This window comes from Coenobita brevimanus, chromosome 45 (genome assembly GCF_032717465.1).
Source record: "Coenobita brevimanus isolate Jiangsu-jjx chromosome 45, ASM3271746v2, whole genome shotgun sequence".
NCBI lineage: Eukaryota > Metazoa > Arthropoda > Malacostraca > Decapoda > Coenobitidae > Coenobita > Coenobita brevimanus.
Genome location: NC_136998.1, coordinates 30,760,768 through 30,892,001, shown reverse-complemented (window position 1 = coordinate 30,892,001; position 131,234 = coordinate 30,760,768). Strand labels below are relative to the sequence as shown.

The window sequence follows — 131,234 nt, the reverse complement described above, 5'->3', positions numbered from 1 at the left end:
TCCATCGGTTTCACATCCAGATAAGTGTGGTGCCACAGCAATAACAACTACAAACAGTTTTCATTTGAACCAGACGGTAAAACGAGTGGCATTGCAGTGGATGAACAATAGCCCATTGCAGTAACACCCCACTTACTCACAGTAGTTAGTCATGGTACTACAATTTCATTACTGATTTGGCTTCTGTTGTAGATAATGAAGTTTTGTATTTATATCCAGAGCTATTTTGAAGATATGTTTCTTCAGTGAATACCGTTAATTTAACGCAGCTTGCAGACACAATGAAAATATCCACATACCATATCTGGTAGTGGTAAATGCATTAAATTTATATAGCTTCTTATCACACTGTATTATGGCAAGTCATTTTACATTAGTTTATGTTGAGTAATAGAGGTCTTTTCTCTGGGACAAAGAGTAAGGACGGTAGATGAAGCAATACAAAACAGTACAAATCCTCAATGAAATAGTGATGTACAGTCCATGTCTGATCAAAACCAGCTTGACAGAGTGAATGGCATTTTCTCTGCACAGATGTTTTGCCATCATCTTCAGATTTTCTCATAATTAAATCCTACCTAATTTTCATGCACATAATCAGCTTCACCCTGAACTTTAGGCACCTTACATCGAGGGCTTATTTTTTTTCTGTTATTCTTGCTACCATGGGGCGATGTTATTTTGCAGTGAAGGAGTTTATAAAGCCTGTCTAGCCCCTCTATATAGCAAGAACAAGCAAACACGAAAGGAAAAAGGACGTGACCGGACTGAAGGGGTTAATAATCAAGTTCACTGGCCCATATAATTCTAATTCAGCTTAATTCCAGCATTTCTAGTCGTAACCTTCGGCTTTCAAAGGTCCATTGCTTATACACAGTAAAACTAAATGATGCGGTAACATAACCCAGTCTTATGCCCTCACTCTCATCCTGTTTTCCTATTTAATACCTTAAACTCATACTGCTAAGCAAAAATAATTTACTAACCTTTTGAGTTACACAACAGTTTCATGTTCTGGAATTTGCCCAGGAATGTCTTCATCTATCCCATCGTCAGTCTTATATAATTTATCTAGTTTCATGTAAGAAATCCTGGAATTTACAGTTTACATGATACATATGCACATACAAGTGATACATTAGTCTCAACACTGTATGTATGGTAAATGGTTGCCATGAATGTCATTTGTTTCAATTTGCTTCAATATATCCAGCTTGAAGTTGTCTACTGACTTTATAGCAATGTACAGCTGCCAGCAGTAGTACTTTGTATTGTCCATCTATCAAATATTAATGAAGTCATTCTAAACTGTCTGCTGTCTATAGGCAGACGCCATAACCCCAGAGGGGATGACCACAAACAAAACATCTCAGTGTCACCCTGTCCTCTGTCATCAGGCTGCATATTCTCAAACTCACATTTGCCGTAACATTCACAAAAGTTGGTTGGATTGTTATCTGGTTTCATTGCTTTGGAACTCCAGACGTGTAACAAGATAACAGGCCACACCTGTGTATTTATGGTTTGAATATAGAACCGTATTCTCGCTGTATTAATAAGAGGCTTTCTAGCACCTCATCTTCAGTGACTTCTTTTACCTCTTTCATATGTCTTGTATATAATTATATCAGTATCGCCAGAATTGACAGAAATAACCACAGGCTAACCCCTTCGACTCTACTTCTATTCTGTCTCATGACGCTGTTATACATCATGGGAAAGATCTCTCGCAGTGACTGTCCTAATGCTGACTGTATTTTTATTATAAAAAAAGAAAATCTTAAGTTCAGATGGTTTGAAAGCAGCAAAAACAAAGTGAACAAAGAGCTGTCAAAGATTGCCTCGCCAGCACACACCAACAGTTTAAGTGCTGAATATTTGACTCTGACCTTTACCTTTGACAGATTCCTCACAAAATCGAATTATTTCATTCTTGCCTAACCCTTAACCCTTCCACCAACTTTGGTTTAAATCAGAACAAAGCTGTTTTAGTTGACTTTGCCCAGTGACCTGGACATTTGACCTTTGCCTGTGACATTGAACTTTGACGGACTGTTCCCATTCGAATCCCTGCAACCTTGTTTTAACGTGAACTCTCCCACAAAGCTCAGCCTCAGTCAGATAAAAACTGTTTAAGTTGATCTTGCCATGTGATTTTGATCTTTTAATGTTCCCGAAGTTGAGTCACTTCATTTTTGCCCTAATCCTCAATCCTTCCTCCAAGTTTAATCTGAATTGAGTACAAACTGTTTAAGTTGATTTTGCTGGATCAGTATTTGGTCAGCCCCTACGGCCTTGACCTATAACATATTGTATTGAAAAGCAACAGACTGTACCTCCACCTTTCCTCCAAGTTTGGTTAAAATCAGATAAAACTTTGTTAACACAGGCGCGTGTGCATGCCACTCAAAACATAACACTTGCTTTCGCTTCACAAACGTGTGTAAAGAAACGTGTCATCGTAGTGAAGCGGTTGACATATCAGTTGCAGAAATGGCTGACAGGGAGGAGGTGCTAGGGACCCTCCTTGACTTGCAAGAATACATACGATTGTTTCTCTTTAAATGATCAGCACGTTCATGACATACTGCAGATGCACATAGAATAAGTCCACTATATTTTTCATGCAGCATATTTAGCTAGTCAGTTGAAAATACCTCTGTTGTCGGCTGTGTTAATCCGTCAGCAGAAAATATGATGAAGTACAAAGCCCTTGTCCATACACTAACTGTTAGATCCTGTGTATTAGGTAACACATCACTAGCTGGTCATGTAGCCTTTTTAGATATTCAGGCCAAGGCTTTGTCCACTATTGTCGAACGGTTTTTAAATGCACTGCTGTGAAATAATCTGTGTATATATATTAATCTTGTACAGTGTAAATAGCAGAGTCCCCTAACAGTATCTCTTCAAGTTTGGCAGCTTTGTTGAATGCTTGTATTTGATCTTTGAACTGCGTTTATATCTCGATTTTTATATGTTTGTTATTTATTGGTACGTATACTGTACAGTATATACTTAATTTCAATTTAGTTTTTGAGTAGGTAAGTTACTGTATTATAGCAGGTTTGAGTTGGTAAAAGACTGCCTTACAGCTGTGTGGATCAACCTCCATACAATGTTTTACTTTAACATTTCTTAATTGGCGTCTGGAAGCCAAAGGCCACATGGTTTTGGTTAACTTTCCTTTTCAGCTCTGTACATTAGTGTAGCACTAATACAGATTATGGTGTATTGCAGTAATTAAGTTTGAAACCTGGAGTATCATCATAGTCAGAATAATGCCATACAGAGCACTAGAAAAAAGTATGTTTCCATTATGGCTGTAATGTACACTCACGGTCAATAATTCCGTGTACTTATACCCAGCTAGAAGGACTAAGGTATGGTATGAACACAAAAATCCCAGTAACCAACAAAACGTGACTGAAGTTCCAAACGTCTTTATTGGGCATAAGTAGGGAAGACCTATTGAGTGTAAGTGTAGACAGTGCAGCATCTGAACGATTAGATATGTTGCATTTATATATTACTGAATTAATTTAGTATCAGACAACCTCTCTTGCAACGGTTGTTCAGTGTTTTGCCTTTATTTTAAAGCTACAGGTCGTTAGTATCATTCCCTTCCTCCTCCTCCTTCTGCATAGGTTTATCACTATACCAAGGGAGAACATATCATATAGTTTAGGCTCCACACAGTGTCTTGATGGCATACTCATGAGTGTGTTGATAAGATGTGAATGTTTTTGTAACAGAAGTGTTATTAGCAACGACATGTGGCAAGTGACATCAGAAGTGTGATCTCGGCATCAAGCTATACTTTGTCCACTTTAACTTGGCCTAAAATTGCCATCTATCTCGTACAGCGACTTGTATCAAGAGATTAACGCTAGAAAATAGTGCTTGTCGCGAAGAAGTGTTATGGAAAGGGTGTAAAGCCATAATATTCTTTATTCTACCATTGAGCTACAGGATAATTATAGCTGCAAAATGACGTAAATCCATAAAGTTTAAGTGGACAAACTAGATTTGTGTCGAGTGCATGTTCGCGGAGATTTGTTCATTACATGCTAGATCAGGCCAAAGGACAAACTGAACTGTGATTTTGCATGTAAAGTGTACATTATATTGTTCTTGCATAATCATGTGTAATACAACAGCCTTTTGAACAAACATTTCATATGACCAGTCATGGAATTAGAATTGGTAATCCTTACTGGCTGTATGCAACTGAGTGTATTTTTCATGTAAATATTGCACTGTACTGTAGAATGTATTTTGAATACTTTTTTCTTGTACGTAAAACATGTACATTGTTTGGACAGCTTATCTGCTAGGTTGTTTTAAGCCACATAGTTTGTTAGTTTGTTTTCTAATTTTATCACAATGAAACACTGTCATTGTCGATCTAACTAATGTGCTATCAGTACACGTAAACACCCTAATTTCGTGTATACTGTAGGCCAACACTTTTCATGTGAGGTAACACAAGGACTTCAAGAAAGGAGGGTAATTTCAGTGGATCGGCTGGCATAAGGTAGGCAGCTCCTGTAAGACTGACTTAAATACGAGCAACAGACAAGTATAGTAAAGAAGGTTACGTGGCTGTAGACTCGTAGAAACTGTGGAACGTGGAGCCTGATGGTGGTGGTTATTTTTTAAGCTATATTTTGGTGACATTCTCTCGGCGACTTTGAAAGACATACTAACATAAGCCTTTGCAGTTGCCTGTCGCCAATATCGAGTTGTCTAGGAAAAGTTGTTAGATAAATGGCTCCTCTGATATCTTACTGTACTGTACATGCATTACACTGTACAGGTCAGTATTATTCCAGTTTTTGATAACTACTCTCATAAAATTACACAAAGATTCCTTAGCTACTGAGGGTGATTTGCACAGGAATATTATTCGGATTGCTTCTTCACTTTAAAAACTTAAATTTGTGTTATCGAGTACATGTAAACGTGGAATAATATTCATCACACTCATTCAGGTCTGTAAACATCTTTATCAAATTTAAAAAAAACTTACATTGCCTCCTACCTTCGTTTATAAGATGATTATTGTCGACGCCACCGTTATTTCCATATTTTAAGGGTTGTGGATCAGTGGTGAGTGATTTGTCCACGGGCTTAAAAAAACGATTACGCAGTGGTTTAAGAAAAGTTTAACAGTTTTACGTTACAAAAGCCATGACTTCAGTGTTATGAGTGATTGTAGGCCTACTGTATTTCAAGCCGGAGGCGGTTTGGATTGCGAATGAAGTGTTGAGAGGAAGCATGGGACCTGAATGTATTAGCGTTGTGATGGGAGGGATACACTGAGTTGGTTTGGGCATGTGAAGAAAGTGGAGGGGAGGGGATGGAGGATGACAAATGGGTGCGGAGGGTACAGTTGCGAAAGACAGACCGAGAAAAGACTTATGATGAAGTCATGCAGTGTGGCTCCAAAGATAAGGAAATGAACAAAGAGGCTGCTAGAGATCGAGCAGCGTGGAGAGCCGCCATTAGGTGGCCCAGGTTGACGCATGCAAGCATATTGGAGCCTTTATAAATGAACGAACGAAAAAATAATAAGCTCATCTGATGCTGGAGAGGGGCACCTTCACGTGGTGGCACTACAGTATATAACCCAGTGGTGTAGCTGCCCGGTTATACAAACGTCCATCAGCTCGGGACTATATGATCCAATGCAGGGCCCAGCTCGGGGGAATTCCATTTTTCCCATTTTCTCCCTCCCTATTCAACAGACAGGGAGATGGTGAATTGCATGAGAGGAACAACTGCAGCCTGCTGGCCATCGGTTTCGTGTTCATATGAGTCAGGGATTACAACATTAAGCTCATCACAGTGATATGGGAGTTAAGACAGTCACCATTTTGCAGTAGGTCCACCATTAATGTGATCTTGATAAATGCAGCAAAGTGTACACCAAAGCAATTACCCTAGTCAGCAGTAGTGATGTCTTAGGATTTTACTCTTAAGTTATGTACAGTAGTAGAAATTGGTGTAATTTTCGTTTACTTTTAAGTTTGTACAGTAATGAACCTCTCACTCAGACCTTTGCCTCTAATTCTGATTTGCACGATTCAGTGCCCTGTTCCCTCTCCCCTCTTCATGCCTGACATTTTTGTTCAGGAGACATACTCTTTGCATTCACAGGTCTCGGCTAGTAAGGTGCGCAGTCCTGCTTGGGGTCCCTTCAGCTGTTCTTAAAAATGGGTTTGTGTGCTGACAACACTGTTTTTCCGACTTCTTCCTGCTGCTCTTTCCTTCCAGCGGGTATGAACGCACGTCTTTCCACACTCTCATCCCTCTCTCTCCTCACAGATGCAAGAGTTAAATGGTATTCTTGATCATTCTTGAACACCTGTGGTTAGTCTTCCTCATTCTGTCTTTTCATTGACCTACGTCCTTTTTTTTTTTTTTTTTTTTTTTTTTAATGCAGTGTGTCCAGGCATGTGGAAGTTAACCAATATTGAATTTAACTCAGTTTTCTTTTAGAAAGAAAATTGTGTGGGCTTTTATAGTTCGATTTCTTCTCTCTGCATAAATAGAACAAGTGAGCTTTATTTTCTCAGTTCCTCGTGAGGTAATATATAGCCTAAGTCTGAGAACAAATAGGAAGTGCCTCAGTAAGCCAGTAATATTGTTTCTCTGCTTACTGTACAATCAGCATTACGTTCTTGTACCTGTACCCAGTATACATATGCTTTTCTCACTGACAGTGAAATATGGTCGTAGAAATCACTGTACAGTATTTTCGTTCAATACAAGTAGTGTGCATATAATTGCAGATCAGAAATACTTTATCTATACGGCATACAGTACTGCAAAATGAGTCTCTTTGATGTGTTCATTCATAATTCATTTCCCAGGAGTGATAATTACACCATATTTCACACCAGCCAACTTGACCATTGAGCTGCATCCTCTCAGTCACAACCCAAGCCTCATGGCAGGTCAGTGTGAAGTGTGAAATAATAAATACGAACATAGTCTTTGACTCAGCATACCACTTTACCAGTTAGAAGAGAGCTACCGTTGTCAAGCAGAGGCAATTGTTAAGAGGTGTGAATTTATGGACATGTTGGCTGACGTGAAGTATACTATGATGAATCTGCAGACATGATATTGTTTGCACTGTACACTTTCCTGCCACCTAGCTCAGAACTCACACAGGCCTACAGCATTATGGGTACACTACCATCCTCTAGTCACTCAGGATAGTTATATTTCACAGCGTATAACTATTTCCATTGTGTTTTTTCTACAATTTTGTAATCATAATTAGGTGTTCTACAAAGCAGTCTATGTTGAATAAAATACGTTATTCTTTCAGGTGTGTTTTCAGATTTTAGTAACTCTCTTGAATTTAATGAGCTGTGATTATAGTAATTAGTGCATGTACGATACTGTATATTTATTACTTGTACAGTATGAAGTAGAGGGCCGAAGTGATGACGTCCTGTTAACATGGCAATGATCTGCTGATTCTAAAACATCCGATATTGCGGCGTTTACAGCATCATTTTTTTTTTCTTGGGAGGAAGGAACTCAGTATGTATGTGCGAAAACCACTATAAATATATTCGTATATCAATACTCTCTCTTGCTTTAGTGATGTAGTATTAGGTAGAGTTAATGCCAACCTTGAACAGTCTACAAAACTAGGGTGTCTGGAATGTTAGGTTTGGCTGTAAACTTTTTCGTAATATATGTTTTCATTATTTTATGGTAATTTTTTATTTATCGCTGGCAGAAATGAAGTTTTTGCAGCCTTCTTTTTCTTCTGACATGCAATGCTTAAGTTGGTGAATATACTGTAATATCAGATGATAAGTACTGTACTTTGGTTCTGTGACACACAGACAGCACACTAGAATTTAGTACAATATAAATTTGAAAGAAAACCCGGAGTTAGGCAATACCGTTTATCAGTGTAGCAGATACTGTAATACTAATTATCCTTAACTGCTGAACCTGATTTTACGTTTTGCCACAGTACGGTATGTTCATTGGGTCACACAGCTGTATAAATACTGTGCATTTAAGGCTCACTATTATTTCTGGTTGTATAGGTTGCCCCGGGATTTGTTCGCAGGCAAATCTACAGTATTATTAGAATCTCATATAGTTCGGTCTGGCAGTCTGTGTTAGTCAGGCCAAAATTTAATTTGGTTTAGCACCAGCGGTAGTCTACAGTAGATTGTCAGTTAGGTTGATTTGGTTTGGTTAGGTTAGGTTTGGTGGTAGGCTAGTTGTATGATGAATGATTGCATTAGTCAGTGCCATCATTAGTATTGCAATTTACTTCAGAGGATATAAAACTCTTGCATAAATTTTACTAGGATTTTGCATAGCAGCCGAGACATGCTGGTATTACTGCTTTTCAATATCTTACTCGTTGAAGCATAAATTTACCCTTTTTATATGTTTTCTAAGACACAGTTCTTTTTACCATTTTTATTTCATTGACACTGTGGTAGGTGGTGGCTACCATCATCCACTCACTTGATGTAGTGCTGCCTACTTCTTCTTACACTTTTATCAGTCTTTTTCTGTCTGCCTTCCTCTCTTCCTATATCTCCCATCCTTCTTGTCACTTTTTATTACTCTTCCTTCTTTTTCAGGTGGCTTTACATTGAGTGACAAGCCTAATGGTTTCCTGTAAGCCAGGAAACCATTTACAACGCAGGGTGGTAACCATATAACGAACCCACGCTTGTGGTGTTAGCAAGTAGCGTGGCGGAAGGTATAGTGTCTCTCCCCGTAAAGCAGCTAGGTACTGTACTGTACATTTCAGTATCTTACTCGTTGAAACATAAATTTGCCCTGTCTGTATGTTTTTTGCAACCCTTACGGAATTATGGCGTCTGGCTGAAGATAGACACTAAATTATTCTTTACTATGGAGTGGAAGACAGTATGAAAGACCCTTTCAGATATTGTCGAATTAAAAAAAAAAAAAAATGAAATCCCTGCATAAAGAAACCTTTCTTCTGTTAGCAATGGGAAATATAAATTACCCTAACATAACTTAAATGTGTATATTAAGAAAGTTTGCAGCTAAGCCTGACACACTCCGGCTGTATCGTAATGTCTGATGTTCGTTCAGAACTTGCACGGCGGTTGTCATGGTTACCGGACGTCACCCTTCGGCCCTCTATAATGATTTACTGATAGCTATTTTACAAGAATGTCACACAATATCTTAGAACGTTTCAAAACGTCCTTAAAATAAAGAAACCGCAAAGTGTAGGGGAAGGGCCGACGCAAAGCAACGGCAGCGCTTCCCGAGCGTCAACTGTTTGATCTACGAAACACAGTAGCCTTCGAGCGACGGAGGGAAGCGGTGTTTTATCGCCAAAGGTAAGAAAATCTCTTGTTTATATGCTAAAGTATTGCTCTCTTGGTCAAACCGAGGAACTTTGAGAGAAGAAGAAGGGAAGGACAACCTAGAAAGGAAGAATATTTGTGAGAGAGGCAGTAAGGACACTTAAACGAGGCAAATGGTCAAGCTTCGAATGAAGGCGACACACGTAACGCGACATCTAGTGAAACTTGTCGTATTGCTTGACTTTTTTATTTCACGGCCAAGGGAATGAAAAGCGATCGAGAAGCAGGAAAATAAGGGTGTACAGAGTAAGGAACAACTACTCAGGTATTTTATGGTGAGCAGTACGGTACTTTGTAGTTCTGCATGTACAGTATATAAATATGGTTCCTGGACAATTCGCCGTCAAAACTTTGGTGATTCCCAGTCAGGAAAATTTGCACTCTTCTTTCTCAAAATATGCTTTCGATTAATTAATACTATAATAATTTTCATGGGGAACTATCAAGGTCTGTTCATTCACTAGCGCAGGCTTTGGATATTGTGTTTAAGTTGCACATTTAGTCAATAATCAACTTGTTTCTGCCTCGCTGTTGACAGAATTATATTCTGGCGTCACCCATATATAGTTTTCCTCATTTATTTTTATTGGTACTACAACATCCTGGATGTTTTAAAACTACTTAGAAGGGTTAAAAGGGTCAGTTTTCTGTAGTTCACATCACTCGATCCAGGAAATCTAACAACCACGTTGTAGACCACGTTTAATTATTATGAATTTATTCTATAAACTTTTCTCGAAAATGTATATTTAACGTGAAAATCCAGTATTTAATGACCTTGGATCTCCCCTCAATTTCTAACTTGGAGCTCTTTCCCCCAGCCACGGGCAGTTCCACTTCATCGGCATCACAGATCCTCAAGCAGGACCCTTGCAACACCAGGAAGAGGCCGCTGGGGATGTTGAATCCTCTGACGACGACATTTAAAGTAAGGTAAGGTTAGGGCAAGTTAGGTTGGTTAGGTTAGGTTAGGAATGATTTTCTGTTTGAGTGTGATTTGAGTTTCCTTTTTTTGTCGGAATTCACTTGTTTTTTTTTAGAAAACCTTGGGTAGGCCTATCCAAAACGATTGATTTCCGAAAAAAAAAAAAAAGTTCAAATTCATTAAGATCACACTAAAATCGACCAGAAAAAAATATTTTTTTGTTTCGAAATCGAGTGATATGAACTACCGTTGTATATTAATCTCAATAACAATATCCATTATCTTGAGTCTGATGGTCATAGCGGACGCAAACCGTGGGGATAGGTATGGACGCAAACCGTGGGAATAGGTATGGCTGAGCAGTGGCAGAGACATGGAATATGGGTGTAGCAGGATAAGTTTGAATGTAATAAAGGTGAGTTGTCTGAGGAGTATGTATGGAGTGACGCGTATGGATCGAGTGAGAAATGATGAAGTGCGAAGGAGAACTGAGTTATGCGGGAGATGGATGAACGAGTTGAAGAGTGTGTTGCGGTGATTTGGACATATGTAATGGATGAAGGGCGATTGGTGAAAAAGATAACTGGATCATATATATATTTTTTTTTCTAAATACCTCCAGATGATTTTTTGGGTAGGATAGAATTTTGGAACCCTTTCAGTCCGGTGAGGTATTTTTCGTTGTTTTCTTGGTATATAGACGACTGCTGTGTGTGTGTGTGTGTGTGTGTGCGTGTGTGTATTTTATTTATTTAATTTATATTTTGGGGGAATTGAGGTGGTATAGCCTATATAGTTACGGATTTTTTTTTTTTTTTTTTTTTGCGCTGGGGTCGTGGCCCCTCCTGTATTTTAGTCAGACTTAATTACTTGTAATAAACGAATAATGTTATTTACCAGAATATATTTAGTAAACATCTTTCATAAATATTTGTCAGTATTTCCGTAAATTTGGTAATTAATTTTAGAGACTTGCAATTCCACCTGAGTAAGCTGAGTTATGTGTCTATCTAGTTGTCCGTTTGCACACACACACACACACACACACACACACACACATATGTATGGTGTACTGACGATTTTATTCAGGTTAGGATTGACTGGGGGTGGTATTCTAGCACGGTTGGGAAACTTTCTAACACCACTTCCTTACCGATTTATTCCTGTTCTGCCAGTGGCGTATATCGAGGAGGGGCCACGACCATGGCCCCGCCCCCCCTTTTATCCCACTAGGCCTACATATCTGCAGATCATAATACGTATACAAATCATTTGCCCATATGGCATAGGCCCCATGAATTGGTTGATATAGAAACTATAAACTTTCCATAAGATACAAAAGCTTTTTTATATTGTTTTGCCACTGAATATCAGATTAGTGCAATATATCCTCCTGAGGCCTCAAAATGCCCCTAAAAGTGCTTGATTTTCTAAAAAAAAATTCCTGAGGGGGCTTACAGCGCCCCCCCAGACCCCCCAGCTGTAGAGACTCGCTCCGCTCGCCTCCCGCCCCCCTCCCTTAAAACAATCCTGGATTCACCCCTGTGCCCCCCCCCCCTTTCCATGGACTTATATACGCCACTGTGTTCTACACCGTTACTGCTGGTATATTCTTTTGTCTTATACAGCAAGCTTACCAACACCTCCTTCATACCGATTTATTCCTGATTCTGCTTCGTTACCGTATTCTTGTGTGTTATTCAGGAAGCTTACCTACACCTTTTCATTACCGCTTTATTTCTGATCCTGCCCCGTTACTGTATTCTTATGTGTTATTCAGGAAGCTTACTAACATCTCTTCCTTACCGATTTATTCCTGATTCAGCACCTTTACTATATTTTTATTTGTTATTGAGGAAACTCATTAAGGCCTCTTCATTTCAATTTTTTTTCTGATTCAGCTTCGTTACTATATTCTTGTGTGTTATTCAGGAAGCATCCTAAGACTTTCTCATTACAGATTCATTTCTGATTCTGCTCCGTTACTATATTCTTGGGTGTCTGGGGATATTAATGAGTAGTTTGGAAAATAAATCGCTATTGAACAGGTGTTGGGAAGCCAGCTTACCTACTAACACTTTCCTACCTTGCCGATTTATTTCTGATTTTGCTCCGTTACTATATTCTCGTGTATTAATCATGCCATCTACGTTGATATTGAAAAGACAGAAGCAAACCAGGGGTATCAGTGAATAGTTTGGAAAATAAGGCGTTAAGGGAGAGGTATTGGGGAGCCTCCTTACCCACTAACACCTCTTCCTTTTACCGATTTTTTTCTTATTCTGCTCCGGTAGGTTACCGCATTCTTGTGTTATTCATGCCATCTATGTCGATACTGAAGACATAAGAAACAAACTGAGGGATGTTAATAAGTAGCTTGGAAAATAAATCGTTAAGGAAGAGATGTTAGGAGAATACGAACCATATCTTTCATTAACCCCTTCACTGCCATGCTATTCTAACGACCAAAAATTGCCATCGATGTGCATACTTAGCTAAGATACTGACACTAGAATATACAGTACTACTCACAAAGAGGTGCTGTGGAAAGAATGTAGTGCAGAGCTGTAGTATAATTTTTACGAGAATGGGCTTCGTACGTAACACCTCTTCCTTCGCGAATAATTCCATATATTGCTCCTTAGAATCCGCATGTAGGTAGCAAGAACAAAACCAGGCAATATATTGGGAAGGGAGGCCTCGTACGTAACACCTCTTCCTATGCGAATCATCCCATATATTGCGCTTTAGTATAGGCATGTAGGTAGCAAGAATAAAACCAGGCGTTATACTGAGAGGGGAGGCTTCGTACTCAACACCTCTTCCTTTGCGAATTATTTTAAACATTGCACCCCAGTATTCGTATGTCTGTTACTAATACCAACTTTGTCAATGTGAAAGTGTGAAATGCAGAATAAATGGCAAAGGAAGAGGTGCTACGAAGCAACCTAATGAGGGACAGTACTGAGAGTTCATGTATGCTTCCTAACTCGTCCTTTCTATTCTCTCTCTCTCTCTCTCTCTCTCTCTCTCTCTCTCTCTCTCAGCTTAGGGGAGACTTCGAACCGGGAGGGATTAGCTGTGGCCTTCATTAACCCCTTCAGTCTGATTTTTTCTATACACCTTCCAGATGATTTTATTAAGTAATGGAGAGATTTTTGGAGACAGATTTTGGAGACATTTTTGGGGGTCGTTTGAGAGAGAGAGAGAGAGAGAGTGAGCTTGTTTTAGTAGTAATTTGGTAGTGGTGTGTGTGTGTGTGTGTGTGTGTGTGTGTGGAGAGAGAGAGAGAGAGAGAGAGAGAGAGAGAGAGAGAGAGAGAATTGATAATCATAGATAATTATTACCACTACTGGGTATACTATGTCCATCTAGCCTATCTATCTATCTATTGCCAGACGCCTTAATCCCGTTCGGGGTGGCCACAAACAAATCGCCTACACGTCGCCCTGTCCCTCGCCATTTCACTGCCCTACTCCCAACTCACACCCCCCTCTCTCATATACTATGTCGTTTGCGATAATATTTACCAACATACTCTCGTGTTAGTCTGTGGTCACAGCGGAACATTTAAGATGGAGAGATGGAAATTTTGCGCCAAGTTAAAGTGAATGAAGTATATAATACATACGATTTTATTTAGCTTTGAATAGACTTTTTGAAGACATCTTTCGAATTAAAAAAAAATAAAATGTTGGAGAGGGATGCCTTTACGTGATGGCACCGATGTGTCGTGATAGTGGAGCTGCGTGGATACACAAACATCCTTCCATTTTCACTTATTTGTCTCCGTGCTGTATTATCCTTCAGCTCATAAATTAGATACCAACATGAGTCACAGCCGTCTCCATAACAGCCTTAAAAGGTCCATTAGGTCTGTTGCTGTTTGCTTTTCTTAGTGCTCCTTTGTACTCATTTCCCTCCCTGTCCCTCAAAAGGAGGATGGTGGACAGCAGAAGGGGTACTGAGGCCTGCTAATCACTTTTCATATTGCAGATGAGCCTCCTCCTCCTGCACCTCTTCCCCCTTCCCCTTCCCCTCCTCCTGCTTCTGCACCTCTTCCTGCACCTCCTCCTTCCCCTTCCCCTCCTCCTCCTCCTCCTCCTCTTACTCCTGCACCTTCTCCTCCTACTCCCCATCCTCTTCCCGCACCTCCTCCCCCTCATGCACCTTCTTCTGTGCCTCATACCCTCTCATCCTCCCCATCCTGCACTTCGTCTTCCTCCTCCTCTCCCTTCTTCTCTTCCTCCTCTCTCTCACCCTCCTCCTCTTCCCCCCGCTGCATTTCCTCCTCCTCCTCTTCGTTCTTTTCCCCCTTCCTGCACTTCCTTCTCCTCCACCTCCTTCCTGCATCTCCTCCTCCCCCAGGTCACTCCTGCTCCTGCTCCTCCTCCGCTTTATCCTCATCCTTTTCCTCCTCGTTCTCCTTTCCCCTCCTGCAGCTTCGCCTCCTCTTCCCCCCCTCCTCCTTCTCCCTCCTAATCCTCCACCTCTTTCCCTTCCTGCACTTCCTCCTCCTTCTCTTCTCTTCCCCCTCCTGCACTTCCTCCTCCTCCTCCTTCCTCAGTAACATACTGATGTATATTTTCGTTTTTCAGAGGCTGGAAGTTACAACCGCAGAAGAGCATTAATAAATATTTTGCTGTCTTGATGTTACTTTCCATTTCCTGTTGATGGTGTAAAAAAAAAAAAAAATCCCCTTAACAGTAGGCGGAAGGGAGAAGAGGCCAACAGTGAGGGTTGGGGAAAGAGGTGAGAGCGGGGGTAGCTCAAGAGAGGGTGGGTGATTGCGGGGGTAGCTCGAGAGAGGATGGGTGAGTGCGGGGGTAGCTCAAGAGAGGGAGGGGCAGTGCGGGGGTAGCTCATGAGAGGGAGGGTGAATGCGGGGGTTGCTCGAGAGAGGGAGGGTCAGTGCGGGGGTAGCTCGAGAGAGGGGGGGTCAGTGCGGGGGTAACTCGGGAGAGGGGGGGGTGAGTGCGGGGGAAGTGGGGGGTAAGTGAGGGGGTAGCGGCGGTGTAAAATGGAAAGTGCTGGGGTGGCTCGAGAAAGTGGAGGGTGAGTGCGGGAGTAGCTCAAGAGAGGGGGGGTGAGTGCGGGGGTAGTTTGGGAGAGGGGGGGTGAGTGCGGGGGTAGCGGCGGAGAGGGGGGGTCAGTGCGGGGGTAGCTCAAGAGAGGGGGGGTGAGTGCGGGGGTAGCGGCGGAGAGGGGGGGGTCAGTGCGGGGGTAGCCCAAGAGAGGGAGGGTGAGTGCGGGGGTATCAGTGGAGAGGGAGGGTCAGTGCGGGGGTAGCGGCGGAGACGGGGGGGTCAGTGCAGGGGTAGCTTGGGAGAGAGCGGGTCATTGCGGGGTAACTCGGGAAAAGTTTTGAAAGGTGTGAAAGGTTTGAAACATTTATTTTACTCAAGCAACCCTAAGTACGGTTTTGGAGTACATAGGCTTTTGCAAAGAACAGAATACAACGCTGTGCATAGAGTAACTTATAAAGAGAAAACAAATAGAAATTAAATCAATCACTTACTGGGGTAAGAATTAATAAGATATACATTATTCATATTGTTTTTCAGTAGTTGAAGCATTCCATTCTCTCTTCTACAAATTTAGCCAATTTATGAATAACTGTTGTTTGCTACTGAATGACATCTTGATCGTATTCGGGTTGTCATAAAAATATTCCTTCATACATAGTTTCCTTTGCGAAATGAAATATGGACACTCAGTGAAATTCGTCACCAACATCACCATCATTACAAAGAGTACACACTCGTTCATTTAAATTGGTGTTATGTCTCCTGTGGTCTAGGCAAAGGTGGTGATGACATGGCGGTTCAGAGGTGATAAGGCCAAGGTATTTTCAGGAGGGTATTAGTTTAATTTCAGAATCGCTGGGACTACTACACCCATGCTACCACCACTCCTTGCGGTATGTAGTGTTTAGCTCTTATGCCCGGTGTTCCCCCCCCCCCTTTTTTTTAAGGTATAGGTATTTAAGCGTTACTCTTGCGTGCATTTGATAGCATATATATTGACAGAGGATGATTGATTTAACTAGGAAGCAAGTAGACTCATTCCATCGTCGTAACCAAGGCTATCAGAATCACTGTAGGCACGACTAAGTGGGAATGGCTCGGTTACCTCGGGTGAAAAAGCAAGTAGTTTATGTTAACTTTATTACTGATATCGCTACTTACAGCCAGTCGTGATACTCCATATAGTCGCCGTAGTGATAGTCCCCGTTGACAGACCCACAGTAGGCGAGTCCACGGCCCCCCCCCCCCCCTTCCCGTGGTGCGATAGCCCATAGCCCTCGCCTCGTGGCGTGATGGCCCATAGCCCTCCCTGCCCCACTCCGTGGCGTGATGGCCTATAGCCCTCCTTGCCCCCCCACCCCGAGGCGTGATAGCCCATAGCCCTCGCCTCGTGGTGTGATGGCCCATAGCCCTCCCTGCCCCACTCCGTGGCGTGATAGCCCATAGCCCTCCCACCCCGTGGCGTGATAGCCCATAGCCCTCCCTCCCCCCACCCTGTGCAGTGATACCCCACTAGCCCATAGCCCTCCCACCCCGTGGCGTGATAGCCCATAGCCCTCCCACCCCGTGGCGTGATAGCCCATAGCCCTCCCTCCCCCCACCCTGTGCAGTGATACCCTACTAGCCCATTGCCCTTCCCCCATCCCATGGTGTGATAGCCCATAACCTGGTGTGATACGCTAATAGCCCCACTCCCATGCCTGCTAGTCCGTTGTGTTATGGTTCTGTGCCTCTTTCACACTAACTTGGCCTAGATTCCGGTCTTTCTGCAGTTTAAATGTAGGTTGAAAGCAGTACAAGACAATGCCATGGTTCTCTACCATCATCACCCGGACCTCCTTTCCCACCCTACGGCAAGGTGAGGAATCGCAATGTCCAGGCAGCCCAAATTTGCCCAATCCAATGGGCCACGCTTCCATTCACTCACCATTCAAGCCCCCGAAATCCTGGCTCTAATGGATACACCCAAAACATTCACTACATTCTGTAGCTTCACATAAACGTATCAGATAGTCAATCCGCAAGCTGCCGTTAAAAAGGGGTGTCAGATCCCTGATCATGAACTCACGCATTCAGCCAGCTCGATCACTTGTCACTTACCTAGCCTCACCGACTTCCAAACCTCTCTTCCTCACACTTTCATCCACTCTCTCTCTCCATCTTCTCCTTGGCCTACCTCGCCTCCTCCCTAAATTCGCTCAGATATGCTTTTTTCACCACTCCACTGTTATCCATTCTCTCCACATGACCATACCACCTCAGTACACTCTCTTCAATTCTGGTGTCCACAGACTTCCTCACTCCACATCTTTCATGAAATCATACTATAATTTCGTATCCTATCCACCCTCTATACTCCACATACATTCCTCAGCAGTGCCATCTCCACTGCTCTTACTCTCGACTTACAATTTTCATGCCACATCATTGTCTCACATCCATATCTTAAAGCTGGCACTAACACTCCTTCATGTAAGCCTCATGCAGCTGCAACACTCAAGCCTGTTTCTTATCAAGGCCTTCATTGCACCAGCTACTTTTCTTCCTTGTGTCACTCTACTTTCCACTTCTTTTGCACATTTTCCTCTCTCTTCTATCACTGTACCCAGGTATTTGAACTCTCTCACCAATTCCAGTCTCCCTCCATTCACTTAACATCGCACTGGGACTCGCTAACCAATTCCAGTCTCTCTCCATTCATTGTAACATCGCACTGGGAGTCACCTTCTGTCTCAATAACCATCACTTGACTCTTTTCTACATTTACTCTCAAGACATGACAGTCACAGACATCAACAAAACTCTGCACTAGCCTACCAGGGTCTTGTCTGGCATTTGCAAGCAGTACTGCATCATTGGCACACAACAAATTTGAGATATTCCATCCATCACCATTCATTACCAATGCTATCCCCCCCCTCCATTACTAGCATTTTTACTTTTCTCATCACCCCATCCATATATATATTGAACAACGATGGGGAAATCACACAACCCTGTCACACGCCCACACCGATCGTAAACCATTCACTCAGATGCCCGTTAACCCTTCCACATGCCTCAGTACCATCATAAAAATTCTTGACTGTACCTAGCAGCGTACCATCTACACCATACATGCGTAAAACTTTCCACAATCCTTCTCTGTCCACCTGTCGTATGCTTTTTCCAAATCCACGAGTGCCATAAACACATTACGGTTCTTTTCACAAGACTTCTCAGCTATCTATCTCACAGAAACATTTGATCCAAACATCCTCTGCCACTCCTAAAGCCACTGTTCATCACTCACTAGGACTTCTGACATCTCTCTCACTTTCTCTATAATAATTCTTCCATACAACTTCCCTACCACACTCAGTAAACTTATGCCACAATAATTCTTGACTCACTTCGCTCACCTTCATTTTTGTACAGGGGCACAATCACGGCCTTTTTCTACTCTGCTGACACAGTTTCACTCATCCATGCCTTCTTATATATCTTCAATAAGCACTTCACTACACTCTCCACTACATTTTATCATCTCTGCATACACCCCATCAACCCCAGCTGCTTTTCCATTTTTCAGCTGCTTCACAACACACTTCACCTGTGCGTCTCGTCTCCCGGTACTACATTCCTTCTCTGCACAACCCCAAACCAATCATGTTTACAGCCGCTCTGCTCTCTCTATTCCCATTCATCAGGCTTTCAAAATATTCTTTCAATTTGGTCCTTACTTCATCCCCATGGGTTAATAATCTACCACCTACAACCTTCACATCCTCACATTTCTTTCCACTTTCACTTCTACATTTCCACACCTCTTTCCAGAATAACTTCCCATTTTCAGATTAATTTGCATTCATTTTTCTTCCTAGATCATAATTTACCTAGTTTTTCCTCTTCACTAGTCTCTCTACTTGCTTCTTGCTCTCAATATATTCAGTTCTTATTTCAACTGAACCCCTGTCCTGTAACCACTTTAGCCACTTCCTCTTTTCCTCCATTGCTCTCTTAACCTCATCATCCCACCATGCCATACCTTTCTTCCTTGTTGTTACACTTGTCACCCCACACACCGCTTTAGCATTTCTAACTATGCAATCCCTATATGCATACCACAGGCTGTCCAGATCCATTTCATTCCAATTCACTGATTCTAACTCCTATACCGTAATCATCTGCCACTTCTTTGATTTTCAGCTTCTCAACTTTCAGTCTTTCTCCCTGACTGCTCCTCTCTCTCTCCTGATCCAACTCACTCCTCTCAGATTGATACTGCATACCACAATCATATGATCTGACAGACCTCAACACTGTCCTCAAAGCCCTCGTAACGGCAACCATTCCCAGCATCGACCTCTCTACGAGTATGTAATCAATCAGGCTTCTTTCACCATGATCCATGTTGCCTCTATACCATGTATATTTTATGTGCATCTTTGTGTCGAGTTATAAATGCACAACCTCCTCTCCTGACACATATCCTTTAGTTGCTTCCCATTATCATTTTCTCCTGGTACTCCAATACAACCCATTATGTCATCCTCAGGATCAGTGCCTTCTTTTCCATTCATATCGCCCATTACAATCACTTTATAGCTCCTGGGCATTTCTCACACTACTTCATCCAGCTCATCCCAAAACCTGTTTTTCTCTCTCTCACTCCTGTCCTCACAGAGCATATGCTACAATTCTTTCCACAGCATTTCCTCAAAATTAGCTCTATATGTTAGTGCTAATCAATTGTTACAACTGTGATTTCAAGATTGAGAACCGACATTAGAGGCAAAGTTCGTGTAAATAGTATACTGTACTCACGAAAGAGCTGTGGAAACTGTAGTCTCGGCATTCTTTTTATGTTAAGGACTTGAGTGAAGTATTAACAGTTAATTTCTATATCTGTGTATCTATAACCAGACGTAAGGGGTGGCCGTTCATGTTTTAGTTGTTTTACAGGGAGAGGCACAACCCCTCCGCTAACGTATATATACTTCTTATTATAAAAAGGTAATAAATCTGAATTTATACACTTTTGTTCCACAGGTGTTGTGTGTCTCCTGCTGACTCTGCCATCCTGGTAATCTCTCGCCATTCCTCTATTGAATTATAGTGAACTTTAGTCGTGTCCCTGCCGGAGGTCTCAGGTCATCATGCCCATGCAGTCGTGCTCTTACAGAGTGATTAACTGGTCTTGCCCCTGCCAAGTGATGCCAGAGGACTGTAGTGGTCTTGCCCCTGCTGAATGACGCCTGAGGACTTCAGTGGTGTTCGTACCCCTGTTGTGTGATGCCCGAGGACTCGGGTGGTCGTGCCTCTGCTGAGTGATGCCTGAGGACTTCGGCTGTGGTCGTGCCCCTGTCAAGTGATGCCCAAGGACTCTGGTGGTTGTTGTATCCCTGCTGAGTGATGCCTGAGGACTTTGGTGGTTGTCGTACCCCTAAGACTGAAGTATTTAAAGACTGTACTGTATTGCAGAAACAGGTTAGAAACCTACAAATCTTTTATCTAATTGGAATTTACAAACCAAAACTATTTCTAAAGCTCAAAAAATATGAAAAACAAAATTACATTAAAAAAAAAAAAAAAAAAAATCATCATCATCATCATCCGGACCTCCTTTCCCACCCCAGGGAATGTCCACACAGCCCAAATTTGCCCAATCCAATGGGCCACGCTTCCATTCACTCACCATTCAAGGCCCCAGAATCCTGGCTCTATCGGATACATCAAAAACATTCACCACGTTCTGTAGCTTCACATAAACGTATCCGATTGAGTCAATCTGGACGCTGCCACATTAAAAAGGGGTGCTAAATCCCTGATCATGCACTTCTCATAACATTCATCCAGCCAGCTCAATCTCTTGTCAGTTCCCTAGCCTCACTAACTTCCAAACCTCTCTTCCTCACACACTCATCCACCATAACTCTCCACCTTCTCCTTGGCCTACCTCACCTCCTCCCTCCTTCAAATTCACTCACATATATATATTTTTTCACCACTCTATTGTTATCCATTCTCTCCACATGACCATTCCATCTCAGTACTCTCTCTTCAATTCTGGTGTCCACTGACTTCCTCACTCCACATCTATCACGGATCACATTATTTCGTATCCTATCCACCCTCTGTACTCCACATACAAGCCTCAGCAGTCCCATCTCCACTGCTAGAACTCTTCATTTTCATGCCACACCACAGTCTCACATCCATATGTTAAAGTTGGCACTAACACTCCTTCATGTAAGCCTCGTGTAGCTGCAACACTCAGGCCTCTCTTTCTTATCAAGGCCTTCATTGCACCAGCTACTTGTGTCACTCTACTTTCAACTTCTTTTGCACATTTTCCTCTCTCTTCTATCACTGTACCCAGGTATTTGAACTCTCTCACTAAATCATTCTCTCCATTCACTGTAACATCGCTCTGGGAGTCACCTTCTGTCTCAAAAACCATCACTTTACTCTTTTCTACATTGACTCTCAAGGCACGATGCTTACAGACCTCAACAAAACTCTGCACTAGCCTACCAAGTTCCTGTCTGGTACTTTCAAGCAGTACTGCATCATCAGCATACAACGAATTTGAGATATTCCATCCATCACCATTCATTACCTGTGTTTTTACTTCTCTCATCACCCCATCTATATATATATTGAACAACCAAGGGGACATCACACAACCTTGTCACACGCCCACACTAATCATGAACCATTCACTTGGATGCCCATTAAGCCTTACACATGCTTCACTACCATCGTAAATACTCTTCACAGCACCTAGCACCTTACCATCTACACCGTACATGCGCAAAACTTTCCACAATCCTTCTCTGTCCACTTTGTCATATGCTTTTTCCAGATCCATGAATGCCATTAACACCTTATGGTCCATCTCACAAGCCTTCTCTACTATGTGTCTCACTGCAAATATTTGATCTACACATCCTCTACAAGTCTTCTCTACTGTCTGTCTCACTGCAAATATTTGATCCACACATCCTCTGCCACTCCTAAAGCCACCTTGATCATCACTCTCTAGGACTTCCGATATCTCTCTTACTTTCTCTATAATAATTCTTCCATACGCCTTCTCAACCACTCAATAAACTTATGCCACAATAATTCTTTCACTCACCTCGCTCACTTTTATATTTTTGTACAGGGGTACAATTACATTTTCTTCCACTCAGCAGGCACAGAAATAAAAATAAATATAAAACAAATACCCTCCAAACTGACAAAAATATGAAAATCCAAACTGACAAAAATATGAAAAAAATGAACAATTTTCAAAAAAAAAAAAAAAAAAAATTGGCCCCCCAAAAATGTACCTAAGTCAACTGCGAAGATCAATGGAACCTGGTTTCATGTCGAACCTTTCGTAATCTGAAGAGTGTCCGGAGACAACCTGAAATGACAGAATGGTGTTAATAAAATAATAAGTACCCTCCAAAAATTCCCCACCCCTTCCTCCCTCACCATAACTACAAGTAGCATGGCAAAAGAGGAAGGGCAAAGGTTTGAGGGAGTACTGGAGAGGACACGCAAAAGAAACACAACATGTGGGAGTGAGTGTACAAATGCGGACATAAATACAGCAAGCTCGTCCCTAACGCGTGGGTTTTGTTCCAAATGTGGCGCGTTCGGCGTGAAACCACGTAAGTTTTAACCACTCCTTATTTTGCTCCCTAGACCCCCTAAATGTGCTGTTTTGCTGTTGTCAGCCATTGGTGATCAATAAGAAGCACTTCAAGTGGTTAGAATGTTTATTTGATGTTATAACTTACAGTACTGTACAGCAAAACTTTAACATACAAATACATAAACACAAGGCAACATTCCGACGCCGATTGGTTTCGGGACAATTCGCTGTCGTCAGTTCGCCATCACAACAATAACAAGACAAATCACTGTCATTAATGAAGACAGCTATGGGTGATGCTAGACTATAATTCAAAGGCAACTACAGCGAAGAAGAAACAAGTTTATTATTGACTAAAGGTGCAACTAAGAAATAATATCCAAAGCCTATGCTACAGAACATAGCCTTTGATGGATCCCCCAGAAATATAGTTATTAAAGTATTGATTAGCTAATAATGAGTATATTAATAAAAGTATTGGTTAATAATAAGCATATTTATAGAATGATGGGGAATTGTCCAGGATGCGAATTGTCCTGACGGGAAATTGTCCATGTTTTGACAGGGAATTGTCTGACGGCGAATTGGCTTGACGCCGATCGGAGTGCCGATGCTAAGGCAATACTCCTCACCTATCAACTGAACTGAACTGAACTAAATCAGGTTAACTGGTTACAAGGCATTATTTAATGCTTTATTTAAGTGCTTTAACTTACAAGTACATACCAGAACAGTAAATATTTAACTTACAAATACGGTACTATGGAAAAGCAGTACAGCAAATCTTTAACGAACAAATAAAAAAGGCAATATTCCGACGCCTATCAGGTAAACTGGTTATGACTTTATTTCTTGCTTTAACTTTATTTAATAGTACTTTAACTTGCACATAAACTTACCAGAACAGTAATGTAAATACTGTATTTAACTTACAAATACAGTACAGTGTGGAAAAGCAGTACAGCGTATCACATGATCAAGTGAACAAAACAAACCGTGCATGCTGCACTGACGTTCGAGGGTTTGGTCTTTCAAAGGCCTCTCTTGCGTAAATTTATAGTTTTCGTAATGGTTCTTTAATTTTACGTTGTCTCATACGTATCCCAGCATTTACCGCGTATAATTGCAAGCTCGTACGGTGAGAACGTGTTTGGGGCGAGCTTACTGTATAGATCAACTTCATGAATGATAATTAGCCAGGAAGTGAACAATGACTTCTGGAAATCAGGTGAGGCTACCTTCAAGCATAACAAACCTTTCAGAATATTACATACAAGTTTCATGATTCACAGCCTAAAAATGGGCTGACTGACCACGCCTGCACCAACAATGCATATGAAAAAGAAATCTGGTTTACCTTTGACATCACAGCAAGATACCTTGATGCAGATGGCTTTAGTGCTGATACATTTCTTGCAATTCTGCCCATCATCAGCAGCAACAGCCCAAGTTAGTCCACTGCAGAATAAAGCTTTCTCCTATCTTCTTCCACTCTGATATACAGTACACTCGACCCTCCATTTCTCAGACTAAAGGGAGGGGGGGGGGGGAGACCAGTTGGAGAACCCCAAAAGTCCGGCCCCACATACCATTTCCTGGACTTTTACCATACTTTGTCTGAATTCTCCAACATTGTCCAGCAATTATTCTGATAAACTAGAGCAGTCTGGCATGTAGGCTACCTATACCAACATAACTAACATACACAGTACATAAAATAATAACAATGACACAATAATAATACCAGTAATAATAACATTGACATAATAGTGGTATTTTGCTAGCTACAACCCAAAGAATGGTTGGTTAGACAGTTGTTGAAGAGAATGTGGAGGATATGGCATATCAGAAAGCTGAGGAAAAAGAGGAAAATGAACATGAAATGGAACACCACAAGGTAAGCCAACTACTCATCAGCTGACCAAGATACAAACATGCAATCACCGAATGTGATCTCGATCTTCGACCGAATCGGCATTTTTAATTGAAAAAAAATTATCCCCACGTAGGTTTGCACACCTAATTAACTGAAATTTAGTTAAAAATTTCTGCTTAACAGGGCTCTTGCTAACTGCCATTGGTTGCGAGTCATTTGGCTTCTAAATTTTCAGATTTATGAGCCAAATAAATTTTTAGTTGCCAAACTGACTAGGAGCCGAAATATTTTACGAAGAATAAATATATTTATTTACAAACTGTGATGACTAGAATCATATAATGAGGTTTTAAACATTCACAATGGCGACAAGGAAAGACTTAATAATCCATCACAACGTGCTTTTTTGTTCACTGAAGTGAGATTAACTTATTCTGTAGTTTACTGGGTTCTGAAGTGGATGTATTTTCTCCTCGCCAAAAGGCGACTTGCACTAAAATTTGTTCGCTGAAGGGAAAAAATACTCGCATTTGCGAGCTGTGGCTCGCCAAACAAGAACACTGCTTAATTTAATTAGTAATTTTAATCAGGATTCAGAGCGAAAATTTCTTAAAGTCTGCGAAGGAGTCTTGCCTCTAGCCTAACAATTACCTTGACAGACTTGTTTTGTATAAATATCGATTTACAATGCAGATACATTTTTTTGTACAGTACCCTCACCTCCAAGATGATAATATTGTCGCTTGAGGGTCCTGTCTAGGACGAAAAATGTCTTGGACCAACACAAGACTTTATGGAAAAAATTAAGTCACAAAATCATCGAAAAATGCCCCTAAAAAACGTCAACCTAGATCTATTTTGGCACCAAAACAAATTTCCTCACCTTGAAAGTGTGTGTGTTTCTAAGTTTATCTCCAGCTTAGTAGCTCAATTATCTCCTGCTCAGTATCCTGAGGTAGATGGCGGCGCTTCAAGGGGTTAGCAAACGGTTTCCTAGGCATGGATACATAAGGAGAGGCAATAACCTAGGAGCAAAAGCTGAGTGCAACATGCGGTAAGTGTGTCCACGATGCTCTGGTGAGACACAAAAGCAAGTCCCACTTGCTCATCATGTGACCAGATGCCAATATTTTATTGGAAAACATCTCAACCATGTCACTCTCCCGGGTGCAGGAATTATGTTGGACTGGGTGAGACTGTTATAGCTGTATTCTCCTCAGATTTGGGCCGTTATGAACTGTTGGTTCCGTATTGGATGTACGCAACAGTATTACACCAATATTTTGGATTATTATTTATGGTCTCCATCTTGGACACGAAACATCTTGGACACGAAGGTACTGCACTCAAAATATTTATGCAAAACAGAAGTCTGTCAAGGCGTGCTGACAACCTGGAGGGGAAATATTTGCTAACATTGGCATATTTTAGCTCTGAAACCTAATTTTTAATTAAGTTATATTAAGTACAATTTTTTTTTTTAGCGGATTTCCGATAATTAGGTGTGTATGAGCCTCTATGGTGAAAAAATTAAAATATTTTCCAATGAAAAGTGCCGATTCCGTATTTAGTCGCACTGATTCGGGTGAGCTAAGTGAGTCAGAATGGATACCAGTGACTGTCCGTATTTTTCTTTTTTATTACTTATGAGTTTTGTTGCATCCAAGCCTTGCTTAAATTTTACTGTGTTATGCAATAAATTATTTATAGTGACATTTGAGAAAGGTAAGAGGCAAATGGGATATTGCCACGAGTTAGAAGGAACTGGTGGGGTGAAGCAGGATGGTGGCCATGATGCTTTTCATGTATGAAAATATCTTCTTGAGTGTGTTACAAATGGCCTTAACTAAGTCTAAACCTTGCTAACATTATACTGTGTTGGGCAGCAGACTGGTTATAGTTTTATATGACAGAATAATGGCCGGACTTTTATGAGAATCCTGGACTTGTACGGGCATTTGTCCGGCATTTGATAATACTGTACTATCCGGCCTTAGCCAATGTCCGTGAAATCTGAAATCCAGGAAATCAGGGTGCGGGAAATGGAGGGTCGAGTGTATTGTCTGTCAGCATGTTCCATCAAATCCCAGTGATTCTTGATGTCAGAACAAAATGGCAAGATGAGATTTAGGATCCACTCCATCTGCTGACAGAAATCATTATCAGTATCATCATCATCTTCAATTGTATTCTCACTATTATACATGGAGTAGTTATGATCCCGGAAAAGAAAAATACTAAAGTCATTATTATCAATATTTTCATTCATCGTCTTGTAATTCCCACTCACTCACTCAGGGTAAATGCTGTGGGGTGTAAACTTCACTCACCTTTTCAGTATCACTCCATCCACAGAAGTTCCCTCTTGCAAGTGTCAAGGCAACGACTCTTCTCCCATTCAGCATCTCCCAACAAAAATGACTGACAGTTCAGCCCAGATTTGCAGTCTTCTTCATGGTGCCTTCCTTCCTGGGTTGATGTTTTCAGATGGCCTGTGAAAAGGATCAATCTCAAGAAAATGTGCCATGTGCCCATATATCTAAAGTTACTGTTCACATGTTATGCAAGCACAAAAAAATAGTGTAAAACTTTCACATTATGGTACTGTCTACTGAAAGATTTCGTTAGATGGTGAACTCTCCTAGTTTGCTGGCAAGAATACCATATTTCACTCACCACACACTTTGGTGCACACTGTTTCTTGGTTTTAATGGAATAAAATCAATATACACTTTTTCCTGAAATTAATTTAATTCTACTACTTTCATTACCATATCAGATACTCACTTGTTTTTCCACTTGTTAATCCTGTGATGCTTTGTTGGGTACAGTACACCCTCATTTTACGACTGCAATGCATTTTTGAAAACCAATCATTTAATGAGTTTTTGTGTTGCTATCATGTAGCCTAAGCAAGAAAAAGATTCCATACTGGTAACAAGAAATCAGGCATCACAGTGACTGTACAAGAAAAAAAAGTTAAATTCTTATTGATCTCATAAGCAAATGACTGTACACTATAGTGACTGTATAACGAGGGTGTGCTGTATTTCTTATACTAACTGGCAAACACAGGGTATACAGTTTTATCTTTTCTCAGGGTTTTTCTCATCAATATCAACAACCTTTTCCTCTAGGCTACCATTTCCTTAGTTTGATGAAATTAGATTAACGCTTAAAATTGCCAAGTTCATTGTCCCATTTTTCTTCCCTGCAGTCTGACTGGGTCAGATGAGGTTAAATTAATGCTTTGGATGGTCTGAGCAGCAAAGGCACCCAATTAGGTTAAGTTAGATGTGGTTAGGTTTGGGTTTTTTGATTTGTTATGAAATTCATTTGATAACTGTGAGTGACTCTACACTGAGTGACAAGCCAAATGGTTTCCTGTACACCAGGAAACCATTTACTATGCTGGGTGGTAACCATATAACCAAATTTTGGCGCCTGGTGGTTTAGTGGATAATTATTGCGCTCCAATCGGATTGAGCCGGTGAAGGTTTATATCCAAGGGATGGTTGGGGTTGATTGCTCATGTAATGCCACTCAGGGATGAGTGAGGCTGGTCACTCTCATCTTAAATGTTGGGACCAACTGCCTAGCCCCAGGCTCCTACGCTCCTCATGGGGCAATGTAGAATTGGATGATAGACAGCTAGATAGAATAACCACCATTTTCCAGTGGAAAGAAAAAGTAACAAAGGTACAGACTTTAGAAGGCACACTGACCAGCAAAGATAAAGATTCAGCAGAAGCCATGAGCAAGGCCTTCAACACAGTATTTGTACAGGAAGATGAGGCACAAGCTATGCCAGTCCCAGATGTAGCTTCACAAGAATAAATACTGACAGTGGAGGTTCATGAAGACAGTGTGTAAGATACTAAGATCGCTGAATGGTAGTAAATGCCCTGGCCCTGACAGTGTCTCACCAGTGATGCTAAAATCCTGTGCGGATGCACTGTGCCACCCTTTGACCTGTATCTGCCAGACATCCATGGACACTGGTACAGTACCAAGAGACTGGCAGAGGAAGAACATCGCACCAATCTTAAAAAAAGGATGTAAGAGTGACCCCTTGAACTCTAGACCTGTGTCCTTAACTAGCATTGTATGCAAGGTGATGGAGACCCTGATAAGGCATGAAGTCGTCAGCCACCTGGAAAGGAACATTATAACAGACACCCAACACGGGTTCAGGAACAAGAGGAGCTGTGTGATAAACTTGCTGATGTATTTGGAGGACATCACAAATGCAGTAGACAAAAATGTATGCACTGACACAAATTACTTGGGTTAAGAAAAAGCATTTGACAGGGAACCACACAACAGACTGATCGTTAAACTGGACTCGCAAAGGATCAGAGGGAACGTAAAGAGGTGGCTGGCAAACTTCTTGGTGAACCAATCCCACAGAGTCTCAATAAAGGGCACCTACTCGGACTGGCTATCGGTGCACAGTGGAATAACATAGGGATCAGTTCTGGGCCCTGTCCTCTTTACAGCACATGGCAACAACCTGGTCTCAAATTTAGAATCACAGGCTAGCCTGTTTGCCGATGACACTAAGATTTACAGGCAAATAAGAACCCAGGAGGATGTAGAAGCTCTACAGAGGGACATGGACAGGCTAGAGGACTGGGGCAACAAGTGGCTTCTGACCTTCAACCCTGCAAAATGCAAAACAATGCACTTTGGAAGCCATAGCCGAAGATGTGACTACAGCCTGAATGGAATCACCTTGGCAAAGTCTACAGTAGAAATGGACCTCGGAGTCCTGATTTCAACGGACCTGAAGTCCTCAACACACACAGCCATAGTAGCAGCGAAGGCCAACAGCAGACTTGGAGTAATAAAAAGGAACTTTGAGTACCTCAACAAGGAGATACTGCGATTGTTGTATACCACCCTGGTCAGACCCATTCTAGACTATGGAGCACAGTGCTGGTCCCTAAATCTTGTCAAAGACATCGACTTTCTGGAATGGGGTCCAGTGCACGGCCACAAAACTAAAGCCGAAGATGGCTGATTTTGAGTATGAAGAGAGACATTCAGCCTTAGGAATGCAGACGCTGGAGGACACAAGGATGCAGGGGAACATGATAGTCTTCAAGATCCTCCATGGGTATGACAAAGTCCCCACCTTCAAGTTCTTCACGCTGAGCACCACAAACCTGAGAGGCCACCCCTTCAAGCTAGACAAACCAGAGCATTGGACAACGACAATGAGAGCAAACTCTTCTTCAATCAGGACAACAAGTGGAATGCCCTACCTAAACATGTGGTCACAGCACCAACTATAGCTGCCTTTAAATTGAGATATGATAAGCATGTGGGTATAACACATTGGTAGGCTGGTACAGTTAACAAAGGTGGGGTCTTCACAAGAAGATCTCTTCTCATTACTCCATTAACCATGACTAAGCATGACTGTAATAACAAAAATTCCAAATATAACACAAAAAAAAAAAAAAAAAAAAACTCCTTACCCATCTCAACAAGAAATGCAAAGGCACTGCCATGCCTTAACCCGTGGATTGCAAGCCACAGCTCAGGCTGAGTAACTCATGTTGCATGCCACAGCTCAGGCTGTGCTGGCCGTACATCACTGTTAACTACTTGACCCCTACGCAAACTTACACATGGCGCTATGCAAAGATGGAGAGAGAGAGAGAGAGAGAGAGAGAGAGAGAGAGAGAGAATTTTTTTCATTTCACCAGATAATGACCTGGATGTTTATCTTCAAGTTTATAATAAATTTTTTTCTTTTCATTTTTCACTACTCCCCTACATAAACTTACACATGGCCTAGGCAAAGATGGAAGGATTAGTATTATTATTATTTTTTCACCAGATGATGCCCTGGATGTTTATCTTCAAGTTTATATTAAAAAAAAAAAAAAAAAAAAAATCCTTCATTTTTTGTGCACCATGGGGTGAGATAAAAAAAGGTAACTGCACCATCCACTGGTTAATGAGATAGTGATAAAATCCTTCACAACACTACACGGCCCATCTTGGTGAATGGTGAATCGATTGGCCTAAGGTCTTTGTGCAAGGATAATCGCTGGTTCACTGAGGTGCGGCTTTGGAATCAGCACTTACCCAGTAAATCCTGCCAAAAAGAAAAAACGGAATTAGGTCTTTGTGAAAGGCTAAGAGAATATGAATACTGTACAATCTACCGTAGTATTCCAAGTTCCCACTCATCTTTGGCCCTCAACACGTATTTTTTACACCACATTTATCTCATGCCTAATTTTACTCATCTTACCAGAGCAAAATTTCTCTGATGCAGTGGGCCCAGCGCCCAAATAAATGCATTTATCTCGTGCCACCAGTAGTAAACATACTGATGCCCGCCTAAGGGGCCCCCGACAGACTAGGGATTGGGGGATACAGCTCACCTCCTGCATATTCTCTGAGTCACATGATCACAATACATGACCTACCTTAATGTAATAATGTCTGCGTCTTCCACAATACGAAAAAACAATCATCCACAGTGTACCCACGTGAACTTTTCCGGCATGACAGCTGAGCACATGCCGATGATGCCGTCTTTACTGTTTATATGGTAACGATACTGTACTTCCACTGAAAAGACGATCACACTTGAGTCTAAGAAAGGATCAGAACCTCTTCCGAGGTCCCTTCGTTATTCTGAGGAATTTAGTTATTCTTAAAACTTTCAGAACAAATGTTGTAATTTGTTATACAATAAAGGGATAAGTCACCGTTGATTATCCGCTTTGATCGCCCCCCCAAATGTAAAACTTCACACACTTGTATCACTCGACGGGGTGCAACGAAATACCGAACAGGCACTTTTAAAAAGGAAAATATATTTATAGGTCTATAAGTTCATACACATGTAATTATCTGAAATCCGGACACAATTTTTTGCTACAACTGTTAATAAAAAATTAGGTATCAGTGCTAAAACGTGCTAAAGTTAGCGGAAATTTTTATTTGATATTTATCGTTGTGAAAGGTACCGAGTGCAGTACTTACACAACAAAAAGTTAATTGAATTGAAATATTTATTGTTGCAAAATGTACAGAGCGCTAATAAAACAAAAGAGGTTAGTGGATCTTAGTGTATTTTGCCACACCCCCTTCAGATCGCCAACTCTCACTGGCAGACTTCAGTTTTGAATAATATATTGTTTTGAAGCACAAATAAATGTATTTACATTGTAAATCAATAGTAGTCTGTCAAGGAGATTTGTCTAAGCTAGAGGCATATATTTCCGTTAACTTTAGCAATTTAGACAATTATATGACATTAACCCACTGAGCTCTATAGACCTCAGCGTAGTAGCCTAACCATTGCCTGTTGCTACAAGATGAGAACCTGCTCTGGCCCTCGTTATGGAGGCCAACTTGTGGGGAAAAAAATCATGAATACATGCCCTCTGTAGAGCTTCTTTCAAATATTATTGAACTATCTTATTTACCGAACCTATTAAACGAGGCTTCTTGAATCCCCCGCATATGTTGTAATCTACACATTTCTTTTGACTATCCTACTGGATGTATTGACGCAGAATATACAGAAGAAATTACTGAAGACGAGGTGCTACACTCTTCAGTGCAACCTAGAATATGGTCCTAGATAATTACGGACGCACGAACCTTAATATATTCTGTCATAATGCTCTTGAATTTCTTCTGGTACTAGTATTATCTGTAGGGAAGGAAATGAAGTGGGCAGGGGATGAAATTATGAGTAGGAAACAGGAAGATGAGGAGGAGGAGAAGGAAGAAGCACAAGGGAAGTGGTGGAATAAACAAGGAGGTTTAGGAATAAGAAAAAGGAGAAACAAAAAAATCAGCAAGGAGAAGGATGAAACAGGGAGGGCAACAACAAAGAACAGGAGGAAAGAAAAAGATCAGAGATGGAGGGGAATGGGTAAGAAGAGAAACAAAGAGGAAAGGAGACATGCAAAAGGAAGAAGCAGTTTCCTAAATTTCTTCCATCTATTTCTCATTCTAGCAATGGAACTAGCCTCTCCTCCTCCTCCTGCATTCATCATATACTGCACTATATAATCAGGTAGCAGAACACATTCACACATTCCAAGCAGCTGTCCCTCCCAAGAAAATATTTACCATTCTGTCGCCAATAGCTGAAACATTCCTACACACTGGACACTGAATATTTCTCATATCCTGCAGTCTACGTTCAGCACCACTATATCTCTTCTTAACCCACTTACTGCAAGTTGATCACAGAATAGAATTCCTCCCAACTCCCTTTATAATCAATGCAAACAGACATCTTGTTCCAAAACATTACCCTCCTCATCAATTAACAATGACTTTCATTTTACCAAAATGAACTTTCACTTCCCATTGCTTCAGTTCTTTCCCTCCACATCTTATGTTTCTCTTTAGCCTCATGCATGCTTTCATCAATTAAAACTAAATCATCAGTGTATAAAAGCTTCCAAGGTAGCCCACTTCCTGATTTTCTTGACAGTGCTACAGGTGCCAAGATGAACTGCAATGGGCTCTGCATGGAACTCTGATGCATCCCATCACTGAAAAAGAATTCCTTCCTTAATTCTCCATGTAGTGGTACATGGGGACACTCACCATCCACTCACTCGATGTAGTGCTGCTCTCAGGTGTCTGTCCTTTCCTCTCCTCCCTCCTTTACTTCCATCCTCTTCTGTCTTTCTTTACTTCATTCTTTCCTCATCCTTCTGCCTACGGGTGACTTTACACTTCCTCTTTTGTCTGTCTTTCCTTCAATCTTTCCTCTTCTTCTGCCTATGGGTGACCCTACACTGCATGACAAGCCAAATGGTTTCCTGTACACCAGGAAACCATTTACCACACTTGGCGGTAACCATCCATCCATCCATCATCCAATCCTAGATTGCCCCTAAGCGTAGGAGCCCGAGGCTAGGCAGTTGGTCTCGACATTAAAGATGAGAGTGACAAGCCTCACTCATCCCTAAGTGGCATTACATGAGCAATCAACCCCAACCACCCCTTGGATATAAACCTTCACTGGCCAATCCGACTGGAGTGCAATAATTACCCACTAAATCACCAAGTGCCAAAATCTGGCTATATGGTTACCACCCAGCATAGTACATGGTTTCCTGGTGTACAGGAAACCATTTGGCTTGTCACTCAGTGTAGAGTCACCTACAGGCAGAAGTAAAAGGAAAGAATGAAGGAAAGAAAGACAGAAGAGGGAGTGTAAAGTCAACCATAGGCAGAAGGACAAGGAAAGAATGAAGGAAAGAAAGACAGAAGAGGATGGAAGGAAAGAAGGATGGAAGAGAGGAAACGGCAGACACACGAGAGCAGCACTACATCCAGTGAGTGAATGGTGAGCGTCCCCACCTACCACAAGTACCAAATTATGGCACCTGGTAGTTTAGTGGGTAATTAAGGCACTCCAATAGGACTGAGCCGGTGATTGGGGTTACTGCTCATGTAATGCCACTCAGGGATGAGTGAGGCTGGACACTTTTATATTAAATGAATCACTGTTACTTTAAAAAAAAAATGGAATTTTAACAAATAAAAATAAATAAATAAGAAAAAAAAAGCAACATATAATGAGGACTTTCTGTACAAAAATTTTATCACAGGATCATGAATACTGGATTGAGCTAATCAACTTAGCAGACATTACCTTCAACTTCAGGCTGTTCACTATAAAATTTAACTAATCACTGAATAGTGCTATGTCACTGGACCCATTAATACCAAAAGTAATGTATAATTATCTTAAACCTTTCATCTTCTATAGATCCATCCATCCATCATCCAATCCTACGTTTCCCCATGAGGAGCGTAGGAGCCTGGGGCTAGGCAGTTGGTCCTGATATTTAAGATGATGCATTAAGATATTCTCTCAGGCTACCACAGGACACTTATTATCTCAGGGAAATTCTAGTAGCTACTCAAAGGGTTCTATATGGCATAAATTACCCTCTGCAATGTGAGTTTTCCTCACCCGAATTAAACAGTTGTGATTCTGTCTGACCAAAATACCCAAACACACCCCATGTCTGTGAATAGGATCAAAACTATTCAAACTAGTTAGTTTAATTGAAGGTTACTTGCCCTATTATTGTTGTTAAAATCATCAGATAAAAATAATGAGTGCACCATATTACCCTTTGTGAAATACAGAAACCAAGGCATGGCCAATGTAATTCACAACATGTGTGGGTAGATGACATGGTGTTACAGATGAAAAAATATCCAGTTGCCTCTTACACATTTAAATAAATAAACTTGCACATGACTGTCATTTCAACTGGTGTTCAATCGCTATGCCACCACATGTCTATAAGGAACATGATCATATGAATATTTACTAATACATTTCTGTATTATAGCAAACTTAACAATATATTAATTTAAAAATCAACATATGATCATCTGTATCAGAATAACTTAATTATTTGACAAAATAAAGCTCAATTTACAGTATTACATATTTGCACAGTAAATATACATGACAGTTAATTTCACAGAGGATCACTCCTTGGATACAGCTGAGTAGTGTGGTAATACATGTATTGCCGCATTCTATGTCTTTTGATAGGTGGCCCTTAAAGTGGAGTAGTCCTCACTTAAAGTTGTTTCATTATTAAGTTGCTGATGAATTCATATCTTTTCTTCCCTTTATGATGTTCTGAAGTCAGAAATGTTTTGTGGTTTTAGCATTTCAGTCATGAACCACAGGTATGTCTCACTTAAAGCATTCATTTAAACTAACATCTTGCTGGTACATATTTGAGACTTAACATGAGGACTAACTGTAGTTGCTGCTGCTGATAGACCTGGTCTGTCCAGCTGAGCAGACCCATCAACCACTTACAAGCAACCACCTCTGATGGGTCGTCCCGTGCAATGACCCAATGTAGTGAGAAAATGGAATGTGGTATGATGGGCAGGTTATGTCATGAGTTCCAAGAAGGAAGTTATGCCATAGTAACTTAGTAGGGGAAATGAGGGGTATTCACAACAAATATGTGTAATGCTGGCAATATGTAGGAGAAGGCTGAATGAAAAAGCTGTAATAGGTACAGTCAAATACACAAGTTCACCCACTAGTCCACTGTATCTACTTCACATGTAGGGACCTCTGTTATTTTTCTCCTGGATGCAAATAAAAAATAATCATATATAGGAAGAGGAAACATCTCAGTTTAGGAATATTAGCCACCAGAGGGAAGTGACAAGCAGGAGATATGCTGTACCATTTGTTCCTGACAATACAGCATGTAGGTACCTGAAGAAGATGTATTACAACAACCCTCACCATAAGTGTAAACGTCACAGGTAGGGTTGTGAGAGGCATACCAAAAAAGATTTGGGATGAGATAGTAAAGTGTGACCTCAGGGATATGGGAGAGCTGCCACTAGGTGACCAAGGCCAGTGAGTGAAAGCATGTTGGAGCCTTTATAAACAATATGATATGATGTGATACAGTTTACAAAGTAACAGGATTATGGGTCAGCAATGATAAAAACAGCTACAGGATTTTGCATCAGCACCTACACAAATATGTGCAAGTATGGATTAGTGCCACAACTTGAGTTCACAGTGTTGGATGCAACATGAGTTCGAAATGGTGGAAAATTTAGGGCTGTAGTCTAGGAGCGACAGGACACTGTAACATCTTGACTTAGTGATTTACTGTACTAGGTATTTTGCACATTATTCACTAGTACAGTATTCTCTTTCATGTATGATCAGTAATACATTTTTGGTACTGACATGATCTGCCTCAGTATGACACATGAGGATAAAAATCAATTTCTGGGGAAAATGTGCTACAAAGTCTCCTGTGCCACCAAATATAATATACAGCCTTTAGTTCTATGAAAACTACTAGAATCTAGTTCCACCTGAGCTGTGTTGGGCACTTAGCATAAGACTCGATGTACGCTATGAGAATAAGCCTAGAAGATTGTACATAATTATCCATGTACTGTGCACAGTTCTAAAGTACTGTAGTTATGTTACATTATAGCATTATAAATATATGGTGCAATGTCACTGACTGAAGAAATGTGTTCAGCCTTTCGATCCAATGATGTGTATTCAGAATATTCTTACTGCCCTAGAGAAAATTATGTACAGGGATCTTACCAAACTCTACTAGTTAATGTACAAATGACAACTCTTACTTCTGCAGCTTGAAAAGTCCTTCCTGAGCTGAGTAAAACCATCAGGTGACAGCAAGAAAAAAAGGCATCACCATCCTACGGGGGTTAAATTAATATAGAACACTGAGTCACATGGAAGGTATGTACAGAGCAGTATGTTGAGGTGACACAATGTGAGGCTACGTTGGTACCACAAGCGCTCCTGAAGCTCGGAACACCTCCACCCCCTTGTGCAGCATGCATATACGAGGGAACTCCAGGCTCAGTAGCTTCTCAGCAAACTGCAGACAGAGAGAAAAAAGAGCTGTATTACACTGAACTAGATTAAAATTCTATATACAGGCTGAATTCCCCTAAAGCTGGTGAGGAAAAGACCAAAATGCCATGAATCTGCACATTTCAGAGAATATCTCGGGAAATGTGTACTGCACATCATATGAAAGTACAGTAACCTAAAATCACAGTGATATCAGTCATTTATATGATTCATTTATAAAGGCTCCAATGTGCTTCCAGTGATAACTGGTAGTAAACATTCATAAGATATAACTTCCTGCAGCTCTGATTATATAATACTGAACAGTCAACAGAGGATACATGTTACCCACAGGTTTGTTTCAGTATTATATGTACTGTATTACAATTCTCACACACACACACACACACACACACACACACACACACACACACACACACACACACACACACACACACACACAAATCTGATGCCACATAATTTCACTCTGAAAAGTGGTATGACAGAAAATAATACCGTAGGGTATATAATTACTGAAACAGGACACAGAAAATAGTGTGTCACACTCATTATCTTAATTTATATGAGATGCACCTCAGCCCATTTCAATGGGAGCTGATGATAAGTTTTTATTTTTGAGTTTTACTTTTCTTACTGATGAGTATTAACCACCCCACTGCAATGTCTGCAAATTAAGTGATGATGATGATGATGATGATGATGGTGATTATGATGATGATGATGATGATGATGATGATGATGATGATGATGATGGTGATGATAAATAAGATTACAACACACATGGTGAACACAGACCCACATCATATTAACTCACCCCAGTCACCTGATCCCAACAAAATCGAGAGCCTATGACAGCAACGATCTTGCCACGATGAGAATTGAGGATGTCTGCATTTGGTCCTGGAATCAGGGTGCCCTCAGGGGTGAAGGTGGAGTCTGCTGGCATGTTGACCGCATCAGGGAGGGTGCCACGTGCGAAGCTTATCACAAACAGTGTTAAGGAATATTAAGACTGCTACTTAGGAAATGTGATAGAAGACGAAGGCTTATATTGACCACTTGAATTTAGGTGATATCTTGATTAGTATATTCTTGCTATTTCCAAACTTATTTATCTAGCTTAAGTGAGACTGTTCAGACTGGAAAGGTTAGTTAAAGCCTTCATTAATCCCTCTACTACTAAGGCACTCTTTTCAGCTAAGTACAATGTTCGGTAGTATAAAGAATGAAAAATAAATAAATAAAAAACCACCATATTGAGGTTAAAGAGTACTGAGACAGGTCTTTGGAGAATGTGATATTTTAGTACAAATTATAACCACATGCAAATCCTTTCAAGTACATGTTATGAAATACTATGACTGCTGTTTGTGGAATGTGGGTGAAGATAGCTTAAATTAATCCCTATTAATTATATCTGGGCCACTTTCAGTTGGATGATGTTTGGGTTTGTATTATTCTTGTTATCTCCTGATTGTTTAACTTAGGATTTAGTTTTTGAAATGGAGGTGTTATATATTTCCATAATTAACCTCTTCAATATGTGAGGCTTTCCTAAGCTGAATAAAATCATCTGGGGGAAGATTAAACTAAAAGGACATCACTTGGATTCAAGGGGTTAATGCTTATTAAATGTACAGCAGTCATTAGGGAAGACAATAATAAACAAATTTCACTCTTCTTATCAATACAACCTGCAATGATCAATGTTAAACCCTGGTGAACAAGGACAAGTGGGAAAGCAAGCTCAGTTCACCAACCTAACAATCCAAGAAATAAATTCATGTTCTTCCTGTTACAAGCTTGATATGCTAACCAATACACCACAGGCTCCCCTTTCAATGTAGTATTATGTATTATGCTAGAAACTGTAACACACAGTACACAGTACGGTAAACAGCAAAACAGAAACAATATGCTCCTTGCCTTTACACTGCCCTACTCGTCATGACATAAAAGAGGGAGAAGTACGAGACAGTGTCTGAAAGAAAAGGATTAACTACAAAGCTGGTAAGAATGTTTTTAATTAAAGCAGTGGAAATCTGGGAAGTGATATTACACATTTAGTGACTATGTTGTTGTGGCTCCAGACTCACCTGAATGTGAACCCAGAGAAATGAAGGCTGCAGCTGCCCTCATCCTGCAGTTCATCTTCCTCCTTTACAAGGATATGGAGGCTGCCAGAGATCAAGCAGCATGGAAAGCTGCCATTAGGTGACCAAGGCAAACATACGCAAGCATGTTGGAGCCATTATAAATGAAACAAACCAATGAAGGACATCTGTATGACTAGGCAGTAGAGCCATACATAAATATCGGTGAAGGCATCACTCTCCAGCATCAAGTAATGAATGTGATTAGTGTTAATAGACTGTAATTGAGTGAATGAGATTAACACAGTAAAACTTCGATATAACGGACTTCAATGACCGGCATTCGCTTTTATCGACTAAATTCTTATAGTGTACATTACGTTGGAAAAAGTCCAATAAAGCCAGAAGCAGTTCGGACCGCCTGATCACTTCAGCTATGTTTACCACAATAAAGTAAATAAAGACATGTTTATCAGTGTACAGTACAGTATTATTACACAAATTATACCATTTGATTATTGTAGTGAATGTATAATATAGTAAAGTACTGCAATGGTAGTGAAAACAGTTCAAAATCCATTGGTGCAATCCAGACTAATGTCTGAAATATTGGAAAAAGTCCAAGTTTGCAGGGAGAAGACTGGATGTCGCTATTATTGGAATTTCGTGTTTTTTGGAATGGCTTGGGCCCCAATTAGTCCATTATAGTGAGGTTTTACTGTATTTATATCGTCATGAAAGGATGTGTGACTACTGGAAGAGTTGTGTAGAGGGAGAGATTCATGACAACTATTTGTAGGTCAAATACACCTTTATGATGATGATGATGATGATGATGATAAAAGACAAAAGTCATTGTAATGATAAGTAAGGAATCAGAGGGAGAGAACAATCGAGTATAGTAAAGCAACCAGTGGGAAGGAACAACAGGGTATGTAAGGACAACTCCACTGAATAATAATCCTTATACAGTCTTTGACTGATTACCTTACATTTTTACTCCATGCACTCCCCTCACTCCTGTGGTTGTTGTTGTGGCTCTAGGCTCAGTTAAAGATAAATCTGGTGGACTGCAGGCTGAAGCTGCACTCTGCAGTCCAGCATCCTCTTTTCAGGGAATAAAGAAGAAGTGGCAGGAGGTTTGTACAACCGGGCAGCAGCTAACGATTAGCCACCACATAATGCATTTCTCTCCAGTGCCACTACCCTCTATGTGAAGGGCCTAAGACTGTCCCTACTACAGTATGAGAACTTTTGATGAAATGTGTAGCACCCTCACTGGATACCCTTTATAATGTCAAACAATGAGCCTTACGTAGATCCCTTGATAAACAGTGTGCAATCTCATTCCCAGTCAATCACAGTGATTCTGAAAAGGATACTCATCAGGCGGCCTCACATCCACCAGTAATAATTTGGCTTGCCCACGACGCCCCTTCCTTCGTTGAGCTGAAAATTCGAGCAGGTCTGCCCCACTCACCTGTGGACACTTCTCTGACTTAAGTTCCTCAAGTCGTACTGCTGTCATCAGCTGCGAATAGAATAAAATGAAGTTAGAACTGTTAACAAGACAAGGGAAATGGAGTGAATTTAAAAGACTTACAGCTGGTTATATTATCTTTAGCAAAGTTAGATACTGAAGTACTGATTATTCTTAAAAAGAAAGTAAACATTCATGTGCTCAGGCACACACGTATGCGCGCGTGCACGTACACACACACACACACACACACACACACACACACACACACACAAAATGCTTACATGCATGCACAGAGCATGCACACAATATGAAGTACTGTATAGCCAGTTCTCACTCTAAGTCCAATATGTATGCTGGCAAAATGCTATGTAAAATGAAATATCTTTCAGTGTCACATGTTTCTGACTCATAACTATGGAGTTAAAATCATAAAAAACATTCACTCTTACTCTATCTATCTACCTACTGGCCGGCACCTTAATCCTGTAAGGGGTGGTCCCAAACAGTTCACCTCCATGTCACCCTGTCCCACACCATTTCACTGCCCTGCTCCCAGCTCACATCCCCCTCTCTCATATACCTCTCCACTCCATCCCTCCATCTCATCCTTGGCCTTCCCCTCCCTCCACCTCACTCACATACACTCTCCTCGTCAGTCTCTCACTCTTCATCCTCTCCACATGGCCCAACTCATACTCAACACAACTAAAATGATAATGCAGGTGTCCTAAGGCCAGCTCAGCATGGACAGAAACCTTGCATAAAGTATGATAATGAATCACACGCAACTCTCATGAAAATGCATTAATTCATCAGCAACTATATAATGAAACATCTTTTACGTGAATATTTCTAAATGATGAGTACCTATGCTGAACATATTTTTCACAGACCTAACTGAGAGTTCCAAACTACAGTTCAACAATTACAAACTTGTAAGATGGCAAATTTTATGCAATATGTGTAAGATATAGAGAAATTACAATTTCTGAGGAGCCACAACATCATTCATTCATCATCTAATTCTTTTTTGACCCATCATGAGCATAGAGCCTCAGGGATATACTGTATTAGTCAGTCCCAATACTTTAGACAAGAGTGACGAGCCTTGCTCGTCCTGAGTGGCATTATGCGAGCAAAGCATCTCAACTTTCCCTTGGATTTAAACCATCACAGGTCCCATCCACCTGGAGCACCTTAACCTACTATACTCAGTTTTTTTTATCGAGGCAAAGATGCACTTGACAGATTGGTGATTATTGGCTGAATGCAACATTACTTCATAATCTAGCATTATTAACTGACAACAAATATCTGAGAGGGAAATTTGGGTTAGTAAATATTTTTTGGATATGTTGCATTCAGCCATTCATCATCAATCTGTCAGGTGCATCTTCACCTCAATAAAAAAAACGGAGTATAGACAACCAGGTATTTTCTGATTATGTGGTTTCTACCCAATGTACTATATGGTCTCCCGGGCAACAGGAACCTGTTGGTTGGTCACTCAGTGTAGAATCCTCTGAAGGTAGCACATCAAATGAGTAGATGAAGAGTGTCCCCACCTACAACAAAATACAACTCACAAACATTCCACTATGCCCTCAGAGTAATGCAACTTCCCATACTATAAAATACTTAAACACTTCAAGTTCCTCACTCTTGCAACAAAAAGACAATTCTTTAACATTGCCACAACAAAAAACCTTTAAGAGTGTCTAGCAGAAATAGCTCTGGTTTTCTACTGTTCAACAGAATCATGTCTTGATGAGTCTAAGGTAACAACAAAAACAACAGTAACAATAATAACAAACAACAATAACAAATAACAATAACAAACAACAACAATAATGAACAACAATTTAAATATATGTGTGTCCTGAGCCTGGATTCAATGTTCAGCTACAGCACACATTTTCTGTATGAGCTGTGAAGAATGTCCCTTCATATGTTGGGATTTGTTCTCTCTCTGTTAGTTCATACCAATGACATTACACACATTCATGAACATAAACCTAGCCACTACAACACTTCAACAATCACATACACTGCTTTTCCTACAAATATCTCCTCCTCCCTCTGCAGAAAAATCTGGTCTTGTTGTAAAGCAGACCTCACATGGACCAATACAGACTTTTTTTTTTTTTCAGTTTCATAAAATTTAAAACTTAATTTACACTAAGTCCTCACTATAAGTTGCTACTTTTATTTATTTATTTTTTTTAATTAGTCCATAGTATATTACAGAAAACCTGCCCATTAAAGTTCCACTGATGTACACAGAAATGTGATTTCCCAGTCTCTTTCAATTTAGACTACCAATTGTATGGAAAAGTGTGCTACCTTTGAAGCTGTTCTGCCAATTCCTCCAATCTACAGTATCTGCTGTATGCAAAAAGTTGTAAAATTCCTAAATGCATCCCTGACTTATTACAAGGACTATATGTACTGAAGATAAAGCCATTCAAGAACACACCAGGTCCTCTGAGCCTTGGGGGAGATTTTGGGCATCATTCTTGTTGTCAGGATTAGGTCTTTGGTGCTCTCGGAAGGTGACGGATGGCGGAGTGGAGCGCAACACCTGAATTGAATCTCGTACCACACGTTCCATGTCAATGTCTGTTAGGAAAGTAATGTTCCTGTTATATGAACAGTCAGGGACAAAAGTTCACCTAGTATTCCACCTCCTTGACTTCCTTTGCTGGCTATCCGTAATATTCTTAAGCTGAGAGAGGCTTGGTATGTTTCTCTATCTACAGATGATGATCTCTGATATATCTGGAAGGAAAGTGACAGACATGCCCTAATGTGAATCAAATGCAGTAGAATGGCTGGGAAACTTCAGCCCCTGACTGTATTCAAGGGTAATGAACTAAATCAGTCAATACCAACAACAGCGACAATTTAAAAAAAAATGACAATAATGCTGGGTAAAGATTATTCTGTTTCTGCATTTTCCTTGTGAGTGTTACCAATTGTATGAGACTGATACTTGTGACAACAATTACAATGGACAATGTAGAGCTCCTATCATTTCATACTGTTAATAATGGCTCCAACATTCTTGCATGCATCGGCCCGATCTTGGTCATCTAATGGTGGCTCTCAATGCTGTTTGATCTCTAGTAGCCTCCCTATTCAGTCCCTTATCTCTGAGGTCACACCTCGTCTCAGCCTTATTCTGTCTGCCTCTTGCATCTCTATCCCTGATGTTCACACTTCTCACCTTCCACACCCAATGGTCATCCTCCATCCTCTCATTATGCCCTAACCAACTAAATCTACCCCTCCTCATCACAATACCAATACAATCAAGTCCCATCCTTCCCCTCAACTCCTCAAGTGCAATCCTAGCCCCCTCAGACCTTGCAATCAAAGACACACTACACATCCATATGCAGAAATCATTGTCATTTCTGTACAATGACACCTAGAAATGTTCTCTTCCTTTACTGCCCATGTCTCACTACCATACAGCATTACACTCCTGAAGTATGCCACATACAAAGATCCCTTAGAATGGAGTGAGAGTTTTCTCAATGTTAGAAGAGGCAACAGCTCCCTGAACTTACTCCGACAACTCCTTATCCTAGCCACAGTGCTAGCTCCAGCCCCACCTTCAGCACATAACATGTTATAAAAATGGATACACAAGAGCCTGCCAAAGTGAAACTAATGAAGGGAAAAATATATCTGATGGCTTTGTATGGTGATTTTTTGCTGAAGTGTCTCAAGGGGTTAGCAAATCATCATACATGACCAGTATATAATTACTGACGACTATTAGTTTAAAATATAACAGCATTTGGCATGCCTTACAGGACAAACACAACAAAACTAATAAGACTACAATAGTGATGGTGACATATCTGTGAAAGGTAGTATAAAATGCAAAATGCAGTTTCATGATCATGATGATCATCATGACGATCATCATCAACAGCTTGACAATAACAGTGATGGTGGCATATCTAAGAAGGGTAATAAAAATGTAAAACTCAAAAACATCATCACCACCATCATGATAGTGAGGTGATTTAGAAACAAGAAAAGAAAAAGTGCAAAAATGGGAGAACTATGAATGGTATACCCAAAGAAGGTGGCCAGACAATCATTTACACACTATTTACACACCAATCATAATAATATAACTGCAATTTTTAAAAATCAGTAGGGAAGTACAAAAGATGTCAAACATCACATGATTAAAAAAAAATAAAATAAAATAAAACAATGCCCTGAAGGTTATGACCACATACTCCTGACAATACCTGGCATATCTGAGAAGAGGAGGATGCACTCATTAAAGCCAAACTGAAGAAGTCTGTCAGCCAGCTGCCTGAGGATGGCCACACCCACATATAGTGGCAGTGATGCATCCCCCAGCAGCAGGGTGTCCCACAGCAGGAAGATCTTCTGTAGTGGGAACACATCTGCAGAAGGAGTGATTCAGTTAAAAATGACAACAACCAATCCCATTTTACCCCCAATCCAGGTGATGAGGCCTGAGGCTAGACTGCTGCAATCCAATACATTTGATGACGTATCATCAGCCTACTTCCATATGTGGCATTACATGACTGAAAGCCTTCAATTACCCATATAAGATGGAACCTATGGAAAGCTGTCACACCAAAAGCAGTGTCCTAACCACTAAACAGTCGTCACTTAAAGCTGTTTCATTTGAAGTTGTTTCATTATTATGTTGCTGTTAAGGGACTGAACAGGGAGGCTGCAATGGATCGTGCAGCGTGGAGAGCCGCCATTAGGTGACCAAGGCCGACACATGCAAGCATGTTGGAGCCTTTAAAAACGAAACGAAACGATGAACTAATCCCCCTTTTTTCAATTAATGTTGCTCATAATTCACTACAAAATTTTTATAAAGCCAGAAATTAGCATTTCTCAGTAAATCTGAGGCATGCCTCAAAGTTGTTTCAATTAATAAAACATTATACTTCCATACATCCTTGACTCAAAGTGAAAACTGACTGTAGGAAAAAAAAAGAAAAAAAAAATTACCTAGTTTGTGTATGGATACAGAAATTTAAAAAAAAAAAAAAAGGGCATTACAGTACTAATGTCAACAGTACAGATTAAAGCTTCCATGCTCCTCTGACTCACTCGCAGCTGAACAGTGTCATCTGGCACCGGAGAGAATTAAATACTGTACTAGTGAAGAAGTAACTATGAAAGGATTACCCCTTCAATTCAGTGATGTTATTTTTGCCTTAGACTTGCTACTGCAGACAATTTTATTAAATATGGGAGAGTCTTCTAGCAGTGCAGGAGAAGGCTATATCAAACTCATCTAGTTAAAAAAGTGTATCTTAATCTGATATAAATTGTCTGGTGGTGGCAAGAACAAAAATAAATATATGTCACTTAATAGAAGGGATTAATAGGGACAGTAAGAATATTCTTGGTCTCCAACAACTCATCCTAAGCTGAATAAGATTTCCTGGCATTAGCTGTAATAAAATACTACAAGAAGGACACGAATGAAGGGCTAATTATGAAAAACTCACGTGTGTACATGGTGAGGAACCAGGGGATGGCATACAGTTCTGGGATGAAGCCAATGGAGTGGAGGTGGTTTGCCAGGCGAGGGTCATGAAAGGTGATCATGTGTGAAAACTTGGCCAGGTACTCTTGAATCACTGCACTGTTGTCTCGCAGGAAGAACTTGTACAAGTACTTGTCAATGAAGCGAGACAAGCATGCATACGCAAGTGCTAGAGGAGAAACCATTACAGTAATTCCTCATTGTAAGCAAGGTACAATATATGCAAAAAATATATATCTTAAAATTTTTTCCATATACAGTAATAGGTACTATAACCTGGAAAGTGGTAAGTGGTGGCAACCATCAGCCACTCATTTGATGTAGTGCTGCCTACTTCTTCATTCACCTTTATCATTTTGTGACTGTACTCATCTCTTTTTGTAACTTAACTTCTGCTGGCCCTACAATGAATGACAAGTCGAATGATTTCCTGTACCCTGGGAAGCCATTTACAATACTGGGTCATAACTATTTAACCAGATCACAGAGTGAAGTGGAGCCTACTATGGTGCCCCCATTAACTGAGTGGAGATGCACATGTAACATCCACCTAGGAATCAAACCTCCACACTTTTTCCCATGCCTTGCTGTGGTGGGGCACTGTAAACAGGAAGGGAGCATTGGTTCACTGCATGGGATGGCCCTGCAGGGGCAGGTGCTTGCCTGTGGTTAATGGGTCTGCTTAGCCAGACAGACTGGGGTTGATCAACAACAACAACTATAAATTGAAAGAAACTGTCAAATCTGCTTAGAGGTAAACAACAATTTCAATTTTTTTACTACATATTCAATACTTCACACGAACATGGAAAAGGTGATATACAGTATGACATGGACTTGTTATCACGTGGGCAATAGATGATCTAATAATTATATTGCTATCTAGGGTGTTAGTACAGGCAACTCATTATGACTCAAAGATGAGTTCTGAAAAATCACATCTTTTTCCATATACAGCATAATACTGTACTGTAACTGTTATTGCAACTTGGAGGATACTATCAATCAGCTTCATAAGTAACATTGGAATTTTATGAGGCAATTTTTCTCTAAATCATGGTGGACTTGATAGTAAAACTCATGTTAAAAAAAAAAATAAATAGAGCTACAAGTAATGAGAACCTGCTATATTTAATAATTCACCACTGATACACAAATCTCAAGGTATCACACTGTAGGTCACGTGGATTCACACAGTTTTAAGAAGGAACTATAGAAGATTAAGTCTGCTCACTTGTGAATATCATATCCTTCATAATGTATGACATATATGACTTCCCCAACCCTGATCAGACATACAGTTATGCTGGATGTGCACAGTGGATATCATTGAGGTAAAGTATAATGAAAACAAGGTAAAATGGGTGGAGGAGGATTTCCCTCTATGTCAAAAGAGGTATCGATTTCTTAAACTTCTATCCACTCCTAATCCTTGCTCCCCTCCCAACACAAATCATATCAGTCAGATATCAAAATTCCTCTACACACTGAAATGAGTAAAATTACACCTCTGTCAAATACATGGAAGAGGATGATATTATAAAGGTGACAAAGAAAATTGTCTTCCAATCTTTTCTTCATCATCCAAATACAAATTCAGGGCAAAGGAAAGGTAAAAGGTAAGTGACTGTTCTGTACCATAAATCCCATCCCCCTGCTTGACTTACCTTCATTGTTAAAATTAAGTCTCTGTACCATAAATCCCATCCCCCTGCTTGACTTACCTTCATTGTTAAAATTAAGTCTCTGTACCATAAATCCCATCCCCCTGCTTGACTTACCTTCATTGTTAAAATTAAGATAAAGGAATGGAGCACAAAGAGAGTCCAGACCCTGCCAGTATACCAGATGGGGGTGAGAGACAACCCACGCCTTGAGAACACGGGTGAATTTGGCATGACCCTGGGGTGATGATAGCAGCTCATCATACTGGTGGCACCGTGGGATGTCCACTTCGATCTGGGGGTTATGATACGAAAATGGACATCTTTCTATATCTACCTACTGCAGAAGCAGATGCTTTAGTCCCAAAATGGGTGGCCACAGACATACTGCCTTCCCATATCCTCCACCATCAGACAGTCTTCCCTTTATCTCATATCATTCTCACTCATATAACTCCCCATCTCATCCTCCATCTCCTTCTCCCCCTTCATCTAACTCACATAATTATGCTCTCATGTTCAATATCTCACTCTCCAGTCACTTCACATGCCAAACTATCTCAGCGAACACTTTCTAACACATTCCAGCACATCCACATCAACACATCTGTCTGCTCTACGGGCATATATGGCTATGAGGCTAAGGCGTTTCATATGGATGCTTGAATTTTGTTTTTAACCTTCCTGGATTTTTTGTAGTTCTATGCTAATTTCAATTCATACGATTCTAGCCATTAACAATCAAGCCTATAAAATTTCTGTGAAACTTTCTGCAAATATTCCACCTCCCTCTTAAAAAAATAAAAAAATATCCAGGAATTATGTTCCCAGGTTCTGATACATTTTCCACCTCTGTTTTCCCCTAAAATCTGACATATAATTCATTCATACTGCCACACTAACTGAGTGGCAAGGGCTTTCTTGAATTTAACAATTGTCACTGGTGTTTCCTTGCTTCATCATTTCCTTGTGAGTTGTCAATTGTAACACTCCCTGAATGCCATTAGACATATGTTCATAGCCATTCTTTTAATTCTTTGTCAAACTCCATTTCAGTTATCATATCATTCATATACAGTACTTTAAACGATGCTAAAATGAATTCAACTTCATGCATGTGTTAGGTTTTTCACAAGTCATACTATACTGCAAACAGATTTCAGCAAAAAATTCACTGCAGATGGCTCAAAAGCACATGTTGCATATTGTTGTTAATGTGGATTGCTTTGGAGATGTGCTTGTGGCAAATACAGGCCATGTAAGAAAAGGTGCATTAAATATTACTTTGGAATGTTTTATGAGCTTTAAAATAAGCCATCACATATGGAAATTCATGCAATATTAAGAAAGTTAGGGCTGGAAAATGTCAGCATCAGCACCCTTTGCCCACTGATTCCCATTGTTTATTTTTAGTCTAAGGACCTTGCCAATATGGCGGCGCTACTGACATACATCGGCCTTATGCGGCAAAGCGCACTGAGGCATCTATGTATATGCATATCTATGACTAATACTGTCAGGATCCTATGACTCGCTCTCAGCTGAAGGGAACTGTCTTAGCAGCAGATTCCCTGTACACATCCTATACAGCACTTTAATTTTGGATTAATACCGGTATATGAAAAATAGCAACCATAGATGATGGACCATCACTGAGCCTGGGAGGTCCTGTCACGAGAGTGAAGTGTGGCTAAAAGTTTGGTAAACATACACATTTATCACTCTCAGGCTGGAAACAGTCAGCCACAGGTAAGTAAAATTAAAGTTCAAGCTGAGACCCTCACATTGTTACAAATCTAATTATAGTTATATATCTTTTCTTTTCTTCCACAGTTGCTAGAAACTGTTAGAAAGCAATTAGCTGGTTTTGGCACTTAATTTAATTTCCAGTCCATAAAAAAAAAAAAAAATAGCTGTACCATGGCAAACTTCAACCTCAATACTGGGAATACTTAAGAGGAAGTATGGAATCATTTGACTGACTGACAAATAATCAGGTCTGTTCTACCCACCTGCCTGTCAGTGGGTGTGGGGGTCTCCTTATCAAGGTGCTGGTAGGTGTGGGCCACAGCTCCATCCACACCAAGTAGTGCAGCCCACACCAGAGGCCGGTAAAAGGGTGGAGTGTCCTTCCTTGCTTCTCGTAGAATCAGATCACTCTTGTACGGATATGCCTGAATGTACAGAATTAACATACTGTATTAACACTCACAACCTCCTAAGACTCATTCCTAGCTGGATAAAATTTGTTTGACATAAGTTGGAACAGAATACCATATGTGTCATTATTATGAGAGGCTTAATGGTGACAGAATTACCACGAATGGCTTGATCAGTATTACCATGAGAGGCTTAATGGTAACAGTACTAGCACTCTCAGACTCTTATAACTCACTCTTACATGAATATCATCTGGAACTTAGAAGAATAAAACACAAGAGAAGAGTCAACCATGAGAGTGTTACTAAATAACATTAGAATAAAAAACAAAAAATATAAAACCAATCTTAAGGGAGGCTTTACCTGGAAGCAAAATATTTCTCCTATCCATTTTTAGTGGGAAGAGGTTCAAGCATTAAGAAGCTGGAATACATTATACATGAAATAGTAGCAAAATGACAAATATCCATTCATAAGGATTAGTGTAGGTGCACAAAATAAACAAATCAATACACACTGCTGGAATCATCATCACATGACAATCTAGTTGCTGAAGAAAGTTGCATTAAGAAGTTGTAATATTTTCCTTTCTAACGTTTCTGGATATTATCCACCCTGTTTTCAAAAGTGGGACTGAAATTAGGAAAAAAAAAAATGATTATGATGATCTGTCCATCATCCAATCCTATGTTGCCCCATGAAAAGCATAGGAGCCAGGGGCTTGGCAAGTTGGTCCTGACATTTAAGATGAAAGTTTTTTTTTTTTATTTATTTTTTTTTTATTATGTGTCCGACTCTGGGCAAAGGCTGCAGGGCCTATTTCTCGGGGGCAGTGACCCATTCCGAGGCCCAGTAGTCCTCCTACACCTCCACATGTCACCGCTTCGGCGCTAACGCCCACCTTCCATATTGAATACATGCTAGGGCTGTCTCATACAGGACTGGTGTATTGGTATTAGTGGGGGTGTTTTTATGACATGTTGGTGGGTCATCTGGTGGATCAGGAAAGTCTGCTTTTAGGAGATTCAAATCCTTAAACTGTTCCCTGCCCCAGCCGGGATTCGATCCTGGGTCCATTAGGACTGCAGGCTGCCTCTCTACCGATTCAGCCACCAGCCTTACTCATCCCTGAGTGGTATTATGTGGCTAATAAACCCCAACCACACTTTGGATGTAAACCTGCATAGGCTCAACCCGACTGGGGCACCTAAATTACTCACAGGTGCCATAATTTGGTTATATGGTTCCCACCCAGTGTAGTAAATGGTTTCCTGGTGTACAGGAAACCATTTGGCTTTTCTTCCAGTGCAGAGTCACCCATAGGCAGAAGGAAAAGGAAAGAATGAAGGAAAGAAAGACAGAAGAGGAAGTGTAAAGTTATCTGCAGGCAAAAGGAAGAGGAAAGAATGAAGGAAAGAAAGACAGAAGAGGAAGGAAGGAAGAGAGGAATGGGCAGACACCCAAAGCAGCACTACATCGAGTGGATGGTGAGCCCCCATCTACCATATTACGATGATGATGACGATAATTATGACTATCTCTAGGGAGCTTTCATAACTGGTTAATCCCTTTCTGTTTTGGATATTATCCAAGAAATCTAAATGGCTAACTGAACTCATTTTCATGTCTGAGTCTGCGACTGTCAAACTCTAGTACAATATTCTCTTAACTTCATGATGTTGTGTATGGCACACAACCTACTTTGTCCCTAACAAGCAGAAGGAGACCACAAAACTGCATGACATGAACCTGCAGAAGGCGCTGGAAGGTAATGATGCGGTGCAGCTGGTACTCAACATCTCTCTCTCGGATCACCAGAGGGAGCCGGCTTGTCTCGAGTTCATCAGTTCCACATTCCCTGTACCAAAATTCTTGTTACAGAAAGTCCTTGTTATTTATTCATTCTATTACTAAAGCCTTTACTGCCCAATCAGAGGTATAGGCACCAAGTGCTAAGCTATTTAGTCCAGATGTTTAAAATAATGGTGATCAGTTGCTCAACTCAAAGTGGCAATATGTGAATAATATAATCCAACAACCTTCTGGATTTAAACCTTCATGGGTCACGTTTGACTAGAGTGTCTTGCCTTATGCCACTAGAACGCCAAACATCTATTTGTTGGCAGTATGGTAACCACCCAAACACTCTTACTGATGATTTTCGCTATCAAGTCCACAGTAATTTAAAGAAAACTGATTTCTTACAGTTTTGTTACTACCTATGAAGGTGATTTGGCAAATTCCCCCAAACTACAGTATCAACTACATGAAACAAACTATGACATTTTGAAATACATCCCTAACTTATAACAAGAACTGCCTTGGAGCTATTTACTGATACTGAATACAGTAGACAATCAACATACGTTCCTAATCTTCACTGATATCATATACCAAAGCTTTTTACAACAACTGAATTTAACTACAGCAAGTTATCATAATATAGTACCTTTTTAAGTGTTCTCATTGTTGATAATTCTTTAGTAAATTACAGAAATAATGCCACTTAATACCAACGATACCTACAAAGCTGATTTATCTGTCGCCTGAATTTACAACACACCAAATCTGTGGAAAATGCTGCGATATTTCGAAACACATCCTTAAGTTATAACAAGACTTGCCTGTATATTCTTTGGGCTTATTCTGAAACTGGGTAAAGTAGACAACACGGCCCTTTCCAACAATTTTTTCATTCATTCATTGCCAGACGCCATGTATCCCAGACGGGGTGGCCAAGGGCTTAGAGTTAATTGTTTTACAGGGAGGGGCACTAATCCTCCACCAACCCCACTTGACACGTAGGGATGCCAACAGCATCTGGTGTTCCCAGGCGGTCACCCATCCAAGTACTATCCAGACCCAACGTTGCTTAACTTCGCTGATCGGACGGGAAGCGGTGTACTCAACGTGGTATAACAACCTGTATTCATAAGGCAGTCATGCAACTTCTCCAGTACTGCATTTATTCTTTCATAGCTTTTCCTTAATGGCTTTGAGACAATAAGAATTCAAGATTTAAATATTATGTGCTAAATCAATGTTTTACTGCTCTTGAACAAGAAACTCCCATGCTATAGTTTACATACAAAATAAAACAAATCACCGAATTGCACAAGATCTTTCTATAGCCAGATGCCTTAATCCTCAATGGGGTGGCCATCACCAAATCACCTCATCACCCTGCCCTCTGCCATCAGGCTGACCTCCCTCCTTCTCACACCACTTATTTACATGCCTCTCCATCTCATCCCTCCATCTCAACCTGTCTCCATCTCCCCTTTTCTCCATCAACCTCACTCACATAGACTCCCCTACTCAGTTTCTTGCTACTCATTCACTCCACATGGCCAGATCATCTCAGGGGACTCCTCCTTAACCACATCCACATTAACAACACAATACTTTTAAACTTCATTTTCTGTCTCCCCATGTCCTCTCAGATAACCCATATTATACTCTGAAATAAATAAAAAATACATGTGACTGAAACAACTACAGTACAATGAATCTGCTGATCATCTTTTACATAAAAAGGGTAGCTAAGGATGGTACTACAGAGGATATGCAAGGCTTCAGACTTCTTTCTAAAGCTACGGTGCTCTCAATTCTAGTTAGAAAAGAAGATGATTTTTCTTTTATAATATTAAAAACGGCACATATCAATAGCTACAATCAAATCATGACCTACAGTTTCTCCTGACTTAAAGTCTAGGATGTATGCAGGCAAACTGCTACTTAGTTGATACAATGACAAGAGAGACATTCTGGTTTTTGACTGAGAGGTTAAATAAAGAAATAAATAAATTTAATAAAAACTAATTCCTAAATAATGTCATATGGAATCAATGGCAACTTTAAGTGAAGAAAAAGCATTAATTCCCCATCAACTCAAAAAATAAATTATTTCAAACATAATACTGGTAAACAAGACTAATTGCAGCTATTTATTCTGAATCCGAGACTGACCCTTGTGTGATGAGTGGGTAGTAGAGATGAGGTGGAACGTGGGCCAGTCTGCTGAGGAGATTGTGTAGGGGCAAGATGATAGTGGTGGCCTCAAGCTGCTGGTGGTGGCTCACATCTCCTCCAAACACCTCACCTTCCACTATCATCACACTGAGAACAAGTGACATTGTTATTATTCACGAATATATAACCTTTTCTGAGTGGAAGGGATAAAGTTCGTGCAAGGAGTCTTCATTATAAGCTGACTTTTTTAGAGCCCTTTTTGCTATTAAGTCCACAGTAAACTACAGATAAATTAACTATTAACAACAAAAACTGATTTGCCAATATCCCACAAGTTATACTGTAATTTCAAACGGCATTAAAAAAAAATAATAATGTATGGTAAACTTCCATGACTTAAAAATGAGGACAGCCTATAGCAGTAACTGCCAATCCTATACATCCCCTTTGAGGTGTTGGGACCAGGAGCCAGGCTACCACAGTTCAATGCAATTAACGGCAGATGACCTGCCTAATCCCCTTGGTGGCATTACATGATCAATAAACCTTCAGTCACTTCTTGAGGATTGAGCCCTTGTGCTGGGCTAGACTGTCCCTCAAATGGGGCATTGTAATCACTTGAAAACAAGGTACCTGATACAGTTACTCTTTGTCTTAAGTCACTCCCTACCCCATCTTTTTTTTTTTAACATTCCTTATTCTGAATTTGGATGGAGGGCAATCAGACCTCCATACACTTCTTTTTCAATACAGTGTAATTCCACATTTAATTACATAAAATTTAAATGTGAGTGTTACACTGTTACCTATAAAGCTGATTAGCCAGTTCCATCCAGTTTCCAGTACTGTACCAAACATATGGAAAAATTATTACCTGGTATATTGTGGAACACATCCCTGACTTGACAAGGATTGCCTCTGCTTAATGAATATTACTGTATCTTAAGCTATGGTACCTAGTTCTACTACAGCACCACATTTAAAATTAGAAAATCATTGCTGGCAATATATGACTGAAAAACCTCCAGTAAACTGGGAGTCAGAACCCTTGGACATAACAGGGCTATTATTACAGTAAAAATGATGAATTTCAACTACCAGACCTCCAGTCATCTACAGTTCACCCACTATATATACTGAAGCTCAACATTCAAAAGAGAAAAATGGTAATTTTAAGCCAAGGTAAAATGGACAGAGTATAGTGTGCTATCAAAGCCAAGAAACTGATCACCTGGGAAGTGTAAGGATAGCTGGCTTTATTCTGACAAGCTTTTGTTTCTTCAGCTCCTGCTCGACATTACCCCCAGCCAGCTGCCACAGGTAGTACACTTCACGCATACTCCGCTCACCCAGTTGATCCCGCATACCACTGCTGTAGAAACATTAAGGCTATAACAAATTTATAGGGTACACAACTACAAACATCTACATACAGTATATATATTTTTTTCACATTCACTCTAATCTGACAGTGAAGTTTTGGGTATAATTATGAATGAGGGCAAACATATATACATGCAATCTTTTAAACAAATTAGCATAGATAAGTTTATAAAAATGGGTCCTGGTCTCTTAAGAAATTGTTATATTACTTCACAATCACATAAATAAATGAATTTATGTTAAGACATGTCACATATACACAACATATCAGCTGATAAGACTCTCCAAAATAAATGTAACTTGTGCAAAACCATGCATATATCAGCCACAAATAAAACATTACACTGGCTGTTTTTCAGCAGTGCAGTATTGGTATCACATGACAGTTCTGTGTTAAGGATGAAAAGTTATGAAATGTAAGGATTTATGATGCTATATATCATATGCTTCATGAGCAGGTCATCAGTAACAACTCTGCTAACTTCATGAAGGCATTTTATATACAATTGTTGTTGCTTAACCCCACTCTATTTGGCTGAACAGATCCATCAACCACAGGTAAGTAACTGCACCAACAGAGTTTTCCCACAGATTTCCTACACCAGTGATATTTTGCCTGCATCATAGTGTGGCATGTGCACCAACCCATATCTATGCAGATAAATGAGGATGTCGATCTAAGCCTAGCTAGGTGAGCTTGATCAGCTGTTTAAGGATACCTCTGACGGATGGATGTGGATGGAGGGTTTGTAGTATACTGGTATGTTTTTGCTGCTGTATTGCCCTGAAACAGAAATGAGTATTCAGGTGTTTCTTTATGGCTTGTGTTAGAATGTCTAGGAGAGGGATGTTGTTGAAGTGGGTCTGGCAATGTTTGTGTAGATATTGTTTTATGTGCCTACATGTCTTGTGTGACTCTTATATACAGTAATGGTGAAGGTGTTACATGCTTGCATAGGCTACTGCAAAGAACTGTGTGCCTCTCATATCAAGATATTCTCTAACAGGGAGGACTTTAGTTTCAATGTATAAGTGGTTTGTGGGAGTGGTTTTCATGCAGCCAGTAATGATGCATATGGCATTATTCTGTATGGTCTGCAAGGTGATGTAGTGGGATAGGATGGAGGCCCATATCAGGGAGGCACACAACATCAATGAACTGATTTACTGTTTAGTGAGTCAGGAGAGTGTTTCTTCTGTTGACCAACGTGGGTTCCTCTAAGACTTCTCAGCATACTGAGTCTGAGCATGCACTGCCTCTTGGTATCTTGTATGTGGTACCTGAGGGTGTGTCCAATGTCAAATGTTACTCCTTGGATCTAAACGGAGGGGATGTATGACACAGGTAGCTTGTTAACTGTGATGTTAGAGATATACCTTTGCTCATGTTTGCTGCTGGTTATGAGTGTAGTGGTGGATCCGGTTGAAGAAACAGTCATCTTGTTGTCCTCAACCCACCTGTGAAGTGTGCTAAGATAAGTGTTTTGTAGTGTACAGGCTGTCTGCTATGTAATGCACGGATGTTATGGTAAAGTCATCTGCATACAAAGAAATGTTTCTCGGCAGGTGGGGCAGGGAAATATAAGGTTTGTAGAGCCTGAAAAGTGTAGGTGAAACAACAGAGCCCTGTGGACCCCATTAGGGAAGTTTTTTCCCCGGACTATACATGCTAAACAGTTGGCAAGATGGCATTTGGTGTTGTTTTCCATGTTGCTTTACTAATACCTACTGTTGTAAGAAGTGTACAATGCGTGGGTCTCACAGAGCTGATGCCACAGGACACATGTTGTGTGTGATTGGTTAGTAAGGTGCATGTGGAGCGCAGTGCTCTAAAGCCATGTAATGAGGGAGCAAGGGGAACATGTGGTGTGACTTAGTTAAGAATTATGTGTTCAGGTATCTTGGATGGCAAGCTAACTAGTGTTATGAGTCAGTAGGACGAAGGGTGTGTTGGGTCTTCTTTGGATTATGCATAGTGATGACTGTTCCATGTTTCCAGATGTTGGGAATGCTACAATGTGCATTTAGGTGCAATAGCTGTTGATGTTTCTGTGGGCCTGGATAGTATGTGGTCCTAGGTGTTTCATGTGCAGGTTGCTGATGCCATCTGGCCTTGTGCTCGTAGAATTCTTTATATTCTTGATAATGTTACATGTCTGTTCTGGAGTGAAGGGGGCTGTGTTGTGGCTGAGTGGAAAGGAGTGCCCTTGCAGAAAAGATAGTTTTTCCTGACTCAGAGCATGTTGGCGAAAGGTGAATTATGTTTGTGAAGTGGTTCATGGGTGAATCTGCTTGGTTTTTATCATTATCATCATCTAATCCAGTGTTGCCCCATGAGAAGCATAGGAGCCCAGGGCAGTTGGTACTGACATTTAAGATGATAGTGACCAGCCTCACTCATCTCTGAGTGGCATTATGTATGCACCAACCACCCCATGGATATAAACCTGCACAGGCTCAACCCAAATGGAGCACCTTAATTACTCACTAAACCACCAGGCACCATAATTTGGTTATATGGTTACCACCCAGTGTAGTAAATGGTTCCCTGGTGTACAGGAAACCATTTGGCTTGTCATTCAGTGTAAAGTCACCCATAGGCAGAAGGAAGAGGAAGGAAAAAAAGACAGAAGAGGGAATGTAGAGTTACCCATACACATAAGGAAAAGGAAAGAATGAAGGAAAGAAAGGCAGAAGAGGATGGAAGGAAAAAAAGAAGGAAGAGAGGAAAGGGCAGTCACCCGAGAACAGCACTACATCGAGTGATATTCTGGATGTTGTAGATGATGACAGCATGGGTTCTGGAGGTGCTTGTTCATGATTTAGCACTTGGAGGCGCTTGTCTGTGATCTGGTAATGTTCTTGAGAATTTTGTTGAGCCAAGAAAGGTCTATGGAATGGTTAAATGTTGACATAAAGGCTTTTTAGTTTTGTTTTCTTTGTGCTAATTTTGTTGTCAATTTTACTGCTTAAATGCTGCAGCCTTGTAATGGTGTCTTGTGTCTACAGCATATCCGTAAATCCTTATTATAAGTCACAGATTAATTTATTCTAAAATATCAGAACATTTTCCCTAAAAGTGGTACTATAAACTGAATGAAATGCCAAATCAGCTTTAATGATAGCAATGCAACTTCAATACATAATTTTTCTTTAATATTAATGTGTTTATTAAAAAAAAAGTTTAAGGCATTTCTAATGAGGACTTACTGCACAGATAATAAGGCTTCATAAGCAGCACAACAATTAACAGAATTAGCTTCTGTGCTGTCATATAAACAAAGAGATAAAGAAGTTAAAATCTGCCTACTGTTTCTTGCCCATGTCATCTGTCTGAGCAGTCACATCAGGTTCTGGGACCAGTGGATAGTCAGGTAATACGCTCCCTTCATCATCCATTATGCCTTGTTTGGCCTGTTAAGGAAAGATGGATAAAGAGTACAGCTAATAACAGATAATGAATGGTCATATAATACAGTCGCCTTAACACTTTATTTGGCCTGTGAAGAATGCTGGATGAACTGAATCGCTGATAACAGATAATGGATACTCAAGCAATACACTAACCTCATCTGCTCTCATCTTCTCATGAATATACTGTATTTTGGAATGCTATACGGTATTGCATTTCTGAGTTATACTAGGAAGATGAAAGACAGATTTAGATGATTCTGGGCATGAACATAAAGTGCACATTAATCAGGGGTAGCTTGTTAACAGTGCCTTATGAAAGCCACCTCTTTCTTAAAGACAACTTTAAAACAAGTATAGTTAAACCAATGATCTTCTGAATAGTCAGAAGAAATAGAAACGAAAGATTGCTTCCACATTCTTGTTATGTGTCAAGAATGTGTTCCAAAATATCATGTTGTTGTTTATACAGCCAGTACTGAAAACTGAAGGAAATCAGTAATTTAGGTTCACAAGATGCAATGGAACTTTAATGGGTAATATTTTGTAAATTACTATGGATTTATCTTTAAAATTTAAAGAAAAAAAATTAATGTTTAATGAGGATTTGCTGTACTCAGAGCACAATTAAAGGGTGTTCAGCCCTTGAAGAAATAATAATTCAAGGGAAGGCAGAAAAGTACTGGCTGATGACCTCTCAGCTCACAGTAACATAATGCCACAATAAATACTGTACACAGTACCAGTGTATCTTCATTAACTCTTCATGTTGCTAATCTATACACCAGAAAACCTCCATGTATCATAGTTATACAGGTATCAGTATGTAGGTATAATGCACTGCAGGTTTCAATAAATTACTGCCTAAAAGACTGATAAGCAAGACTTGCTGAATATCATTAAATAAACAGGATTGGATGATGGATGGATGGATGGAACAGTTAATACAGCAAAATACAAAGTACTCACCTTAAACTGGGCAAAGTCAATGAGGCAGAGAGATGGGTCAATGACAGGGAAGTGAGGTAGGATGGGGGTGAGGGAGACAGAGAGAGTCATGTCCCTGAATACTGGATGAGAGAGGAGAGAGCGTGGGCTTGGTCGATCCCTTGGGTCAGGGGTTAGGCACACTCGCAGGAAGTTTTGCAGGTTCTCTGGTGTAGCCTGTGGGAAATTGTTCACATGAAATGTAGTAATGGGCCCTCCGAGGCTCCCCAAAACGTTTGCCATATTTTAGAGATTTTCGATAGGGGTATCTGGGGGACACTGAACTTGGCCAGAAACCCCAGTTATATGGTTACTACCCAGCATGGTAAAGGATTTCCTGGGTACAGGAAACTATTTGGCCTGTCACTCAATGTAAAGGCCATAAGGCAACATTACACTGAGTGAGTGGATGATGGTCGCCCCCACCTACTACAAGCTGACAAGAGACCGAGCTAGCTGGATGAATTTTGTGTGAAGCACATAACCAGGGATTTGGCATCCCTTTTTAACGTGATGGCATTCAGACTGACTCTAACAGTTTGGTACAGTACAGTATATGTGAAGCTACAGAACGTGATGAAATTTTTTTGGCCTATCTGATGGAGTCAAGATTCCGTAGGCTTCAATGATGAGTGAATGAAAGCCTGGCCCACTGAACTGGGCAAACTTAGGCTGTCTGGACGTTGCTATTCCTCACCCAGCCCTAGGGTGGGAGAGGAGGTCCAGATGATGAGGATGAGGATGAAGTGTTGTACCAGTATGTTACAGTCATAAACCTCACTAATGTAGACTAATGTAGACTATCAAAATTCAGGTGGTGGTGGTGGTGGTAATGTCTATCGATAGTAAAACGTATTGCTTATCACAGGATCTGAGTTACACTAGATCCCCAGCAGGGAAGATCAACATATGAAAACTTGAAAAGTTTTCACTGATCTTCAACAAGGCCCAACGACAATATAAAAATGCCTCCATAAATACCACCACATCAATTCTGAATGTTATACTCCCAGCACATTTCCATAAGGAAAGCTTTGGCTGATCAGATATAGCAATCTCAAATATAATATACAGTACTGGTACGGATATACAATATACGAACACAGAAAACCTGAACTTGTGAGAATTTTCTGGACATTCTTCTGCTTGATGCACTGCCCTATACTCTATTCAAGCTAATGCCTGAAAATTTTATTCAGCTGACAGTGCATTGGAGGAGCCTGAAAGAGAGAAAATGAAAAAAATATAAAAATGTTTCTTATTCCTTTCATAACTGCAGCAATTATGTGTGAGACAGTTCTGACATTTCTGCAACCCTCTTTCAAGTACAGTGCAGTCAACATCAAAAGTCCTGTCACCTCTTCTGTTTCTTCCTCCCCAAACTTGAAAAATCAGTCAAGTAAGTCTGCTGCAAATGACACTGATGATTTTATTTAGCTATGGATCAATGTCATCAGTGGAGAAAGATGCAGTTTTATAAGCCTGATGTTCCAAGTTCACGGAAAGAGAAGCAGAATGGGCACATGATTTTTGGTGCTGACTATACATCAAATGGCAGCAATGAAATTCTTAGTCTTACAACCTCCCTTCCTCTACTGAAGGAGTTAAAATAACTGCTTGCACATGTGTTATGTGATGGAGTATTTGATTCCTTAATTTTTCATCCATTCATCATCTATTCCCCAAGGCTAAGCTACACAGTCCAGACATTCAAAATGAAGAGTGACAAGTTACTTGCCCCAGAGTGGCAGTACTTCAGCAAGAAACCCCAATCATCCCTTAAATTTAAACCCATATGGAACTGAGCCAGTGGAGTGCCTTCGCTTGCTTAATCACTTTAAACCCATAAGGACCAGAGCCACCTTGAGTGCTTTCGCTAGCTAAATCACCACACCTTTATTTGTTGGTAACATGATATTCTGTATTTATCTGTACTATATAAGGATAGGGAGGAGACTGTACCATGGGCTTCTTTTCTCCTTTGATTCTTGTCACCAAGTAACAATTGAAGAGGTGTCCTCCTGTGCTCCTTAACATCCCAACATCATGTGAAGGCAGGAATTAAACAATCATTAACAAAAAAAAATGTTCAGTTAATTCTGTTTCAATGAATAAAAAATATATTTATAATAATACAGCATAATAACAATAATCATGTGTTTTATTTCTCAAAAAGCGCCAATTCTTCCAAAAAGAAAAAAAATGTTACACTGCTACCGTTGAAGAAACTATCTATCTACCTATCTATTAATCGATATCTATAGCAATCTATCTACCTATCTATCTACTGTGTAAGTGTGTGTGTGTCTGTATATACTGTATATACAGCATATATATATATATATATACTGTGTATATATACCGGTATATATATATATATATATATATATATATATATACACAGTACACGTACACACTGTATATTATATGGCTATCAATTTCGGGTGCAGTACAATACTGCAACTATGGCCACGGCATTAACTAAACTCTGTAGCCTTCTATTATCACATCTCTTTCAAGATCATAACTTCCCTGAAAAAGTACATCTTAAGCTACGACTTATGGGAAATGGCTGAGATATGATGTCTCATAAGGGCAGTTTATTTTACACCTTAATGCAAAATGAAAAAAAATAACTGCTCAGAGAAACATGGTTGCCAGACCTCTCTCTGATCTTCAGGGTGCAAAGAATCATCACTGCTCCATCGTACTGCACCAGAAGGACCTGGTAAATGTTTCAGGATGTCAGTAAGATACTTAACTTCACCAAACCTACGAACCTTGAAAGTCATGACAAAGTTTAAATACTATTCTAGTTTTCACTGACAGCCAGTGCAATTCTACATGGAATGACGTTGTGGGGGTTCTTGGTGGAAGACCAAAAACGAGCCTTGCAGTTTTATTTAGGACTGATTGAACCTTCTTTAACTGCTACTTTGGGAGACCAATTAACAGAGTATTGCAATAATTAACATGAAACAAAATAGCTAAGTAACTAACACCAAGAGGTTGCATCTGTTCATGAATTCTCACAAAACAGAAATTTATGATGTCCAGATTACAGCTTCTAACAGTCTGCTTAATGTGCTCCTTGTAATCTAACTTTGAATCAAGGTAAACTCCCAAGTTTTGAACAGTAGTTGCTGAACAAAGCTGTGATTCACCAGTATCAAGGATCAATTGAGTTCTCGGCATCAGGTCATGTTCCATTTCCTTGGATGATGATGATCTCATTTTTATCACCATGTGGCAAGTTTTCTCTTCGTCATCCAGATCGTTACATCAGCCATCAGGTGTTCAATTTTTATTTTAGTACAGGATCGGCATCAACGATATTTGTTATCTTCACATAAAGCTGCATGTCATCAGCATAAAAGTGACATGCAACACTGTGTGCATCAAGCAGACATGACATACTGCTAGTATATGTGGTGAAAAGAACTGAACCTAATACTGGTATTGATCCCTGAGGAACCCCATACAGCAAGGGAACGGAGTCAGACCATCGTTCACTGGGTAATTCCTGAAGTATGACCTATGAAGCTTAAGGGAATTACCGCAAACACCATATACGGTAAGCGATGATCACCCAGCAGCAATTCATGATCTGCTGTGTCACAAGCTGCTGACAGGTCATGTAAACCAGCAGAGAGAACATCCCAGTTCAGGTATTCTTCATCCAGATCATTGTTCGTCTTTATCAAGGAGGTTTCAGTTTAATGGTCTTTCCTATAGGCAGACTAGATGAGGGGGGATGGCTCTGTTTTCCTCTAGCAGTGGCAGCATTTGATCAAATATAGTCCGCCCTATGACCTTTGATAGAAATAACAAGTTGGATGGTGGACGATAATTTGACATGTTCTCTACATCAAGTCTGGGTTTTTTGTAAAGAGACTGTGACAATTCACACTTTTCTGACAGTGGGAAGTTTCCTATGAGAAGCATTTATTTATTATTTCAGAACAAAATTCTGCCACATGGACACAGACAGGTGGTATTTTAAATACATTTACAGGATCCAATGGACAGAACGTTTCGTCTCTAATATAGCGAAGTAAGACCTCGCTATAACGGGTTAATTAGAGCCCGAACCATTCCGAAAAATGCAAAATTTCGATAAAAGTGACGTCAGGACTTCCCCTGCTAACCTGGGCTTTTCCCAGTATCTCAGACATTAGTCCAAATCGCATGAATGGTTTTTAAACTGTTTTGACTGCCTTTGCAGTAATGTACTGCGTTATAACTTCACTACATTAATCATATGGTATAATGTACATAATAACAGTGTACTGTACACTGATAAACATGTCTTTTACTTACATTATTATGGTGAATTTAGCTGAAGTGGTCAGAGAGTCCAGACTGTTTCTGGCTTTATAAGACTTTTTCTGATATACAGTACAGGAATTTAGTCCAGTAGCTCCTCAAGTCTGATAAAAGCGAATTTCGGTCTATTGAAGTCCATTATATTGAGGTTTTACTGTACTGTAAAACTTACAACCACATTTATGTCCATTGGATGGACTGATGAAAGGATGTTATCTAGAGCATGCTGCATTTGGAATTCAAGAGAAAATTCTTCATGAAAGGAGGCTCAGTCTAAATGAATTCTAATGCAGGCTAGTTGTGGAAAAAAAACAAAAAAACAGCAAAGTCCAATGCCAACTGAGTATCATATACATTAGATGGTCTTGCAGTCACATTCCCATGACCCAGTAAGTTATTAAAAAATGCAGCCAGCTATTTCTGATCACTGCCACAAGAATTAACTTTATTTTGATAGTAACTCTACTCTGAGCCTTCACAGTGCAAACTGCTGTTTTTCTTGCAGACATAAACAATCAGCTTTAAGAGTAGCAATAGAACTTTAATAAGAGTCTTTTTGTAACTTGCTGTGGACTTGTCTGCACAACAGGATATTAGAAAAGGAAATATATAAAATGAACACCCAGTATAGTATAAATAGTGCAAATCACTCACATCTAGTTTGTGGGATGCATCATGGGTCTGTACCAGGTATGCCAGGGGGTCTGAGGCAAGACCAACTCTCAGCACTTCCCCAATTAATGACTCCACCTCTTCACATCTGCAAGGGTTGGGAGAATCAACCTCTACAGCCAGAGAACATAGTTTTTACTCAATTCTTGTTACCTTTTGATAATCTTATTCAAATTAACCCCTTCATAAATTGGTAATGTGGACTTGAGAGAATGGGCATTTAAATGCGCACACACATAAACACACAAAATAAACAGCATTTCTGGTAAGTATGGAAGAAAAACATGAAGCACAAAAGGTATGAGAAAATGCTAAGGGTGCACATTGTAGAAAGTCAATACTCCACAACAGAGGATAGAATGTAGCTATGGAAAACAAAAAAATAGCTGGAGAAACTATGCTAAAGAGAACAGTTGGCGAGAACAATACTATATGAAAACAAAATGGTGACATGGATTAGGGTGAATGAACTTGGGGGTTCAGATAAATGAAATGATAAAGAGAAAAGACTGTTGTTGCAGCCTTAGCCTCATCTGGATATGAATTTTGTGAAGTGCAGGCTAAAGCTACCCTTACTGGGGAGTCCACCATCCTCCTTACGGGGAACAAGGAAGGAGCTGAGGGATGTAGATATAACCAGTTTTATTAGTGCTAGTGCTTAAAAGCATCTCTCTCCAGCACATAAAAGAAAAGAAGAAACAAAAAATGGTTGGTGAAAATGTGATTAAACCCATACCTTTTGAACAGACGACATTCCATGATAGCCTCAGCCAGCACAGCACCAAGTGACCATACGTCCCATGCTGGGTTGCCAGTGATGGTGACAGCTCCTCCAGACCCACCACCACCCTCCTGGCTTACACCATGTGCCAGCAGCACTTCTGGGGGGCTGTACTGAATGGTGCTGCAACAACACAATAAAGTAAGTCTTCATTATGATGTCTGTTTTCATCTGAGGGCACTGGGCCACTCCAACATCTTGAAGACTGTCATGATAGCATGAAAATTGATAATCCTCAATTATCAGATAGGAATGAGTACTTGGTTACTAGTCAAACCAACCCTCCAGCCAGAGACTACACCTGATCAACTGCACTGAAAGGAGTTAGCAATCTTTGTCAGCTTACAACAAATGCACTGTATGAGAGAGTAAAAAAAATGCCTTATCTAACCTCTCCTTCTTGAAAAGTACTCTTGATGGGCGAGTAAAACTGTCTGGAGATAACTAGTGAGAATAAACCAAAAAATATGTCACTTGACTGAAGTGGTTACAGATAACAAAAAATACTGTACATAAATAAATAAATAAAGCACTGCATGGCTCTTCTCCACAAAGAAGTGTCTGGAATACATAAACTGACTTTTGAAGAAAGAAACTTCCAGTTCTGATAACATATACTGGTTATTTCTTCATGCCCTGATTTTTTCATTAATACTGCAACCATGAGGGAAAAAAAAAAAAACATAATACTAACATAAATCATTCGTATGGTACTGTATTATTTATAAAAGCTCCAACATGCTTGCATGCGTCAGCCTTGGTCACCTACTAGCAGCTCTCCATGCTGCTCATTCTCTGGCAGACACTCGATGAATGCAGACACTAAATAACAGGTTTTGCTAAATGTATTACAATACAGATTAATTGCAGATGATGAGCCATCTGGATAATAGGTCATCATTTATGTGGTTTTTTGGATTTCATAACACCTTTTCCTTTGCAATTTATTCTGCACATTACATCTCAGTATCCTCTTGTATGCTACTGATGCAAATTATGTCAATATTGAAATTATATAAAGAGTATAAATGACGATTTTAGGGAGTAATATCAAAATATACTGCTAAGAAAGAGGTGCTACAAAGCTTCCTATGTCACCTAGAGCACGGCACAAAGAAACAACACCACTGTCCTGTACGGTACTTACCCTAGAGGGAAGGAGACAGCTGTGCCAGCCTCTGTCATGTAATATAAGCCATAGTTGTACAGTTTTACTCGACCATAGGGATCAATCAGAATGTTCTCAGGGCTCACATTGCAGCTCACTGTTCCAAAGCTGTTGAGGTATGCCAGACCCTGCAGCACCTGCCAACACAACATCACAACCGTTATAACTGAGTGCTTTTAACCCATGAATGTATCTTTTCCTTTATTCTTCTTTTACTCTGATAATTTTATTCAGCTTTGGGAGACTCTTCAAGATACAGGGATTAGAAATATCTTCAGTTACCCTGTCGCTACTAAAGATCTCCCCTAAGACTGGCTAATCCCAAGGTCCTGGGAATAAACCAAAAGGATATGTCATTAGATTCAAAGCATTTAGGCTATGGAAGAAAAATACCCATGCATGGAAATGATACTCTGTGTGCAGATACAAGTTTAGTATGGTTTGGATCCTCTTCTGGTTAAGCACTTCATGGTGAAGAGGGTCTGCACTGAGCTGAAACTACTGTATCTCCAGAATAAACAACTCTTCCATTTGCAGGCACAGTTCTTCCAACTGCAGCATTGTAAAATCAAGATATAATTACTAAAGTTTATCTTGCACAGTACTGGTAACTTATTTTGTGGTAGGTGGAATATCCACTACCTACTTACATTATGTAAAGCTACCTTTACAAGACTCTGCACTGAGTAAGAGTCATAAGGATTCTTGTGGTCCAGGAAACCATTTACTTTGCTGAGTGGTAACCATGCAACCAAATGGATGCCTGGTTTCCAGCAGGTTCAAGGTTAATGTGTTCCAACTGAATGTTGCCCTAGGTTTACATCTGTGAGGTGGGTGGGGTTGCTAACATTATACCACTCTAACCTTAAATGTCTGAACTAAGTAGCCTAACCCCAGGTCTCTATGCTTCAGACAGGACAATAAATAATGATACATCATCATGCATTATTACCAATACAATTACTAGCATAACTGTATTACAAATGATTCTGGAGGGGACTTCAGATTTACAGTAATGATGATATTACCCAATATTGTTCTTATGTTATAATAAACTGGTAACCTATTATGAATATCAGTTTCACATTTACGTTACTCTTAGTACTGACTAAAGATTACCCATATGTCAGTCAGTATTGACACTGTGTCAGTATTAAATAAGAATAACAGACACTTGGAGCAGTGGGTTATGAAGGTATTTCGCTTGGTACTACAATATGTCAAACAGCTATGCTGCTGTGAGATCCACTCCCAAAACAGTTTTAACTAAAGATATGACATTTGACTTGCAATATTTTTCCTTACATATACCAGTAGTTTCTTTTCAGCCTCAAATATTACATAAGCGGAGATACTGTATATTTTAATCCAGGTATATACAAATTCACATGTGCTTACCTGGTGTGCCACTTGGGTCAGACCTGCTGAGCTCTTAATATCTGGATATCTTTCTGTTGCAGCTCGAAGGTTCAGCAAATGATACTCCTGGATGACCATGATCCTCTCTGTATGGTCATACAACTATCAGATGATGTGTGCAAGGCCTGTACAGCATATGTGTCTTACTTCATAATTCTCAGTCACAATAAGATAACAGCTGTTTTTGAAGAGGAATGTGCATTACTGACATGGGCATTTCATTACATAACCTTGTTATATCGTATGGTACACTATACTTTAGCAACCTATGTAAATGAGTGCGGTCTAGTACAATGATTACTGCACTTTATTAATTAGGACATGAATAGATTTGAGTGATTAACCACAGGGTTAATGTACTAAACTACTATGCAATCATTTCACATTTGAAAGAAAAGCTAATTGGAAACTGACATCAAAATTAACAAACAACAGTGGTTAGCACTCCCAACATGAAACTATGTGTATCACTGACTCTATTGTACAATACACTGCTATCCTCTACTACATTACTGTAATGACACACATCATTACCATGTTTACCACGATGAATGTCAACATAAGTGCTTAGGTGAGGATGGTTGATCAGCTGAAGGGCTCTGGCTCGCCCATAGATACGTATAGAGTTTGGGGTGAGAGGAAGACCATTACTACCACACGACTCGCTAGGATGGGCTGATGCAAAAAAGGTTGATGCCCCCAGGTGTGCTAGTCCCAGCTTAGGGCACGCTGGGTACATGGTGCCCTGCCTGTGTGAGAGAATATAAAGCTGTAGTACAAACACTACAGGAGAGAATTGTTGCATGATGCTTCATTCTGTGTTAAGCCTTTATCTGACAAGGTTTTTTTTCCCGTCACACAATATTATGGCATCAACCAGCGGTCCCAGTAACATTTTACATTCCATCCACTGCCTTGAAGTACTGACTGTATGTACTGAATATGGCATCAGGTTACGTTGGCTACTCCCAAATGATTTTATTCAGCTGTAAACCCGCCCTTAGTCAGTTTAACAATTTAGAGGTTAGGTAACAACTTGGATATGTGATACTGACTGTCACAAAAGTATCTGATTAAACTGAGGGAAGCTCTTGCCCTCTATTCTGTGATGTTAAAAAACTGAAAGTCTGCTCATATTTCACCTTTTTTTTTTTTTTAAATTCAAAACTGGCCATTTGTTTGATTTTGCCATTCTTTAGCCTCATATTTTCTCAGATTCCAAAGCCTTCCCTATTTTTGATGGGTTGAAAATTTGGTACGGCTTACCGTACCTTTCTGGTCATACCAACTACATTTTCCAATCTCTCTCTCTCTCTCTAAGATTGTTTTCACTGTGAGAGATGAACAATGCAACCAGCCTTTCCACCTCTCTCTCTCTCTCTCTCTCTCTCTTCTACATCAAGCTTAACTCCTAATAGTGAATGCTGAGCTTGCAGTTTGATAAAATTTTTGAACTACTACAGTAAAAAAAAAAAAAAAAAAAAAAAAAAAAAATGAAATTACAAGAATATGGAAACTGAAAATATGAGTCAAGTTTCATATAGTACTTTAGCATTTGCTTAACATTTTCTGGATCTAACCGTGATATCCTTTGGACTTAAGGTTGGCATCCTCTGTATTGTAACCTTCGCATCCTTCATACCTCATCCTGTTATTATCTGGACTTAGTTGGGTATCTTTCAGCTGATTTCAGAATTGGAAAAATAATCATCTACACGAAATATAAAGATCAAAACCAAATCCTTTGGACCTAATCTTGGCAACCACTGACCTTACCTGGGAATGCTCTGAACCTATTTACTGCACACCAGTGATTATTAATGCCAAACCGAATGACACAGAAAACATTCCAAGGAAAAAAAAAAAACTGAAAAAGAACATTTGGTAATGACCAAAAAATTGATTTACTTAAGATTCTAGGATAATCGGGTTATCTGCATACAGTTAGGTAAGAAATAGCTACTGTCTCTTTCTCATCTTACACATAGCTATAGTATGAGTCTTAGCACTGGGTAAAGTGTAACTCTGGTGGGGGGTGGCAAGAGAGAGAGAGAGAGAGAGAGAGAGAGAGAGAGAGATTTGTTCAGCCAGTTTTTTGCATTTCACTTAATCCTGAACTAATTATAGTTATGCTGTTTTTAATTTTTAGTGTGTTTCAGTAATTCATTTTTTACTAGTCCCTTTTGGTTAGGTCAGTTCAGACATGTTAGGTTGGGTCACTTTTTAATATCTGGCCTGGATATCCAGTACTCTTCCTGAGTGCTGCCAGTGTTTTCCTTCAATTCCTGTGTGAAAACTGTTGGGACACAATTAAAACAAAAGAATATTATGAAGGCAATCCAGGAAGAAATAAAAATCTAACAATAAAAGCACAAGCAGAAATAAAACTAATACTGGATAATGTCTACAAATCAAACTACAAATTCCCAAGAAATAATAACAGGAATTAATATGCTGCACAGTTCTAATTCAACTATCTTCTGTGACATTTCTCCTGGAAGTTAAAAATAAGCGAGATAGTCTAGGGTCTTGAAAATATGTCTATGCTGGAGTTTTGTTTACTTTTCATCCATTAAAAGCGACGCATTTCTGTTTCTCGGTGGTGGATTACAGACACGTGGCATGCTTTTGTTTCTGGCGGTGGCACTGTGGTCACAGGTGGTATGTTTATGTTTTTGCTGGTGCATTATGGCCCTGATTCTGCTAACAAGAGTACCAGAAGTGAGTCTGTCTCATGTTTCCAAATCAGAAATTATACTCAGAACAGACTCTGCCAACAACTTAGAATGACTGAAAATTTGTCTTGGGTCTAGGTTAGGCTTGACTAAGTTAATGTCTAAAATGGCTTGAGAAATAATTTATTTTCACCATTAAGAAAAAAAGCGCTGGGCTGGGTTAAATGTTTACAAAGCCATAACACCACATTTAAGACCCTACAATATGTCGCTTACTATCTATTATTTGCGGAAAACACCACAGAAGAAATGACTTAAAAGTGTGCAATGCAGATTCTCGTTATTTCGTTAGAATCCAGGGTTATGGTTTTGTAAACATTACCATAAACAGAAATGAAAGCAACAACAGTAATGCCAAAAGCGGGGCCAGGCGACTAGCCACAGTATTCATCTCCGTAACCTGTGCTACTCTGACCCTGTGACGAGTTTTCATTCACTTCCCTGGAATACAAGGCCACTGCATAAAATCCAAACTACTATCAAAACCACAAATAGTTTCGTAAATTTTTAGAAGTAACCAATTTTTTTTTTTTAATTACTATTTATTTGGTTTCAAATGCAAAATAATGTGTTCTAATTAATTTTCACCTTCATTTTTTGGGGAAAATCCCCCTTTTGGAATTTTGAGTAAGATTTCCAAAAGTGGATTTATCTCCCAAATCAAGATAAAATTAATTTAAAACACACAATTTTGCACTAAACTAACCTAACCTAAGCCTAACCTGTGGCCTGACATAGACCGAGTGCACACGCCTGCACCAGCCAATATGGCACAACATTCATACGCTACTACCGGTAAGCGATAGCCTAACCTAAGCCACTATATGACTACCCCTACAAAATTCGCTCCCCTAACTCAAACTAGGCTTAAAACGTAAGTCTTAGAATAGTTCAGGAACGTAATATAATGAAAATCGGTAACGTTGATTACTTCTAAAGTTATATCAATAGTTTGATTCTTCAGGGTAGCATAATATGCATAATAAAACACTCTGCTCTGTGTACTTGACTACAACTGCTTGAAGCGAAAAATGCAGATCCCCTTGCAGCTCTGAGAGTGACAGGAGTTTGTGTACATGATAGTGAACTCTTCGCCAACCCAGAAAACATCGCCACTAAAAAGACAAGCAGCAATGCTTTTAATAAATCCAATTTTATCTAGCAAAGCAAGTTCAACGTCTTACAATAAGATTGATATAGAGTGGATTATTCAAAGTATGTCTATTTATGCATACTAGCGTCAATGGGGGCGAAGATTATTTATGTCGAATTAGTAAACTCGTGTTTGTGGGGGGCGTTGACAGAATTCAAAGGGTTACAGAAGCAAAAATAATTAAGCTAATGATAATACATCTTGATATATATATATATATATATATATATATATATATATATATATATATATATCCTTACGTCTTTATCGCCTCTCTTTTATGTGAGAGAGAGAGAGGGAAATTTTACTTTGTTATTCACAAGTTAGACATAATATAGATATTTGCTTACCCATTCTACATCTTTCTTCATTGCCACTGCCCAAGGATCCAGAGAGCTAAGGAAAAAAAAAAAAATGATAGAGTGAGATACAAACCAAAGATTGCCCCATTCCCATTCACACACACCTGTCCGACAGTCAGTCCAACAAATGTCAAGTTAAAATGGGGTGCCAAACATCTTTGAAGAATCATTATTCCTTACCCTATCCACTCTCCCTAGTTCAAAGCCTTTCCTTTACAAACATATTTTCATTGCTCTTATTCTTGACTTCATTTTCATGCTACACCAAATTCTTACTCAAACGGTATATTAATAAAGGCTCTAAAACCCCATGCAGGCCTCTCACAGCCAGATCTCTGTTTCATATTGAGATTTTTTGCTTCTTTTCCATATGTACCACTTTTCTCTATCACTGCATAAAGTTAGTTAAATTATTCCCTCAATAATTTGAGTTTCCATTCATCACATCATATTGTGTCACCTTCTCTCTCAATAACATTGCTTTTAATCCACATTTAATTTCAAAGTTTGATCTCACAGACAGCTCTTGTCCATTATTGGCAAGAACTGCAGCATTATCTGCATAAATCAGATTTTAGATAATCCATCCTTCACCACTCACTACCAGCCTCATCATTCTCTCACACACTTTATTCCATTCTCTGCACAGCATTTCATCTCTGCATACACCTCATCAGTACCTGCTACTTTGCCATTCTTCAGCCACATCACAACATTCTTCAATTCTGTAGATTTCGTGGCACTACATTCTTTCTCTGCACACCACCAAAACTAATGACATTTGCTGTCACTCTGCTCTCACCATTCCTATCCATCAGCTTCTCACCTTTATACTTCATCTCAACCTCTTCTTCCACTTATGGTTGGTGTGAGTCAACCTTATATTTGCCAAGGAGAGAGAGAGAGAGAGAAAAAAAAAAAAGTTAAAAAGAAAAAATGTTGTTCCTACCAGTATAAAACCTTCCCACTACCTATTTCCTTTTATGATTTTCCTGCACAACAATTAAATTAGGTCTACAACAAATTTGCTGCAGTGAATACTGTAGTTCATGTACAGCACCCATTTTTATTAAGATGATGAGCTGAGTTTTGGCATGCTTTTCTTGACATTCTGAGGTGTGGTAGCATCCTTTGCTCTTCGATATGGTAAAGAAAACACAAAATGGAAGTTTTGCTGTCATTTATTTCTGATACCCATTATTTTATGCTCTATTATCCATTCATGATGGGAACAGTTAATGTGAAAGATCATATTTTCTATCTATCTATCTAATGCAAAAGCTGTGACATAATTCAAATGGATAATATGGCTCTGACTGCCACATATTTCAATAAAGACCATACAAAATCATATTTCCTGTGCTTTATTTTTCAATGCTGCAGTATTTGCCAATAATGGACAAGAGCTGTCTGTGAGCATCAAACATTGAAATTAAATATGGATTAAAAGGGATGGTTGTTGACTCAACCAGATACATTCATGTGAAGCTACAAAATGTGATGGTGAAAGTTTTTGGTGTATCAGATGGAGCCATGACTCCAGGACATTGAATGATGAGTGAATGGAGGTATGGCCCATTGGACAGGGCAAACTTGGGCTGTCTGGACGTTACTACTCCTCACCCTGCCCTAGAGTGGGAAAGGAGGTCCAGATGACGATGACGTTACTTCTAAGGTACAATGCATACCGTACTGACTTGAAATTTGTGTACCAATATTTCACCATGGCTTCTTCCATCTCATACTCATATAACTGGACTCTGATTTAATAAAACATAGACATCTTTCGGCTTGTTGAAAAGTAGGTAACTAGTGAAAACTCTTGTGGCAAAACTATGGCACATATTGATTTTAAAATTAATACACATATACCATATACCTCATCACATTCTCTATGAACCAATATGACTGAAAAATCAAGTGGAGAAACTTACAAAATAAATGTTTTTTCGGTGTACAGGGTGAGACAGCTGATTTCCCTAGTAGCAGCTTACATGTTAATCCTGGAAGAGCTGGCCACAAACAAATCATCTTCATGTCCCCTCTGTTCCCCACCAGGATACCCATCCTCCAACTCACTCGTCACTCATATGCCTTTCCACCTTATCCCTCCCATCTTATCCTCAGTCTCCCCATGTCCTCTCCACCTCATCCCTCCCATCTCATCCTCAGTCTCCCCATGTCCTCTCAACCACATCCTCAGTCTCCCCATGCCCCTCTCCCATCTCAAGTTACTACCCCATATCCTGCTTTGCTGAAAAATGAATGGTCTTGCTTTTGTGCTGCGAAAGCATTCTCGATTTCTTGAAGTGTACCACAGGCACAATAGGGGAAAAAAGTCTGCCAAATATTTTGCCTCTTCTACTTTTTACTTTCCTTTGGCTAATATTCTTAAGCTAAGAAAGGTTTGGTATGCTTCCCTGTCCAAGATGATTCTCTCTGACATTATACACCTGGGAGGAAAATGATTGACATGCCCTAAGTATGATGTACACACAGTGTACTGTAACAGTAGGTGAACTCTTGCCCTTACTGAATATACAGTAAAAGTCCCATTATTCGGCATCTATGGGACTTGGATTATGCCGAGATGTTGGATTTACTGAATAATCAAAAACCTACCCACTCAGTACTTTAAATATATTGGTGAACACTGTCATCACCACTTATGGTATTACAACTGTTTGGAGAGAGTACTGTATATTGTACAATACTGCAATCAATACAGTACTATACCTGGATCTGAAATATATATATATATATATATATATATATATATATATATACCTGAGTCTGAAAAAATATAGAAATCAGTGAACATACAGAAGTGTAATGAAACTTTAGGCCTACAAGTCACAGATAACACTTCCTGGACTGCCGAGATGATTCCGGACATCTGCCGAACAATCTAAGATTTTCGTAAATGGGACTATTTCTCAAAACTGCCGAAATGTTGGATCTACCTAATAATCAGCTGCCGAATAATAGGACTTTTACAGTAATTACCAATTAAGTAAATATCTTCAAGTAAGAAAATCAAATTACCGTATGAACTGAAACAGGGTAATCATTTTTTTCGGATAAACAGCTGCTTTTCTTCACTGGTAGCAACTTCCGGAGGCTTGGTTTTGAAAATTTCATTTGTTGGATCACCAACAAATGGATGAGTGGGGGTCCTCTTCTTGAATACTTCTTTCTGATGTACCTTACTACTGTATCTGAAAGCTCCTGCCTTCCGCAGATGACTTCGTACCTAAAGTAATAATAAAAAATAAATTATACATTTTAGGTCAGAACCAACAGAAGGTAAATTGTATATTTTATGTCAGGACCAAGAAAGGGTAAATTATATATTTTATGTCAGGACCAACTTGCCTAGCCCCCCAGGCTACTACGGTCCTCATGGGGCAACACAGGATTGGATGATGATGAATGAATGAATATATAGTATATATAATCATCATCATCACCAGCTAAGCCAGTGTTTCCCCATGACGAGCATACTGTAGAAGCCCAGGGCTAGGCATGTTGGTTCTGACAGTTAAGATGAGTGACCAGCCTCACTCATCCCTGAGTGGCATTACATGGGCAATAAACCCCAACCAGCCCTTGGATATAAACCAGCACAGACTCAATCAGGCTGCAGCGCCTTAATTACCCACTAAACCACCAGGCGCCATAATCTGGTTATATGGTTACCACCCAGCATTGTAAATGGTTTCCTGGTGTACAGGAAACCACTTGGCTTGTCATTCAGTGTAGAGTCACCCGTAGGCAGAAGGAAGGGGAAAGAACGAAGGAAAGAAAGACAGATGAGGGAGTGTAATGTCACCTATAGGCAGAAGGAAGAGGAAAGAATGAAGGAAAGAAAGACAGATGAGGAAGGAATAAAGAGAGGAAAGGGAAGACACCCAAAACAGCACTACATCAAGTGAGTGGATGGTGAGTGTCCCCACCTTCCACTAGAAATAAATGCATAAAATACAATAAAAAAATAAATACATGGTAAATAAATACAAACAATCCATGTCTCTATATTTCTTATCCTACCCAAACTTTGTAATTAACCTGTATTCCTTTTTATTCTATTTCCACTATTCTCCCTCTAGACTGACCAGATAATGACATTCCCCAGCCACCCACACATGTTTATGTGGGCCTCAAAGTACCTTCAAACAGCCCACTTGCTGCCTCAGTACGCACTCATTAATTTCATTTCAAGGTCTTCACAGTATTAACCACCATACTTCCTAAGATTATTCAGCTCTCCACTTCCTTTACATATTTCCCTCCTGTCTTACCTCCTATCAGTACATAAAGGAACACAGAATCTTCCAACAAATCAAGTTCCTCTCAATTCACCTGCAGAATGTGCTCCGAACCACCTTCTCTCAAAAACCATCACTTTATTCTTAATAATAATTACTGTACTTAAAACCCTATCTCACAGGTATGATGACAATGATCCATACCTGATTTGGAGTGACATAGTGAGGGTTATCCCATAAAGTCGCTCCTCCAAAACTTCCATCAAAAATCTTGACTGGATCTAGAACAAAGCGAGGCCCTGAAAATACGAATTAACACTGTCATCCTGAACTTATTTAATGCCTATTACAAGTTGCATGTGTACGATCCTGAAACAAAACAAGCAAACACAAGCAATAACTATCTACAATGTCCAGGAAATGGACTATACATCCATTCAGTCATCATTCTAACATAAAAATTCTTATCTACAACCCCTCCCCTCAAAGGAAAAATTCTACCTTTAAACTTGGACATTTTTTTTTTTTTTTTCCCCCTAAATACTGTACTCTTCTCTCTACCTCTGTATATAATATCAGTCAATTTCAAAAGGACATTACACACTGAAAGAAGTAGATATAGCTTACATTTACCCCTTCACTAATACAGATCCTTCCTAAACTAATTTGACAATGTCCTCCACTGTTATACTACCATATACAATTTCAGTTCTAAGGTGAATAAAACTGTCCAGTGGTAGCATGCTTAAAATGAAAGTGACAAGCCAGTAAAGGGGGTTAAACTGAAAATTAAAATACAAGCCCCAGGGATATCACCACTGTCAGGCAAGATAGAGAACTAAGACTGGACATTTGGCTGTGCAGTTACTTGGTGTCTGGGAAAACTGCCAACTACACTATACTCATACTCTCTTTCACTTAAACTTGGCTCAAACTTCCATCTGGTTGCAGCTTACTTCACATAGCTCAGCAGGAGAAAAAGACAATGCAATGGCTCTACATCCTTTCCATGACACTTCTTCATGACTAGCACCATATTTTTGTGTTACTCGGTTGTTACAACTCAGCATTCAAAATGGAGACATGACAATTTTTGGCCAAGTTAAAGTGAAAGGAATATTCCTAAGAGAGCTTATAAAATGATACAAGTATGTTCAGAAAGTTATGGTGCCAATTAACCACGACAGTTAGGCCCCACAAGCCCACGACTTGCTATTTCATTCTTTCATTTTCCACACTATTCAATTCAGTTCTGGTATATTTTCTGAATGATGAGTGAATGGAAGTGTGGCCTATTTGGATTGGGCAAGTTTGTGCTGTCTGGACATTGCTACTCCTCACCCTGCCCTTGGGTGGGAAAGGAGGTCTGGATGATGATGATAAATAAATAAATAAGCAAGTGGATCAAAAAGGAAAAAGAACATCTACAGTACAGTGAAGATTGAAATAAAATGATAAAATAATCAAGCATGCATAGATAAGTGTAAATAACTTTGGAAAAAAACAAAAAAATGTACGCCAACAGTTACCTATTTCAGAGAGCTTGCCATCCATGCCAATAATTTCATAGTTTCTGAACCAAATCTTCCCATCTAGGATGGTAAAGGTGAAGACATGGTCATGGAAAGGTTGGCTCTTCGGATGGTAGTTTGGGGTGCCAAATATCTGCACAAACAGCTCCTTGATGACTGCCCAGTGAGGCTCATTGAAAGTAGGGTCAAAACTCAAAAAGGGCCTGGATCCCTTTAAACAGTTGCCTGTCATCTTTAGTTCCTTCATTGTATGCACTGAAACATGAAAACAGAAAGGGTTGGTTATAATTACATTAAAAAATGCACAAAACTGTGATGAAACCAATCTAGAAGTGAGGCTGCCAACACACAGGGTGGCTCGTCTACTACGCCCCTTGTCGTTTCTCATGCGTTGCTAGAATGGCTTAATTTGCTGATGTGGGAGTGGTTTTTACCAATGCATATGGAAATGATACACAGCCAGTGATGCAAACCAACTGGAGTTGATAAACAACTTGTTAAATGTACCAATCATTTCATTTCGTTTATTAAGGCTCCAACATGTTTGCATGCATCGGCCTTGGTCACCTAATAACAGCTTTCTATGCTGCTCGATCTCTGGCAGCCTCCCTGTTCAGTCCCTTATTCCTGGGGTAACACTCTATGATCACTGATTAGCATTTTTTTTTCCTTTGCTTATGCAAACTACATACTGGTACTGGTATTGCTGAATAAGCAGTCCCCACAACACAACAACTGGCAAGGGGGAAGCAATATATACATTAACTTGTATGCTCAACAACTCCAAGATCCTTGAAGGGCAAAACAGGATGGTCTCAGACAGCATGTATAAACAACATTAACTTCAAGAGGGTCCCCAGTTCACAAATTTTCTTTAATTACAGTACAATATGAAGAACACATGGCACATATGCAATTAACTACAGTCACATCATCTGAAATTTAACCTCTGCACCCGAATAACATCTTTTTAATTCCAGTCTTGCTACCTTCAGATAATATCAAACTTTGGAAAGTTCTCTTATACTGAAGGCTAATAAAGGCTGTATCTTACCCCTCCTGTTTCAAGTCTATCCTATGTCAAATACAGCAAGAATAACATAAATCCTGTCACCTGAGTAAAGTAGATCCACTGTACCTTCAGCTGATGCACAAGGGCACTAATTCTTCTCAACTATTCATTACTGATCAACCCTACTATTTTACCCACACACGACCTTACATACCAAACAGTTCTCTACTGCATTCCATTTCATCTTTGTTTCATCCAATGCCTGCACATCTCACTCATCATCTCCATTCTGACCCTTCTCCCAACAAAAGATTGGGTGAGACAGGATCCACAAAACAAGAAAAGAGAAAGTACAATAGTGGAAGAACTCTCAATAGCATGCCCAGTGAAATGAGTCAGATACACATCATTCAAGTTCCTAGAATCCTGACTCCATTTCACAGGCCTTTCCCATATACAGTACTATAGTGAAATCAGGATACTTTTTTCAATTTTCCTTTCATATGCATTCTATCTGTCTATCAGTCAATAAATAGATGCCTAAACCCTCAAATAGGTAGCCAAAAACAAACCACTTCCACGCTGCCCTAATGTCTGTTGACAGGCTACCTTCCCTCTATCGCACACCAAACCCAAACACTGTACTGTACCTTTCCACCCTGTCTCATAATCTCATCCATGGTCTCATCTCCCTTCTCCCCCTCCAACTCACACAAACTCATGAACCTCTTATATTTCAAGCAGCCATAAACACACAATGTACTGAACTGAATAATGGACTCCCAAACACAATGAAAATTTAATTTTCTTACCATTGAGAACCAGAAACTTCACAGAGGGACCCTGATTGACATTTGCAATCCACATGTATAGGTCTTTTTTCTTTCTGTTATCAAAGTATAAAACTTTGTTGCAGTTTTTCATTTCAGCAATCTGAAATAAAAGGAAATACAGTACATTAAACTCAAATACAGCATATTCAGCACTGTGGTATTCATACTTAATGAATTTACAGTAATTCCTAGGTGGCAAGTGGTAGCAACCATCACCAACTCACTCAATGTAGTGCTGCCTACTTCTTCCTTAGGTGACTAAGTGACAAGCCCACAGGTTTCTTATAATCCTGGAAACCATTTACAAAGCTGGGTGGGAACTATATAACCAGATCACAGGGTGATGTGGAGGCAACTATGATGCCCTTGTTAACTGAGTGGAGACGCAAACCATTCAGTTTGTCACCCAATGTAAAGCCACTTGCCTAATGGTTTCCTGTAAGCCTGGAAAACATTTACAACACAGGTGGTAACCATATAACCAACTCACACGTGTTTCCTACATGTCAACAAGTGGGTTGGAGAAGGGTCTGTGTCCCTTCCTGTAAATCAACTGACTCGAGACAAATGGCCACCCCTTATGGGATTAGGACATCTGGTTATAGGTAGATTAATACTCTCTTTCTATCTGGTGGTAGGTGGTAGTGACCATCATCTATTTGCTTGACGTCATGCTGCCTATTTCTTCTTTTCACTTTCTTACAGGTACACCCTGCAAATAGGGCAACAATTAAACAATGATGACTCATGTTTCAAGTTGCTTATAATACTCAACAAACCTCATTAATAACTCGAAGGTCATCTTTCCGCTCCTTCTTGGACTCAGGTTTGCTGTGTGGCATGAGTGTGCGTAGGTCATCCATCAGGTGGCGGTGCCGATAATTCATTCCACGAGAGGCAAACACCAGTACTCGCTGCTTGTTGTGCCATATTGTCTGTTGATAATGTCTTATTTAGTACTTGATGGCAAATGCTGGAAGGTTATAAGACATACCAGTACAACAAAATACTGAAGACTGGTACAGGCATCGTTTCTTAAGTGTCTACAATTAGTTTTACATTAATCTAACTTACCGGTATATCAATACAACAGGGTACTGTATAGTTTACTAAATTTTAAAGGAACTGGCAAATCATCTTCATAAGTAGCAAGTGAATTTAAGGAGAGAATTCTGTTGTAGTTTACTGTGGTCTTGACAGCAACACAGTACAGTACATCAATTAAGGAAACACAACTAGGACTTAGTGTACAGTATGCTATCTTATATTGCTCTAATCATGTCGGCTACAAATAGTGTATAAATTTTTAAAATGCCTCACAGGTTATGCTATAGTATCACTCCTGCTACAATACAGTGACAATATCCCTTAAAACACTGCCGTTCTTTTTTTCCAAACACCACTGCAGTCTGTGTATTGTTTTATGAATATTCATAGTCAGCTCATGCATTTTTCTCAAACTCAGGCAATATAATTGCAGTCTTCCAAGAAATTTTTTTTAATAACTTACAAGGAAAAGGACAATGACCATCAGCTATTACCTAATTCTAATTTTGCCCATTGCCTCTCATCCTCCCATTTACCTCTGATGTGCCTAACTTGGGAGTCAAAAACACAATTATGATCTTAAAGATAACCTACCAATCTAACCTTCATGAGTAAAAGAAATAATAATCTGCAACGAAAATGTCAGAAGTGTACTAGAACTGTATGCAAGACAGAAAAAACGGAGCAAAACCACGTATATAATTATTTTGGCCCAAACTATTTTACCCAAATTTCCTTCGGTTTGAATATACAGCTACGCTATACATATACAACCCTTGCACTACATTTCTTCTTTGTGTAAAGCAAAGCTTTAGTCACGTAACTGACCTTCTTTTTCTTCACTGGCTCATCAGAATCCCTAACAAGCGAAGGCAGAACAGGAAGGTCCTCAGATTTCTCAGCCTCCTGCTTCTCCCTCTTCCTTTTCCCCATGCTGATGAAACTGGCGACGAAGGTGGAACTTCCTGGTTCTGTAGTGTGTATACGAGCCTCCCTATCCAGCAGGTTTAATGGGAAGTGCCGTGATGGTACAATGCTGTAAACACGAGCACACACAACACACGCTGTTTTAGTCCTACCAAATACCGTCCGGGATCAGCTGGGCCATGAATCATTAGTGGACAGTAAAGAAGTTGATGACTCACTTAAGTCTAAAGGCATTTGAAGTATACTGTTATCTGTATCCTAATAAATATCAGGGAATCCCATTTCAAGTCCTACATTGAAGACAACTAATAATCTTAGAGGTTATTTTCATGAACTTCTGCAACGACCAATCAGACTCCAGTCCTACTCTAATTCTTCTTCACTTTTTTAAGCTTGAGCCATCGCTGTTTGCCATCTTAGTTTCATGGAAAAAACTGAGAATAAACAGACTGAAACACAGGAGTATAACCGAATAAGGTGATGATATTATAGAGAGATGACTATGACATTAGGGACACTGGATCGAAAATATGGAGACGGGTTGTCGTGTCCACAGTCTAAATATTACTTAGACTGTGGTCGCGTCCACAAAGGTGTACAAGCTTTACCTATACGTAGAGAGGATATTGCTAACAGGCCCCTCTGAAGGACCTAATCCTGGTTCTTCTCTCCCCTTAACTATAATACTGAAGGAAAACCCAGCCAGACCCTCCCGACTTTGACACTGACAAAGCTTCCACTTGAAATTCATAGCCTAGTTGTCTGTATAGTACACATTTGTGAAACTTTTCCAACTTCCAAAGGTCGGTGTGTCGTCATTTTACCTGAATACCAGCGTCCCATTTAGTCTAGGGTGTTCTCTGGGTACAGGCCGGTTACCAGCGTAGTCACTACAGTATTATCTCGACTGCTCGCAAATCACAAACAGGTCAAAGTCTTTGCATTTGTAGCCCCTCTTTTCTGTTAGAATCTTGATGTCCTCATAACTGAAGTATGCTTTCAAAATAAACTCTCATCTAAAGCTTTTGACTTTCAGAGCAGTGGGTTCTTCCTCTACAGACCTACCAGTTCCTCTGACTAATACTGAATCATCCTTGTTATTGCAGAGTTCTGGCAGGTTTGCATAGTCGTATGCCCCAGACTGACGAATAAGAGCATTCACGAAGGCTTTCCGACGGTCGTCCCCATGCCAACCAGCTTTACACCTTTAGCCAGCTGGGAGGTTCAGTGGCTATCTCCCGCATACTGAGGAAGAGTGAGACGAAACAGTTCAAGGCAACCATTTACAAATTTCCAGAATGGTAACAAAATGAGAAGGCTCATCTAGTCTGTTCCACAGTTACCATTCACGCGCATATCAACCTCAAAAAGGCCAGCGACTGCTTCACACACTCTCTTCACCGACCCATGATCAGGAAGAGAGGCATCACTAACAGAATTCAACACCTCACACCTGGCTAAAAGTTTTTGTAAAGGCGGCCAATCCACAGTCGCTGTCTGCTTCTATCACAGGAGGAAGTCCTTGGACTAAAAAAAAAAAAAAATGGGTTCTATAAGTACGCTAACACCTTCATTAGGAAATATCAATGTGTTCTTCAGCCCCAACCCCTTCCTCCAAATGCTAAAATTGTAGCCATGTTAAAGGTAACTAATTGTATAGATGATCAGTGACCAATACAGATTTCTATTTCGGGGGGAAAGGGGGGGGATGGCTCTTGACATAAAGATTTTTGCTATTCGCTAGGGTCCAGCAATCCTCATAGGTCTACATGCCACACGCCTTCGCATGTCTCTTTTCCTACAGCTTAGATAAGCGTGGATTGAAAGTTAAAATCCTTGATGTTAACGCCGTACAGAGAGAAGTTTGATAGAGTTCGGGGTAAGAAGGGTACACTGATTACAGTACATTTGAGAGGATGGCCACATGGACACCACGAGGCATCATGTACTTTTTCATTTTGGTCTTGTTACCAACAGGTGTCTATATTCTTGTCACTGCTTCACGATTTCACTGGACGTAGGACAGATCACTAGTCAATGAAGGCTATATCTAATCAATCACTCCAGCACGAAAAGTCTCTCGAAATCTAAGCAGAGTAGCTCAGTAACACAATGTAGAAAACAGGTGCTCGAAGTGTAGAAGTTAAAAAAGAGGTGGAAAAAGAAGAATACTGTTATCCCACGTGAAGCAGAATGAACTGCAACATGAAGGAGAAAGGGGAATTCTCTCTCTCTCTCTCTCTCTCTCTCTCTCTCTCTCTCTAATATTTTTCTTTTTCCTTCGTTCCCTTTGTCTCTCATTTTCTCTAGTTCAGAAAATCACAAATATTTCCTCCCTCCCCCTCCCTCTCAATCTATCTCTATCCCTCCAATTGAAAAAAAAAAAGAAAAAAAGAAATCCAGATTCGAAGGACATTGCTGAAGCGTACGGATACAATTTTTGTCAAGTGTACCGTACCGTCTCTGGTTGTAGTAAAACGCCTCGAATACCAATGAATTTACTAGGACTCAAAACATTACAAAGAGAAAATCTATATTCATGAGTATGCTTTCTGAGCATCAGTAAACACCTAATATTAGCTGTTACATAAATTCTCTCGGTGCTTGTTAAATCAAGTGCCAAAAAGAAAAGTGTCAAGACTTTATGACCCATTGCCTCTCAAGAGACAGTTTTAAAAAAGATTATATTAAAACTGAAACAGAGAAACTGAAGATTCAGGGAAAAAAAGAAAGTAATGGTGTTCGAAATTAGAGTTGCAATATTGTGTCAAAAAGTATTACATTAGGAGGTTATGGACCTGTATCATGGTTTATTGGCTAATGGTGCAAAGGCAACAGCTCATGGCGTCTGAATGGCTTATAATACTCTCTAAGTTGTAGTCATGTGTGATTATTAATGGTTGCTATAATTCACTGTCATGGTAGAGCTGAGAGACTGCATGGTACTGAATGGTTAGATTTATGGTAGCCGATGTTAGGACCAGGGGCGCACCTAAGGGGGGGCCAAGGGGGCCATGGTCCCCCCTCCCGAAATTTCCTTCCTTGTAAGAAACGAAATACACTAATAGTCTCTTTAAAAAGTCATATTTTTTCTAGCCACAAATTTCATTTTTATGCCCCTCCCCCCCTCCCGAAAAATATTCCTGGATGCGTCCCTGGTTAGGACCACGAAGAAAAATTGATGTTCTTATCACGTTGCTGATGTTAGGAGTTGCGGCTTCATTATGGAAGCAGACGTTGGTATTCATGGCAGTAGTGATCCATTTTAAGGCGGTGTGTGGTTCATGGTACTGACAGATGCTGGATCATGGTTGGTGGTGATGTTAGAACCATGACGAGAAGCAGCAGTGCCGGCTTCTTATTAATTCTTCTTTTCCATCCTCAAGTACTTGTGGGCGGCGGGCACAACACAGTTGCGGTACTGGTCCTATAGAGAAAAATAATAATAATAATTAAATCAACCAATTCTAATTCTAATAAATCTAATGACTATCAACCCAATTCTAATCCAACTCAGCCAAATCAAATCCCAGTCCACTACGAACAACTGACCTCGTAATTCTGGACGCTCATGCAGACGTAGGAGAGATGCCAGTGTTCGTCGTCCTTCATGACCGTATTGATCAGGTGCTTGGGCGCAGGCAGGATCATTTCGCACTGGGCTGTAGGAAGGCAAGGATTTAGGAATTGCATTCTGAGTGACCTGCAGATTTCGTGACCCTTTTTCCTTAGCGATTAGTTCTGCACACACACACACACACACACACACACACACACACACACACACTTCTTCATGTCACCACACCAAGCTGTATGTATGTCAGCATGTATACTGTATATGAGAAGTGTATATGTGTTGTATATTATGTAATGCATGTATTTATAGGTTACCAGTAATCATTTTTTTTTTTTTTAACACATAGCGACATTGGTTAAGTAAAGTCGATCACTTGACTACAAGGTTAATAGCGCCTTGCTCTACTTCCGCACCACCAGCATTACTCGTACAAAGATCATCCTGCATTCTCGGATGTATCCCGTCAGGAATACAAGAACTGTTCTGTATTTAGTGATACTGGAACTAATAATTCATGACCCATCCTGTGATTTGAGATCCTGGTACTAGGTATACAAGAACCAACCTGTTATTTGAGAAACTGTACTAGGCATACAAGAACCATCCTGTATATTGGATGTACTAGAAATACAAGAATTTACCGTATTTTGGGATTCTGGTACCAGGAGTACAGGAACATCCAGAATTTTGGATGTGCCGGGAATGCAAGAACCATTGATCCTGTACTTTGGTTGTACCAGGAATACAAAAACCATCCTGCATATTGGGATGCTGGTGCCAGGAATACAAGAACCATGTTGTATCCTGGATGTGGTACCGGGAACACAAAATCATCCAGTATTTTGGGATTTTGGAATTGGGAGGTCAAGAACCACTTTGTATTTTGAGGTGCTGGTAGAACAAGCTGAAAGCCGTACCTTCAGAGACCTTGTTGAGTTTTTCGTCGGTGAGACTATGAGGTTCCTGCATAAGCATATTGTCTGGCATCATCTTGCTGAGGCCACGGCCGCGAATGTCAAAGTGGTGGCATTTCATGATGGCGTCCAGAACCTCGCAACCCGTAGCACCGGTGCACCCACAATTCTTAACTATAATGAAGATATATGAGAACGTTAATATAATGCACATACAGTAGGTGGTAGAGATATTAAGCTGAGAATGCATTTTATAGTGGCAGTCAATTATGGTGTTCATTATCGGGCAGCTCCTAGATTTCCGGTGTCACATACACTAAGTTCGTGCAAGCAAAAAGTACAATCGCCTACACTTCTAAGTATTACAGAAGGTGGGGTGTTGGTGGTGTTATGTAGGACTAATGTGTTTGCTTACGTCTCGCATCTACTGTGGCCTGATCATTATAACGGCCTTGTTCCAACACAATAAACGTGAGACAAAAGCAAAAATCCTCTGACACGCCACTTCCTGTAGTACTTTGAAGTGAAGGCGACTTTACTGTTTACACTAAAGTATCCTATACAACATCCCTGGTCTTTGGACATACTGAATAATCCTAAACTGACGATTTTCATTTACAGAGGGACACTTTGATTTCAGCACACAGACCGTCCCTCCGTCTGTCAAAGGAAGTCACCTAGTCATGTATGCCTCAAAGACAAGAGTGTTGTACACATTACTTGGTGTACATGGTACATTGTGAATGCACGAACTTGGTGCATGTGACTCCAGCAACAACAATTTTCCACTGCACTGTAAGTATATCAAAGAGTAAATGTAAGTAAATGGGAAGGATGCACTAACCACTTCTGGAATGTCGTTATCATCAGAAGTTTTTATTAAGATCGGGAGATATTTGTAACGAGGGACTAGATATATCCTTCAGTTTGGGAGGGACTTTTCGAATCAGAGGGGTTAGATATAGAATTCATTAACCCTTTCACTATGGGGATGCTCTCATTAGCTGAAAAATCGTCTGGTATAAAAGATTACGGTTCATTCATTTTAACTAGGTGAAGATTTTTGTCCTTTTGCGGCTTATTTCCGATAGCATTATTACGGCTCAACATCCTTTCCATAACACCTCTTCATGATTAGCATTATATTCTATACCTAATCTCTTCTTACCGCTCAGTATTCAATATGGTAAGTTTGCACCTAGTTAAAGTGAAGAGAGTATATGTGATTCCAATGTTAATCTATATATTGTTATAGCTCAGTATTTAAGTTGCGAGATGGGAATTTCACTCCTAGTTAAAGTGAACAGAGTGTAGTGATTCTAATGTTAATATATTCTTATAACTCAATATTTAACACGGAGAGATGGCAATTTTAGGCAGCCCAGTATTCAAGATTAAGAGAAGAGAATTTGACGCCTTGTTGAAATGAACAGAGAATTAGCCATGACAGAGGGAGAGTCATACTTACTGATTTCCTTCATCATGCACAGCTTGTACAGGCCCATCAGGTGTTCCATACCCTTCTTCATCTCAACCATCTTCTTGACCTGTTCATCAGTGACGGGTGTCATCGGGTCCGGTTCGGCGGTAGAGTCGGACTGGGGCATGGCGCTCACGGCAACCACCCCAGCAAGCACCAGAGCCACGGCCACCTTCATGATTACACCTGGGGTAGAAGGCATCATTGTACGGTAAGCACAATTAGGGATAATGGAGTGCAGTGCTGTGTTTGGGTGTGTGCACCAGCTGTGATGCGTACCTCTGATGGGGCTTGAGTGGCAGTGGCAGACTACCTACTCCTGCTCTGTGAGTGTGTGTGTGTGTGTGTGTGTGTGTGTGTGTGTGTGTGTGTGTGTGTAAACCTAGTCCTAGGGCGAGGTAGAGGGCGGTATTCTATTGGGCTTTCGACGTTTTCCAGCACCTATCCTTAGTTAGTAACTTGACATAATGGATGTTATTATTATCTTGTATATAATAATTACTAAGGTCTTTTTATTATCAATATACGCTGAATAAATAACATATAAGATGGTACTAGCTTCTTCATGATCGGGACAACTCTAGTATTTTATTTTAGCTAACATTCATATTCTTCCTTCAGCTGAGACTGGAAATAAGAGCCAGAGAGTCATTAACCCTCTCATGACCAAGACAACTCTAACCCTTTATCTTGGCTGCTGTTAGATTATTTCATTTAGTCAAGAGTGAGTCGTGGGCCAGTATTCTCGTCAGTTAAGGAAGCTCCCTAACACCTCTTCCTTACCGATTTATCTGATACGGCAGGTTAATACCGTTTTGCGCGTTATACATGCTGAGTATGGCAAATATTGGAATGATTTATGTAACATGGAATAGGACAGTAAGGTGTAATAAACAAAATGAATTGCTTGGGAAGAGGTGTTAGGGGGCTTCCAAATATTAGTTTTTATTTTTAGTTGAGAATGAGTCATAGGAGCCTGAGACCATTAAGTCACAGAAATATGCAAGTCAAGAGTGAGGGGAGTGGAAATGAGTTGCCTGAGATTAGTGCGTGGGGTTACGTGGGGAGACAGACAGCCACATGAGGAAGAGAAGGCGCGTTGTGGTGTTGGTGTGGATTTGCTGGAAAGCAATTGGTGAAGTATTTTGAGATGGTCTGACCGTATGGAGAGAATGCAGAATGAGAGACTGACTAGGAAAGTGTACATTACTGAGGTGGAGGAGGGAAGGGGAAAATGGGGACCGAGGATGCGATGGATGAATGCGGTGGAGACAGACAGACGGAGACATATAAATGAATAAATATAGATAGATAGATAGGAGGGTAGACAGACAGACAGATAGATAACTAGCCAGACAGACAGACAAACACTTACTTTAAAACTGACCGCCATAAAAAAGGGGTAAAAAGATACGAAATCATACAAAAATAACAATAAGCTGACAATAGTAAAATAAAAAATGCGGCAACAGGTGTAAAATACCCAAACCCACAACAAACAGGACTGCAGGGGTTTACTTATACCTCCATATACTCAGTTTTTAGTACAGGGCCGAATGATACGCCCCTGAGAATATTCTGATACCTACCCGTGCCGAACCCTCTCACCTGCGTCAAGGAGAGTGCGCTGCGGGAGTCGGTAGGAGAGTGTGTGTTGTTGTGTGGCTGGGATACGCTTTATATAGACACTTGACCCCCTCCCCCCATTACCCTACTCTCTGTCCCTTACTCTACCTTCCCTCCCCTCTGATCCTCACCTCCTTACCTACTCCTCCCTCTGCTTCTTTCCTCCCTACCTCTCTCCTCTCTTCCCCCCCCTCTCATTCTCTTCTTCCACCTCCTTCCTCCCCACATCCATTAATCCTATCCGTTCAACTCCCTTCCCCTTCCCTCTGCTTCTTCCTTCCCTACCTCTCCCTTCCCTTCCCTCCCCTCTACTTCTCCCTTCCCTTCATCTCCCCTCCCTTCCCTCCCCTCTACTTCTCTCCTCCCTTTCCTCTCCTCCACTTCTTTCCTCCCATCATCCCCACTTCCCATCTAATGTCTCTCCCCTCCCCCCTCTCCCTCCCCCTTACCTCCTCCATCCCACTACTCTCCCCTTCCCTCCTAATCCCATCCATCATCCCCTTCCCTTCCCGTCCATTCTCACTTCCCTATATTTTTCTTCCCTCTCCTTTCCTTCCCTTCACTACTCCATACCTCTTCCACCCCTTGCCTTTTTCCTCCTATCATCCTCCCTTTCTTTCCCCCTTCCATTACTCCTTCCCCTTCTTTACCTTTTCCTTCCTCATATTCTTTCTTCAGCACAAACTTCTCCTCCCCCCTGATTTTCTCTCTTTTCACGTCCTTCCTTCATCCACCTCTCCCATCTCTCTCTCTCTCTCTCTCTCTCTCTCTCTCTCTCTCTCTCTCTCTCTCGTGTGACGCAGCGTGTCAGGCACCACTGAAGACCGCAGGAAGTTGAGTGCCGGCCCAGCCACTATTACCCTCCAAAAATTTATACATATATTTTATCCAGGCTAACACGACTTTATTTTTTACCTTAATCCTTTTATTATATTTATTCTACTTTCAGATGAGCTGATTTGGATTAAACTTTCTTCTTTTCCTTTTCTCATTTTTTCGAGCGAGTGAGAACATCTAATAGGGTACTTTTGCTGAGTAGTAGAGCACACCACCAAAACTGGCATCTCTGAAATTCTTAAAGCCACAGTGGAGCTACGTACAACTCTGGAAAGCGAGTGAAAAAGCAGTACCGGTAGGTGTTACATAAGTAGCTTTTTTGAAAATTTGTCACTGTATTGCCAGAAAAAAGCCAGAAAACGACAAACTCTGCTGCAACACTAGTTTATCTCGGATATAATTAAAGCTCCAACGGAATTACGCACATCGTTAGAAAGTTTATGGAAATGTAATGCGTGTTACTTAAGTAGTTTTTCTATAAACACTGCCACTACTACTACTACTACTAGTAGGCCTACTACGGCTGCTGCCATCCAAGGCATGAATGGGGGTTATTGCTTACATGGTACCACTCAAGGGATAGGGAGGCCGGTCGTCCTAATCTTAAATATTGGATGTGAGTAGCCTAGCCCTGGAACCCACGGCTCCTGATGATACAGAAAAGGAGTGAATAATGGATGGATGATGTTATTAATTCCCAGACACATCTTCGTTACCAACACAGCTTATGGCAAAATAAAAAGTAACCCATTCAATTAGGTAACGTAGGTGTTTGCTGGATTGTAGTTTTGGATTGTGTTGAGGGTCAGTAGGAGACTCCAGCCTCATCGTATCACCTCCTTACCTCATGTGGTTAGTGCTGTAGAGGGACGCCTTCACGTGGTGCCACCGATATAACTGGGCGGCGGAGCTTCCTAGTTAGAAAAACGTCCTTCAGCCTCCTCCCGATCCCCTGAAAGGAGAGTAAAGGACACTAACTTCAAAATATGGTGTTCTGGTATGGTCTTGGTAGTGTAGCCTACTTCTATGCGGAATGTTAGTGATTTTTGCCAGTATTTCTTTATTCCTGGAAAGCAAATGTTGGTTACGAGAGGGAAATGATGGTGAATTTATTTGTGAATCTGTGGTACTCTGGTTTTGCAACGAGTGACTAATGTGAAGGTGGAGAGCCAAGGTCAGTCACGCAACACCGCATTATTGGTCGCATTCTAGGGGGCACAGGAGGTTTCGTAGCGCCTATTAATTAGTAATTTATTTAACACATTTCACTCTAATGTTTCCTTTTTTCTTAACTGTATCGCTTTAACATCGTGCATCATTTAAATACAAGAAGAAACTGAGGTGCTAGGGAAAAGATATTACGAAATCTGCAAAGACCTTTAACAAGTCGCCTCTGCCGTATTTTCGTCTGCTGAGGAGGCTTTATAGAACGTCTCCTTTTACGATTTACTTTACATATTAGAACTAACCACTTACTTGTATAGTATTTCTTTCATATTTCCATTGACATATACCGCATACTTAGCATATCCTGTAGAGGAGTATATAATAAAGCATCGGCTACAGAAATATGGGCTATTGATAAGGAAGAGGTACTATAGTTGGTCTGTTTTCATCTGATAGAACTGAACCACTCCCGAAACTCAAATATTTCGTTGCGGTCGCAGGAAATGTGATGAGCCTCAGTTACAAGGTAAGAATGAGTCTCCCTGGTTACCAGTCAAATCAATCCTCCCAAATGACTACACCTGGTCATAAACTGAGCTGAAAGGGGCTAGGAATTTTGTCAGGTAAGAGTAAACGCACTTAGGGAGCTTACTTAACAGGTGAAAATGCGGTCCCATGTATAGTATTTGGTGTTTATCACGATCATTAATAATATCGCCAACGCTTGAGAGTTTTCACGTTTATGTTGGTTCTGGCTTAGAGTGCTCTAAAATTTACAGTCCACAGTTACTTATCATCATCATCATCATTACTATCATCGTCATCATCATAGTCATCATCATCATCATCATCATCATCATCATTATTAATGTCATCATCATCATCTTGGTCCTCTCTTTAACCTAGATCGAGAAATAGGGAAAGATAAAATACAAAAGTGTGAGAATTGTCAACAGCATATCCATTGATGCTTATAATGGACATCGCCAGTATTCATCAACTGTTATTCTGAATCTACTGTACAACTTGAATGGTAAGTCGTGGCTGTGTGAAATTCGACGAGCTTTAATTATGAGGCAGGAATGAGTCTCTTTGTTTACTAGTCAAATCAACCTTCCAGTCTGACTACACTTGGCCATAAACTGAGCTGAAAGGGGTTAGGGATCTTTGTAAGGTTAAGGCAAAAGCGCTATAATTATCCTGCCCAAAACATGAATTTCTAATACAAGCAAACCTATTAAATTTCTTTACAACCTTATACTAAATTAAAATCCAGCTCTTACTTTACTCAACCTATCCCCTAATTTGCACGATAAATCTAATTTAATTCTACAATTTAAAATGAACTTGACCTCTGAGTTGAACACCACTTTTAATCTGAGCCTTACTTCAACGCTGAATCCCACCTCTAAGTTGTCCCATTTCTAGGCTGAACTCCACCTCTAGGTTTAATCTCACCTCTAAGGTGAATTCCACTAACAGGATGAACTCTATATCAAAGTTTAACCTCACCTGGTTGAACCTCACGTAGCTGAAGTTTTCCCAGTAGAAAGTCACCTAAATGAACTTACATTACTTGAATCTCACCATTTGAACTTGATTTCGCTAACCCTAACCCAGTGAGGAGACTTAGAATAGTGTCTTTCAATTACACGAGGGTCATTAAAGCAGTCAATTTTGCTTAGCTCCATTCTGCTGCAACATTTTATTTTATATCCAGGTCCCTCGCTGTACTGCTGCATGAATGTTGGGTGAACTGGCTACTCAGGTGAACCCCGCCCAGATGAACCCAGGCTTTCGTAACTGAAGGTCACCCCGCCAGGACACAGAGGCCATCCGTCATAATAATTGAACACTCGGAAAACATGTAACTCGCGGTTTTTATGTCCTGTGAAAAAGGATGGAAATTTTGAGATGATCTGGGACCTTCAGATTTCGGCGTGTTTCCTTTGCCATGTGTGAGTACGGTGACTTGCGTTCTTGTGTAAGTATATGGTATTCGTGTGTACTGTGTATGCATGGGTAGAGTTGATATATGAATAACTTGTGGACCTATATGGGGCGTCAACTTGTGCGGACTGTACACGTATGTATTATGTGTAGACGGGTTGTGTTGACATATGAGTGATTTATGTACGTATCTGGGTGTTAACTTATATGCATTGGTTGGTGATGTGTACGTATATATCATGTGTGGCAGTGCTGCGTTCATGTGAGAGTGTTTTATATATATCAAAGGTGGATGCGTGGGAAGACTGCGAGCTTGTGTATGTATGTGAACGTAATGTATCTTATGTAAAGTATGGTTTTTGTATGTACTGTATTTTGCTCTGCGCGGAAGTAGCGGTAGTAACTGCAAACTTAAGCTCATTTTGATATGAACCCAGTGGACTGCAGACTGAAGATACCCTCCTGCAGTCCACCATTCTCCCTTTGGTGGATAGGGAAGGACTTGAGGGACGTTTGTATGACCAGGAAGCAGAATCACCTGGTCATATCAGTGCCACCACGTGAAGGCGTCCCTCTGCAACACCACTCTCCGTGATGAGATGCATATACAGTATGTGGGTGGTTTTCTATTAGGCAGGTAACGTGTATATTGTGTGTACCGTCCTTAGTATGTGTATGCAGGGAGGAGATTGGCCATCCTGCTTGGGTTCATAATTAGAGGGGTTATGTAAAGCAGAACAAAGAGGTACTTGAGGGTGCCATTTACGTGGTTTGTGGAATGCTACCCAGACCTCAGCTGGCTTTAAGTTTCCCAAGCCATGTCAGACACTTGCATATAGTTCTTTCACCGCAACTTGGCAGTGATTTTTGTCCTTATGTACTGAAGCTTATTTAATGTAGCTCGTTGGCAGACAAAGACAGTGCCATGACTCTACATCCCATCCATTGCATGTCTTCGTTCTAGTGTTACCCTATTGATACGACTCAGCAATCAAGATGGCGAAACGGCAGTTTTAGGCCAAGTTAGAGTAGAAGAAAAGAGTATTGTAGTAATGTAAATGATTTCTGGGAAATAAATTAATTACAGGTAAGTAACATGGAGATCTTTTTTATGGTACTGGCAACTCAGAGCACAATTCTTAATGCTTGTTGATTCAGTGGTCATTTTTCACATGCATCTTTCGTTGTGTTATACTGTGAATTGCTTATTCTCTTCACCACGAGGACTTATTACTGTACTTGGTTCATTGTTACCCGGCCCCCGACGATTTCACTGAGCATATGGGTGTTTTTTAGAACTGGAAGGATTAAATATTGCCTTCTGCCATCCCCTCTCCACTCGAAGCTTTTCTGAAGTTGAATAAAACCATCTGAAGTTGAATAAAATCGTCTGAACTTGCATATAATCATTTGAAGGTTAATAAAATCGTCTGAAGTTGAACAAAATCATCTGAAGCTAACAAGTATATACAGTGTGTCCCGGGAGGAAAGGGCATAACTCTGTGAAATACCCGATGAAGGAATTCTGCTGCTAAAACTGCTATATCAACAGTTGTCTATTTCTCAACCGTAATGGAACTACAATTACTGATGCTGATATAGGCGAAAATGGTCTCCCTCATAATTAACCCATCAAGTAATTAGTAACAGTAATTTGGTAACGATACAGATTTAGACCAGTGTTGATGTAGATTTTAGTTATTTATTTATCTATCAGTGTATCTCTCTATCTATCTATCTACTTACTTATTTCTTTTAAAACTCAGAATTCCTACTTCCATCATTTCCAAAAGTTGTGTTCTTCCTCCTGATATACCTTGCATATAGGTGACATCCTTAGCGACTTATTTTGCATATTACACCTCAATATTCATTTGTATGCTATTTATATCGTTTTAATATCGACATGTTTGCCTCGATAATATACAGAAGGAAACTGAGGTTATAATGTGGAAAATATATCGATGAGGAAGAGGTGTTCCGAAATCTCCAGAGCAGCTGTCTTGACCAAAAATTACCATCACTCCATTTTGAATGCTGAGTTGTAGCAAGAGATTAACACTGGACTATAATGCATGTCACGAAGAAGCGCTGTGGAGTGAATATAAGAGCCGTAGTACTGCCTTTTTCCTGCCACTGAACTACGTGAAATGAGTTGAAAAGTTACGAAAATCAAAGCCAAGTTAAAGCGAAAGAACCACAGTATATATTTTTGGCGAATGTGCAGTACGTATGACAGGCTGGGGAAGCGACGGGAATTTGTCAAGTAATGTTTGTGCCTGTGTGAACGGAAGTGGGGTACAGGACGCTATAACTTAGAAATGTAATATGGTTGGGATGGTATTTTGTGTGTGTCAGATCAAATGACTCACCTGTATATTTCCATTTGCCTGCATGTTTGTTTGCGTAAATCATTAACAGAAGGGGAACTTGAAATGGCGTGTCCAAGTGGTTTTGTTCTTGTTGTAGTCGTTCATGTTCTTTTTCTTCTTTTTCTCCTCCTCCTCCTCCTCCTCTTCTTTTTCTGCTGCTTGGCCACCACGATTGACGGTCCATAAAACTGGCGTGAAGGCAAGGCCATATCCAAAAATAAATCGCCAAGGAAGAGGTGCTAGGGAGCCTTCTTACTCAACGAGAATACGAATCAGTGCCACTCAGTGAAGGGCAACTGGTTATTCTCGCCTTAAATGTCAACACTAAGTACTCTAGTCCCGACCTCCTGATGGGGCAATAAAGGAATGGATGATGGATAGATGAAATACTGAAATAAGTTGCTATATTTTCCAACTGAAATTTACTTCTAATTTTATTCTAATTATATAGGAGAATTTTTACGCAACCTTGTTCAAATTAGTTATTCAAATTCTTGGCGGGAATAGACATAATCTAACTCCAGGCAAAATTTCAACTTTCGATTCAGTGGCTGTGTTATTATATTTTTCCAACAATAAAACTGTTTTATTTAACCTGGGGAGAATCCGTAGTAGAGAAGGGGTTAATGAAGGCTATATCTTACCCCTCCAGTTCGAAAATCTACCCTAAGCTGAATAACATCATCTTGAGGAGGTAAAGAAATAAACTAAGAAAAGACGTCACCATATTCAAGGATCAAGCTATACAAAATGTTCTTGAGACACGTAAGCAAACAGTCACTTGGTTTTTGTATAATGGCAGGTTTTCTGGTGTTGAAGAAGGTTTTTTGAAAGTTAGTGAGAACGGGTGTATATGCCGTATTATTCTGGAAGTTTTTTTTTTTTTTTTTTTCTGAACGAATGGCGCGTTTGGCATTTAACTAGCTCACATACATACATACATACAGTACTTTACACACACACACACACACACACACACACACACACACATGCATATACAGTATGAATGACTAACAAATAGATATACTGTATACATACATACGTAGATGCTTGCCTGCTGTCTGCAAGGCGAGAATGATCCCAGACTATGACAGTGAACAGACTTAAATTATTTGATTGTTTTTGTCAAATAAATAGCCCCGTAATTACATCATAACAGTCCTAAATGAGACAACCCTAGCATGTATTCAATATGGACGGTGGTTATTAGTGCTGAAGTAGTGACACATGAAGATATGCAGCACATAGGACAACTGCTGGGTTCGAACGGACAACCAAGTCTATGCGCATAGCCAGACATGTAGAAGTAATACTCGTCTATACACATCATACGCACTGTAGTGCACACACAAACACACATGCACATACATACATACACAAGCACGCACACACATAGGAAACGTGTATGCAGAATCAGACATACAGACACCTGCGCAGGCTCCCACACATACATTCACACATATACTCAACAATAAGCAATACTATTATGGACACACTCATATGCACACACGTGCAGTATACCAGTACATACGCAGATTCCCACGGACATACACAGGCATGTACATAAATCTCTCTCTCTCTCTCTCTCTCTCTCTCTCACACACACACACACACACACAGGACGGAACTAGGGACAGTAAATCACATGGAAAGATGGAACACCTTTACAATGATACAGGAAATACACACACACACACACACACACACACACACACACACACACACACACACACACACACACACACACACACACATGCATACATACATACAAACACAAAAATATGTAAGTAAATAAATAAATAAATAAGCTAACAAATAAATAGCAAAATGCAAAACATATATACAGACCAGAAATTACGATTCTGGCTCAATCCTGTAAAAAAAAATACCGATAATTAGGTCCCTCTCTCTCTCTCTCTCTCTCACACACACACACACACACACACACACACACACACACACACACACACACACACACACACAGTAAGAAAACTACCCATCACACAAATGCATACTTACCAGACTACCTACCTACCTACATACATATATATTTACAAACATACACACAGTTAGGTACACCTGCACCTACTTACCAAAACATGCTAACTCACACACACACACACACACACGTCTCCGGAAACAGTCATCACACGTACGCAGTTTTTCGAAGTTCCTTTTTTTTTTCCTTTTAATTCTGCACGACAATACGAGAACGGGGACAAAAAATTCCATATTTAAATCACTGAGGCGTAGAAGAGAGAGAGAGAGAGAGAGAGAGAGAGAGAGAGAGAGAGAGAGAGAGAGATCGGAACACTCCCCAGCTAATGCCAGGCGATTTTACGTATCTGAAAGCAAGCCATAAAAACCTGAGTGTGTTAATACTGCTATCGACCTCATGGATAGGTTTTCCCTAGTATTCTATTCCAGCTAACACCATGGTCTTATATTTATCTGTGAGTGAGCCATAGGAGCCTGAGGGAAGTTAGAGTCAGAATGCATTGTAGTTAAAGCAAGAATGAGAAGAGGAAGACTGAGAACTATGAAAGAATGAAGTGCATGGGGAGGTAACTGAGAGACAAAAGTTCGCCTACAATTCCACTGCGTCTGCTTCACACTTTGGGCATGTCTATCACTTTCCTCCCTGACGCGTCCAATTAAAGAGAATCATCTATGGGCAGAGAAGTACAGTGTTCCTTTCCCAGCCCAGGAACATAACCCAGCAGAGGAAAGTCAGGAAGAGGTGAAATATTAGGCGAATTTTTATCCCTGACTGTGGTTGAGGGAGGATGCGTTGGCTTGTGTGTGTGTGTGTGTGTGTGTGTGTGTGTGTGTGTGTGTTGATAGTGTTGCCATAATTTTCAATGGACTTTGCAATTCGACGTCCGGCAATTGACAGATGGATGCATGGAGTTTTTATGGATACTCTCTCTCTCTCTCTCTCTCTCTCTCTCTCTCTCTCTCACTCGTTACATCACACCAGCCTGAGGGTAGAGAGAAGACAAGAAATTTATGACCGCTATTAAGCTTTATTGTGGGTGGGTCGGTGGGTGGGTGGGTGGGTGTGGGTGTTCTGTTTCCCTACCTTTCTCATCCTACACCTTATTTTCATGAACATAAAAAGCTTTCCAGTAAGTCTTGCATAGTTAATAAGCCTCTCATGATAGGGACAACTCCATCATTCTGTTCCACTTAATCAGGACAGATCTAGCACTCTATTTCAAGCAACGTCAAGCGATTTATTCAACTGAGAATAAGTTATGGGAACCGGAGATGTTAATAGTGCATCCTCGGGCTTTGAATGAGAGTACGAGTATTAGTGGAATTGTTTACTCTGCTTTGTTCACTTTTTTCCACCTTGAATGCTGACCCGTAACAAGGGATTAACATAAATACTACTGAAACAATGTAGAGTCGCAGTATTGTCTTATTCTGCCACTGAGCTACAGGATATAAGCTGCAAAAAGACGAATATCTTGGCCATGTTAAGGTGGACGAACTGCAGTGAGTGCTGGCGACGTGTGTGTAGAATTTTAGGATGGTTGTGTTAATATTCTTTCCTGTATGTGGTTCTCTATGGGCCGTGCTTTAGGTGGTATAGGAGGGTTTCTAGCACCTGTTCCTTAGCGAATTATTTTAAGTATTGCCCCTTAACATTTTCTGATACACTGTTGATTCCATGAGTCAAATACTTTCATGATAAAAAATTACATTTTTATTGACTTTAATGTATCTTAATTCCGAATGCGTCCTTTTAACTGGCTAACTGCAGTATTTTGTTGTCTTTCTTGTCAGTTTCCTTTCTCCCTGTGTTCTCCGAGTTCATATTTCCATTTTGGTCTTCTACTTTCTCAAGATTCTGTTGCATGACACTGTTCTATACTAAGTCGCATCTCTCAGTTTTTCCTTAATCCAAACGCCCTCGTCATATTGATCTGAAAATCTCCACAGGAAGTACTATACACTGATGGATGCTGTAATAATGCCTTTGGGGTGGAAGGTCGGGGTAATTTGGCCGCCTACTGAGAGGGGAACATTTTTCTTCTGAGCGCTAACGGTATCCCTGTCTATAGTTCGTTCACCTTTACTTGGCGGAGATTTTCGACTCTTTGCAGCTTATTCCTTGTTGGGCAGTGGCAGAACAAGACACCTTTATGGTTTTGCATCCTTTCCAAAGCACTTCATCGTGACTAGCACCATATTCCATTATCAATATCCTGATACAGCTGAGTATTTAATTTGGAGGCATGACAAATTCTGGACAAGTTAAACTGGTCAGAATATAGCATGGTTCATCTAACTAATGTAGCTCCACTGATTACCGTGACTCTCTCTCTCTCTCTCTCTCTCATTAGCATGGTGTGTTTTACGAACTTGGCTGTTAGAGCCTGAAATCTCGAAAGTGAATTTGACTGTGTTGTTAAAGGAGAATAAAGACGGAAAGAGATGCAAGAAATGATGAAGGGAAGAGCAGACAGCGAGGAAGTATCTGAAAAAGTGTAAGAGCAACAGAATCCTGGAAAGAATAAGAAAATAAAGAAGCGAGGTATCATCGTGACTGCGGTTCTTTGAGATGTAGAAAATTTCAAATGAGGGTTGTGGACACGAGTTGATTTATACGTGCGCACGGAGTCGCTGAGAGGCAGAGAATTTGAAGGGTGTCGGGGAGGAAGTGTAAGAAAATACAGACAAACAGACAGACAGATAGACACACACACACACACACACACACACACACACACACACACACACACACACACACACACACACACACACACACACACACACACACACACACACGTCACGAGAGCAACTGGCTGTGTAGCATGGAGAGGAAAAAACAAGGATGACGACGGGAAGAGAAGAATACTTGGAACTAATGTGTTGTCCTCATAGACTCTTGCATTAACGTTGTAGATACGAATCTGGTTTATTTTTTGGGCTCACTCAGATACCTACTATACAAATCATAACCAAACAAAACTATAGATTAAATAAAAAAATACAAAAGGTAAACCTAATACTGAGACTTGGCACCGTATTCTATGTTGTTCTAGAAGGCTTCGTATAGCATCTTTTATTTTCATGCGGCTTCTTATCCGTATTACACCCTTTTTTCTTTTGTTTTATTCACGTTTTTCTAGTACTGACTTAGTTTTCTTCACCAACGTACAGGATAAAAAGATGTCATGGGCAAAATAAATCGATGAGGAAGGGGCGTTACGAAATCTTCAAAGCGACCAGATATGTGGCCCTTCCTTATTTTGGAAATTGTTAAGATCCTTGCCCAATACGATTCTAAGTGGCTTTGGAGACTTGACAGCAATTCTTCCTTAGCGATTTATTCTTCACATTACACATTAATATTCACTTGTAGTTATAGATGCAAACAGAAGAATATTAAGACGCAATATGCAAAACAAATTGCTAAAGAACAGGAGCTCCGAGGCCACCTATGCCACCTAAAACGGGGCCCCTGCATTGGCGGATGTGTAAATGGTGGAGGGCGGATCCATGCGGAAAGATGGAGTGCAGCGGAGACATGATAAAATAGCGTACGGGGAGGGGGGGAGGGGACTGCCACGCTGGGGAGTTACGTGGCGTCGTGTGTTACATAAAAGGGTGATACGGAGCGAGTTTTGGATGCTATATAAACTTTTTGGAAATCGTTATACAAGAGATAGCAGAACGGGAGAGGGGAGATATTATTATTATTACTATTACTATTATTATTATTATTATTATTATTAATATTATTATTTATGTATCCGACTCTCAACACAGATTTGATGATACGTTTCCTGAGACCCAGAAGTCCTCCTACGTGACACGTTCCTTCACTTGCCCCCACTTAAATGCTAATGATCACCGTCAATACTAAATACGTGTTAAAACTTTCTCGTTCAGGACTGGCATGATTGTTTTAGCAGGGGTATTTTTCTGACATGTCGGCGGATCTTGTTAAAAATTACGAAGTCCGTTTTAAAGAATTTCGGCTCATCAGACTATTCCCTACCCAAGCCTGAGATCGAACTTGCATCCATTAAGACAGCAAATCATTTCCCCACCGACTCGACCACCATCTCTCTAATGCGAGACATGAAGGAAGGTGACAGATGAGGTACAAGGAATGGAAGTTTACACGAAGGCTGGTTCTTATGGGTGTACAGAGGCTTCTGGGAAGTATACTCTGTCTACTTAAAATTAGCCTCAATTGTCATACATCTTGATTTGTTCACTGTAACTATATATTAACACTAAAATATTGTGCTCGAATTGGATACATAATACTGAAAAGGTACAGAACTGTGATATATTAATCTACCACTGAGCCACGAGAAATAAAATGCAGAAGGAAGAAAATCTCCGCAAAGTTAAGGTGGACGACCTATGGTGGAGTGACGTAACGGGTGGGGGTGAGAGGATTTAACCAGCACCCAGGAGCCGGGCACCCCCACCCTACCTGTCCACCCCATGGTAGACAAATGTCTTCCTGAGCGCTGTACCACTTGTCACCATGAGCTTTCAAAACTATGGGAGCGTGATGCTCCATGGTCACATTTTCCCTGTATCCGCTGTCCCCACGGCCTTGCTTCTTGTCACCTTATATATATATATATATATATATATATATATATATATATATATATATATATATATATATATATATATATATATATATATATATATATATATATTCTGCCATTCAGTCATTTATAATGTCTATCAGAGGTCTGGTATGAGACTACTTAGTGCGTGCCTTTAAAACAAGAGTGACCAGTCGCCATTCCTTGAGTGGCATTACGTTAACAATCAAATCTTAACCCCACTCTCGGATGCAGATCCTTGTGAGTATTATCCGATTGGAGTGTCTTAACCCACTGGGACCACTGGACCATTAGGTTTCCATTTGGTTATATTGTTACCATTCTGCGTGGTAAAAGCTTTCCTGGACTACAAGAAACCACTTGGTTTGCCACTCAGTGTAGAGTCACCTGGAGGTAGTACCACATCGTGAGTGCATGACGGCGCCTTGTATACAAGAGACCCAGTGCCAGAATCAGTGTAGCTCATTCAGGTCATCATAAATTGTTAAGTCGAAGCTGTGTATAAGACTGTATAGTTATTCTTTCATCTTCACTCATACAGCTGCTAAACACTTCACAGCCAAACTCGACTGAATATCATCACTCTTATGATGGGATAACATTAGTATTATATTCCACCTAACGTTAGACAATTTTATTAATCTTACCTTAGAGTGGGTCATAGAAGCCTGAGTGTTAATGCTGTTACCTTTAACCCTCTCAAGATCGCTACAACTCTGATATCTAATTCCAACAAACACCAATCATTATATTTAGGCCAAAGTACAGTATATCAAGTTATTCTGAGAGCGTTAAAATAAAAATCAGACATAAGAATTAAGTGCTATGGAGAGTAACTGTTTAACATTCCAGTCCAGTGATATATATTTTTCCTATTAATCAGACCACCACCAGACGATTTTATTTAGCTTAATGGAGGTGTCTTGCAATGAAGGGGTTAATGAAGGAAAGTCTGTCCAGCGCTGAATAAAAGTTGTCGGCAGGAAGGTGTAACATGAAAAATGTGTCAAGGGAGTAAGTGGTTAAGTATAGAGAGGATCGGCATCAGAGTTTCTATTAAGGTCTGTTTTACAAGGAAGCTCCCCAACACCTCTTCCTCAGCGATTTATTTTTGGATATTGCTGGTTAATATCCTTTGTACGTTGTTCATGCAGAATATGGCGATATTAGAATGATTTAAATAACACAGCTGAGGACAGGAGGTGTAACAAGAAGAACCATTCGCTTAGTAAAAGGTGTTAGGGAGCGTCCATACCCAACGCACGCAAAGTGGCTCGGGAGAAATCTTAACACCAATTTCTTATCGGCATATTTTTGCATCGGGCTTTTTAGTATCCTCTTTTATGTTATTGATGCAAGCTTTGTCATTAAATCGTATGAATAACATGCCGGAGAATGCTAACGTGTAATTTGCAAACTAAATCGCTAAGGAACAGGCGACACGAAGCCTTCTATGCCATCTAAAATACGACAGTAATGCTGACTGTCCTGCACCATCAATTTTAGCTACGTTCCAGTCTTCGCCTTTGAATACTATCCACAACAGTCGATTTTACAACCAGATCCCTATTTGTACTGCTGGGTGACTAGGGGCACTGGAGATTACGTAACACCTCCTCCGTAGCGATTTATTTTGCACATTTCACCTCAAAATCTTCTTGTATTTACTGAAGCGAACTGTCTTTATTAAAACGCTATAAATAAAACATGGAAGAAAGTATCAAGGTGTAACAAGCAAAAATGAATCGCTAAGGAAGAGGCGCTAAGAAGTCTCCCATTCCGTGAAGAACATAATTTCTCATACAAGAAGAACAACAACAACATCAGCAATAATAATAATGGGAAGGAAATTAAAAAAAAGAAAAAAGAAAAACAAGGATGAAATTGACAGTAGCTTTATTCCCGACTAGTTTCGCCTTCGGTTTCTTCAGAAGACAGGCGAAACTGGTCGGCAAAAATGCTCACCTCAGTTTCACCCATGTTTCCCACCTCCTCCTTCCCATACTCGTCAAATGTCTCTATATTAGTAGTAGTAGTAGTAGTAGTAATAATAATAATAATAATAATAACTAGAAAGAGCCGATCGCATGTTTGAATCCGTGGGCTGGGATGCGCGACCATATTTACGATCGATTGCCTGTAGTATCTTTCTTTTTACAGGCAGAGCTATAGACACAGAGAGACGCTGGAGTTTCATTTCCTTGTCTTTCCTGGAGAATAAAGTAAAAATGGTGACACCATTAACACTCTCGGGCTCTTACAATAAACTCTCAGCTGAATAAGGAAAAGTTACAACACTGAATCGACGTTAAATATTTTCTGGAATCCTACCTCCAGGCCCCTGCCTATATAACACCCATTATATAACTCCACTGAGCGCTATTGAAGGGGTTTGACAGTGACAAAATGGAAACAGTTGACCACCTGTACTTCCGGGGTGAACGAACTGGTTGACAGGGAAAAATTAACTCCAGTCAGCACACACACACACACACACACACACACACACACACACACACACACACACACACACACACACACCGACAAAATATAATACAAAACACATTAAACTAGAAAGCACTCAAAGAGCGTATACCTCCGCCAGTGCAACTGCCATCAAAGGCGAAAGTTTCGCAAACTTTAGCACGTTTTCGCTCTGCATCCTTTTTTTTCTTTATTAATAGTTACATTCAAAATTTTTTAAACCGAATTTCAGATAATTAGGTGTGTATGAACCTATATGGTGGTACATTTTATGATATTTTCCAATTAAAAGTGCCGATTCTGTGTCGATTCAGTAAATGAGTGGCCGATTTAGTAATTCGTGGCACTCCCGATTCTCCAACAGCGATTGCTATCACTTAATCACATCTTGCACTGGGCATGTTCCCCAACAGCCCCACTTGTACCAACTGTTACTGTCCTCTGATCCTCCATGGTGTCTCACTACACTCGAGACTCGCCCACTTGCTTCTGTACAGGCCTAGATCCTACTCTTACCACATGACCCCTCTGTACGCCTCTGACTGCGATGATAACCTTCTCCATCCCGACTTTACACTCTGGACACAGGACTCGACCTCCCTCAACAAATAACTGTTGCACGCCTATACAGCCAGATCTCTTCCTCCGGAGTTGTGGCCGTATATGATCCAATCGAACTGTGAATTAAATACAAGTACGTCGGCAGGGTGAAGTCGGCAGTGTTGACCTCCTCACCCTTATAACCAATTCATGGTACCCTGCCACTTTTACAATTTCCCATATCTACTTTCTTGGCCTCTTTTAGGTATACCTTGTCGTCTGCTACATCCTACAGTGATACACTTGAACATTCTTGCTACGGCTCTAGACAATTATGTCAAACTAGGCAAAATTTTTAGACATTCCTTCTCGATTGCATTCAACTTGATCCACTTCCTCAAAACTCTCCCACCATACGCGAATATTGGTTTGTTTTCATCACAAAAAAATTGGTATCATAAGTCACTTTGTTCAGGATTTATATGTTCATAAATTATACATAATAACGTCAGCTAATTCTACCCCACCGAAGTACAATCTTACTCAACCACCATTAACTCCAAGGCGTCAATTTTCAATCAGAGTTCAGAATGTCTCCTGCATATTCCTCTCTGTAACAATGAATACAGTATCCTAATAAAGTATTAGACGTCAGGAATGACATAAGTAGTGTGCAAATGTTAAACTGAATAAGCTGTAAAGGTAAAGAAGCTCTAAAGGTAAAGGTGGGGACAGACGCCACGAGGTGCTTAGCCACGGTGCTCAGCTCTAACTTAAATATGGAGTTTTGATATAGGCTACGGCCTTGTTGTCTCGTATATACCTTATTCGTTATGCTTTAGTTATTATTTTTTGGCACGCACGCATGATATAAAAATCTTAAGATCCATTAAAAACAATCTTTCCTACTGAGAATTCCATGCTGATATGGCTAAACATCTTTGTTAACAGAATTTGGCAAAAGTTAAAATAAACCAAAATGGGAATACACATTAATAGATAGTAGCCTACGTAAAGCAGGCGTCAAAAAGGATATTAAAATAATTCTAAATTATCACCTAGAGAAAGAAAAGTACAGGCTCCCTGCTTCTGGCCAATATATGAGAGTAGCATTTAGATTATATTGATGAGGATAAGGTAAAGAATAAAATTGTAAATTTACTAGGAAAACATTTGAATGTGATGCAGCTGTATGAAACCCTCGAAAACATATAAACCAAATCAACGTGCAAAGAGCAGCCACAGTATGGGTGCATAGCTTAAGGCACAGGCTTAAAAAAAAAAAATGAATTTAACCTTACTGGAACAAGGGAAATTGTATACACATGCATTGACAAGACAAACTACTGTACATTGTACCTGCAAAGAGACGATGAAGAGGTATAGGAAAGTACATTTTTTCAGTGACAGCAATGACTCCTGGAACCAGCTACCGGATGAAATTATTTCAGAACCATTCGTTAAAGGCTACTGATTGCACAAATAGCAACGAGACGGGATATCGCAAGCCAAATTCAATCCTGTTCAGAAAAAAAAAAAAGTATGAACACGACTGGCAATTGTCCACTCGTATTTATTATCTGCCTACAGTACATTCACAGTACCGTACCTCCAGCCGTCTTCACAGTAACCATTTACTTACCTTGCTACTCTTCACTGCACAGTCTCCACAATTTAGAGGCTATTTTTGCCATCACATCTCAACTCATACGTCACTAGCATCACTACCGCAGTGACACAGCACCATATCATATTTACTATTACCACAAGTATCAGTGCGCCAACTTTCTCCGGGGTTGTCAGAAATATTGATAAATCTAAGTCATCATTGCTGTCATGTTTGAACTGCAGTTTAGTTACGTCATTTCAGATACGCCACAACCGTATTCTTCTTAGCCATTATGGTATATAGAAAAGCATTGTACGGTAACCTACAGCAAACTGTGACGCACTCTGGCAGTATAGGTACGATTTAGTTTGATTTTGAATTATTCTTATAATTTTGCTTACATACGTATCCAGTCTTAAAAATTATTTGGCACAAACTACTCATTGATGAACACGCGGAACTTTGTATGGATGTCCATGAAATAGGATGTAAATGCTGCTTGTTATCATTACCACAGCATTTATGAATTGTCTGAAAATGTGATAATTATGCACTACTGTATATCAAAATATGGATAAATGATTCACCTACCTTTTCTTGTCATTGCTAGTCCAACAAACATATTTTACATTCAGTGAACACCAAATAAACTAAAAACTTCCTTCAGTTATACCTTTGTCTGTAGCACTATGTAAGCCCAAGTCACTTCTCCAGTTCTAAACGGATCAGTTGCCCATCAGGACAAATCAAACACAGCTTGCATGCAACGTACCGCTACAATGCACAGACCTACCTATACAAGTGTCCACAGCGAGTAAATAGCTGACACTGTTGTTATACTGTACACATTATCCTCAGTGATGTAAATGATCTGTTTTTTCATACGTTAATGCCACACCACAGGCAACTCTGATGATGGTGGGCTAGGGGGGAACTGAAGTCGCCCCGATACAAACTCGCCCTAGACAAACTCGTTCATTATCAACAAGTTCCATACCAAGCTCCTGTGGTGGGCAAGATATCTCAACACTCAACAGGAGTCTCTTACAGCAGCTATAAACTGCAAAGGGCTTTTATTTATATCTTTATTAAAGTATTAGGAGAAAACTGGATATCTTTGGTTTGAGAAGACACACCTACATGACAATATATAACACCTCGCATGTAGGTTGTAAGTCATGAGTCACGTCACAAAAGAAACACAAAGTTGTTGCCTTTCTCGATCTGTTGTTTGACTCTGGATGAGATGGAGGCTGCGGCCGCCCTGGAAGAGACACAGGAACATAGGAGAAGCAGCAGTCCACCGCACACCACCATGTAGCTCGCCCAACCTGAGGAAGAAGAAAAAGGCTTAGGAAATCGCTCAGAAAAGGTTGATGGGAAGCCAATAATGCCAACGAGAATAGGATCCTACTGCCTGTCGAGTGCAAAGGTAATAGAGTTTTGATGTCGGTGTGCGCCTGGGCACAGCTGAAGGTGACCCAGTGGATTGCAGGCAAAAGTTTTCTGTCATCTGAAGTTCTTTATCCTCCTTTCGGGGAACGGGGAGAGAGTTGAGGGATTTTAAATTAGTGGAACCGCTGGAAGGCGACGGAAGAGCAGAAATATAAAAAGAAATGAACGGGGAGGATACGGACGTAAAGAGTAATCGGCACAATAAAAGGGGAAACTAGACTAAAATGCCTGGCTACGAACCTAGAGTGCAGTTAGCGGGGTAGTATGAGGTAGCGTCAGGTCCACATAGGCCCTGCACACGAGGTGAATCCCAAGCCACCGGGAACAATGCAGCGCACACCACAATGCACACTCCTGTAATTAAAAAAAAAAAAATCTCTAGTTACCAATACCCTGCTTAAACTCTTATATATATATATATATATATATATATATATATATATATATATATATATATATATATATATATATATATATATATATATATATATATATATATATATATATATATAAATGGTGAGGGAGAGGAAGAAGTTAAAGAAGGAAGAAAAGCAATGAGGTGAAGGATCTCTCCGCGTGTATTAATTTTACAATGTAGAAAAATATACTACTTGTAAAGTTAAGAATGGAGGGGATGGACACAGGCTACATCTGTATACAATTAGAGAGACTGGTGGTAATGGTAACAACTGTGATGCAATGCCTCGCTAGGAACCTCAACATACGGAGAATTTGACGTTTCAGACTTAGCCCATCTTCAGATAAAATGTCAAGCTCTTTCCTGTTTTTCCTTCCACTCATTTTATATTGTTGCACATCGAGGGGGGAGGGGGCTCTTTGGGTCCGGCCTCCCAGTCTTTTTTTCTTTCATTTTTTCGATGTACCATACTTTTTTTTTTTTTTTTCAGGTTTCCTATTTTCTTAGTACAGACAACTTACAGATAACCTATAATAAGTAAAAAGAATGACTGAAAGTAATAAGAAAAGCATGTTAACCAATACCTTCTTGTATGAATCTGCCCCTGATGATATTGTTTTGCCATCAGTGGGTAAAGAAATGCTGAACCCCCCTCCATTTTGACTGAATGTTGAGCCCGCCTCTATTATGGGCTTATAAGCGTCCAGTGAAAAGAACTGATTTAAGGAGGTGTCGCTGTTAAGGCATGTATCCCCATCACTCAGCAGCATCATGCTGACTTACCTGCGAGTGCCTGTAGGACGGTGATGATGGTGAAGCAGCTGGTGCCCCTGATCGTACGTAGACACACCGTAGCCCCCACCCCCACACAGGCCACCACCGCTGCCATTATGCCCACTACCACGAACACCAGCGACACTATCTGTAAAAAACACACACACCCTGTCACATACACCACGCTACATCATGGCCCTTATTTTCGACACAAGATGCTCACTGAATCCAAGATCTTAACAAAAACCCTGACTGTACCCAGCAGCAAATGAGACTGACTGCAAAACCATGACCTATCAATCTCCATCTACGGAGTAGGAACTTGAGAAAGCATCCCACAGTCATAATAAATACAAATCTAAATACAAATGTAGATATAAAAGTAACGTGAGAAATCATTGTTCTGGCACATAAGGCAATAATCACCTTATTTCATAGGCAACTGTTTGGATGTGACATGGCTAAATTGTCAACTCTGCAGGCACAAAACATAGCACCTACTTCTTAGCAGTTAATTTCTATACATGACACAGTTATAATAATATCTATGATATATACAAACTATGCCAATTTAAAAATATATAATTAGTATAGGACAATATTAAGATTTAATATACGAAATACATCGATAAGGAAAAGGTACTAGAAAGCCTTCGAACTCCACTGCATTCAAGCTTCAGATTTTTTAGACTGAATAACATACCGCAGTTTTGATGGCATCTTCATTTTTCATACAATAATTTTCCAGTTAATTCTGAATTGAATGTATCTGAACAAACTATTACGTGGTATTGGTTAAATTCTTCAATACGGTGACCACTATTTTTAGCTTATTGTTACCACTGCCAGATAATCTTACTATCAAGAGAGGCCCTAATAGTAAAGACGTTACTTAAGGCTATATTTAACCTCTCCTGTTTGAAAGGTTCTGCCAATTTAAACGTCCTCGGACTGAATTCATAAAGTACAGCAAATATAAGATGAGTGGAAAGAGGGATTGGTATGGCGAGGTACGGTGAAGCAAAGTGGGGTGAGTCAGGGTGAGACCGAGTGGAGTAAGGCAAGATTTGGGGTGGTATGAAGTAGAGCTGTGGTGTGGAGTGAGGTTAGGCAGAGTTATAGGGTGAGCAGAGGTAAACAAGTAGGGTGGAGAGGAGAGGGATGAGGCTAGGTGAGTTCGAATGTGATGAAGCAGGGTGGGGTGAGTTTGGAGGGGTGAGTTAGGTTTCAGTATGGGATGGAGTGAGGTGACAGTGAGGTGTGGGGTGGGGTGGAATGGGGTGTGGAAGGTTGAAATGAAGTAGGGTGGGATGGAGTATAACAGTGCTGAGTGACAGTGAGGGACGGGGTGGGATTATAGTGCGGGATAATAAACAGTACACACCTGGGCGGGGTGTACGTCAGGCACAGTGACGGCGTACACCCCACAGTGCAGACCAGAGTACATCAGGGAACACCTCAGCCACAGGCCCAGGCACGGTACGTCATCTGGCCCTGCAGGTACACAAATGAATAGGAGTTACGGATGAGGGGGAAGGGGGAAGATGATGGAGGAATATAGGATAATAATCGTTTTCTAAATACACAAAACACTCTCTCTCTCTCTCTCTCTCTCTCTCTCTCTCTCTCTCTCACACAAACACACACACACACAGAGGCATGGACAAGACCAATGGACTGTTGTGGATGAGATGTGTACTACAGGCATCAAAAGACCGTTGACGAGACAAAGGGAGACGGAGAGAGAGAGGGGAAAGAGAGGAAGAGAGAAAGGGAAAGGGAGAGGAAGAGTGAGAGAGAGGTGACGGAGAGGAGGGGAGACGAAGTGGAAGAGGATGGGGAAGAGGAAGATGGAGAGGAAGAGGAGGAGAAAAGGAAGGAGAATGAGAAACGAGAGGGGAGAGAGGGAAAGGAGAAGAGAAGGGAGCATGAGAAGCGAAACGAGGGAGAGGGAGAGGGACTGGGAGAGGGAGGATAAGGAGAGGAGGGAAGAGTTTAGCCTCTCAGTGTTCGTCGCGTGGAGTGGATATTAATTAGCAGCTGAGGCCTGGTTTTTGACTCACACACCCTGGGTCTGGCATGATGTATTTCGTTAATCATCATTTTCATCCTCCTGACCTTTCTTCTTGCCTAACGATGGAATGAGACAAGATTCACACACAAGGAAAGAGAAGAAACGAGGAAAAATGTGGGAGAACTATCAACAGCACAGCCAGTGACACTCATCCATGTGTCATACAAGCCCTTAGACTCAATGTTCCATCTCACATACCTAACTCTGGAAATATCTTTTATTTTTATTAATTTCTTTCTTGATACACTGCAAATTGCGTACCAGAGTCGATCTGTCAACTGTCAAGTTAAAAAGAAGGTTGCCAAACTGTTGTGCTGTGTTGTTCATAATTCATCCAATTAACTCGATTCCCTGTCAGTTCTCTACCTTTCTCACTACTCTGTTTACATTCAGATTTTCCTGTGAATACCACTGAAACACACTCTCTTCAACCTGGACTTCCTTGCTCCTCATATGTTGTGAATCACATCATTTTTTTATTTTTCACCTATAGAATCTATGCACTTCACATATATTTCTCAATAATTCATTCCCACTGTTCTTACTCGAGACTTTTCGTTCTCCTGTCTTTCCATACCTCACACAAATACGATGATTACAGACGTTAGCAAAATTTCATGCAATGCTCTTCCAGCTTCTCTGCTCAGATCTTTTTAGTATCAAGGCACAAGCTACCTTTCTTCCCTGTCACTCTATTGTCCGCTTCATTTTCACATTAATCTACTCCTACACATCTAATCTGTTAATATATCTGGATATTTAAATTCCCTCATCCCTCATCTCTCTTTATTCGCCGGCACATCGCACTGAAAGCTCTCATTTCATGCAATAACCATCATCATACCATTATCTACATTTACGTCCAAAACATGACGCTCACAGACTTTCTCAAAACTATGAACCAGTATGCAAAACTCCTGTACGTTATTACCTGGCAACACAGCATCATCTGTATACATCTGAGATACTCCACCCTTTACCATTAATTACCATGCCTACTCCTGCTCTCCACAACACGTTTCCGTCTCTCTCTCTCTCTCTCTCTCTGTGTCACCACAATCCCTTGTTTACATGCTCATAGCTTTCTTTAAGGAGGGTGATAGCTGTACTAAGTAGTGCCTATGACTCAAGTCTGTTATTCCACAGACAAATATATTTTAAAGAAAAGGAGTGTGTCAGTTATATACTGGAATTAGTTACTACTACCCCTAAATTTGTGTGTGTGTGTGTGTGTGTGTGTGTGTGTGTGTGTGTGTGTGTGTGTGTGTGTGTGTGTGTGTGTGTGTGTGTGTGTGTGTGTGTGTGTGTGTGTGTGTGTGTGTGTGTGTGTGTGTGTGTGTGTGTGTGTGTGTGTGTGTGTGTCCATGACCCCTGAGGCTACAGCTGACTCAGACCGCAGCTGCTGAGTGGTTCCTGTGTCCTATCCTCACCCCTAGGACGCACCGCCGCCATAACAACCTCCTCCACACACAGAATCCAAGTTTTTATCACACCTTACGTCCTCTCGCTCCTCACCACAGCAATAGATAGTCCTTTTCGTCTCGTCTGCCACTGTGAGGACCTCTTATATCTGATCGCCGACGTGTTGCACCGCGCCACGCACCAAGCCACCCCGGAATAAATATTTAGCTTCCGATTTGTAAACAAAAACACGAGGAGAAGGTGTTGAAGGGGAAACTAGAGGCGAGGGAATTGTAAACATGGTAGTACTGGTGAGAGATGTTAGGCAGGGAGGATGTAAGGTTGCTCCCTCTCTCTCTCTCTCTCTCTCTCTCTCTCTCTCCCACGCGCCGGTCTAACAAAACTGCTAGACAGTCATCCTTTCAGCAGTCAAGGTCGCTATGGTGAGACAGCTGGGGTATTACACTCACAAGACAGCCTCACAAAGTTATAAACGCAAGAGTAACGACATTTGAGAAAGTCATGTTAATTTCCCGGGGTGTGGGGTTACGGCGGTGGGTGTAGGCGTGAGGGTGGGGGTGGGTGGGAGAGCAGGGGAGAGAGTACGCATGTGGTCAGGGTGGTGGGGTGAAGAGGGGTGGGGTGTCAGGATGGAGGGGAGGGGATGGTAGGGAGAGGGTCAGGAGGTCAGACTGTGAGGAAGGACAAAGGGAAGGGGAGGGGAGACCGAGAGGAGAGGAAGAGGAGGGGAAAGAGGAGGAGTCAGGGTGGAGAGGAGGGGAGGGAGGGGGAAAGAGGAGGGATGGAAGAGCGTTAGGGTGAGGGGAGAGAGTCAGGATAGAGGGAGGAGAAGGGAGAGAGTGTCAGTGAGGTAGAGGGGATGGCAGATGGTTAGGGTGGCAGGGAGAGGAGAGGGAGGGTCAGGGTGAGGGGAAGGAGAGAGAGTCAAGGTTGAGGGTGAGAAGGGGGAGGGTCAGAGATGAGGAGAGGGGAAAGGGGAAGATAGGGTCAGAAAGGTCAGAATGCGAGGGCGAGTAGGAGTGAGGGGAAGGGACGGGAGTGGTAAGAACGGCTAGAGTGAGTTGAATGTGCTGAGAGAAGCGAGAGGGCAGGGCAGGGCAGGGCTAGACAGGGCAGGACAAAGCACGAGAGGACAAGGCTGAACAGGGCAGGACAGGGCTAGACAGGGCAGGACAGGGCTAGACAGGGCAGGACAAACCAGGACAGGACAAGGCTGAGCAGAACAGAACAGGACAGAAGGGAGCGGGGGAGGATGAGTGGTCGCTGTTTGGTACTGCCACATAGAGGGAGGGGAGGGGAGATATGGGTCGGGGGAACGGGAAAGATGGAGAGGGGAGGGTGAAATGTGATGGGGAGAACAGGGGAAGTGGGAAACAGGGGAGGGGGAGAGATGGGGGAAGGGGGACGGGGTTGGGGTGAGGGCGGGATAAGGTAGAGGTGGTGATGCCTGACTCAGTGGTATGGTGCTGAGTGTGATGATATGGTGGTGAGGTAGTTTTGTGATGGGGTTGTGTATGTAGCAATATGCCAGTTCGCACGCACACACGCGCACACACACACACACACACACACACACACACACACACACACACAGTCACTACCACATAAAGTATACACAATATCTACATTCTTTGGTTAATAAACAGTTTGTGATAGCAACTTATTCACAAAACTTATCTAGTTTTTGTTGTAGTTGTGTTTAACTGTTCTGTACTCATTTCACTACCATCCTTAACAAAGTGAGTGTATAGTTTGCAAAAATACTGTGGGACAAGGATACCAATCATCAGAGAGTCCAGTAAAATACTTGTGTACTCCAGGCCCTGTAGTTATTAAAGATCCATGCCACATGCATTCACTCGTTACTCAGAGCTTTATGTACTTGACTTCACTTCACAAGCACCATTATAAAGGTCAACTGCACCCTGCCATTCCATAGTACATTATTACTCATGTTTACACAGAATTCACCCGGCAGAACAGGATACTGATGTCATTCATAATGGGCATCCACACTTTGTGTGTGTGTGTGTGTGTGTGTGTGTGTGTGTGTGTGTGTGTGTGTGTGTGTGTGTGTGTGTGTGTGTGTGTGTTTGCTTGTGTGTGCGTGTGTGTGTGTGTTTGTACATACCGGTATACATATGATTTGCAGTATTATTTTTTTACATCAAAACATGACATTGAAACGGAAGGTTGTGTACAAAATTATGGGATGACACATTGATGTCGAACTGGTGGGTGTCCTGAGTAGTTCCTACACATTACTGATGGCCTGACGCTGCGTTAGGGTCGGAAATGCTTCTTCTTTACGAGACGGCTGCACCCAGCATCTCAAACATACGCTAAGACAGAGGAATAAAACTATGACATTTAGGGGACAAACAAGAACTGGTGAGAATTAAATACCAGGTTGCCGAAGAAGCTGTGTGTGAGATGGAACAGTTTCTCCAGAGTTGGTGAGGATGTCAGGCTGTGTGAAGGCTTGTGAGGGGTGTGCCATAAGCCAGGATGGTGAGAGGTTGGCGGCAAGGATGGCCATGACGCCGGCCACACTGGCCAGAAGCCACGCCAGCCACCAGCGGGTCACTATCACCACCATGCTGCACATCACACCACCGTCTCGCCACGCCACACACTACCCAGCTGCCTGCTGCTCCCCTACCCCTACCTCCACCACTCCTGGACCTGTATTCATAAACTTTCTTCAGCTTAAGCTCTAACTGTTTGCTTATGCCTTAATTATCTGTCGCTCTTACTGCTACCAAACACTTCACAACCAAACTAGAGTGAAAATTAGGGCGAAAACATATAACCACACAATATGATTTTTGACAATATTTAACTGCTGTGAAGAATGATTTATTTTATGAAATACTTAATATCTTTTATGAACACGACCCCTGACTCCTCCCTCCCTGCCTCCCACACATGCTCAACCCTAACCTGAAACAAGTACCGGTAAAGCCATGCACAGTGTAAGCCTCACATACAAACCGTTACATCACGCTGCTTGTATTATAAACTGTTTTGGGATGGATGCAGTTTTACTTTTAAGAATGAACTTTCAATATGCTTACGCTCTGTTACTCGCTCCAGCGAGGTAGCTCCTGAGACTTTAATAAAACAATGGCATTCACTTACACTAAGTCTCACAGTTATGGTATGTAATGGTCTGTAGTCTACGCCAAATAATTTCATACCATCCTCAACCAATTTTAATTTTGTTCAAAATTAATCTTCCTTTTTTTTTTTTTTTTTTTTTTTTTTTTTTTTTGCGAGGTTTTGATCTGTGATTTACCTCTGTCTATTTAATTCTTGCTGGTCATAGTCATCCTCTCCGAAATAACTTCATTCTCATTTGATTTATCTCAAACACGCATCTCACTCTCCTAGTAAATGTTAACCTCCATGGCTCAAAATCTCTCTCACATCATCCTTCCACCTTCTCGTACGCCTCCCCTTTCCTCCACTTCCAATCAATGCATTATTATCGTCAGTCTTTTATTACCCATTCCCCACATATGTAAATATTATAGTCAGTCCCTCTCCTAACCTCCCTGCGTGTGTGTCAGTTCCTGTTCTAATCTCTGTACATGTGCGTTAATCCAGCTTATAATCTCTCTAAGTATTAATCCTGGGTGTCGGCAGCAAGAGTAGGCTGTCAGTGTTTGTATCCCTTGGGAGGCTCATACGTCACGGTGGCCGCGGCTCACGTCACAGTTGCTGGTCATGTCACTGTGTGTGTCAAGCTCACCTGCACGTCACTCTCACCAGGTCACCTTTCTTAATTACCCACACGTGCCAATCACCTTCCCCACAGAATCATGACATACCTGGTTTTCACTGTTTGTAGAATTAGCGTGAGAATGGTTCATGCTTCCCATTTAGCCTTTGCTGCGGTCTATTAAAAAATAGCATTGAGCTCAAAGTCCCAGATGTGTTTGTGGTCTTTCCACTCCTAATGATGTCTCTTTGTAGACGAAACGTCGAATAATGATGTACAACTTGGGAAAGTTGGTTTTCGCTCACTCCCAAGAAGGAAGCTTATTAATGGGGAAAATTGAGAATACAGGAAGGAAGATTAACAACTGCAAAAATGCTGTCGTGTTTAATTCAACATGCATTAATATAAATCTGCTCCTATCATTCACACACACACACACACACACACACACACACACACACACACACACACACACACACACACACACAAATATATATATATATATATATATATATATATATATATATATATATATATATATATATATATATATATATATATATATATATATATATATATACACACCCACCCACCTTGCCAACCAAAGCTGGGTAGGTAAAGGGATAATAGGCCAATGGTAGGAATAGATCCATGAGGAACATATCCCTGAGGAAATGGGGTCAAGGAGGAACATAAGCTCGGTGGGTAAAATGGGACCCAGGGGGTCTTCTTCCACAAGGGAAAGTGGCCATCCAAGGCCCCAGGCAATGCCGGTATGCACGATCGGGTTTTACCATGGCAACGCAGTAGTACCACACTACAAGAAAAGGTTCTACTCCAGCTGTTCTTGTTCACCCAGCTTTTGGTTACAAAATGGGACGTGGATGAAGCACCGGCTGTTGCGGATCGTATCCATGGGAAAGACTGACGACGGAAATATCCTGTCTATTTACATACCCTCGTGCAGGCCAGAGGCACTGGAGCCTTATTCTAATTTCTAGACTTCATAGGAGGCTTCTTTAGCATTCCTTCATTAGAAATTTTCTTTGCATATTGCTGCTTATCTTTCTCTTGGATTCCATTATTTATCACTTTTACGTGGACATCGTCTGCATCAATACCATGTAAGAGGATAATAAGGTGTAATGTGCAGAATAATTCGCCAAGGAAGAGCTCCTACGAAATCCCCCAAACCACTTAGAATGCGACCGTTAATCCTAACCTTTGAATGTGGGTATGCCGGAGTCTGCTTCTTTCAGCATCACATCGCTAACTCATCTTTCAGCTTTATTGAGTAGCCTACCACAAAAAGTCCGACACTCTAATCTCCACTCCTTTGTACTATACATGGTTACTTGTAATACTAAGCTTAAAATCAATATACCAGAACTATTTATTTTATACACAAATATTCTCAAAACTCATCCTTCAACAACACGCATCACAATTACTCTGACGTACAAAATTTCCAATCTCTTATACACGGATACTCGCAAACCCAAACTTAGACGTTGGACTGATGATTCTATTGATCGTTTTGGCGTCATCTAGAGTTAAATAAATTAGTCGTTCCCAAAAGTTTAAGGGTTAAATCGCTATATGGTAAAGGAGTACAGTTTTTGCCTGTGGATGTGTTACTTATAAGGCCTATACTTGGTGTGGTGTGGCCCGGTGCGGAGAGAGAGGGTGAGCCGGCCGGGAAAGATAAAAGGTTGGGTGTTATGTTGTGGTGTTGTGTGGCGGGGTGCTGTGTGTGTGTGTGTGTGTGTGTGTGTGTGTGTGTGTGTGTGTGTGTGTGTGAGAGAGAGAGAGAGAGAGAGAGAGAGAGAGAGAGAGAAAGAGAGAGACTGTGTGGGTATGGATGTGTATGTGACTGTGTGGATATGGGTGTGTGGATATGGGTGTATGGTATGGGTGTGTGGGTATGGGTGTGTGGGTATATGTATGGATGTGAGGAAAATTTGGCTAGAGTATGGGTGTGGGTGTGAGTGTGTGGGTGTGGATATGGGTGTGGGAGTGGGAGTGGGTGTTGGTGTAGGTGTGGGGAAGGTTTAGCTAAGGTGTGGGTGTGGGCAGGTTAGAGTTCGGAAGTGGTGGGTGTGGTTACTTCCCGTGCTCCCTCATATATCACCATTTACTCTCATTTGTGTGTGTGTGTGTGTGTGTGTGTGTGTATGTGTGTGTGTGTGTGTGTGTGTGTACAAGGTGAACTGGACATGGAGAAAAGGAAATACCCTAAGAAAAAAAAAAATGATTACATCCATGGTAGCGTTTATGCAGGTAGTGGTGATGGTTTTAGTAGTAGTGGTGGCAATGCTGCCATGGTAACAGGAGCTGAATACAAAGTTACACAAAGTTACACAGATACACAGAACACAAGACCATACAGACCTTACGGGGCATACAAAGAGGCCCAGCCATAATGTTAATATTTATATCCGGTCACAAAAACATGAAAAAAGCCAACATAGCGAAAGTCTCTCTAGTTGTACAGTATAGTTATTTAGGAGTACCAAGCTACTGCCACGCTTTTTTTCTTAGTGGCACCTGACTGTAACAGCAACAATACTAAGCAGCAGGTCATATTACGGAGAACCTGTGTAGTACCTCTCTGCCTCACCTGCCTTATCACACTCCTGCTGCTGTATTCTCGTCCGCTTGGGAGGCTACCTATATAATACTTCTCCCTGGGCTTTTTTATCATATATTGGATTTTATTATTCTCCTGCATGTTAATTTTACCTTTTATATACCGACATAGTTTCCATAAAACGTAAAACATCAAATCAATAAGGCCTATGCAGGGAGAAACTGGTATGGAAGAGATGCTTTAAAGTCTCCATAACCAGAACACGGCCCCTGAACTCTCACTACCACGCCTGAACACGGTTCCTGAACTATAACCTCTTTCTGAACACGGCCACTGAACTCTCACTTCAGCTCCTGAATACGTCCCTTGAACTTGCATCTCCATATATGAACACTGTGACTGACCTCCAATCCTGAAACGAAGTGTTGTAACGTCTTGATAATCTTGCGTCCTCCATACGATTTTATTCTGCTTAGGAAAAAAATTTCGAACTGGAAGGAATAGAGACAGTCTTCATCAACCCCTTCACTACCAGGCTGTTCTTGAAGTTTAAATAAAATCACCAAGAAACAGCAGGAATAAACTAAGGCATCGTCGTTCTGAAGGGACTAATCTTTAAAGCTGAATTAGTTAGAAACATACGTATATAAATTCCGAAGAAATAATTAGAGATCGATACCGAGAACAGAGAAAGGAGAAAGTCAGACTTATACGTATACTCGGTTGTTCTCATTTTTTGCTCAATATTCTATTCTTATGTGCAATGAGGCAAAAGCTAGATAAGATAATGGGCCAAATTCTAAATGATTATAGAGCTTTCGTAACACCTCTTCCTTTGCAATTAATTCTGTCTGTTACATCTTAATATCCCCTCGTATATCACTAATGCAAACTGTGGCGATACTGAAAAAATATAACATACAAGAGAATGTTAAGGTGTAAGATGCAAAATAGATCGCTGAGGAGCATGCTACGAACCTACTACTACTTATGTTACCGAGAATACGGGCCAATAATGTCTGCTGCACATGTCTTAATAGGGGTATAAACTGCTTCAATATACCGCATTAGCTCATCGGCAAAAACGCATCTCTTTGTAAATTCAGTATTCTTTTGCCTGTTATAGCAACGTGACTTTCTCAACTGGTCTGGCTGCCTTACATAAGTTCCATCTCCTTGAGGTGACAACAGGTTTTACTATCACTTCATGCCATTTAGGGAAGTGAGCTGGCCATCTACCCTTAAATATACAGGATAAAGATAGCCGACTCTCGCGCCCCAACACCTCAGGTCGGATGAAATAGGACCAGCTGTTGTTATTTATTTTATTCACTTATTTATTTATTCATTTACCTCTCGGGAGGGAATAACGCGTCGATGCGGGAGGCAGGTATTGGAGTCTGCGTCATCACATCCTTAAACATCACCGTGGAGACCACAGTTTCCCGCCAAACACAGTCTCACCGCATAGTTTTTTGTTTCCTCGCACACACATCGCACAGAGACAAGGAACATTCATATTTAACCGTCTTTTTATCCATTGGCTGCGACTGGTGCACTTGAGGATTTTGTTCATTCTAAAAAGGCGATTTTGTACAAATGGGCGAAATCCTGGCTGTTAATGGCTTAAAATACTGTCTTGAGTAACTCGTCCACCGCTACTGGCACACATAAGAATTCCAATTCCAGTCTGATGATTTTGTTCAACTGAGATAAATACTGGCGGTCAAAGTCTTCAAAAACCATCTCGAGTACCTTCTGATAACGGTACACGTAGGAAATTTATTTAGGAGAATATAAGATGATCTTGTTCAGTCGAAAGAAATCCCGGCAGTCAAAGGACTAAAAGGTCATGATCAAAAAAGAAAAAAAAAATGAATGCCATTGGAGCCTTCGGATGGCAAGTGCTATATGTCATAGTTATGGTAATTGTTTCAACGGTGACTCTGCTGGGTATCCTCACACTCTACCTACACAGGCGGTCTATTGTCCTGCGTGAGAAAGTATCCACCACCTTCGTAAACAGCTTGTGTGTGACGAGTATCCTGAGGGCCGTGGTGGTGGCGTTCAGGGTCACCCTGCGCATGAGTGACCACCTGAATGGCTACCCCTTGTGGCTGTGGACTGTTGCTTCCTCTGCAACCCTCATGGCGCTTAACTCAGTGGCCTCCATTAATCTGAGCTGCCTGCCTTTGGATCGCTACCTTGCTATCTGTCACTGCCTACGCTATTACAGCCTCATGAAGGAGACCACTTCGTACCTACTGGTGGCAGCGTCTTGGGTGGCACCGATGCTGCTTTACCCACCCCTCGCCATGGTCACTGTATTAGGTGAAACTAACTACACATATTCGATCACCCTGGAGCTAGTCAATCGTCCTTACTACCTAACGACCTGCGTGACCTTCCTGCTCTCCGCTATGGTGGTGGTGTCGTGCTATGTACTTATCACCGTGGAGCTGCGTCGTTCCCGCTGTGAAGTGCTGCCTGAGGAGCTGGTGCAGAATGCCAGGCGACGGGCTGTTCTGAAGAGTACCGTGTCCACCACCAAAGTCACCGCACTCTTCTTCTTCCTAACCTTCCCTTACGTGAGTCACCATGAAACTTAACTGTTTTTATGGACAGACAGGCTCATAAATTCATTTACTCTTCCCACTTAAACTTGTCCTAAAATTACCATCTCTCCATCTTGAATGCTGGGAATAAAATAACAGACTGACACCAAAATATGAAGCTAGTCATGAAATGGTGTCACGGAAAGGACGTAGAGCCGTAGTATTGCGTTTTTCTTCCACTGGGCCACGCGAAATAAGCTGCAAAAGGGCAAAAATCTGAATCAGGTTAAAATGAAATGAGTATTGCAGAGAGGCTTGAACTATCTGCCTTTGTAGATACGGAAGCGATACAAGTTTAACTGTTGCATAGGCACTATTAAGAGGTTGTTTCGGGCCATTTAACTAGTTGTGTGTGTGTGTGTGTGTGTGTGTGTGTGTGTGTGTGTGTGTGTGTGTGTGTGTGTGTGTGTGACTCTGGGCATAGGCTTCACAGCCCGTTACCATGGGCCAGTAGTCCTGCTACATCCATAGACCTTCACTGTACCACGAAATTATAAATTCAGTTGTACAGTTACAGACAACAAAGCTATCTTAAAAAAGCACCATGTCCACCACTGGCCATATTAGGCCATGAATGTGATCTAGCAAAAACAAACTGACTGTCTTAATGATCCTCGTAGCAGAAGCAATGATAGTTGAAGTTGCAGTAGTAGTAGTAGTAGTAGTAACAACAACAACAACAACAACAACAACAACAACATTAGTTGTAATAGTAGCAGTAGCTGCAACTCCCAAGTTCATCTGACCGTGAACCAGGTGGACTGTAGGCTGAAGCTGCCTTTCTCCCGCAGTCCATCTTTCACTTTTCAGGTAAATGGAAGAGGACTGAGGGACGCTTGCTTAACCGGGCAGCTCTACCACTCATCGATGTCGGTGCCACCACATGGAGGCGTCCCTCGTGTGTAACTAACCGGCATAAATCTAATGGTCGTATACTTAATTCTTATATCGTGAAAGGGAAGGCGAGTCTCAAACGACAGTTTTTGAAGCACGTGATGAAAATACTGTATACAGCACAATTTGACTTTTTATCGTTGCTGACTTTATAATGTGGGATGCAGGCGAATCACGACAAATTATCATCGTGTGTCATTACTGCCTGCCTAAAATCAGAAACTTTCCTTTCCCAGTTCCGTCTTTCTCGTTTTATTCTTGTTACCTCTGGACGATTTACTTCAACTCGGGAAACATCATTTGCACCGGAGGAGTTAATGAAAACTTTATTTAACCATTCAACGTCTAAGTCTCTTCTAATCTAAATAAAATCGTCTGATGGCAAAAAATATGTAAATAAACATGCACATCCGTCGACCGCGAGACCTGTCGCGCCATGGAACCGTCAAAAGAGGGGAGAGAAATGGGTTTGCTGAGCAAAGGAAAATGTGACATGAACTGCAATGTTGGTGGGTGGTGGGGCTGAGGCATGAAATTATACCATGTGAAAACAGGTGTTGTATGATTAGTAGTTTTGAGTGTAGTGGGGCTTGTTTCAGAATAGCCTCTAAGGACGAAAGTATCAGGAGCGTAATGAAATGGTTGGGGGGACAAATAGATTGGGTGAATAAGATGAAACTGTAGTGGGGACAAATAGATTGGGTGAATAAGATGAAATTGTAGTGGGAATGGGGAGTAGTCGTGGGAGTATAACTTGGGGAAAATGTGTGTTGTGGGATTACTGATATGAGTGCGGTGAAGATATATTTCAAAGGTTTCTATTAAAAAGAGAGAGAGAGAGAGAGAGAGAGAGAGAGAGAGAGAGAGAGAGAGAGAGAGAGAGAGCAAAAAAGGAGCGATAAATTAGCGTTGCTCTACCTGGAGTCTTGTGGAGCAGGTAGACATTGACGGAGTGAAGACGTTAAGGGTGAAGTCTTAAACCTTCTTCATCGATCCATGGCCATAATATGGATCTCGATTCAGCAGCTAAACCTGATGCTAGGATGATACCTGAACACTAAATTACACGCAAAGAGACTGCGGCGAAAATAATGGTCTTACGCATACATCGAACAAGGGGGAAATTCAATACTTTGGTTTTAAGCATCAGAAACATTTTTTGTTCCTCCATACACAATTCATCCAAGGAAATGTTTGATCCACAATCATTTCCATAGCCTCATCAACTTCCATGCTTCTCTTTCTCACAAATTCACTTACCATATCCATCCATCCCTTCTGTCACTTGACAGTCGACGGTCTGAATCTATTTGGCAGGTGTACGTGAAGTGCATCCAGTGTATATATATATATATATATATATATATATATATATATATATATATATATATATATATATATATATATATATATATATATATATATATATATATATATATATATATATATATATATATATATATATATATATATATATATATAAACAAAAAAAAAATAACTAAAGACCAGAAGATGAGGTACTGAAATCACATTCTTGATTACTGATGCGGCGTTTCGAGGTACATCAATCCTCATCACCAGACATTAAAATGGTTAATAAGATTAGGTCCTGAGGTGCACTGCGAGAAGTCCAGTGTAGATACGTTCTAGTCGGCGATATGCGGCAGGTGCTGATGGGCTATAACGAGTTTGCAAGATCTCTCAGCAGTTGAAGATCCATTAAGGAACCGGATGGCATGCAGAAAACTGAAGACCAGGAGAAGACGAGGTACTGGTACTATATTTTTGATACTGATGTGATGTTTCGAGGCAATTTAATCCTAATATCGTTCTTGTTATGAAGTCGGTGGCAAACTGGGAATTTCCGTGACCACTTCGCTTGTTGGACAATAAACCTCTTGTGCTGAATTATTTATGCATTAAACGACTTTAATCTCGGCTAACATAGTTCTAAGTGTGTTCCCGCTGGTATCAGACGAATTTTTTCAGGTTAGGAAAGGCCTCTTATACTAAAGGGTTTTTAAAGGCTATCTTTAATTCCTTCAGTTCATGAAGTCTAAGCTGAAAAAGAATCGTCAGCAGAGGCCAACAGCAACAACAACAAAATTCCCTGGGTCAGTAAGTTTAAATTAATTCAAAGGTGAATTTTCGTCGACAGATCCTACTGTTGCTGGTGAGAGACGACCCCCCCGAGGTGCTGTTCAGAGCCACTCTAGTCGGCCGCGGCCTACATGTGGCTCTGGTATTCCCCGTCTACATTTGGAACAACGCACTCTTCAAGGAGGAGCTGCAGGACTGGTTGGATTCCTTGTGGATGCGCTGTAGGACCTTGCTGCTTTGCGTCTTACCTCCTCGCCTAGCCTCATCCCTCAGCGGTGATCACCGTCTCGCGGCTCGCTAGTAGTCTATTCTTTAGTTGTTTAGACTCTTGGACAAAGCTAGTTTTACCGCTGTGCCTATCATCCAGTGGAAACCTGAATGAAACATCGACTGTTGTGAGCCGTAATTTCGGGGAAAACTGGGACTTTGCAAAAACTGAACGCCCGCTATTATTCTAAGACCTCTTCCTTTTCTTTGTCACCAGAACAACTTTTTCTTGAAGGAGGACCTGAAGGCCTGGCTAGACTCCTTACGGACACACTGTAAACCCTTTTTGCTTGGCGTCCGCCCTGTCTGTTTGGTACTGGATTCACAAACTTACTATCATTTCTCTAGTAATTCATAATTTTATATACAGGAAAAACAAGGAGAGTGTTCGGTAAATCTTCTTATGTCTTGTTCTTTTTGCATCATCAGTTCTTAATTTCTACAGGAAAGACGAGGAGAGTGCAAAAATTTCCTATTTCTCAAATGGTCGAATGTTTTCTGTAATCTAGGAACCTCTTTACGACACTGAGTAGTAGCCGTTTAGAAGCCAATCAAATATTTGGTTCTTGATGACCTAACATGTTCAGATGCTTAAATTGGTTATGGGCTCACAAAGGTTCAAGTTTGAAGGAATGGCTTTTTTTTTCATACATTGCTGCTCAGGAATACAGGGCTAGTCACCTGCATCAAAAATACCTGGACCGAACTGCCAAGACTGGGACGATAAAGAACGGAACGGTGAATTCGTTAATGGCATTAAGCTACACACTTTCACTCATCAGCTAACCGGCTTAATACATGTCCTCATGATTATATAATATTCAAATACTGTCTTGAACACTTTTGTGAATAGTGTAACCAACATTCCGCTACATACACGACATGCCCCAACATTCCATTCCAGTTCAATGTGATAGCATTTATCTTCACAATTTAACTTGGGTCTGTCTAGGTTTATTTCCTTACGTCTCTCAGTCAGTTTACTAAATAACAAGCTATGACAGCCTCCTTCATAACTAAAACTCGTGCTATGGGTTTTGGTGAAGGCCCCATGCTAGTTCTCCCCACTACATCCTCTTTAACTCTTTCAGCACTGAGGGTCCACTTTGAATTCTAATTCCACCTAACACCAAATGCATGTGCAGTGTTATCCTAACTAGTGTACAGGTTTTGCTTACACAAAAAGAAAGAACCAAAGGCTGAAAGTCTGCAATATCATGATTTGGGGGAAAACTAAACAAGAACCCAAAACAAGATCTATTTATTTTGAACTATCTGAACACATTGAGTTTTTGAAGATATGGGGTCACGGGCTGAGGGAAAAACAGAATGAGGCAGAGGGGACCAGTTGAGTACATAACGGACTTCAGGTACCAGTTAAAAATTGTATTAGAGGTACACAGAAAAGGGCAAAGATGTTCCTATTTCTCCCCATATCTTTTTGGAAGAAGACCGAAGAAAACTAACAACATCTACAGTAGACCTTTATGATTCTATTCTACGATAGAAAAACACAAAACTAAATTCTTGACATTTGGACGTCCTTAGGGGTCAGAAGAGTGCTCTCCTATCCCCACATTTTTCTAACAAGGGTCAGAGGTCAGAAGGAGCTATATTTACAAGCTCTAATGAGCTGAACCTGTGTATATGATATTTTATGTAAACGTTTGTCGTCACTTACACTGCCACCAAACATTTCATAGTCCACAGTCAGTACAAAATACAATAAAAGCTAGAGATCCGACATAATAGCCAGCTGTTATGGAGATCTGGTATTAAATAACTTGGGTTCGATCCTCAAGCGGTGACTAGAAGTTTTCAGTCATGTAATGCCATGAAGGAATGTAAAATACAGTATCATCTATCCCTGAATGTGCTGGATTACAACAGCCGGTCCAAGGGTCCCTACGCCATGAGGGATAAAATGGTTGTCACCATTCCTGCAATGGACAAGTCTCATTTTCTGACTGTTTTCTCCTCTGTTATCTTTTATTATTATGAGTCCTGCATGCTTTTGGGGTTGTGCCTCGACCTTCTGGTTAGTTACAAATGTTTTTTTCCAGGTTATTTGGAAGGGAAGGGTACTGGTTTTGTCACACCCGTTATTCCCCCAAATATCTTACTCGTTGCCGTTTTTAAAACTCATAAACATTCTTTTCAGCTGTCTACATTATTGACAGTTTCTGTAAAAATAAAGAATAACAAACCAAGAGTAATGTATCAAACAATGAGTTTTATAATGTTACATACTTTTCCTTCGCTTGACTAAAAGCAATAAACATTTCTCAATTTGTTATCCGTTACCCATTATTTACTGTAAGAAGAATGCAACACCACCCATGGTTAGTAGGTTAGTCTGATAAATTATACTGCAAAATAACTGGCATTAATTACCTTAGCTAAAAAGCACGATCAGCGCGTGCAACCCACCTTATCGGCGTTCACGATCATCTGTCGCGATGAGGTTATTGGCTCGCAGCGCTGCCGGGTTACAAACAGTTACTGTACTTGACATCTATGGAACTGAGTTATAACCTAATGTTTATTTTACAAATATGTTCTCTGGCTGTTAAGACAGTTAGACATTTACAAGGACAATCATTCAGGAATAAAAGTGCCCCATAAGTTTTGATATACACTACCTAGACAAGCTAGCGACTGCCAAATATCTGGCCAGAGGATCCTTGATTAGGGTATTAACCACCACAGTAACGCTCTGTTTAGGTTTACACTTACTGCCTCCAGGTGATTTTATTTCGTTTACAGATGTCATAATGGATTAAATATAGGTTCTTTTTATCCTTTCCTGTTTGAACAATCTCTGAAAGTGAGTTCAGTCAGATTAATGAAAGAACTCCATTGTCAAGACAAATCTGTATCATACAAGATCTAACTTCATTCTTTTCAATCATTTACATAACTTTCATTTTATTCTTTCCATCAGGCAAAACAAAAAAATATTTAGCTCGGAACACTCTAGTTAATGAGGGTTTCAGTCAACCCTACTCCCGAGAAAAAAAAAAAAAAATCGTCTGGAGAGATCTAGAAAAGAAGAAAAAAAAAAACATTTTCTTTCATTTCACTAAGGCTTTATTGCCACAGCAGCATAGAAGCCAGGGTCCAGACATGAGGAGAAAATGGTAGGGAAAAGACTAGCCCATTCAGTCTAGTGATGTATTTTTGTTACCTCGGAACAGTTTTTGCCCATTCACTTTAGGGAGGATCTTTTGTAATGAAGGAATCAATAAAGGCCATATATCACCCCTCCAATTTTAAAAAAGTCTTTCCAAAGGTGTATAAAATTGTCTGACAACAGCAAATATAAAATAAATGATACATCATTGGATTAAATGGGTAAATAATCCTTACTTAACTGGTCAGTCAATACAAATGTGAGGTCACTTAAGGGCAGGTGTGGTACTATATTTCTTTATTCCAAACACAAATCATACCAAATGTAACAGCTTGATCTCTAGAGGGTTTCATGAAAAAAAAAAAAAAAAAAAAAAAAAAAAAAAAAATTGTAATTATTATAATGCACCATCACGTATCTCTTGTAGTAGTTAGATTTCCTTGTCTTGCAATAATCAGATTCCCTTCCTAACTGCAGACATTACTGCCAAAGCAATGTACTCTGCAGTGTTTGGTCTTTTATCGTACAGACCCTTTGAATCCGAGTGATGTCCTTTGTTGCTTACACTTGCTGCTGCCAGATTATCTTATTCAGCTTAGGAATAGCCCTTCATACTGATGAGGTTCATTAAGGCTATATCTAACTCCTCCAGTTTGAAAAGTATATCCTAAACTGAAGTCATCAGATGCCAAAAACACAATAAAAAAAAGAAGACATCCCTGACCTCAGCTGGTTAACATCTACCATCTGATGATATACCAGTACTTTAATTTCTGTTTTATTCTTGTTAACACCGCATAGTTTTACCAAACTCTGGAAGGATCTCTACTAATGATGACACTGATGATGGCTTTATCAAACCTCTTTGTTTTGAAATGTCTGCCAACTTGAAAAAAAATCATCAGGGCAAAGAATAAAATATAAAAGATGACCTCAGAGAGAAGGTCTTAATCCCATTCAGTCCAGGGACGTCTTTTTCATTTTCTTCTTGTTATCTCCTGATGATCATAGTCAGCCTAAGATAGATGTTTTTTTTTTTTTAATGAAGGGGTTAGATACAGCCTTAATAAATCCCTCAAAGCACAAAAGGGTCTTCCTATGATGAATAAAAATTATCTGCTGGCAGCAGGAATACTCTTACAAGGAGATCACCAAGATACAAGAGGTTAAATGTGAAAGCGTTCATAAATAAAGACTTGAAATTACTGCAACGAAAGCAACCAAAGACAGTAGTTAACCCTTCTCATGATCTGGACAACTATATTATTCTGTTCCAACTTCTGCCAGAAAGCTTTATTCAGCTGACAGTGCACCATTTGAACCTGAGAGAATTAATAGTCACCATTAACCCTCTCATGGACAAGACAACTAAAGTACAGCATACCATTATATTTAATGTCAGACAATTATATTCAATGAGAATTCTGGTGATTTTTATTTTTTCAGCTGCAAGTGAGCTACAAGAGCCTGAGTAAATCTCAAGGGTACATAATGAGCTTAGTTGCTTGATGCTATCCTTGTCATATAACTTACTGGGTAAGAATAATGCTTGCAATCATCAATAATCCTGTTGTGCACTTCAAGCCCATTCAATCTGACAACCTACTTTTCTCTCCTGCTACCTCCAGAGAATTTTTATTTGCTTAGGGTTGGCCTCTTGTGGTGAAAGGGTTAATGAAGGCCACATCTAAACCCTCCAGCCCAGAATATTTATCCTCAGCTCAATAAAATTATCTGGAAGTAGCAAGAAAACTAACATAAAATGTTATCTTTGAAGTGGCTAGCAATTCTTTGGATGGCATATTATACAAAACTGAATACTAACCCCTTAAATAATATATTTCATTATCTCCAGATGATTTACTCACATTAGGATAGACTTTATGACTCAGAGGGGTTAGATATAGCCTTCATTAACCCCTTAACATGAAATCTCCCCTCAAGTGAAGAAACTCGGCTGGAGGTACCAAGAGTTTTTTTTATTACATCATCAAACTGAACAAGCTAACCCCTTCACTTCAGGGACATACATTTCATATGATCCTTACTACTACCAGACAATTCTACCCAGTTTGGGGGAGAGGTCTTACACTGACGGGGTTAAAACTGAAAGCTGTTATCTAACCAGTCCAGTCCAAAACAAATCTATCCTAAGGTCCTCAGGATAGAAAAAAAGAAGAAAAAAAAAAAAAAAAATTAAAGGGGTTAGTATCTGGCTGATCTATCAACCTAACTACATACTGTAAGTCTATACAATGATAATCTTGGTAGCAAAATCTTGGGTACCTAAATAACTTTTCTCTATTTACAAACTTCAAAATCTATCTACTATAAACTGACTGCATTTCTACATTCAAAAAGTAGACCAGTGAAACC

General features: G+C 40.5%; 4 protein-coding genes and 1 non-coding gene across 5 annotated transcripts; all 5 read right to left on the bottom strand.

Annotated features, from left to right (window-relative positions):
• Positions 1-37,176: 37,176 nt before the first annotated feature.
• Positions 37,177-69,101, bottom strand: LOC145398313 (TBC domain-containing protein kinase-like protein). Its single transcript, XM_080271200.1, has 18 exons — positions 68,897-69,101; positions 68,342-68,448; positions 66,923-67,080; positions 65,731-65,898; positions 64,977-65,082; positions 59,979-60,173; positions 58,909-59,012; positions 55,447-55,587; positions 54,213-54,362; positions 51,993-52,101; positions 50,096-50,257; positions 48,201-48,378; positions 46,382-46,588; positions 45,125-45,286; positions 43,330-43,472; positions 40,753-40,901; positions 38,092-38,257; positions 37,177-37,281 (listed from the first exon to the last, which is right to left on the bottom strand). The coding sequence occupies exons 1-18, from the start codon at positions 69,099-69,101 to the stop codon at positions 37,180-37,182; spliced, it is 2,712 nt and encodes a 903-aa protein (XP_080127326.1). The 3' UTR covers positions 37,177-37,179.
• LOC145398572 (5S ribosomal RNA) lies at positions 53,052-53,170 on the bottom strand. The gene has a single exon (XR_013897160.1). It is a non-coding gene; the product is annotated as a 5S ribosomal RNA (ribosomal RNA).
• Positions 69,102-75,461: 6,360 nt separating the features above from the next.
• On the bottom strand, positions 75,462-82,373 carry LOC145398312 (ribosome biogenesis protein BRX1 homolog). Its single transcript, XM_080271199.1, has 6 exons — positions 82,133-82,373; positions 81,037-81,192; positions 80,237-80,357; positions 78,410-78,667; positions 77,085-77,179; positions 75,462-75,865 (listed from the first exon to the last, which is right to left on the bottom strand). Exons 1-6 carry the CDS (start codon positions 82,235-82,237, stop codon positions 75,680-75,682), a joined length of 921 nt encoding a protein of 306 aa, XP_080127325.1. The 5' UTR covers positions 82,238-82,373; the 3' UTR covers positions 75,462-75,679.
• Positions 82,374-84,716: 2,343 nt separating this feature from the next.
• On the bottom strand, positions 84,717-88,335 carry LOC145398311 (uncharacterized). Its single transcript, XM_080271198.1, has 4 exons — positions 88,191-88,335; positions 86,726-86,896; positions 85,784-85,893; positions 84,717-85,658 (listed from the first exon to the last, which is right to left on the bottom strand). The coding sequence occupies exons 1-4, from the start codon at positions 88,327-88,329 to the stop codon at positions 85,593-85,595; spliced, it is 486 nt and encodes a 161-aa protein (XP_080127324.1). The 5' UTR covers positions 88,330-88,335; the 3' UTR covers positions 84,717-85,592.
• Positions 88,336-108,506: 20,171 nt separating this feature from the next.
• On the bottom strand, positions 108,507-116,147 carry LOC145398481 (LHFPL tetraspan subfamily member 2a protein). Its single transcript, XM_080271357.1, has 5 exons — positions 115,942-116,147; positions 111,424-111,533; positions 110,049-110,187; positions 109,088-109,201; positions 108,507-108,723 (listed from the first exon to the last, which is right to left on the bottom strand). The coding sequence occupies exons 1-5, from the start codon at positions 116,141-116,143 to the stop codon at positions 108,581-108,583; spliced, it is 708 nt and encodes a 235-aa protein (XP_080127483.1). The 5' UTR covers positions 116,144-116,147; the 3' UTR covers positions 108,507-108,580.
• Between the last annotated feature and the right edge of the window lie 15,087 nt (positions 116,148-131,234).

What these genes read in the sequence shown, in the direction of transcription:
- LOC145398313 (XM_080271200.1), bottom strand. Translation starts at nt 69,101, where the DNA reads ATGTACCCAGCGTGCCCTAAGCTGGGACTAGCACACCTGGGGGCATCA. An exon ending in ATGCATCCCACAAACTAGAT is followed by an intron (nt 60,174 to 64,976) that starts GTGAGTGATTTG and finishes AATTTCCCACAG; the next exon opens with GCTACACCAGAGAACCTGCA. An exon ending in GTTGGGATCAGGTGACTGGG is followed by an intron (nt 37,282 to 38,091) that starts GTGAGTTAATAT and finishes CTCTGTCTGCAG; the next exon opens with TTTGCTGAGAAGCTACTGAG.
- LOC145398312 (XM_080271199.1), bottom strand. Translation starts at nt 82,237, where the DNA reads ATGGGGAAAAGGAAGAGGGAGAAGCAGGAGGCTGAGAAATCTGAGGAC. An exon ending in GAAGTTTCTGGTTCTCAATG is followed by an intron (nt 78,668 to 80,236) that starts GTAAGAAAATTA and finishes TTCATGTTTCAG; the next exon opens with TGCATACAATGAAGGAACTA. An exon ending in TGGCAAGCTCTCTGAAATAG is followed by an intron (nt 77,180 to 78,409) that starts GTAACTGTTGGC and finishes TCGTATTTTCAG; the next exon opens with GGCCTCGCTTTGTTCTAGAT.
- LOC145398311 (XM_080271198.1), bottom strand. Translation starts at nt 88,329, where the DNA reads ATGCCCCAGTCCGACTCTACCGCCGAACCGGACCCGATGACACCCGTC. An exon ending in ACTCAACAAGGTCTCTGAAG is followed by an intron (nt 85,894 to 86,725) that starts GTACGGCTTTCA and finishes GCCTTCCTACAG; the next exon opens with CCCAGTGCGAAATGATCCTG. An exon ending in TGAGCGTCCAGAATTACGAG is followed by an intron (nt 85,659 to 85,783) that starts GTCAGTTGTTCG and finishes TTTTCTCTATAG; the next exon opens with GACCAGTACCGCAACTGTGT.
- LOC145398481 (XM_080271357.1), bottom strand. Translation starts at nt 116,143, where the DNA reads ATGTGCAGCATGGTGGTGATAGTGACCCGCTGGTGGCTGGCGTGGCTT. An exon ending in CTGACGTACACCCCGCCCAG is followed by an intron (nt 110,188 to 111,423) that starts GTGTGTACTGTT and finishes TGTTTTTTACAG; the next exon opens with ATAGTGTCGCTGGTGTTCGT. An exon ending in CGTCCTACAGGCACTCGCAG is followed by an intron (nt 109,202 to 110,048) that starts GTAAGTCAGCAT and finishes TTTTAATTACAG; the next exon opens with GAGTGTGCATTGTGGTGTGC.